The following is a 135,487-nucleotide window of genomic DNA, read 5'->3' as shown; positions in this document are numbered from 1 at the left end:
GTGTGTGTGTTCTATATTGTGGGTGTTGTTGTCTGTGTGTGTGTTCTATATTGTGGGTGTTGTTGTCTGTGTGTGTGTTCTATATTGTGGGTGTTGTTGTCTGTGTGTGTGTTCTATATTGTGGGTGTTGTTGTCTGTGTGTGTGTTCTATATTGTGGGTGTTGTTGTCTGTGTGTGTGTTCTATATTGTGGGTGTTGTTGTCTGTGTGTGTGTTCTATATTGTGGGTGTTGTTGTCTGTGTGTGTGTTCTATATTGTGGGTGTTGTTGTCTGTGTGTGTGTTCTATATTGTGGGTGTTGTTGTCTGTGTGTGTGTTCTATATTGTGGGTGTTGTTGTCTGTGTGTGTGTTCTATATTGTGGGTGTTGTTGTCTGTGTGTGTGTGTTCTACATTGTAATGTTGTAGTCTGTATGTTCTATATTGTGGGTGTTGTTGTCTGTGTGTGTGTTCTATATTGTGGGTGTTGTTGTCTGTGTGTGTGTTCTATATTGTGGGTGTTGTTGTCTGTGTGTGTGTTCTATATTGTGGATGTTGTTGTCTGTGTGTGTGTTCTATATTGTGGGTGTTGTTGTCTGTGTGTGTGTGTTCTACATTGTAATGTTGTAGTCTGTATGTTCTATATTGTGGGTGTTGTTGTCTGTGTGTGTGTTCTATATTGTGGGTGTTGTTGTCTGTGTGTGTGTTCTATATTGTGGGTGTTGTTGTCTGTGTGTGTGTTCTATATTGTGGGTGTTGTTGTCTGTGTGTGTGTTCTATATTGTGGGTGTTGTTGTCTGTGTGTGTGTTCTATATTATGGGTGTTGTTGTCTGTGTGTGTGTTCTATATTGTGGGTGTTGTTGTCTGTGTGTGTGTTCTATATTGTGGGTGTTGTTGTCTGTGTGTGTGTTCTATATTGTGGGTGTTGTTGTCTGTGTGTGTGTTCTATATTGTGGGTGTTGTTGTCTGTGTGTGTGTTCTATATTGTGGGTGTTGTTGTCTGTGTGTGTGTGTTCTACATTGTAATGTTGTAGTCTGTATGTTCTATATTGTGGGTGTTGTTGTCTGTGTGTGTGTTCTATATTGTGGGTGTTGTTGTCTGTGTGTGTGTTCTATATTGTGGGTGTTGTTGTCTGTGTGTGTGTTCTATATTGTGGATGTTGTTGTCTGTGTGTGTGTTCTATATTGTGGGTGTTGTTGTCTGTGTGTGTGTGTTCTACATTGTAATGTTGTAGTCTGTATGTTCTATATTGTGGGTGTTGTTGTCTGTGTGTGTGTTCTATATTGTGGGTGTTGTTGTCTGTGTGTGTGTTCTATATTGTGGGTGTTGTTGTCTGTGTGTGTGTTCTATATTGTGGGTGTTGTTGTCTGTGTGTGTGTTCTATATTGTGGGTGTTGTTGTCTGTGTGTGTGTTCTATATTGTGGGTGTTGTTGTCTGTGTGTGTGTTCTATATTATGGGTGTTGTTGTCTGTGTGTGTGTTCTATATTGTGGGTGTTGTTGTCTGTGTGTGTGTTCTATATTGTGGGTGTTGTTGTCTGTGTGTGTGTTTATATTGTGGGTGTTGTTGTCTGTGTGTGTGTTCTATATTGTGGGTGTTGTTGTCTGTGTGTGTGTTCTATATTGTGGGTGTTGTTGTCTGTGTGTGTGTTCTATATTGTGGGTGTTGTTGTCTGTGTGTGTGTGTTCTACATTGTAATGTTGTAGTCTGTATGTTCTATATTGTGGGTGTTGTTGTCTGTGTGTGTGTTCTATATTGTGGGTGTTGTTGTCTGTGTGTGTGTTCTATATTGTGGGTGTTGTTGTCTGTGTGTGTGTTCTATATTGTGGATGTTGTTGTCTGTGTGTGTGTTCTATATTGTGGGTGTTGTTGTCTGTGTGTGTGTGTTCTACATTGTAATGTTGTAGTCTGTATGTTCTATATTGTGGGTGTTGTTGTCTGTGTGTGTGTTCTATATTGTGGGTGTTGTTGTCTGTGTGTGTGTTCTATATTGTGGGTGTTGTTGTCTGTGTGTGTGTTCTATATTGTGGGTGTTGTTGTCTGTGTGTGTGTTCTATATTGTGGGTGTTGTTGTCTGTGTGTGTGTTCTATATTATGGGTGTTGTTGTCTGTGTGTGTGTTCTATATTGTGGGTGTTGTTGTCTGTGTGTGTGTTCTATATTGTGGGTGTTGTTGTCTGTGTGTGTGTTTATATTGTGGGTGTTGTTGTCTGTGTGTGTGTTCTATATTGTGGGTGTTGTTGTCTGTGTGTGTGTTCTATATTGTGGGTGTTGTTGTCTGTGTGTGTGTTCTATATTGTGGGTGTTGTTGTCTGTGTGTGTGTGTTCTACATTGTAATGTTGTAGTCTGTATGTTCTATATTGTGGGTGTTGTTGTCTGTGTGTGTGTTCTATATTGTGGGTGTTGTTGTCTGTGTGTGTGTTCTATATTGTGGGTGTTGTTGTCTGTGTGTGTGTTCTATATTGTGGATGTTGTTGTCTGTGTGTGTGTTCTATATTGTGGGTGTTGTTGTCTGTGTGTGTGTGTTCTACATTGTAATGTTGTAGTCTGTATGTTCTATATTGTGGGTGTTGTTGTCTGTGTGTTTGTTCTATATTGTGGGTGTTGTTGTCTGTGTGTGTGTTCTATATTGTGGGTGTTGTTGTCTGTGTGTGTGTTCTATATTGTGGGTGTTGTTGTCTGTGTGTGTGTTCTATATTGTGGGTGTTGTTGTCTGTGTGTGTGTTCTATATTGTGGGTGTTGTTGTCTGTGTGTGTGTTCTATATTGTGGGTGTTGTTGTCTGTGTGTGTGTTCTATATTGTGGGTGTTGTTGTCTGTGTGTGTGTTCTATATTGTGGGTGTTGTTGTCTGTGTGTGTGTTCTATATTGTGGGTATTGTTGTCTGTGTGTGTGTTCTATATTGTGGGTGATGTTGTCTGTGTGTGTGTTCTATATTGTGGGTGTTGTTGTCTGTGTGTGTGTTCTATATTGTGGGTGTTGTTGTCTGTGTGTGTGTTCTATATTGTGGGTGTTGTTGTCTGTGTGTGTGTTCTATATTGTGGGTGTTGTTGTCTGTGTGTGTGTTCTATATTGTGGGTGTTGTTGTCTGTGTGTGTGTTCTATATTGTGGGTGTTGTTGTCTGTGTGTGTGTTCTATATTGTGGGTGTTGTTGTCTGTGTGTGTGTTCTATATTGTGGGTGTTGTTGTCTGTGTGTGTGTGTTCTACATTGTAATGTTGTAGTCTGTATGTTCTATATTGTGGGTGTTGTTGTCTGTGTGTGTGTTCTATATTGTGGGTGTTGTTGTCTGTGTGTGTGTTCTATATTGTGGGTGTTGTTGTCTGTGTGTGTGTTCTATATTGTGGGTGTTGTTGTCTGTGTGTGTGTGTTCTACATTGTAATGTTGTAGTCTGTATGTTCTATATTGTGGGTGTTGTTGTCTGTGTGTGTGTTCTATATTGTGGGTGTTGTTGTCTGTGTGTGTGTGTTCTATATTGTGGGTGTTGTTGTCTGTGTGTGTGTTCTATATTGTGGGTGTTGTTGTCTGTGTGTGTGTTCTATATTGTGGGTGTTGTTGTCTGTGTGTGTGTGTTCTATATTGTAATGTTGTAGTCTGTATGTTCTATATTGTGGGTGTTGTTGTCTGTGTGTGTGTTCTATATTGTGGGTGTTGTTGTCTGTGTGTGTGTTCTATATTGTGGGTGTTGTTGTCTGTGTGTGTGTTCTATATTGTGGGTGTTGTTGTCTGTGTGTGTGTTCTATATTGTGGGTGTTGTTGTCTGTGTGTGTGTTCTATATTGTGGGTGTTGTTGTCTGTGTGTGTGTGTTCTACATTGTAATGTTGTAGTCTGTATGTTCTATATTGTGGGTGTTGTTGTCTGTGTGTGTGTTCTATATTGTGGGTGTTGTTGTCTGTGTGTGTGTTCTATATTGTGGGTGTTGTTGTCTGTGTGTGTGTTCTATATTGTGGGTGTTGTTGTCTGTGTGTGTGTTCTATATTGTGGGTGTTGTTGTCTGTGTGTGTGTTCTATATTGTGGGTGTTGTTGTCTGTGTGTGTGTGTTCTACATTGTAATGTTGTAGTCTGTATGTTCTATATTGTGGGTGGTGTCTGTGTGTGTTTTACTTTGTGGGTGTTGTTGTCTGTGTGTATGTGTTCTACATTGTAATGTTGTAGTCTGTATGTTCTATATTGTGGGTGGTGTCTGTGTGTGTGTTCTACATTGTGGGTGTTGATTTCTCTGTGTGTGTGTGTTTGTGGATATTGTGGGTGTTGTGGTGTGGGTGTGTTCAGTGTGGGTGTTGTTGTCTCTGTGGGTGTTCTACATTGTGTGTGTGTATGTGTGTTCTGTATTGTGGGTGTTGTTGTCTGTGTGTGTCAAAAACAATCAATGATTAAGGGTTAAAACATTGTTTACCACCTCGCAATACATTTCCACTAAACTGTTGTCTGCTCACGCAACAGAGACTAAATGATTACCATCTTTACCCTCTGTACCTGCTTAGGATGTTTCTTAAACTATTTCACACTTACTGTGGATATACATGCATCACAGGAGATTTATTTTTTTCACACATGTCATATTTAATCTCTTGTACACTTATTTTGTGGTGTTGGCGCAAATGCAAGTGGGCTAAAAGATCAATTAGCATACATTAAAATGTATTAGCACACATAAAAGTATGGTCAAAATTATTTGTATTATTTACTGTAGTATGGTATGCAACAAACAAAGTGGCAGCTCATTCAAATAATCACATAATCTGCCTCAAACAGTCCTCTAATTTCTTTCAAAGATTAAATGGCATAAACTTCTAACCAAAAAAGCTTTTTGTAGCAGCCTGGTAACGTCTAAACAAAACTTTGTTACCTTTTGAGCTAATAAAAACCTATGTACCCTCAAGCAGCTCACCAATAGTAGATTTTCTGACAGCTCTTGACATTTTTGCTGCAATGTCATGCTTGCTGAGAACATCTGTGGGTATGGTCCATGGGCATGCCACCTGAAACACCTGAGACCTTTGAGCAAATTTAAATCTCCTTTAATCTTCATCTTAATGATTTAGTGTTTTACAAGTATGGCAATTAAAACATGAGGGAGAGCAAAAAAATAACCAATCAGCTTTTTATTAAACCCATATCATATACCTTTATCTGTCGACCACTTATATGAATTGCCTATTAGAGCATCACATTGCATGTTGTTTCTCTAAGAAACATGCTGAAGTCAGTGTTTTTGAGTCAACACCTCACCATCTAACCAAGTCAAGCATAGATGCAGATTTAGTATCTGCTGCTCTTGTTTTCAGTGCAGAGGGAATAGTACCTTCTGAAAACATGGCCATGCGCTAAAGTTTGAGCGCTGGACATCAGACTCATTTTAACAAAAATTTATGTCAGATTTTCAGTGAAAATCCTCACATCCGTTGCACGTACAAGAGAGTAACTTGTTCACAGTGGCTCATGTGTTCGCGTAAGAACTTTTTTAGTTTTTATTGATTCATATTTACACAAGAAAAACCCAACACATATATTATTACAAACTTATATTATATTCCCTTAAATAATTTCTCTGCCAATCATGAGACTGGTCAGAACCCAATTTATTATGTGTTTATCCCCCAAATTTATGACCGCCCCATCACCCAAAATACAGAGTCTGGGGCAAAGTAAAATTTGAGTGCCCAAAACATCACACAAACAACTCTGAACCTTCAACCAAAATTCTTGGATCTTAGCACATCACAAAAAACATGGGTTGTGTCTCCACCTTAATGGCATCCCCAGCAGGTGGGTGTGTCTTTAAGACCAAGCCTATACAAACTAGAGGGGGTCCAATAGAATCTATGTAAAATCTTGAATTCAGAGAAAATATCTTTGAACCAGTCTTCTGCTGTCCAATCCTTGTACTTCCTGCAGAATTTCAGTCTGTACTTGATGTTTTTCTTGGAGAGAAGTGGCTTCTTTGCTGCCCTTCTAGACACCAAGCCATTGTCCAAAAGTCTTTGTCTCACTGTGCACGCAGATTCACTCACACCAACCTGCTGCCAATATTGAGCAAACTCTGTATGCACTGGTGGTGACACGATTCCGTAGCTGACTCCTCAGGAGGAGACTGTCCTGGCGCTTGCTGGACACTCTGGGACGTCCTGAAGCCTTCTTCACTGCAGTTGAACCTCTCTCCTTGAAGTTCTTGATGATCCGGCAAATGGTTCTTTCAGGCGCAATATTCTTTGCAGCAATTTCCTTGCATGTGAGGCCATTTTGATGCAAAGTTATAATGGCTGTGTGTCTTTCTTTAGAGGTAACCATTGCTAACAAGAACACAATGATTGGAAGCACTTCTTCTCTACTTTTATAGCAATCAGTCTGCTCTTATAATCCAATCAGAATGATAGAGTGATTTCACCTGACTAGTACTCCCAGGTACCAGTAATCTCAGGTGCTGATGATATGATTAGTGAAATGATGTTGGCTGGTCATTTTGTGACAGGACCACAAAAACAGTGAAATTTGGGTTTTTGTGATAAAGTAAAAAAAATCTTTGGCCAATGAAGCTTTTTGCAATTATTTAAAATGCATCTGATCACTCTGCACAATAATCTAGAAACAGTTACATTCATACGAGCAGACAGAGTAGTAAGTTTGAAGTAAGTTTGCAGCAGAAGAAATAGAAATAAACCTTGTGTAAATTGTCAGCTTTACGCTAAGCTAAAATGTTATCTCTAACCATTTTACATGCACGTTACCAGACACAATCATATTTTTTATTGTATTGTTTTCCTGTAAAAATGTATATAATCCTTGATTGATCTTGGTTTAGAAAGAACACTGCATAAGATATTTTGTTTTTTCAGTTAATGTATTTTTTAACATGTGTATTTTTTTTTTTAAGTCAAAGCAAGTGAAAAAAAATCTACCAGTGCTGTAGAAGTAATCCAAAGTATTTAGAATGTTACTGACCTTGAGTAATCTAACGGAATACATTACAAATGACATTTTACTGCATGTATTCTATAATCTGTACTGGAATACATTGAAATAGTAACCCACCCAGCTCTGCTCTTTTCAGGAATTAGTCAATACATTTGATATACCCAGAAAACTTAGGTATTTACAAATAAGACGTTTTGTATTCTCATTCTCATCACACTATAAATATGCCATCTTTGTCAATTTTGGGAGAAGAAATCTCCATAAATTGTTGTGGTAGAAGTCTGATATCACTACTATTCAACTTGTTGGTTGCAGGTTCCCAGGAGTCAGCTGATTCTCGGTTAGAGGCATGGAGGAATATATTAATGAGGAGATATATCTATGAAAGATTTGAGTGAAGCTCAGACGCAAACACAATTGGTTGATGCAAGCTTATGTAACTGCAACACGATTACATTTACAATTTAACGTCAATATTACAGATACTTGTTCTGCATGTAGTACATGTAAGGGTACTTTTTAGCAATGTATTTGGGAGTGTTAAGTGATTTTAAAATTCTGGAAATAAGTATACTATATGATAGATCAAGGTTACTATTCGTCTTGATTAATATTTAATCTATACCCACATAATCTGAGTCTGAGAAGAAAGAAATATACATGTATATATATTTTGCATATTACATGCAAAGCATCTTATCGCTCTTTATTGGGGAAAAAAACTGATAGACCTACCATAGGGAGACGGTTAAAAGGAATAGCAATTAACATGTCACTGGAGAAAGACACTTGGAGTCCCTTTATATCATTCTTGAAAAATAAAGATATTTGGGATATGTTAGATGGATAATAGATTAATAGTAGTGTAAATGCTGACAGAAATGTCTTGTGCTAAGAAGCGCTTATATTTTTATTTATGTTTTGTGTTAAGATTGTGTGTTTGGAAATAGTTTTTTCTGTAAATTGAAAACCAATAAAAACAATCAAACATTCATGACATTTGAAATGCTCATGAATGGAACTGTTTACTTTTTAGTGTTTTTAACTGCCCCATCCTTCAATGACAATTCCTTTGCCAAGCTTGAATCGTTTTATGACTGGTTCACAAGCAATCCATGCTGAAATAAGCTGAAAACACATTCAAATAATGCATAGTCCAAAGCACAATGTAGATGCACACATCCAGTTTCCAGTATCATCATGTACTGAGGTGCACATCGCCAGAAACCCATCAAAACGGTTAAAGACATCCATTTAGTGTGTTTAAAACACCAACTATAAAAAATAGCACAGATGGGCGAAACAGTATGTTGAGCAGTTTGTGGACACAACAACAAGTTGTGTGGCAGCAGCTGAATGTAACCGAAGTTAGACCATATTAGGCCTGTTTGTTCTGCTCTCTCTGTGTTTACAAATTGACCCCCATGAGTAGGGCTAAGGGTGCAACGATGTAAATTATGCATTGATATTGTTGCTATAGAGGCGGCCATAAATTAATGAGTACCTTTTGTGACATCCCAAATATTACGGAAGTAGAGAACAAGGCATTTTGGCAGCTGGGTTTTAATAAATGCTTTTATTGCATTGGGGATAAAGTTTTGAGTTCTGAAATTGACAGTAGGTAGTAGAAAGACCTCTTATATGTGATTATCATGTGTGTCTTATATTAAAATATCAAGGGCAATTTGATTCCTAATGACATGACCCCTTTAATAGTTTTGCAGTGTATAATAAAGATTTGTAATGAATGGAGACTTAAATTTAATCTGTTCCTCAAGGGGCGTTTCTAGGACTTGAGGAGGTTCGGGGTTTAGCCCAGCCCCATTTAAGTGGGTGTGGCTTTAGGTTTTAAAGTTAAATACTTCCATCTGGTGCACTTTGAGAGCAAAATTAAGTGTCCAGTGTTTAATTGACAGAGCCAAGGCCTGCCTCGCCAAAAGTGATTGGCTACAATTAGCTGGATTGACACTACCTGACCCACAATTTTCACTCAGAGCTAGAGTCTGTAGCGCTAACTAATCTCTCACAGGGCCTCATTTAACTTAGACACCATGTCTCTTCCTCATCTGGGGTTTGACATCTCTTCACATCATATATTTTTGTATCCTCATTCTGAAAAGTAGGGCAAAAACTGTCAGTTTCACCTCAGACTGCTAACGATAGCTAGCTAGTGAAGCTATAATTAGTGTAACATTATGCCAATTAACCTAGTAATGCTAACGTTAATTTGCATTATGTTAAATATATGTAGGCAGAAATATTATCTGTTTGCTCTTGTACACTGATGATAAATTGTGTGTGGAGTAGTGTATAAATGTAGTGGATACATTTAATGTTAGTTAACGTTGCTTACCTCAAAGATTACCTCCTCACCCAAATAACTTTAGAAGGATTCAGTAATACTCCAGTGCAGATATCTGCGAGTGTTTGTGTGAGCGCGTGAGTTTACAGCAGCGGGTGAGGAGCTGACCGGTGCGCGAGAGAGAGCACAAAACCCAACCTTTTATTTCATGTTATTATGAGACTGAGAAGTGCAAAAATAGTTTTGATGAGAAGTGTAAAAAAATTGTGGTTCATTATGAGACCATGGCGGTGCAATTGATACTGTTGCGGGCCGCCAGAATCTTGTCAATTAATGGGAAATACTGAAGCACATGTGCTGTTCATTGGAAATTTCAATGTGTACCTCAAAAATGGCTAATTTCCTGATTTAATGATTTATCATTAAACAGTAAAACAATTTATTTTGGTGTAACATTTGTTTACTCTAAAATGAAAACTAAGTCAGTCAGTTGCTGGTTACTAGCATAAGTGGACTAGCACACCCCATGCAGACCATTTATAATAGGGTTCAAAACAGTGCTACTATGAATACAAACTTTAATACAGTGAAAAAGACACTGATAACAACGTGATAACAATTTTACCTGGTCAAAAAATGTAGTCCGTTAATTTACCTGATGAACTTTCACCTTTTTTGACCCTTTATGCTTTGCAGAGCTAATGTGTGCTTCTAAATCACTTGCACCTTTATTAGCAACTCACACATAAGTGCAGGTTTACATGTCATACATTCTGCTTCCCACAGATCTCGACCTGGACGAAAGCATGGGAATTATTTGTAAATCTTCTGTAAATTTGCACTTTCGTTAGGGCATTGTTTCCACTTAGCTGTCATTTGCTGCTACTGTCAAGCAACTGTTTGATGCCGAACACAACAGCGCTTCGCAGAGAGATTGAAAGACAGCAATTTGGCCATTAGTTGCTGAAAGCCTCTTATAATTGACCAATTGGTGTGCGAGAAGGCGGGACTTACAAAGAGGGGTTAAAGCAATGCAAATATGCGCGCGCGCACAATTAAGTATTAGACCAGATGCACATCCTAATGCAACTAAAGCCGAATCCAAATTTAGAAATCCCGGCCGGATGCTTTTTTAAGGTCTGAAAAAGAGGACATGTCTGTGAAAAAGAAGACGTATGGTCACCCTACATTTGGACATCCTTGACCATCCCACAAGTTTAAAAACATTAAGCTAAACATGTAGGTAACATCAGTAAATCCTCACCATTACTCTTCATTTCAATAAAGTCCAAAAGGCTGCATTGCTTTTTTTCTTGACATTTCATTTTTCCTCCAGAGTGACACAAGCTGCCTCTCTCTAGTAGCGGGAGGCGGAGGGGGAGGGTGTCACGCCATGTGAACTTCAAACTAAATATTATTGCGAGTAGCCTACGTTCTTCGAAAACCTGCGTGACAGGCTGCGTCATGAAGATTATTGCATATTCATAAGGAAATATTTTGTTGTTGTTGAGCTGCACCTAAACTTGTGTTGCCTACATTTAAAATTACATTCGGGGCTACATTCAAAACATTCGCGGCTGAAGCCCCAGAAAAATGACCTGGTGACGCAGATGTGTTTCTCCCACAAAGTTACCAAATGACTGCAGAAGACTTGGAATATAGCAGTATGTACTACTTTTCTGATACTTTTAGGATGCTTTTGCGTCCTTTGAAAGCTCCAGTACCCATTGTGACGAAGAGGAGGGCATGGCCGGGCCGTAATGATGGACGCCTGGTGCTGAATCAGCCTGGAGAGGGATAAAGAGGAGCCGGGGACGCCAGTTCAAGAGAGAGAAAGATGCACACAGCAATCTTGTGTGTTTGTGTGTTTTGTGTTATGCTGGAAAGTAGTTTTATGTTGTGATTTGTTCATTTGCGTCATTAAAAGTTTAAGTTGACTGTTCAGCCGGTTCCCGCCTCCTCCTTGCCCATTCTGTGAACCCATTACATTGATGCTGAAACCCAGGATGGAGGAGGGATGAGATGTGAGAAATCCCTAATCGCTGATGGAGGGTCACGGCGCCGAGGAGGTATGGTCCGGTGGTACTGGAGCGGATCACCAGAAAGCGGAGGAGCCTGCTGCCTTCCACCAGGAGATGTTACCATCTGCCAGGAAGTGGAGGAGCCTCTGCCGCCTGCCAGGGGGCGATGGAGATGCTGGGGGGATGTATGCCGGGAGGTGGAGGAGCCCGCTACTGTCTGCCAGGAGGCGAGGTCCAGTGCCATCGTCCGGCATCACGGAGGACCACTTCACAGCTGGCTGAGGACCAGTCGACAGCGTGTTCGGGTACGGCGAGCCAATTTTCTCTCTCTCTCTCTCTTTCTCTCTCTCTCCCTGTCCCTCCCGCTAGCTCTTTCTCAGGAAGCGGGAAAGGACAGCCGAAAGGGCAACACCTCCTCTCTAGGAAGGGAGGGGTGGGGAGTAAATCAGGCTTGCCTGAATCGGCCCAATCATCCGGGAGGGGGATAAAGAGGAGCCAGGGACACCAGTTTGAGAGAGAGAGAGAGCGAGAGAGAGAGAAGGATGCAGCAGTCTTGTGTGTGCGTGTTTTGTGCTGGAAAGCAGTTTTATGTTGTTTTGTTCATTTGTGTCATTAAAAGTTTACGTTGACTGCTCAGCCGGTTCCCACCTCCTCCTTACCTATCCTGTGAACCCGTTACACCCATTTAGTGGAAAGGTGAAAATGACAATGACAATTGTAATTTTTGGGTGAAATATCCCTTTTAAAATGTAGCAAGGATTCATTTATGTAGACTATAACAGAGAATACGCCATTGGTGGTTTTTTGTTGTTTTTGAGATTAAAACATAAAAACAATACTTATAACCCATGGTTATGATGAATTAATTTACTGTAAAGACCCTTTCTGTAGTTATACATTAAGGTACTTCGTAAGGACAGGATAGGTGGTGCCTATGTGCTTCTGGTTGTAGTGATGACAGACTATCTCCACCTCATAGACATTAAAGGAGACTTTCACGCACTCGTTTGGGGATGTGAGGAAACACAGAGTGTACAGGGCAAACTCAAACTCAGGGCTCACACCAATGAAGATGCTTCCTTTAGGTTTAATACCATTCTTCCAGCTGAACTGGAGGGCTAACATGTGCTTATTCTCATCCGGCTGGGAATCATATTGAAAAGAGAAAAAATATTAAGCTATATGCTTTTTTGAAGGATGGATGGATGGATGTGCGTCCCTCTAAAAATCAGTAGACTCAGTAGCCATCCAGCAACAGATTTCAGTATATCTACTAATAGATCAGTAATCCCAACAGCAAGTTATTACTAATTAAACTATAAAAAATAAATAAGCAATAAACAATCCAACTCTAACTGGTAAATGTAGTTTTCCATGATATCAGAAACATACCTGAGGTGAGTTGGCATTCACACTATATCCTTTGTAGTGAATGTGTCCAAGTTTCTCTTGTAAGTACAACTGAATCCAGTTATGAAAACCAATGACAGTATGACCTCCTCTGGTCTCGCCTACAAACACATGCTCAAAACCAGATGAGTCCGGTCTTGTGCGGAGAGAGAGATACAAACGAAACTTATCTTTCAAAAATGACTTTGCATTACCTAAAATAAAGCCTTCTTAACCCTCTGGGGTCAGAGGGTGTTTTGGGCCCTGGAGAAGTTTATATCATACAGCATACAATTTAAATACCTGCTTTAGCCGAAACAGCATTTAAATGTAACTAAAACTTGCTTATTAGGAGTCATGTTTCAAATGTCAATACTCTGAATCCTGGCTGGCAAGTCTGGAAACAGTCCCACTAGTAAAATATGTACATGTTTATATAAAATAGCATGTCAACTAATGAAAACTAAATGACTTACTCATCCGAAATTGTCTCTCTTCAAAATACAAATGTTCATCGGAGTCCCACTCTTCATCTGAGGAAAATGTTAACTCATTTTTACTATCCAGGAGTTTCCTCGCCTTTGTATAGTTACAAATGCGCAGAAAAGTGAATTGTGTTTAAATCAAACACATTATACACACAATCGACCGTCTCAGCACATTAGCGTATGAATGGTGGGCTCTGCTGGTGGGTGTGATCACATTAGCTATTATGAGCTGAGCTAGTAAAAACTGTACATCGCTTTTATTACATACAGATTACATTGCAGGAGAATATTTGTTTTAATTTTGAATAGTTTTATTTAAAAGTTTTAAAAGATTTCTTTAGACATAAGTTTCATGTTTGTGTGTTAAGTATTCGCGGAGTTTCAGTTCATTTTTGTGACGTGTTTCAGAAATATGCTCGTGGAGACAGAGACGTCTGATAGCTCACACTTTTTATTTTCTTTATTTTACAAAAGCACAAGGTTTTGTTGTTATTGTGAGTACACAAATAAAAGTACACCCTTTATAGTCTCTATTGATGTCTTACACTTATCTGTATGCCACAAAATGATGGAGAATTTTATGTTGTTTCCGCTGTAATGACGAAAATATCCAGCAGGACGTGCGGCGCATCCGTCGACCCCAGAGGGTTAACTTAAATTAATAAATTGACATGTATTGAAGTAAAATCCTACCATTTTATAGTAAAAAGGACATAAATATTCATCGGTTTCTAACCACACCTATCATATCTCATCAGGAGACATGGATTTAACCACTGTAATCTTATGGATTACTTTTATGATGCCTTTATCCACGGAGAAATCTGGTCCCATGTTGGCCCTCTCGGGGTTATGGGGAAGAACAGGACGTCTTCTGGTCACCATTGACTTGCATTGTATGGACCTACAGAGATTAAATATTCTTCTAAATATCTTAAATTATGTTCAGCAAAAGAAAGAAAGTCATCTACATTTGTGATGGCAGGAAGGTGATAAATAATGAGTGCGTTTTTCAATGTTCACAAAGAATTAAAAATTGCAAAAATAATGTTGCTAAATATGGCAGAAATGTATGATGCCCAAAGGCACAGTGTGTCTTAATCATTGTGAAACTGTGTTTTCTTAATGGCATGAATCACACTGAAGGCCCAGACTTTAAATGCACGTCGTTCCACTGGTATATGACTTCAGGGGTGATACGACTGCTTGCAGAGTGTCCATTTATTTCTGTTTCGTTATTTTTATATATTCATTTTATTCATTGCATCACAAATAAAATGTCATGGACTCAGTTGGACTCAGGAAAAAATCCTGAGTCCCAAAAGCTTGAGTCAGAGTAAAAATGCATCTGAGTCCGTGACAAGTCGAAGTCCATTAAAATCGAGTACCCCAACTCTAATATTGAGTTTTGAACAGTTGATTGAAACATTCATAAGGTCAGTATGACTGATGAGATCAGAATCAGTGTAAACTGATGAATATGATCAAAGCTCATCTCTCCATTAGTCAAACTCAACTGTCTGATTTCACAGAATAAAGAGACAAACAGTGAAACTGAGTTCAAATATTTGCATCATCAGGTTGGAGTGATTGTGTTAGAATAGAGCAGCTCCATCAGCAGATGTTCACCATCGTAATACCATCAACATTTAAAAAAACCTAATTTGTGCAAAACATCAGTTCCCCTTCTGCCACTCACTCGACGTTGTGTCGATGAAGTGACACTAGGGATCGATCTGGAGTACCCGACACACCTTCAGATCTTTGAGAAAAGGCCAATGAGAATTGCCGAGTTGAATTTCAATGCCACTTCCCCGACATACGGGTATAAAGGGAAGGATGGCAGCTAATTCATTCAGATTCTTTCTTCGGAGCCGAGCGGTCACACTACAGGTTGCTGAGTCGTCTGCTCATCACCACCTTCTCTCGTTCAAGAGCATTTGCTGTTGGGTTTACGATGCTTTCCAGCGGTCTCTTTCCTTCTGCACTCCACTGCAGATTACACACCTGGGCACTTCGACAGTGCTTTTGAACGTCGCTTAAAGGTACGTCTTTTTAAAGATGCTGTTCTGTCTCTGTGCAGTTCCTGGATGTGGTCATTACCTCTCTGCCTCTGACATCCATGAGCACTGCCGCATGTGTCTTAGGCAATGTCATGTTGAGGAAGCGTTTGTGGATGGTTCATGCCCTTACTGTGAGAGCATGACTATGGCCTCTCTCCGAGCGCGGCTCTCCTTCTTCCGAGGGAGCGCCTCCTCAGCTGTCCCCCTTCCCGGCCTCGCTACCTACAGGTGCTGATGTGGTTGATGCTCAGGACGTTGCATGGGCATCACTGAGTAAGGTCCCGCCGGGTAATTCCCTACGTGCCGCCCACGATGTAGTGCGCTCGCTGGCTTCTGTCCACCTCTGGGATGAGACAGGCAACTCGCCTCAGTGCCAGCCTAATGTCTCTCCCGGAGCTCGAGACCCGGACGAGATGTTGATCACTGCATCGGAGGATGTCCTGGCGGTGTCAGATGCGGAAGACTCGACCGGACTGCCGCCTTTGGGTGTGAAAGCCCGGACACTGAACTCACTGCCATGATTTCCTGGACCGCTGCGAGTGTCAGGATTGAGTGGAACCCTCCGCCCACCCCTGACCACTCGCGGCTGGATGACTGGTTTCTCGGATCTCTCTCCTCAGGTTAGATCGCCGACGTTGCCGGTCACCGCTCCCGCAGCCACTGAACACCGGTCGATTACAGCTCCGGCATTACAAACGCAGCCCCCCGCCTTCTCATACCCGGCTGCACCACACTCATGTCTCCGGCCAGCCGCCGGTGACGAGTCTCAAGGACACCCCGAGAGGCCTTCCTCCTCGGTCACCGACCCACCTAACGCTGGACACACGGAACAAGGTAAGTGCTTGGAGGTCTCCCTCAGCGCTCCCGCCTCGGGTCGCAGCCCTGCTCCTCGATGCGGCTTCCCTTGCTTCCGGATGCAATCCTCCCCTTAGTGCCCCTCGCCCGGAGCTTGGGCGTGTTGTTATTGCCTCCCAACATGTCGTGCTGGTTGACCAGGACCATCCGACTCGGCTATGTGATTCAATTCGTCAGGCGTCCACCCCGGTTCCACAGCGTTCTCTTCACGTCGGTGAAGAACGAGAATGCCGCTGTTCTGCATGTGGAGTGTCCCTCCAGCCATGGAGTTATAAAACATATGTGTATTTTATGTTATTCTTCTTTTAAGAGGGAAATTTGAATATATTCACAGTAAGACAACATTGATATCAAAGCTCAGTTATAAAGTCAGTAGAATTAGACAAAGTAGGATAATGAACAAATGTTGCTTTGTATCCTATTATTGGGGATGAGGAAATAACTTTAACCCTTACCTCTTCAAGTCACATAATGTCAAATACAATATGCTGCTTTAAAAATGTATAAAACACAAGAAATATTGTGCTTGAGTAACGTTGTTAAATGCAGACAAACAATAAAAGACTGTCAAACGATTAAATACACATAAAACCGAGAGACCCATACACAAGAACACACAGTTGAATCAATACAGTGTTCCAGTATTATCTGAAAATGAAGACAAATGTCTCAAAGGTTTGTGTGAACTGTGAATATAATGACAAGTGTCAGTCTCTCTCTCTCTCTCTCTCTCTGTGTCGGTGCAGATTTGAATCTCTTTAGTTAGATTACTTCAGCATTCAAACTGTGTATGTTGATAAATAACTAGTCAGTCACTGTGATTTTGACAATCTTTGAAGCTTGTCTGGTATAAATTGGCCAATTTATTATTATTTTTTGTTTTGTTTTATATTGACTGCAGAATGTTGTTGTGATGACATCACAATCAGCCCAGTTTGATGTCACCCCCACTTCTAAACTCGTTCTGGTGCCGGTGGTTCCCGGGCTGTTTTCAAAAACGATTAACGACTCAATAGAGCAGAAGTGAAACTGGTGTGTTCCGGTTCAGATCATTTAACCAATCAAACAGTGAATCTGAGAGTGTGAAAATCACATTTGCATTGTCAGTGTGGAATGATTGTGTTTCTCTCAGAATAGATCAGATCTGTCTCCAGTGACCATGTTCAAACCACAAGAGGATTCATTTAGTTTTACCAGTAAATGCATCTGTTCAACTATTAACGTCTCAAAACTTTTTTAGATTTCTTGATCAAATACTACATCTAATTTTCTCTGTTAGTCCCTGCTTCTGACCTTTGACCTCATTCATCATGTTGACCCGTAACAATTTTACCGTTTCATATATTGATGCCGCTCACTCTCATATCTAATTGTGCCATTTGAATTTCCAGAGACCTGTAACATCAGACAAAAACAAAATGTTGAATTGTTCAGATGCAAACTCACAACATAAATAACATAGAACTTTTTTTATTTTGACATTTAAACAAATTTACATTATGACACTTTGCATTGGCGGCACATGCTTCAGTTGTCTGAGAGTTTTTATTAGTTCAGTGAATTTGAAGACTGAAGACGGAAAACTTCTTCATCCAGAATCTAAATCCACAGCAGTCATGACTGTCATCACCATCTTCATCTGGATGTTAACTAGCTACTGTTTTAGAGGTAAGAACAAATGAAAATTAAACTCATTCTACACTATATAACTGATCATGTGTGCTAGAAATGATTTCCCACTGAAAAGGAAACCAGTTTGTCTGAACTTTTACTAATATTAATGTTTTGTCCTTCTGTAGAATCAAGAGGTTCAGGGACAGTCACTCAAACACCTGCAGTGAAATCTGTTCATCTCGGTGACACGTTTACTTAGGGTGACCAAAGTCTGGTTTTCCAAAAAGAAGACACCATGAAAATTAGAAGGATGGATGACAAACACGCAATGCGGCCGCGTGCTTCTCTCTCAATCTGGCGTCTCCGGCTGCCCCTGATCTCGCTCTCCCGCGGATCACCTGATTCAGCGCCAGCTATGCTCCATCACGTCACTACTTACAATTCAATATGACATAAAATAGTGTCCGGTTTGGGACGCACCTTTATAGTCCCTCCCTCACTGTCACAGTATTAATGATTTATTCATTACATTATGCATAAAGTTAAATGCATTTGAATTATTATTCATTATGAACATATTTCTATAGCATATTTAAAAAGAAAACAGAATTTGACCAAAGTATTTTACAGGTAAAATAGGGGAGACCGGGTTTGGGTGGCATATGCTACTTTTTATTCTTTGTCAAATGTCTCTGGAGGAACAAACACTAACAATAACATTCAATGCAACAAAATATTTACTGACTTTGGTCAGTAAATTATTAAAGTTATGTTATGCATTAGTGGAGTTGCACAGGTTGTGGTGTTGATTGGGACAGAGTAAAAATAGATTCAAGAGTAAAGAAACGTAGAAAAGGACAATCAACACGTTTGTGTTATGATTATGTAATTAATACGTTTATACTAGTACAATTATGATTAATAGACGATTCATTTATGATTTGGGACTGAAATGAATAATTTTCTTGTTTAAACTTATACAAACTGAATAAATAATAAATGATAGTAACTTCTTGTATTATTGGCTTAGCTTAACTAGCTTAGCATCAGCTAGCATTATTTTAAATGACACTACTCTGTGCTGGCTCAAACTTGTTGGGTGATATACCAGGTGCCAGATCTTGCAAGAAAAGCAAGCTCAAAATAAGGGACTTGCCTCACCCAAAATAAACAATAATGTTTTGTCCCATGTGGGGAATTAGCAGCATAGAATCATAACAAGCAATGTATACAGTAGCCTCTATAAAAAATAGTCATTTTAATAAATGTATTCTTTATATTATATATATCCCAACAAATATTTAAAATTATTTTATTTTAAATACTTTATTTTATTTGTATTATTTGTTTTATGGCAGATCTGCTTCTCAGTCAAAACTGACAGCATTAAATCTTGTAACGGTTTGACCTAATCAGTTGGTGTCACGGTTTTTAAATCCTATGTCTCTTCCTTGTCTCGTGCTTTGTTTATTACTTGTGTGTGTGCGTGGATGTGTGGGCGTGACGACTCGTTACCGTGATCAGCGCTCAGCCACAATCACTCCTCTTCACCAGCTGTTACTCATTTCAATTCCCTTTAAATACTCACCACTTTCTCATCTCCTTGTCAGATCGTTGTTTGTGATGTCCGGTTGTGTTCATCCCTCTGAGTTCCAGTCCAGTTCCCCTCGTTGTCCCTGTTTCGTGTTCAGTTGGCTGTTACCCGGATTCGTCGTGTTTGTTCAGCACTCTTCATCACTCTTCTCACCCCATTCATCTGACCATTGGAGCTCCTGCGTTACTAAACCTTCACCCCGGACTTTTCCCCAATCTTCACATTTTGACTGTCAATAAACTTATTGTCACTTGCAACTTGCTTCCTAGCTTCATTCGTGACAATTGAGGTGCCAAGCAGGTGATTAAACCTACTACATTTTTTCAAACTTTGAGTCAGACAACCATACAAAGGATTCACACATTTAAAGAAGTAGTAAACCTTAATATGTGGATGAAGTATTAATACACCAACAGCAAGACATGTAAAATTAAATATCAATCAACCGATTATAGCAAAATGATGACATTGTTTGATTTTGTTTGTTGAATACAGTTAGGAAGGTAGGGAGAATACCCTCTGAGGTGGGGCAGGCCATGGGATTTGTGCTTCTAATGCTTAATGGATTCTAATAAAGGCCACGACACACTCACGGGTGAAGTTCTTCATTGTTCTTTGCTCAAAGCCAAAAAAGAAGTTTGAAAAAGTTGAGCAACAACATACTGTTTGCAAACATTCAGAGCATTTAAATATGAGGACGCTCAAGACTACATGTGACAATAAAATGTGTTATCATCGAATGAATGCCTCATTCTGTGAGTCGAATTTACACTAGATCAGTAATAGAAGCTGTTTAAACCACTCGATGATGATTTAAAGTCATATACAGCATATGCATTAGATTCAGGGTGCTAATTCACTAACTCACGGCCATAATATGCACAGATTGCACTCTGTCAATATAATTTATGATGACACTGATACTGCTGCAAAGCTGGGTGTATAAAAGAGTGTTGATGGGTAGAATACAGACAAAAGAATGAGAGGCATATCTCACTTTGGGCAGATGTGTGAATGGCTTTCCATTTTTGGAAGTTCACCAGTATCAATTTCATAGTAGTCCAGCAATGAGATAAAGGCTTCAATTAGGCTACACAATAACATTAGCCTACCTATTGATCAAAAAAACTTCTTGTTTACTACACATACTTGTTTAGAATCCATACTATTTCCTTTCTTGTCATGGCATACTAGATCTAAATATGATAGTGTATTATGTATAAATTTACACACGAAAATGTTGATATCGGAATTTGTTCACATTCTGTGTCATGGAAACACATGAACCCAACTGTCATGACCCAATTTGTAACGAACTCTGATTCTCAAGTTCACCCCGCCCCCTCTAGCTCTCACGCTCCCTCCCAATCACCAGAGTATTAGTTTCACCCGCACTCGTTCCAATCACTAGATTATTAGTTTCACCTGCACTGCTCGTTTTCCCCTATATATACACGCTGCCCGTTCTCTTCAAGCTTGTTGGTTATTGTTTAGTTTACCCCTTCGCTTTGCCAGCTCTAGTGTTCCCCTAGCTTCCCCTGTCTTTTCAACTCGCTTGTTTCGTCTGTATATATATTCTGATTCCCCGGCTTCGACCTTTCGCTCCCCTTGACTACTCTTCTCTGGATTTGCCCTTTTGTACTTTTGCCTTGCCTGCAAATAAAGCAGTTTTACTTTACATTGTGACTGTCTCTTCTTGTGCGGGTTACACAATTAAAGGAATATTCCTGATTCAGTACAAGTTAAGATCAATTGACAGCATTTGAGGCATAATGTTTATTACCACTAACATTTATTTTGACTTGCACATTCTTTAAAAAAAATTAAATAATAAAAAATAATAATAAAAAGAATCTGGGTGAAAGTGAGGCACAATGGAATGCAATGTGTTGAATGTTCAAATACTAAAACATATTTTAAAAGAAGAATTAATGCAAGTGCTTTTATAAAATTATAAGCTTCACACTTCCACCTTTAAACCCTCCAAAAATTGCCTCACTGTAACTCATATGTTTGCCGCCTTTAAAAAAACAATTTTTTTTTTTTTGTCTTGAAATAATTTTTTGTGGTAATCAATATTATCATGCCACCCCCCCAAAAAACACTAAAATTTAAACAAGAGGGAAAAGGCCAACGCAGAGCGGCAGTGAGAGGAGAGAGATGAAAAAAAAAAAACCTATTCGCCGGTTCTCCAATACACCACCGCATGGTCCTCGATCACTTCTCCACCCTCTCAGGCGGACGACATGCCGCTTCTCCCCGGGCGGACCGGAGTCAGACTCACGACCCCCGGCAGTCAGAACGCCCCTCGGCGTTCTCGGCGACTTGTGGGGACACTCCTCCGCCACTGGCAGCGGCCCTACCGCTCCAGGCGGTCGGGGAACACTTCCCTCCTCCCCTCGAGGACGGCGGTCTTCCTCCAACCCCTCCGCGTTTCTGGGGGATGGCAGGGCTCTCCTCCGCCCCTGGCAGCGGCTCCATCGCTCCAAGCGGTCGGGGAGTCCAATCCCCACTCGCCTCGCGGACGGTGGCCGTTCACCGCGTCCGGGCGGTCGGTCTACTCCCTCCCCCGGTGGATGGCAGCGGCGCTCCCCTGGGTGGACGGCAGTGTCGAGGACTCCGGCACCAGTGTAAAGCAGTCAGTGGGAAGGAGGCGGCGAAAACCGGCTTGACAATATAAATAATATTTTAATGAATAATTTAAACCAAAAGACAAACACACACACACATGACGGACATATCTGTAAACGATCTCTCTCTCGACGCACCACCGTCTGTCATCGGCCTTTATGTCATCGGCTAATATTTAATTAAAAGATATTATGAGACATTCAATGTCTCTTCACAAACACTATGGTGTAAAGTGACATCACTTCATAGATTCAATGTATTGAGCAGCACTGATGTGTGTCATGTGAAAGACCCTTAACATGTATAAGTATCACTCATTTTAACACATTAATCACTGCTCTTCACAATAACAAAAGTGACCGATTATGTTTCAAAACGACGAATTTCTCTGTAAGGTGAGGAGTTTGGATCCCTGAAAAAAAAAAACAAATTCATGCATTTATTTATTTTGTGGAATCTGATAATTTTCCTCAGCACACCTGACATTCTTTAACATACAGCGGTTGGGAAAAACTGCAGTAGATCTGCTTCTTATACTGAATTCAGTGGATTATGCAAGTTTGAATAAAGAAGGTAAGGATGTTGTTGAAACTCACTATTATTATTAGACTATTATTGTTGTCTTTTTGGTAACACTGGAAACACTGTTCAGACTGAAGGAAGACTACAGATCTACTTTGTTCTTTTAATGCTTAAACACTTTAAAGTCTCTTGGTAGATTTCGGTCATGAACGACTCAAAATGATTCACTGACTCACTCATAGCACATAAGACGCTCATTTGTTGCCACCTAGTGACATTTCCAGAAGGGGTCACTTAAGTTTTTGGCATTTCAAGAACAAATCTACAAGTTAGAAAAGAAGAAAATGTGTTGTTTTTTTCATTACCATTTAGCACTATTACCACCTGTGACACAGATTAGCCTACTTTTTTTTTTTTTCCCCATAGCCGAATTTCAAACATTACAGGTAAACAAGCTACTAAGATGGGCAGAAAACATGGACAAGTTCTTGAAAATGAAAAGTTAGCCTATGTGGGATAGTGGTGTGTAAAAAGTGTGCCGTGGCAGAATTTTTTTTTGGGAAACACTGGTGTAGAGAAACTGAATTAATCTCATCACTCACCCAAAACATAGAACTGAACATATTGTATACACCAAAACATACTAAAACCGGGGTTCCCACCCTTTTTGAAAAGTAAAAACCATGACTTTTAAGATTGTATAAATTTCCATGTTTTTTCCATGCCTGGAACACCATTTAAGAATACCCTAAAATTTCCAGGATTTACATGAGGGAACCATGTAAAACAAAGATAGTAGCATTACTGTAAAGTTCTTGATCTTTACATAAATGCATATTCCTGTTTAATAATAATTCATTAGAATCAGTAGATGTTTTCTTGCCATAGTGCATGAAAATAGTGAAAGAAAAAAAAAATACTTATTTGAATGGTGTATACATTCAAATAAGCATTTATTATTCACATTTCTACATAACTAGCACAGAGTTTTTCAGGTCTTATCTGTTTTTTTTATGGAACACATGCAAAAGTGATATTTTAAGCTTTCAACTGGTGCCACATATGACTATTTTTGTATCCAGGGACTTTTAGATTTTAAGTGTAAACTCATTACATACACCTGGCCACAACCAGTGTGACCCGAGAGTTTAATGGGTTAAATTATTCAATACAATACAATGCATGTTATTTGAGCTGTAACATTGTCTAAATTGTTCTTTTAGTGGTGGGACTTCTTTCTAGGTGGATGAACTTCTAGTTGTATTACAGACGTAACTGCTGTGTGAGAATGTTTCTCCATGAAAATAGAACTTTTCTGGTATCCCTGTACTTATCATGCAAATGTTACCGGGTTTACACGGTCATGACAGGAGTTGAAAGCTTGAATACAACCTTACTCAATGTTTATAGGCAATTCTTCAGATCTTTGCAAAACATGTCTTAATCATTTAAGAACACTAGTTTGGGTCATTTTACATTCATAATTTAAATTTGTATCGTTTCAATCAGTTTTTTCATTCTGGGCAGCAGTTAAATGTTTTAGCTTTACCAAACACAGCTCTTCAGATGTGATGGTCAAAACACTTCAGAATTATTTAATATAATTAAATCATTACACTGACAGTTAACCAGTATGTATCTCCTTTTGTCCTTTGACCCCATAAAAAACTTGTACCTCTAACACAGGATCCAAGGAGCAGAGTTATAAACATTTTAATAAATTCTTCATTTTGTATACCAAAATGAACGGTTTATTATATAATTACCATCATCATGTGTGACTGGAATGTACAGAAAATCAGAGTTTCCATCATTCACACTGGTTGCGGAGTAGAAAAAGAAACAAAAACGCCAGGACTACACACAAGAGACCACACACAGGCCATATAGCCAAAAAAACAATACACCTTTTCCATTGAAATACAGCATAACATTAACTCAACTACTACTGCCTCTAGAACTCTTCTGTCTGCTATCATTCAGTTCCTCTTCCTGTTTTAGCGCTTCTTTGCAAAAATCTGGTGTTTGGGAAACAATTATGGATTTTCAGATCAAAATAAAAACATGTTAAGTTAATCTAGAATGAAATCTTCAAAACCATTAAATGCAAAAAGTAGAACATAAGACACATAATATATATTAGTGGTTTCAAAATAAGTAGTTTTCCAAGTCCATCCTGTAGAATTTTGAAAAGCAATAAAGACCAGGTTTTCATCCTGTAACGTTTTTTTTTTTTTTTTTTTTTACTTGACATTTACTTGAACCAAACATGCATCAATCATGTTGAGATGCTTATTGTTTGAATACTTCTGTTTTTTGTTTTTTTTTATCTTAAATGCCAGAAGCATTTAAGAGGCATGAGAGAGGCTGGGGTGGAGCGGGCCAAGCTAACTTAGTCAATGTCCATTTAAGGAAGCTTGGCATCTGTGATTTCTGGGCTGCCCGTATGGGCCTCTGGGCCCTCCTGTCCATTTACAGGTCCATTCTGTTCAGCAGCCTTCTTCTCCTTGGGAGGCTCCACTTTGGGCTTAGGTTTGGTGGCAATATGATTGCAAGCAGAATACAGCTCCTGTATGGGATAAAGATTTAGACAAGCTGAATATAAAGTTAGCAGAAAACAAAATGGGCCAAATTACCAAGAGGACCCATCGTTAGTCCACAGGCCAAAAATAGAAACTTCAACGATTTCTTAAATGCCATGCATTTCTTATATGCTGTTGAAAAAAAAAAAAAAACATGAATGCTTAAAGTAATGTTGCAAGTTCCCAAAACAAATCAAGTCACAGTTGCTGTAGATTACCACAAAATATTTTTGTCATGTTTAAAAAAAAGAGCAAATATTTATTTTTACAATCTTATGACAAATACGGCTTAATGATATGTAAAAAAAAATTATCGATAATCGCTTTAAAAAAATAGCGCAATAATGTCATCCCCCCCGCCGAGGGTCGGTGAATAGTTTTGCTTTATTGATTTTGCTTTCAAATTTAAATTAATTTATTGTAAGATAAAAAACATAAACAAAAAGACATTTCTAAATTCAAATTGCACTTTAAACTAAACAAAAAGCAATAAAATAAATCGTATTTAACCACCTCCCCAAATCCAAAAATGTACAGTCTCCAACGGCCTCCATTTGACATCACGCAAGTTGTCTGTCAAAGACAACAGATGGAAAATTACTAATAGCCTACAGATTAAGAACAAAAGACAGTGAATCAGACACAAGCATTGATGGCTTTTCTTTTGCCTGTTCTTAAAAATATAATAAAGGGTGTTTCTTCAAGCGTGTGTCTTTGTGACTAACAGCATTTCTTGTCATGTGTCACTTCGAGACATCTTACGCCTGCCTGTTGTGGGTAGGTGAGCAAAATTACCCACGCATGAATTAGTGGGAGCTAGTTTCACACCCTGGGCTACTGTTTAATATATTTGCTGAATTCCCAGATCCATGGTTTTGCCATTTCCCGATATTGTCGATCATCGTCTGTAAATTGAGTGTCGCAATCAGCATCAGGACATTTATAAGATATCATCGATATCCGATAACATCGTCCTGTCACTCAGCCCTAATGACAAACATTAATTTAATTGTGTTCTTTCTTTTTGCCATCTTTGAAAGCCTGTGATTCAGGCTGTGTTTGCTCTGTGTCCCTGCTAAAAATGTTAGTTCATTCCACTAGATGGCAGCAAGTACTAGAAAAAAAATGTGAAATGTGCTCTAATGAGTCTAGGTGTCTTTGGAAAGAGGAGATACTCAGATTTGTGTTGACGTAAATAAAATATTTAACTGTCAGTGGTTGAAAACATGCTGCTGATGATTGCTTGCTGTGCTGCATATTAAATAACCCATTAAGACAATAGCATTGGATTGTTCACTCAAGCAAGCTAGTCTAGCAAGTTAGCAAGTCTAAACTAAACTAAATTTGCTTATTTGGAAGAAAACAGCCTATGGTAAGAGCTGATATAGAGTTTGTGGCTACTTGAGGCTTACAGAAGCAGCGATCAGAACAGACATGAGACTTTTCCCTTTTGTTGTCTTACAGAGATCATATTTCACTCAGTGATTATTTTGATAATTTTTTAACTGTGATGTTACTGCAATACATTCCTGAGCATGAGAGCTTTTATTTGATATGACTTGTCTATTTTAGTGCTATATGAAAAACATTTATATTCATATTTCTACGTCATTAGCACAGGGTGGCTCATTTGCGACACAGAGGTTTTCAGGTCTTATCTTGTTATTTTATGTAACAAATGCAAGACTGAAGAGTTTCTGAGAAAAGTTCAGATTCTAAGCTTTTAACTGGTACCATATATGACTATTTATAGGTGTTTTCCCCTGTAGGAACTTTTCCTAGTTCCTGGAACCATTTCAAGTTATTGTTTTTCCACCACGTAACTAGTTCAAATTGGAAATAAAAACTGAAACACACTAAGAACTTTTTTAGTATCTGCTCCTGATGTCACGACTGGTGTGTAAGCAGGACAAGACAGATGAGGAGTGCGGATCCAAACGCGGTTTTATTTACAAGTAAAAATAAACAAACACAGGAACGAAAGAAAAGGTCCACGATGGGAAAATTAAACTAAAGCACGAAACAACATTCAGAAGCATGCCAGTGAGAAAAACAACCACGAATGAGAAGGAAACCTTGAGTGAACACAAATTAACATCCAGGAGCAGAGAACATGAAACGATAACATTACCATTCAACGAACGACCAGGAGTTGAAAGCAAACAGGGTTTATATACACAAGGACAGGATGATTGCAAACGATAAACAGGTGCGAACAATGACACAATGATGGCAGTGATGAGGGCAGGGAACTATGGGAAATGTAGTGCATGACAGTGACATGTGAAACGTGGGGCAGACAACAGGGAATCGTAACACCTGAAGTGGTACTTTCCTTGCAAAGTGGAGCTATTTGGGTGGAGTCAGAACATCAAATGCTTCTCGTTGGTCAAGAAAAATCCATCATCAGCCATCAGACATCCGATACCGGCAATTTTTAAAAGTCAGGTTTGTAAACTACAATAAAACTTTTGTTGAGCTTTTGCTACTGAAGGCTTTTCAAATTGAAATGGATAGATGGACAGACACATCTGTGCAGGATCTGCTGATTATTTATGGAGAAGAAATGCAGCGTGAGTTTAAAACATCATCCAGATACAAGGTGGGATTGCCTCGTGAATAGGCTACTGGAGTATGAAGTATCATAAAATAATTTATGTTCCATGATTATCATTTATATTGTTTGTGCATTGTATTATGTATATAGTTTGCTCGTTCTACAGTTCAGTACTTTAAATGTTTGAATATAAATATTGAATATAACTATACACCGACAATGTTTAAAGGCAATTCTAGTCTCACATTAACCTACATAAAGTTTATTTCTTGAGGCTACTATGAAACAGTATGTATTCCAGTGCATTGCATTGGCCCATAGACCTCCACTGTAACTACAAAACTCTAAATGCAATTTTTGTTTGTTTTTACAAAATGAGGCAGGAGTCAAAACTATTTTCCGTGGTGATCAACAGCATAGTGCTTAGCTTGTATTGAACCCAGAACATTTATTTAATTAGTCATAATGTCTAATTTTCCAAGTTTGTACCTTTGTTTTGGCCTGAATCTCTTGTGTTCTGACCACAGGGTCCTGGCTGAGACTCTGTTTGCTCTGCAGATTCATTTTGTTGTTCAACCAGGTCATAGCTTCATTCACCTGCTTCTCAACTTTCATGACCTCCAGCTCTTCCAAATGATCATACAGCTCATCCTGAGATTAGAGTTAACAGAAAGTTAATGCAAAGTTTTTAAATATAGATTTTAGCGGCTTTCTAATTTTCACATTAAATTACAGAACATCACCTTGGCCTTATAAGCCTCTACGACTTTCATGTACAGCTGAATTTGCCTTCCAAGCTCCTCAAAAGCTTTTGGTCGCACATCAGCCTCAATATATCGGCTCAGAATAGGCTCGCCCAGTTTCTGTGAGCAAAGGGTTTTAGTTTGTTTAATCATATATTCATTTATTATTTTCCTAGATAGCGGTCTAAAATTTAAACAAATCATTGCTGCATCCATATTTACCTTCAACTCTGCCAGTTTATCAACATACACTTGCTTCTGCTGGTCCTCTCCTTCTTCATATAACCAGTTTTCTGTGTCCTCCAGTTTTAAGGAGAAAGAATCTCTGTCCTGAAAAACATTATTTATTAAATGAAACAATTCAATCCAGATCTCAACTTGCAGAGATAACTGTATGGATAAGAGCAAATTACTTTTAGACACTTACAGCCTCATTGACAAAGTTCTCCAGCACTCCATGCAGTTTGTCTCTCATTTCATAAACATACTCTTCTACACAGTTCTTAGCATCATTCCTTTCTTTCTCCAGCTTGTCCTGCATAATCATCTTCCCCTGTACATGAGAACACAAACACTGAATGTAAGAATGCAGAATAGGCATCTGGGATGCTTTGTGGGCAACAGAAATGGCATACATGTCTGACGTCCATTATTATACAGGGATGAAAACTTGAGAGGTAAAAAATGTGAAGAAATTTCTTTGTATTGAAACACTTTTTTTGTTGTATTTAATGCTTTTTTTAAGTGTTTAAGCTTAAATGTAACCCTTTCAAGTGTTTAAAAAATGTTACCAAACAATTCGTGCAGATTAGCTTAATAAAAGGTGACTAGCCAAAAGGCGAGTAGTTTGCATCCCTGATTAAAGTTTAAAAAGCAGGTAAATACGCTTCAATTCACATTCATGTTGAAAAAGACAGTATGTATTCAAATGCAACTTTGAAAGGACAGACCATTTTTAGCAATCACCAGCTATTAGAAACAAATGATACAACATACATTCGAGTGAGTGCTGCTTACGGCATGATGTTTGGGTGGTTGCTAGACAGCTGACAAGGTGTTTTGAGGGGTTGCTAATGTGTTCTAGGTGGTTGCTTATTGGCTCAACTCAAAAAATGTCACCTCCATGTCTCTATGATATTCTGCTCTCTAAATATGGTTTAGATTCTACTTCAATGTATATCTATGAGATTTTTCACACATGTTACCATCCTTAGCATGCATCACCAATTATTTAAAGAAACGTTTTTGGTTAAATATGAATTAAGCTCAATCAACAGCATTTCTGGCATAGTGTTGAGAACCACAAACAATAATTTTGTCTCATCCCTCATGATTTATGAAAAAGAAAAAATCTTGGTTACAGTGAGACACTTACAATGGAAGTGAATAGGGCCAGTACATAAACATTCAAATGGACACTGTTTCAAAAGTATAGCCACGGGATGTTAACATTGTGTTAACAAGTTTTGACTGTGATAAAATTAGCTTACTAACCTTCTGTGTTAAGTTATATCCATTATTGCAAATACGTTATAATGATGACATAATGCTGATGAACACTGTAATCTTGTAAATGCCTAAAATCCCTGATTCTATTACACTAAAATCATGTGAAAACGTATAATGTTTACGTCTTGTGGCTATACTTTTGAAACAGTTTTTTAACGTTTAACTAGTTCTATTCACTTCCGTTGTAAGTGCCTCACTGTAATCCAGGATTTTACTGATTTAAAAAAAAGGAGGGACAAGTCAGTTAATGTTTGTGGTAATCAACATATGCCACAAATGCTGTTGATTGAGTTTAACTTGTATTGAACCTGGAATATTCCTATAATGGTGCAGACATAAAAAGTATAAGTAACTTAAAACCACATTGACAAATGTGAAGCTGGAAACAGGGACAAATAATTCTTAATTTATTCTACTGAGCAATAATCAGAGTCAATGACTGTGGTGCTATTTGAATCCGGTCATCTTTCTTGAGGGATGTGCAGTACCTCATTCTCCACAAACAGATTAAGCATGTCATTGGCCAGTTGCCAGTGCAGACTGTTCTCGATTGGCAGTTCCACTGTCTTTGTCTTCACTTTGGCTTTCTTGGCTTGTGGTGGCTGGTCATTCTTCTTCTCCTCCTGTTTGTCTTCTGTTGAAATCTGAAATTGATTGAGGTCACAGTGAATTATCCATTTTACTTTACTACACCCCTTGCTTTCTGCCATATAGAGGGTGCAGGGGTTTATAATCTGTGTAAATCATCTGGCATACAAAGCTGGAATGTGGTCATTTTGGATGGTACTGCACAACAAGCAGTGAAAATTGACAACACTTATTTAAAAGGTGCACTCAGTAATGTTATTTATTTATTTTAAAATAAGTAAAATTTACAGTAAAGATAGCTTTTCCTCATGGAATATTTAATCATGGGCTACTGCGAAAAGCGCATTTCCAAAATGGCATCGGTAGCTGAAAACGTGTGTGACTAGGTGTCAGTATAAGTCTAAGAAGACTGCCATATTGGCCAGCAAACAACAAACAAATTTACTAAGTGCACCCTTAAATACAATGTATCTTGTATCAGTGTGTAAGTGTATACACACACCTCCATGTCTTCACTGTCTGATTTCTTGTCAACGTTTTCTTTCTGATCATCAGCTTGAGCCTTCTGTACTTCTTGATCCACTTGCATCTTGTTCTTTTGGGGGCAAATATGATAAAGTAAGGCAGTATTATGATCTGGGGTTGCTTCAATTGGTCAGGTCTAGGCTCAGCAACATTATGCGACAATAAAATTAAGTCAGCTGACTACCTGAATGTACTGAATGACTAGGTTATCCCATCAATAAATGTTTTCTTCCCTGATGCACAGGCATATTCCAGGACAACAATGCCAAGATTCATCAAGCTCAAATTGTGAATGAGTGGTTCAGGGAACATGAGGAATAATTTTCACACATGTATTGGCCACCACAGAGTCCTGACCTTAACTACATTGAAAGACTTTGGGATGTGCTGGAGAAGATTTGACAGAGTGGTCCGACTCTCCTGTCATCAGCACAAGATCTCTGCCAAATGTTAATGCAACTCTGGATGGAAATTAATGTTGTGACATTGCATAAGTTTGTCGAAACAATGCCACAACAAATGCGCACCATAATCAAACCTAAAGGTTGTCCAACTAAATATTAGAGTATTACTTTTTGTTTGGCCAGGCAGTGTATGTTATTTTGAACTTATCAGTAACTGCCAATAACTGTGGCTGATGTGATTATACCGAAGTGATTAAAAGATTAACGGGTGGCCATTTACATATTTCAGGTGAACACATGGTACTTTTAACATTATTTATGGTAGTTCCATTCTGCTTTAAAGTGTTGGGTATACAGGCCCATCTGCCCAGCCAAGCCTCCCTCAAATTCGTCCAATGGGATTGAAAAGTGCACAGTGAGAGTTTACAGCCTCATGAAATGCGCCATGATGATGTCACTTTCATCTCACTTGTATGGCCATGTGGAGAATAAACCAGGTTTAAATGAGGGGTAAAAACAACAATTGTCATTGTGCCCACAAAGATGTCTTTACCTCATCCTCCTTGGTAGGAGTCTCTGTCTCCATGGGCTCTTCTCCTTCAGCAGATTTTAGGACCTCCACCAGGGAGGCACTGGACACGCTGAAGACCCCGTGCACATTCACACGTACCTTCACCTTCACCTTGGAGCTCTCACCTGATGGCTGAGGTACCACCTTCTGGATGTTGAACTGGCCTGAGGGCAGGCAAGAATTACAGTGAAGCGCATGTTCTCGCAATTTGCAGTTGAAATCAACTTGAAACTTTAACTTTTAACAATTTAACTTCCATAATGTTGTATACTTCAGAGTATATTCAGACAGTGAAGACAAGGAGGTGTGTGTATACACTTACACACCGTTACAAGATACATTATATAACAGGATATTCAAGAAAAAAAAAAAAAAAAAAAGTTGGGCAGGACTTGATTTTATCCATCGGGAACTAATTGAATTGTGAAAAGTGGTCATTCCGAACCAGAAAGTAGCAGTGGATTACTCAGGATTACCCTCCTCCTGAAACACCACCAGGACAGACTTTTGAGGAGGCTTTTTGACAGAGCCTTGAGGCTGAAGGTCAAGATCACCCTGGAAAGTATTTCGACAATGGATGCACGGTTTATCGAATTCCACGATACAGTATATCGCAAATAAATTTTGCATAAATAAATTCAGGGTTACAATGTGTGATTTTAATGCATTCATTCAATCAAAATAGTCATTAGTTCCAACCCTAAAGCCTTCCCTTTGTCCAGATGGCATACTTTTTCAGTTTAAAGGAATATTCCGGGTTTAACTCAATTGACAGCATCTGTAGCATAATGTTGATTACCACAAAAACTAATTTAGACTCAAAAAAGCTAAATCGATGTTACAGTGAGGTACTTACAATTGAAGTGAATGGGGCTAATATGTTGAGGGTTTAAAAGGAGAAATGTGAAGCTTATAATTTTATAAAAGCAGTTACATTAACTCTTCTGTTTAAACTCATGTATTATTTTAGCCGTTAAATTGTTTAAATCATAGTTTTACGGTCATTTTAGGGTTCGTTGACTACATCGTCATTAAAAAGACGAGTCCCAAGTCACTTCTATTTTAAGTGCCTCAATGTAACACAGATTTTTGCTTTTTGTAAAGAAAAGGAGAGACAAGTCAATATTATTTTTTGTGGCTATCAACATTGTCACAAATGCTGTCGATTGAGCTTAACTTGAACCCAGAATATTCCTTTAATACTTTAGATTCTGTTCAGAACAAGCTTTCCTTTTTGTATCTTCATTTTTAAGGCCCTATGTGGTTCAATCCTGGAAATATGGTGCTCTCAGTAGCTCCATGTAAATGGTTAAAACCAAATGTGGGTCACATGTTATAAGGTAGTTTTCTTGTCCAACAAAACAAAGCTCTAATGTACAAAGTGTTGAAACTAGAAATGTATCTTTCACATAAAATGTCCACTTTCAAGAGTCCAATAATCCACTATTATTAAGTGACACGTGACTCTTCGGTTAGTGAAATGTTAATTTCAGAAACATTCATCTGCAAAGCTCTAGAAGGTGGGTCCAAGCGCAATATATTTGTTAAGTTTAATCTTGAACCGGTTCAAAAGAAGAAAATGTATTAACTAGGGCTATCAATCGATTAAAAATTTCAATTATATTAATTGCATGATATGGTGATTAATTCATCAAATTAATCACATATTCAAATATTTGCTGAGAAAGCCCCTCAAATAACAATAATTCAATATAATGACATATTATAAATAGTTCTATTTAAGTCAATTTAAAAATGATATAGATTATAAAAATAATCATTCAGATATTTACAATGCATTACATTATTGTCGCAGACGAGTAAAGCAATGAGATGAGACAAAAAAAAATGGATTTAGAAGGCAACAATTTTATTTCCATATTGTTGAACATACTGTAAGACTATCACTGATTTACAGTCCACAACAATTCATTTTGCAATTGAATTCAATTAGGGCTGTCACGGTTATGACATTTGGCTGATGAATTGTCAAACAAATAATTGTGATTATGATGATTAATTATCTGTTTTAGGGCTGTGACTATTCATTGTCATATAATTGTGTGGTGTGCTTTTTCTGCATGTGTGCTTCATACACCTTAAGAGGTCATTTTTATATATTTATCTTCAAGTATATAAATCAAATAATAAAATATGGATATGTGATTTCCTTTTAAGGCTTAAAAAAAAATTATGACATGAAAAATAATCAAAATATTTCTATATACTTCAAATAAGTCTCTCTTTTTTGTCATCTTTAGTTTGTCCATTTTACATTTACCATATATTTTTAAAATAAAATATAGTTTATATATGTATTATATATTATACAAATGCATAAATATATAATATTTACATTATATTTGTATTATATTATGCAATAGTAAAACATTTCTTTCCTAATTTCTTCACTTTCACACATTATTTTAATGCTCAGATTAACCACGATCCCTTGTTTCTCATGAAGCAAAACCTTTGAGATTTAGTTTCATCATTTTATCACACCACAGAAACAGAGAAAGTGTATGAACCAGTAACATTTGCCATTTCACGATCGTTTAAAAGATTTGGAGATAATGGCTTTCAATGTGATTCTTCGGAGTCTCAGAAACTCTGAAATAGCTTTGTAACCCTTCCCAGACTGATGTATTTCAGTCACATTTTTCCTCATTTCTGGAATTTCTTTTGACCTTGGCATAGTGTGCTACTGGGTGAGACCTTTTAGCCAACTGAAAAAGTTTAGGTGTTGATTTGACTAAACAGGGCTGGTAGTAATCAGGCCTGTGCATGTCTAGTCCAGCTGAACCCCATTACGAATGCAGTTTCATAGATGTGGGGATTTAGTAACTAATTGGACAATTTATTTTGCTTCAATAAATAACATTATCATTTAAAAACTGTATTTTGTGTTTATGTTAGATTTTGTTTGAATTTGTGAAACAATTTGGTGTGAGACAAAAACAGAAGAAATCAGCACTGTATATTATAATGTTTTTTCTAAGTACAGACATTTTAAGAGCCCTTTGGTTGCTTCGTGCCAAAAACAGCGTTTTTAGCTCACCGTGTCCAGTTAATCGTAGTTTGAAAAATAGAGAAGCACATCTCGAGATCACTGCATTTGGAATTTCACTCTGTCCAGCTCTGTTTGAATGCAAGAATACATTCTCATCTTGTGCTGTCGCTGGTGTCAAGCAAGTGTGTTTTTTTTTATCCGTACAGCTGTGTGTTGCCTGAACAGCTGGAGTTTCACTTTTTGCCCCCCTACTGAAAACAAATGATATTTTAAGCTAGAATTCCCTGATAGTAGGAATGTTCCTTATTACGGCCTGGGGAAATAACTAAGTAAAAACAATTTTACACATTATTTTTATATGAACAATTGCAACAAATTAACGTGTTAAATCGACAGTCCTAGTATTACAAAAATGCTAAATTTCAGCCAGGGAAGTTAGAACAATGTTGTAGATTTGATATGGAATAAATCCAATTAATAATTCCAGATAAGCACAGCAAATGACATTCCCAACATACCTATGGTAGGATTGGGATATGGCAGCTCTTTTGGATTGTTGTAGTAGGCCTCCAAATTGAAAGGCTCCCTCCGGTAGAAAGTCAACACTTTAGAGAAGGGTGCTGCATGGTTCTTTTGGAATACTTCACAATCGCTGCAGTGGAAGACAGCATGTGACCATTAAAATTGTGAACTTCAAGCATTCAGAGTTTCACATAATGTACATAGAGAGGCCAACAACACACCTTAAGCCTTCATCAGCCGCTGATGTCCATTTTAGAGAGATGGGGTATGGAACCACGTCTGTGATGAAAAACTCACGCACTTTAAAGGCGGGTGACAGAATAGCACACTGAGGAAGAATAAACACACAAGTGTGAGATTAGTGCCATTACTAGGAGACACCAGATGTTATTATGAGCAGTGACAGAAGAATAAACTCCATATACATCACCTGATCGAAGAGAATGTGACTTGAGTATAAATCAAATAGAAGAAAGAAAATGAAAATAAATGCAAAAATTGATTTTAAGGAACTCAGCCTCAGCTCCTTGGGGCATGGAGCATTAAGCAGTGTGAACACACGGCCTGTAAATGGACAAAATGAGTGACATGGCCAATGAAATGACTGAAGTGCTGACCTGCAGTGCACATCCTCTTGCCACAGCCTCGTCCGCATTTAGTGTAGTGCTCAGCTCCTTCCCGAAGAATTTGCTGATTCGCTCTTTAATGGCTGGAATCCTGGAGGCGCCGCCTATGATCTCCACCGAGTAGATGTCCTCTTTCTTCAGCTCTGGGTGTTCGAGAAAATAAAAAAAGCATTTGAGTTCCAGAAGAATGCCTTAATTGGACAGGCACGTTACAAGAGGGAAAGTATGTGCCAGTTTTTCCTGCACCACTGCTGAATCTACAGCACCACACCAAATTCAATTATATTTTAAATTGTGAGTTTGCAGTCTGAATTGAATATGACGAGTAAAAACACTGTAGCGCAAAATAGTACAAAGAAAATAAATTGACAAAAAGTCTTTCTATTGTGTTGTCGTAGCTGGCTGCATGCAGAGACCAGTATAGCCTGATTCACAAACAAATGACTTAAGAGCCAGTTCCCATTAAATGTCATATTTTTCCATGTAAAATTAGTTTTTTTTTCCTCCCCAATTTTGGCATGCCCAATTCCCAGTCCACGTGGTGGCGTAGTGACTTGCCTCAATCCAGGTGTTGGAGGACGAATCTCAGTTGCCTCCGCATCTGAGACCGTCAATGGCATCTTATCACATGGCTTGAGTGTGTTCACGCTGACCTAGTGCGTGTGGAGGCTTCACGCTATTCTCTGCAGCATCCAAGCACAACTAACCACGCGCCCCACCAGGTGAAAATATAGCGACCACAAGGAGGATAACCCAACATCTGTTTAAACCCAAAAGCCTGTTTAATCCCAGTTTAATATACAGACTTTTCAACAACAAGTAAACCATTAATTGGTTGATATCTCTGAAATGTCAGGTTTGGAACCGAGAACCAGTTTTATTCAGAAACTATTTCATTTTATTTAAAAACAGCAGAACTGCAAGAATTTTTATGACTTTTGGTTCCATTTATGGTTCCTGAATGTGCATTTTTCTACCAATGCTGTCATATTCCCTGTTGTTTTTGGTCTTTTATGTTGTAATTCTTGTTCCCCTTCTGTCGCTCTCTCCACGTTGTGTCAGAGAAGCGACACTAGGGGTCTCTCTTGAGCGCCGATATTCACCTCTGAACTATGAAAAAAAGCCAATGAGAGTTGGCAACCAGTATTTGCATGTCCCGCCCCCGGACATACGGGTATTTAAGCGGCGCAAATACGGGAGTTCATTCAGAAAATTTCTTCGGAGCCGATGGTCGTGTCTGCAACTGCTGCGTGTACACACCGAGTTCCTGCTATCCCTCTGCTGCATGCTGTTGGATTCTACGGCGCACAACAGCGGCTTTCTCCTGTTGCACGGCTGTGCACTTCCTGCCCCTGGGCGCTTCGACAGCGCAGATTAAAGAACTCTCACAAGTTTTTTTCATAAAAGAGTGATTTTATTTAAAAGTGTAATTTCCTCTAAAAGAGCAAAACACAGCGGCATTGAACGTCCTTTTAAGGACGCGTCTTTATAAAGATGCCTTTCCGCCCCTGTGTTGTTTCTTACAACCGTGAGCAAGCCACTCCAGCCGCCCCCCCCCCCCCGTGTTGCTCCTTCTTCCCACGGGATTGAGGACGATGCGGCTGGCGATGGAGGCGATTTGGGGAAGGCAGCGGGTGCAGCTCCGCCGGGTACGCCCCCTCGGACCACCCACACCCTAGCACGCTCGTTGATTCCCGTCCGTGCTCGAGGCGGCGGCGACTCGCCTCACAGCCAGTCTGCCGACCCTCTTGCGATGGAAGCAGATGAGCTCGCCGCGGCATCGGAGGGCGTGGTATCTGATGCTGAGGACTCCCCTGGGCTGCCGCTTTCGGCCTGCACGCCCAGGCTGAGGCCGACGCACATATGACCGACATGCTTTCCCAGGCAGCCAACAGCGTGGGCTTGGATTGGAACCCTCCATCCTCCCCACAACCATCACGGCTGGACGACTGGTTACTGGGGTCTGGGCGCCGCTCACAGCCTCGCCCCCCGGTTCCATTTTTCCCTGAAGTGCATGAGGTGCTGACGTCTTTGTGGAGAGCACCCCTCTCCACTCGTCACACCGCCACAGGCTCATCTGCCCTCGCCACCCTCGACGGCGGAGCGTGCCATGGGTACGAGGCGATTCCCCAGGTGGATAGGGCGGTTGCGATCCATCTATGCCCCGGAACCCCTACCACCTGGCAAGGTCGCCCCGTACTCCCTTCCCGGACCTGTAGAGCAACCTCCTCGCTGACAGCGAAGGTCTACAGCGCCACCGGACGCGCCGCACCGGACTCCTGCAGGTCCACCAAGCCAAGGCAATACGCAACATGCACGGGGGTGGCCCTGATCCCGACACGCTGCAGGAAATGCGCTCAGCGACCAACCTCGCCCTGAGAGCGACGAAGGTCACAGCGCAAGCGCTCGGGCAGGCGATGGCCACGCTAGTGGTCCAGGAATGTCAACTGTGGCTGAACATGGTTGAGATGCGTGAAGCCGACAAGACTCGCTTCCTCAACGCCCCTGTATCCCAGTTCGGCCTCTTCGGCAACACCGTCGAGGACTTTGCCCAGCAGTTCTCCACAGTAAAGAAGCAGACGGAGGCCATCTCTCACATCACCCCTCGCCGCAAGCAAACCGCGGGAAGCGCACGCCCCCTGTCTCACGGACCCCCTCGAGGACCCGGAAGGCTCCCAGGCGCTCCTGAGACAACGCACCCACAGCCCAAGACGTTAGCTCCGGAGGTGGTAAGACCGCTCCGTCCCCCGGAGTCTCAATAAAAGAGCTATTTCCTTCTCAATAAAAGAGCTATTTCCTTGTCTCTGGGGCACATGGCCCGCAAATGCCGTTCTCACGGCACTCTGCTTTCAGGCCTCAACAGTCCCGGCTCCATGGACGCGGTGTCCCCGCCTTCAGCCCCACGACTGTTCCCCGGCCGGCCGGTTCAGACGAGTCCAGAGGACGCCAGCATCAGACCTCCTCCTCAGTCATGAACCCGCCCCCTGCCGGATGCGCGGCGCAAGGTAAGTGCTTTGAGTTTATTCTCAGCACCAGAGCCTCGGGACACCACGTTGCCTCCCGACGCCGCGTTACCTGTTCCGCACCGCTGCGAAGCCGATCGCCCTTACGACCGATCTTGGACCTGCGAGTTTTCAATCGGACCTTGTCCAAACTCCCGTTCAAAATGCTCACCCAGAAACAAATTCTATCTGGCGTCCGGCATCTAGATTGGTTCGCAGCGGTAGACCTGAAGGACGCGTACTTCCACGTCTCAATTCGCCCTCGACATCGACCCTTCCTACGGTTCGCGTTCGACGGCCAGGTGTATCAGTACAAAGTCCTCCCCTTCGGCCTGTCTCTGTCCCCTTGCGTCTTCACGAAAGTCGCAGAGGCAGCTCTTGCCCCGCTCCGAGAAGCAGGCATACGCATACTCAATTACCTCGACGACTGGCTCATACTGGCCCACTCCGGAGAGTTACTATGCGCACACAGAGACCAGGTGCTCAGACACAATAGCCGTTTGGGGCTTCAGGTCAACTAGGAAAAGAGCAAGGTCTCCCCGGTCCAGAGCATCTCTTTTCTCAGTCTGGAGTTAGACTCAGTCTCAATGACAGCACGTCTCTCCAACGAGCGTGCTCAGTCAGTGCTGAAATGCCTTGCTTCCTTCAAGCCAGGCGCCGTGGTCCCGCTAAAACGTTTCCAACAGCTCCTGGGGCATATGGCATCCTCCGCGGTGGCCGCACCGCTGGGGATGATGCATATGAGACCACTTCAGCACTGGCTCCGGACTCGAGTCCCGAGACGAGCAAGGCGCCGCGGCACGCACAACGTAAAATTGTTGTCCCCTTCTGCCTGCCGCCAAACCTTCAAACCCTGGACAGACCTCTGCTTTCTAAGGGCAGGAGTACCCTTGCAGCAGGTGTCCCGACACGTTCTGGTCACAACCGACGCCTCCAAATTGGGTTGGGGCGCCGTGTGCAACGGGCGCGCAGCCGCAGGCCGGTGGAACCGAGGCCCGCTGCGCTGGCACATCAACTGCCTAGAGCTGCTGACTGTTTTTCTGGCCCTGCAGAAGTTTCTCCCGTTAATTCGGAACAAACACGTCCTAGTCAGGACAGACAGCACGAGTCGTAGCCTACATAAACCGCCAAGGCGGAGTACGCTACCTCCACATGTCACAGCTCGCCCGTCGTCTCCTCCTTTGGAGTCAGCAGCGACTCAAGTCACTGCGCGCCACTCACATCCCCGGCAACCTCAATGTGATAGCGGACGCGCTGTCAAGACAAAGCTTGCCCAGCGGAGAGTGGATGTTCCACCCCCAGTCGGTACAGCTGATTTTGGACCGGTTCGGCAAGGCTCAGGTAGACCTGTTTGCCTCCCAAGAAACCTCCCACTGCCCACTCTGGTATGCCCGGACAGAGGCTCCCCTCGGGGCAGACGCGTTAGCACACAGCTGGCCTGCGGGGCTGCGCAAGTACGCATTTCCCCCAGTAAGCCTTCTTGCACAGGTGCTATGCAAGGTCAGGGAGGACGAGGAGCAAGTCATTCTGGTAGCCCCTTACTGGCCCACCCGGACTTGGTTTTCAGACCTCACGCTCCTCACGACAGCCCCTCCCTGGCGAATTCCCCTGAGGAAGGGCCTTCTTTGTCAGGGACGGGGCATGCTCTGGCACCCGCACCCAGACCTCTGGAACCTCCACGTCTGGCCCTTGGATGGGATGCGGAAGATCTAGCCGGCCTACCATCGACCGTCATAGATACAATCAATCAAGCCAGAGCCCCCTCTACCAGGCATCTTTACGCTCTAAAGTGGCGTCTGTTCGCAGACTGGTGTTCTTCCCGAGCCGAAGACCCGCAGAAGTGCGCAGTTAGGTCAGTGCTCGTGTTTCTTCAGGAGAGGCTGGAGAGGAGGCTGTCCCCCTCCACCCTCAAGGTGTATGTCGCCGCTATCGCGGCCCACCACGACACGGTAGACGGCAAGTCTCTTGGTAAGCACGACTTAATCGTCAGGTTTCTAAAAGGTGCCTGGAGGATAACTCCCTCCCGGCCTAACCTGTTCCCCTCCTGGGATCTCTCGGTCGTCCTTACGGGACTCCAGAGACCCCCCTTCAAGCCGCTTGACTCAGTTGGACTCAGGGCCCTCTCTCTCAAGACCGCCCTGCTGATCGCGCTCTCTTCCATCAAGTGGGTCGGGGACCTGCATGCGTTCTCTGTTAGCGACGCTTGCCTGGAGTTCGGCCCGGCAGACACTTTCGTGATCCTAAGACCGCGACCGGGCTACGTGCCCAAGGTTCCTACCACACCCTTCAGGGATCAGGTGGTGAACCTGCAAGCGCTGCCCCGGGAGGAGGCAGACCCAGCCCTTTTACTTCTGTGTCCAGTACGCGCTTTGCGTATTTATCTGGACCGCACACAGAGCACCAGACGCTCTGAGTAGCTCTTCGTCTGCTTTGGGGGACAGCAGAAAGGGAACGCTGTCTCCAAGCAGAGACTCGCCCACTGGGTTGTCGACGCCATTTCCCTGGCTTATCACACCCAGGGTGTAAATGCAAATAGTGGTTGCCAACTCTCATTGGCCTTTTTTCAGTAGTTCAGAGGTGAATATCGGCGCTCAAGAGAGACCCCTAGTGTCGCTTCTCTGACACAACGTCTCGTTCCCTCCATTGGGAATGGAGGTTACATACGTAACCTAGACGTTTAGTTCCTGGTTTCCTGTTAATTTTTGTAGTCCTTTTGTAGTTTCATTTTATGATTGGTTTTCCCTTGATTGTGTTCCTAATTCCCTGATTGTTTCCACAGGTGTTTCTTGTTTTCCCTTGTGTATTTAAGCCCTGGTTAGTTTGTCAGTCTTTGCATGTATTGTTGGATGCTCTGTGCTTGGTTCCATGCGTTAGTTTGTTTATTCTTTTGTAAATAAAACTGCATTTAGATCTTCATTCTTCACCTGCCTTGTGACAAATGCAGACAAAACAACATACTGAAACACTTTCCTGCAGTGTGATTCAGCAGCACCACTGCCCTTCTATTGAAAATACAGCACAATACGTACAGCGTGACCGGTGTAGTCCGATTCTGAAATAATGATTCTCATGAACCGGTTCGTTTGAAAAAACATACAGTGCGACTAGTGGTCCGATTCTGAACTAATGATTCTTATGAGCCAGTTCTTTAAAATCTACAGCAAAAAACATACACCACAACCAAAGTTGATTCTTGAACAAATTACACTTATTAGCCAAATTAAGTGAATTAAAAATCAGTCAGTATGGTATAGAAGGAAGGAGTGATTAGGAAACCTGTTTGCAGGGTTTCTGCAGGTATCATCAAATCTAATTGAATGCTTTTTAATGCCTTTTTTAATGCCATACATTACCCATGACTAACCACGTGTGTGTATATTATATATATATATATATATACACACACACACACACACACACACACATACATACACACACACACACACATATATATACACACACACACGTATATATATATATATATGTGTGTGTGTGTGTGTGTATATATATATATTCGTGATAATCTTGGATATTTGAGACAATCTACATAATTTAAATAAACTGCATCACTCTGAACTGAATTAGAAATAAGACAGCTAAAAATATAAAAATTTATTTGCAGATATGTCAAATTTAATTTAACATAGTACCAATCAACTAGGTATTGAATGCTATAGGCATCCTGAAAAATCAGACCATGACTGGAAAAAAGCCATTATGTTTCTGTTTGTGTAAATTGTACCGCCATTGAATACACGTGACCTCATTCAACTATAACCCCAAATTCTATCAGTCTGGACAGTGAAGGAAAACTCTGGCTGGAACTTAATGTATGCAAAATTCAAGTGCAATAGAAATTACACCGTTTTAACTTTGTGTAAATAAGAGAATTAATCCATGTGCCTTAGTTCGCTCACTTTTAGTTCCAACTCTGACTCAAAAATTTTCAATTAATTGTATTTGTCCTTGTATCTCCTCATAGTATTAGATTTTGTAATAATTTGAGCCATGAGTGTGTTAGATTTGTTTTTGGCCAGCTCAGCTAGTTGATTGACATCATTCTGAAGGCTGGCGCACATCTCCATCAACACCTCCCTTTTCTTTTTCAGTTCTTCCAGCTCATCTTTCAAAGCTTTCCTCTTAAGTCCACGCATGGCACCCTCTCTCTTCCTCCCCTCTTCATCAATGTAGATCCTGTATCTGGTCCTTGCTGAAGCTACAGAAGTCAGTAGTTCACAATTGTCCTGCATTGTTAATCGCAGAAATCAGTTTATTTTTGAAGTATGGGGCAAGTCCACATACACGTATGAGTGTTACTGCACGCTCTGGTGTCTGAAACGTCTGCCTGCACCTCTGCCTGCAGCGTCCCATTCGAACCAAACGCTGGTCAAAGTTTGATTGATTTTCCTTCGGTAGTGGCTCAGCAGGAAGCGGTGGTCACTACAGCAGCAGTTGTGGTGGTAGTAGTAGTTGCTGAAGACATTACTTTGTCGGTCACGGCAATGAGATTTAACGGCTCTATGTTGACAACCATGTCCTAAATTCTTTGTCTTCTAGCCACTTTTGCTGGAATTTGCACTTACCCATTTCTTTGCAACTTTACTAAATTTACATTCTCTGTTCTAACTCTTCCAGGTCCCAGCCCGCCACTGTCCAAACATCCGGCGTTACGTACATTTTGCACCGGCCGGAGGCAATTACCAAACTGGATCCGCGTGTTTATCACACCAATGTACATATTTTGCGACAGCAAATCAAAGTTATTAATTGTGAAGGCTATATTCAAAATGAATTGGTAATATTATGTTTTCAAAATGATCTAACATTTTTAATGCCTGTAGGAATAACAGGCCTTAATTTTCGCAAAATCCATTTAATGACTTTTAATGCTTTTTAATGCCCTGCGGAAACCCTGGTTTGAAAACAGTCATTATTTTCACAATTCTGTTTGGCGACACTTGTGGAACAGCAATTACACACTTCACCTTTAATTTATTGGTCAAAAAGATTTAACTAATGGCTTATCAGTTTCAATCTGTCTATTACTCACTAAATCTGTCAGAGAGGTTACTGAAATAACATCTGACTCACAGACAAGATGTTCATTAATATGGGTAGTTAAAGATACACACTCTCAAAAGAGTTTTGTTGTAATAAAAAATATTGTTTATATAAAAACAGTAATTTTTAGTTTAGGACTGATTATGGGGGCATGGGCCCCCCAACTGCAAAAACTAAATTCTCCAGGAAACACTGGTGAACACATTGAGTGTGTACTCACTGGTCTGTTCCATGACGCTGCGCAGGGGACCCTCCACCTTGCCCAGCAGCCCCGCACTGAACTCCTCAAACTTGGATCTGGAACAAGAGAGTCCTTGCGATATTATTAGATTTTTACGAATGATCCGCTTACATCATGATGCAAAACATCTCCCCTTCACTGCTGAGTGTCTAATTTACCCCGTTGATGCCTAGTGCCGGAATTAGCTGTTGGCACACTGTTAGTACAGTTGCCTGTTGTTACTAACCTGTTGAGTGTCCCGGTGACATCGATGTCATTCATGAAGCATTCAATGTTGAGTGGCAGGTCAGAGGAGTTGGCACTCATGAGTTTTTTCAGCTTTTCGCACTCCTGGTAGAGACGCACCAGAGCACGGGGCTTCGAGCGCACGTCCAGCTTGTACTTCTGGCCGAATTCCTCACAGAAGTAATTGACCAGCACCTCGTCAAAGTCTTTACCGCCCAGCTCATGGTCAAATGCAGAACCCAGAACCTGCATAAGTCAATAATGGATTTAGGATTTATGGTCCAAATTATGGGTACACAATAAATAATTAAGAACTAAATATAAAAGCTAAATATTTTTTAGAAAATCCTGTGTAAATATGCTAGTTTAGGGTCCACCAGACACCATTCAACAATAATAAATCTGTAAAATAATAATAATAATAATTATAAAGCCATTATAATAAAATGGGTTTTATAATACAATAATAATTAATAGGATTAGAAGAATTAACACATAATATGTTTTATAAATTACATAGACAAAAAGCCATACCTTTAACTTCCCCTTGTTAAAGGCACATGCAGAGACCTGGTAACTTGCATGGCCAACATCAACAAAAACCACAATCCTGGGCTTTTCTTCAGTGGCAGGCAGATCCTGCTTGTAGATCCCATATGCAAGCGCAACTACAATAAAAATGGAACACATTAAACCACAATGCTTTGGAATTACCAGTCTTAAAGAGACATTTGCAGTAAATCCATAGAAATAATAAACAAAAATCAAAACTGTGTAAACAAAAATCATAATCATGATTTTTGGGAACCCCAAATTATTACAAGGAAATGCTAAATGCATTGTGAGGTAACACAATGAAAAAATATTTGAAAAATAAATTCCCTTCTGGTCCTCTATGGGGCAGCTAGAAAACAGCAGGATATTCCAAGTTTATCTGATAAAAAGACACAACCACTACACTACACACCCACTCCAAATAATGCCCCCATTGGACCATAAAGCAATTCTATAAGTTTAAAGGGATGGTTCACACTTCACTCACCCTTTTGAAGAATATCTCAGCTCTGTTGGTCCTCACAATGCAAGTGAATGGTGACAAGAACTCAGAAGCCCCAAAAAGCTTATAAAGGAAACATAAAAGTAATCCATATGACTCCAGTGGTTTAATCAATATATTCTGAAGTGATTTGATAGGTTTGGGTGAGAAACATCACTATTTAAGTCCGTTTTTTACAATAAATCTCCACCTTTGACCAGCCCCAACTTGTAGGTGGCAGAATGTGTCAGTGAAAGTGGAGATTAATCATAAAAAGGACTAACATACTTATGTATTTCTACCACACCCATCAGATCACTTCAGAAGACATGGATTTAACCACTGGAGCTTGATGGGTTAATGGGTTTGCAGCCTTTTTGGACCCTCTAAGTTCTGGTCACCATTCACTTGCAATGTGAGGACAAAATAAAAATTTGTATTATATGCAAAAAAACAATTTTTATATACATACGCATCTGAGATGGCATGAGAGTTATTAAATGATGAGAACATTTTTAATTTGGGGTTAAATTTCCAATTAAAGAACCATTAAAATCGCTATATGTTAAAGAAAAATGTAAGGTTGAACCAACGTGACTCAACCCTTCCTAGCAACCAGGCAAATCAGGTTGCTTAGGAGACCTGGCTGGAGTCAAAGAATAATTGTTTAATTATATATCACGTCACATTATTTAACCAAAAATATAATTGTTGAAATAAAAAAAATTTCTGTTCTGTTTTCTCCAGTTAGGTCAGAAGCTAACTGGTTAGCCTATTTGATTAGCATACCACTAGCTTCTTCTCCACTTAATTTTTATCATATTTCTCCTCCCTGTCGCCACATAGTGAGTGATATGGCAGTATGACTCTATCCAGTAGAACTTATTAGTTACGGTATTTAATAATTTTACAAACTTTAAATTTTTTTATCTTTATGGTTAGGTTTAGGGATGGGTGTAGGGTTGCTGCAGGACTCCAAATAAACACAATAAACAGTGTATGAATGTGACATCCAACTGATGCAAGACTTCAGCATTTCACTGGTTATTTGAAGAGGGGCATATATTGTAGTGGGCATGCATGTAGTTGTCTTGCAGGACGCAGAGAGATCCTTCTTAGATATTCTGCTTAATTTATTTTGTGTTAAACGGAAAAAAGAAAATACTTAAGGTATAGAATAATCATTTAGCATGTATAATAAGGGACTTACCTGCTGTAGTGTCATTCATGAGTCTTAGACAGTTTAGGCCTGCGATCTGAGCAGCATCCATGACTGATCTTCGCTCTGCATCAGTATAGAAGCTGGGCACCTACACAGTTACATGAGACAATCAAAACTGCTTGAACCAGTCAGACTGTTCACATTTGTTACATAATGATTACAATAGCTAAACAAATTGGTTAAGCAATATTATGGAAATAATGTGAGCGATGTTAGAATAAATTGAACAAGTATGTTGTCACTGGTGCAGAGATGAGCAGGTGTTTTAAATTCATTCTTTATGAGAGTGTCAAAGTAAAACAAAAAATATTTTTGCAGAAGCAAAAAATGCCATCTGGCAGACAATCACCGAAATGAACACAATGGCGTTATTCTGAAGCCTTTCGATATCTGCAAATGGCGATGGATTTTCTGATGGATGCAGTACTTGATGAATGAATCACATCATTACAAATTTCAGTTTTCAATTCAGATTCTGGCATTTGGGCGATATAGAGCGCAACAGTGCCACTCCACTATTTCAGCAGTCTTGGTTCTGGAAATATTTTTCCCACAGATATTTCATGAAGTATTTCATAAAAGTGTTCTAAGCCATGAACCAAACAAACCAGTAATGAGGTTAAGAATTACAATGCCATGAAGCATTGCTAAAGTTGTTATAGGAAAATAAAGAATATATTTAAATGATATTGCATTATATTCTAATAGAGTGTAGGGAGACCAACTTTATTGTGTCATTCACAGTGCAGTGAAAGTGTGTGGTCTCTTCTAGGTTTGTTTGGTGCACTGTTGATCGCAATTCTCTGTTCTGGTGGATCTCTGTTCAGGATTTTGGGTTGAGTAGTTCTTCACTAGGAATTCCGTTATTACACAAGATTTTGAAGTTGAAATAATGCAGATCAATAGCTTCGAAAGAAGCATATACGTTCTATTATTACACGGCTCTCTGACATACTCGATTCTGATTGGTCAATATCGCAATCTAACGGTCTGATATTTCTCAGTAACAACCGCTCATCCACGTATCAGACCGTCATCTGGGTATTGTGAGCCATCGTTCCTGCATCTCGGATCACTGTGCGATCTCAACAAGTAAGCTAATAAAATAATTTAATCTCAAATCAATGTTTCATGTGCACTTATTTATTTATTTGGCAAGTATTCTTATGATAAGAGACTCATCAGAGACTCCAGCCACCCGGGCTGCTCTCACTGCTACCATCAGGCAGGCGGTATCGCAGCATCAGGCCAGCACCAGTCGACAACATGACAGCTTCTTCCCCCAAGCAATCAGACTTTTGAACACTTGATCTCTCACGATCAATATACATCAGCACTGCACTTTATTAATCTTATTATCTCACACTGGTCTGTCATAATTATATTCTCTTCACAATACAATGTATATACATTTTTTATAAATGTTTTATTATTTTTCTTATTGTATTTGTATTCTATATTGTGTGTATTGTTTACAGTACATTGTATATAATTATTGTGTTGTGTAAGTATGTGTACATTTGATATGTAAATTGTTGTTGTGTAAATATGTTGTTTATTGTAAATTGGTATATGTCTCGTCACTGTTATGACTGCTATGTTGCTCGGAACTGCACACAAGACTTTCACCTAATGTTCCACTTGTGTATATGGTCGTGTGACAATAAAGTGATTTGATTTTGATAAGACGCATAATGAGCAGTCAGACAGTCATTAATTACAATATACTGTAAACACCAACAGAAATCCAACGTAAACCAGAGGTAGATTTTAGCTGTTCTGCGGTTTTTTCTTCTTCTCACATAGTTTCAACGCAAATCAATATTTTATGTTCATTTATTTATTTGGTTCGTAGCCATGCAATAAGTGGGATAACATCCAGTCAGCTGGTTGATGTCGGGATTTATTTTGCGATAACAACCGTCTGAATGTACATTATCCCTTACTTAATCTCGAAGCTCACGGTAGGCCTGTCTATAAAGCTTTATAAGATATAGTTTATAATCAATTTATAGTGGAGCAAATTAATTAGATTTTTACTTCAAGAAACAGACCGTTGCCCTCTATTGAGCTGATTTCTACTGCGCCATTACAGTGTGAACGCTTGAGCCAGTGAGTATGTTATTAAATGAGTGAGTATGTTATTAAAAAATTATAGTATGTGAACTACAAATTATTGCAATTTAGTAGAAAAAGGCATACAGATATGACACAGTCTGCCACAGGTTTCTTGAGTGCTGCTTCAGCGGTCTCTTTCAGCTTGGTCAGCAGCATGGCAGTGACCTGTTCGATGCTGAACACCTTCTCTTCCTCCATATACATGACCTGTGGGAAAGGACGGCACATGGCACTGTGACATACAATCTGAAGAGTCAAATGGAAACAGCAGTATATCTTACAACTTTTAGATAATTATTTTTAGAAGTGCCATTCATTTCGTTATGAACAAAACTTTTTAACACTGACTCATGACAAAACTGTTTTTTAAAGTCTCATCAATCACAGTTGTATAATACTGTATGTTTACCTTAATGCCAGTGGTCCCCGTTGGCATGGGGGCGAGATCATAGACATGGCTGGACTTTGCCGACTGGACATACGGGTCACTGAAGGCCCTGCCATGTAATCGCTTAAAACCTTGCACAGTGTTCTTGCAGTTTGTGACCACCTTGTTTGGAACAGCAGAAATGTTAAAAATTACAACTTCTGTCAAACACTATTCAATGTAAAATGTGTTTCGGAATCAGCACTAGTTTAATAAATAAAATTTACCTGGTTTTTGGCAGCAGCTCCTACAGAACGATTACGTGGCCCAAACGATACAAATGACCTGAAAAAGTGCACATCATTACACACTGCCATAAACTTGTTACAACTTTCTTGTTTTGCAAAGTTTGAGTTATTGTGCTATCCTTATGTTACATTTATTAATTCATTCTTTTCAATTTAAAACAACTAATTCTGCACTGTTCTTGAAACTGTATTTTGAATTCTCATTGTCACAACATGCATCCTTACCTAAAGTCTTCAGTTACACTGGGAAAACATGCTATTACTTAACTGAAATATAAATATTTAAGCATGATGTGTGAACATAAATGTATAACCTAAAGCAACCCTTAGCCTAGTATGCAACAGAGACACAAGAATTCAAAAGCAGCCACATTTTTTAAAGGTATGGTTAGGTTTATGGACTTTGGAACATTTGGGATCTTTTGTTGGTAACTATGTTATATTTTTTCCCCTATTGACTTTTTGGGACATTTTGGAGTTTTTTCAGTTTGGATTAACTTTTTGTATTTTTGTGGAATTACCTTCTGGTCTAATTAAAAGACATTGAGTATATTCCCTGACTGAGCTCTCATTTCTGCAACTGGGTCCACATTCCCCAAGCTCAGTTCCCTTGACCCTGCGTCACCCACGAGAGTCTGACAGGGATGCACTGATGTATCGGCCACCAATATTTATCTGTCAGTAATCCATCAAATTAAAACCATCAGCATATTGGTCATAAGCATGAAAACGGAGAAATAAATAAACTGCTGGTTTTTCATAATTGTGTAAATTTATTGTATTTTATAATCATTCTTCTCTGTGTATTCTAAAGAAATACCTACCAAAATAAATGAAACAAAAAGTAACCACATATAAAATTAGAATTCTGTTGTTGAGAACAACAAAAACAGAAGTGTAAAATAACCTTTTTTCCCCCCCACGTCAATTATGTCATTTTATATAATTTTTTATTTGTATCTTGCATTTTCCTTTCATTGTGGCTCTCTTAACATTTTGGCCTGTTATAAGTTCAACAGATCCAATCCATGTTCAATGGGAATTATTTGTTTTTAGAACAATAAAGTTTTGATACCCCTTTGTACATTTTTGTATACATAAATCCTAAGCAAAACAGTGATCTAATGACAAAATAAGGTGAGAAGTATATGGCAAAAAATCAGTATTGGCTTATAGTTTTTGTTCAGATCACTATCGGTCCAAAAATGTCATACTGTGCATCACTTATAATTTTATACCTGCAGTATAGTGATAGACCATATTATTACACGGCTCTCTGACATACTCGATTCTGATTGGTCAGTAGGGATGCAACGGTATGAGATTTTCATTTTTTATTTTTTTCTCAATACCGAAGATAAGCAAATGTACATGGTATGATAACCATCAATTTTCAAACCGTGGTATACCGTGAAACCGGTACCGTGAAACAACCCTACTCACTAGTCACAGATACACTTCAGAAAATTGAGTACACAACTATTTCTTGGCTTAAAAGATAAAAAAAAACAAATCAATGCAACCACATTGTATCTCAAAAGTAATACAATGTGCCCCCCCCCCATGCACTACTTAAAGCTACATGTGGGCCCCTTTACCAAAATAGTTAAACATATTAATAATTACACACATCACCTTTACAAATTTGTATCAGGATTTTACATGAGTAAAAGTAACTGTTATATTTTGACAAAATCTTATAGTTTCATATGAAATAATCTAAAGGTAGAATCTATTAGACCTCATTTTATATCAACAGTGGCAGTTTTAGTTAAAGTTTCAAGATGTGTTTCAGCTAGTATTTATTTTTCATAAATACATTAATTTATTATTATTATTACTATTATTTAAGACTAGCACACTAACCATGGTAATGAGGAGCCTTTCCTTCTGTGTAATATGTGTATACATATGTAATATTAGGTAACAAATGGAATAATGGGCTCATATAAGTAAATATGCTCTTCAATTTTTAAAAGGGGAGAGACAACTTCCTGTAGATTTTGTTGTTGACATCAACAACAAAAATAATGTCACTTGATGCATGTCCTCGTACTGGAAAACCATGAACAAAACTATACAACATAAAAGGAAATGCAACCCAGGATACATTAAATACAGGTTATGTTTAATCTATGGCAGGTCGCCACTTGACGTCCAATGTAAAATCTGTCCTGAAGCAAAACCAGTTGAGAAGCACTGAGTTAAAGGTACAGACAGGAGCAGTCTGTGTTAACTGTTAATAATCATAGGACATTACTTCAAAAGCTCACACAGCTGATGTTATTTTTCATTTAGTAGTTCATTTAACATGCTATGCTAACATGCTTTAATTACATAACAAGTTATAGTTACATGCTATTTTTTTATCATGTTTATAATTCTGTTTATTATAATTCTGTTAGCTTTCTTATTTTTTCTATTTATTTTATTTTCAAAAGGGAGACTTTTTTGACACATATTTCAATAAAATAAATGGTTTCAAGTTTCAATTATAATAAAGTGTTTGCTCAAAAATAAATAGATAAATAAAATAACCCTTCTGTTTTCACTGATAATACTAATTGTGTTATACCGTGAAACTCCATTGCAACCCTACTAGTGAGACTATTCTGCAATTGCCTAAAGTATTGTACTGCTCTACAAAGATAGATATTTTCTATCAAGCATTAAAAAAAAATTAATAAAGGCGGAGATTATACATTTTTTTGCCATCTCTACTTCCCTGTTAATTTATTATTCAGTTTTAATCATAATAATAAAATAAAAAATGTATAGAACTTCTATGTTTGTCGCAAAGCAGGCGATATTACTTTGCACAAATAAAAAATACATTTACATATTCATCTCTGGCTTGCTTTTGCTCGCATGTCAATGATTACCCCTCCATGTGTCAATGATGCCGAGATCTACTTATATATTTAATTTAATCACTGGAAGGTTTACCTGCAAAATTAGTAGCACCAAACATCACAAGCAGCCTCAAGAATGGACACAGAGTAGCCGTATAACACTTTTCCTTGAGCAGAATATAGCACTACAGATTGCTAAGTTTGTTCAAAGGGGAAAGTGAGACGGCATGGTTGCCAGATTGCACAAAATAAGTATTACATTAGGCAGAATATTTCCAATTTGCGCAAGTATAAATCTTAAACCAGGGGTGTTTAATGCTTGTGGAGGCACGTTAGGTCCCAATGCAAGTTAACTGAAATATCCAATGAAAAATAAAAAGATTTAACGATAAATGAGCCACGGGCCATATGTTGCCCATGTCTGCTTTAGCTGTTTGCGAGATTATCATTAAATCTGCGTCGGCATTCCTAAATAGACTATCACTTGGGCGGCCGTCGAACCATGGCATTGTTCTTTCCCTGCTATCCGTTACCCAGATATACATACATATATATATTGCTTGTACTCCAGTATTTACGCTGTCAGTCATATTGGTTCCGATTTGTTGTTCCTGTAGTAACCGAAGCACAAGCTGTAAAGGCACAGCCCTCTTCCGGAAAAGGGGCAGGGAGCAGCAGCTCATTTGCATACACACACACACGAAATCAGCATGTTTTTTAGAGATGCATCGAACTGAAAATTCAGGATGCACTTGGCCGAAAACCAAAAATTACTTCTTTTTTTATTACCTATTTTAAAATAGTTTTTTTATATAATTGTATTAATATTATACTTTTTAATAAATTTCATGAATTTAATTAATCTGAATTGAAAAACTACAAACCAATACAATTATCACACTTTTATTGAAAGTAATACACTAAAATCGGACAGAAAATATTTTAAAACCATATTAAATATATTATTCTTTATTCAGTTCTTTAACAATCAAATTTAAAAATTTATTTTTACCAATTATCCAAATAATGTAACGTTCTAGAAAACTATAATGATTTGCAAAACAGCAGTCAAGTAATTGCAAATACAAAAAGTTTAAGTATGTTACACAGTAATTAATAGTAGTTAAACAGGCAAAACACAGAAAGCAGAGGGCATCTATTCTGTTTATCAAGGCTCTACAGTGCGAGTATTTCACATGCATTTGCCCCTAAAAATAGATATGTGTGAACCGGAAAAATTATTTACGAGCACAGTGTGCGATTAAAGATTACAAACATACCCCCGCCCTCCCCTTTTAAATATAATTGTTTAAAAATCCTCTCCAGGAACCAGCACCTTATCGTGGTGGAGAGGTTTGTGTGCCCTTATAATCCTGAGGGCTGTGTTGTCTGGAGCCAGGTGCTCCTGGTAGGGTCTCCCAAGGCAAAGTAGTCTCAAGTGAGGAGCCAGACTAAGAATGGTTCACAAAAGACTCAATGGAGGGCTCGTTGGCGAGCGCCTGATCGCCGGGCTTGTCACAGAGCCCGGCCGGGCACAGCCCGAAGAAGCGATGTGAAACCCCCCTCTACATCCCTTGAGCCCACCACCCATTGGAGAAACCGAAGGAGTCGGGAACGCTGCCATATGGGTGGCAGTGAAGGCCGTGTGCCTCGACAGACAAGACCCGGGCAGCAAAGGCTAGCTCTAGGGATGTGGAATGTCACCTCACTGGGGGGGAAGGAGCTAGAACTGATGAGGGAGGTGGAGCGTTACCAGTTGGATCTGGTGGGGCTTACTTTGATGCACAGTTTTGCCTCTGGATCTGTACTCCTGGATAGGGGATGGACTCTATACTTCTCTGGAGTTTCCCAGGGTGTGAGGCGACGGGCGGGTGTGGGGACACTAACGAGCCACCGGCTGAGCGCCGCTACGTTGGAGTTTACCCCGGTAGACGAGAGGGTCGCCTCCCTACACCTACGGGTTGTGGGGGGGAAAACTCTTACTGTTGTCTGTGCATATGCACCGAACAGCAGTTCAGAGTATTCAGCCTTCTTGGAGACCCTGAATGGAGTCCTGAATAGGGCCCCAGTAGGGGACTCCATAGTGATGCTGGGTGACTTCAACGAGCACGTGGGAAATGACAGGGACACCTGGAAAGGCGTGATTGGGAGGAACGGCCTCCCCGATTTGAAGTCAAGTGGATGTTTGTTATTAGACTTCTGTGCTAGTCATGGATTATAACAAACACCATGTTCGAACATAAGGATTCTCATAAGTGTACGTGGTACCAGTGCACCCTAGGCCGAAGGTCGATGATCGATTTTGTAATCGTTTGGAGGAGGTCCCTGTCTGCGAGATCTTCAACTCACACCTCCGGCGGAGCTTTTCAGGCATCCCTGCGGAGGTTGGGCCCTGAAGAGCTGTGGCCTCGGCCGTGAGGGAGGCAAAGCAGTGGGTGTGGGAAACGTTCGGAGAAGCCATGGTGAAGGACTTTCGGTCCGCACCAAAGTGCTTCTGGAAAACCGTCCGCCACCTTAGGAGGGGGAAAACGGGGAACCATCCAAGCTGTATACAGCAAATATGGGACGCTGTTGACCTCAACCGAGGAGGTTATTGGGCGGTATAAGGAACACTTTGAAGAACTCCTATATCCCAACACGCCCTCTATGCTAGAAGCAGAGCCGGAGGCTGATGGGGGATCAGATTCTATTTCCCTGGGGGAGGTCACTGAGGTAGTCAAACAACTCCGCAGTGGCAAAGCCCCGGGGATTGTTGAGATCCGACCAGAAATGCTGAAAGCTTTGGATGTGGAGGGGGTGTCATGGATGACACACCTCTTCAACATTGTGTGGAAATCTGGGACAATGCCTAAGGAGTGGCAGAACGGGGTGGTGGTTCCCCTCTTCAAAAAGGGGATCAGAGAGTGTGTGCCAACTACAGGGGTATCACACTTCTCAGCCTCCCAGTTAAAGTTTACTCCAAGGTGCTGGAGAGGAGGGTAGGGAAGGAGGTATTGCCCCAAGTGAAGGAGTTCAAGTACCTCTGGGTCTTGTTCACGAGTGAGGGGACAATGGAGCGGGAGGTTGGCCGGAGGGCAGCAGGGGCAGTATTGCACTCGCTCTAGCGCATCGTTGTCACGAAAAGAGAGCTGAGCCGGAAGGCAAAGCTCTCGATCTACCGGTCAATTTTTGTTCCTACCTATGGTCATGAAGGCTGGGTCATGACCGAAAGAACTAGGTTGTGAGTACAAGCGGCCGAAATGGGCTTCCTCAGAAGGGTGGCGGGCTTCTCCCTTAGAGATAGGGTGCGGAGCTCAGTCATCCGTGAGGAGCTCGGAGTAGAGCCGCTGCTCCTTTGCGTCGAACGGAGTCAGTTGAGGTGGTTTGGGCATCTGGTAAGGATGCCCCCTGGCCGCCTCCCTAGGGAGGTGTTTCAGGCACGTCCAGCTGGGAGGAGGCCTCGGGGAAGACCCAGGATTAGGTGGAGAGATTACATCTCCACACTGGCCTGGGAACGCCTCGGGGTCCCCCAGTCAGAGCTGGTTAATGTGGCTCGGGATAGGGAAGTTTGGGGCGCCCTGCTGGAGCAGCTGCCCCCGTGACCCGACTTTGGATAAGTGGTTGAAGATGGATGGATGTTTAAATATTACAAGACCCACATTCCACAAACGGCTTGTGCCAACCACAGTAGAGTTTTCTGTGATGACGCAGTCCAGTCATAGAGAGAAATGTGAACAATTGAAAAAAGTATCGGTATAGGCGACATCGCATTTTATTTTAAGCGAAAAAGAGACGAGGAGAAAGAGGGATTTGGTGAGGGGGATTCGCAAGGTTCAACTAATGAAGTCTCTTCACAAGGTTTACCTGAGACGGCTAACGTTAGGGATGCTGAGAACAACGTTAGCGAAGCTACCGTGACCCCAGCTGTCACTTCAACGTCCACTGTAGCCGGTGGAGGGAGAACATATAGATTCAATGCAAATTGACTCAAAATGTTCCCATGGCTAGAGTTCGAAAACAATGTCATGTTCTGCAAATATTGTAGAGGGCAGAAACAGGTGGGCAACTCGCCATTCGTGTCACCACCCGGTGGACTTTCTGGTGCCCTCCTAGGGAGTTGGTGCCCTATGCAGACTGCGCAGTATGCGTATAGGTTGCGGCGGTACTGCTTTGCAATATTTCCACACCGCTGACATCTGCCTTTCCTTGGTAACACCGTGATTACGGCTAGATCGATCAAGAGTGAAACCTGAGCACTGAGGGGCGGGGAGGCATATATTTTCGGCCTTTTTTCTCTTTCGGTCAAACAATTTCGGTGGCTGAAATTTCGGTGCATCCCTTTTTGATTCCACCCAAAAAGAGGCATTCATAACATGGTATAATAAATGATCTGTGGGGTATTTTGAGCTGAAACTTCACAGACACATTCTGGGACACCTGAGACTTATATTACATCTTGTAAAAAGGGGCATAATAGGTCTCCTTTAAGATTCGACATGGGAATGCCGTAACAACTGGTTTCTGTAAGCGAGAGATGCGATAAATCTATCGCTCCTGTTTATAATCAAGAAAGCAAAACTGCCAATGTTGCAAGCGCAGGAAGTCGCAGCAATCTAGTTTTAAGGCCTTTACATCATAGCGCTCCCTCACAAAGTCACAAAACGGTACATTTGACAAGAAAGGTTAAACTGCTTTGTGTAAAATTCTACCAGAACTACTCTGGGTGAAGAAAAATTATGAAACACCTGTAAATCTCTCTAGAGCTCCATCTGACCTGTACAGCTATTTTCTCTGCCATGTGAGTCAGTTCATTTTAATAAGTATGTAAAATATTTGTCAACATTAAATGGCCATTTTTAATGTAACTGGTGAATATTGACTGTATTATTTGTGATAGTAGTAGGAGAATGTTAGTTTCTGTCACCATTCACTTTAATTGTATGGAGAAAACTATGTAGTGACAGTGCATAGTGACTGAAACTAATGTTCTGCGAAACTCCTTCTGTGTTCCACAACGGAGAAATTAATTTCACGAATTTCATTTATGAACTGCCCTTTAACTACCTGTTAAAATCTTTGTTAAAGGTACAGTATCTGCCAACAACAACAACATAAATGTAATTCAGCACATGATTACATCCCCATCTTCTTGGGAAGCAAGTGACTGAAGCACAGGACCATAATTTGGCTACACACTTTAAAAATCATAACATCTGCGAGAAAAAAAAGAGGTAAGAATTGAGAAAGGTAGCCCCTGTGAGATTTAGGTAAGATTGTTGTTTTGAATTTTATCCTCAGAGCCCTCGAAGTGTACAAGTCCCCAGTAAATACACGCATGACAAGGCGAACATGAATAACACATCTGTAATGATTCTAAGGTTGTTTAAAGCTCCACTGATATGCGCAAATACGGATCCAGCATTACAGGCTCATGGACGATAGCACAACAGCACCGCTGCTAAAAAAATTATACAGGAAAAAACTGCATTTATTTATTTATTTGGCTAGTAGTCTTGTGATAAGATGCATAATGAGCACTCAGACAGTCATTAATTATAAAATTCGAACAGAACTCGAACCTCAGAGGTGGATTTCAGCTATTTATTTTTTTCTTACATAATTTCAATGCAAATCAATGTTTCATTTCCATTTATTTGTTTATTTGGCAAGTAGTATTGTAATAAGTGGGATAATGTACAGTGAACCAGATCTCTCAGCTTCACGTCAGGATCCTGATCACCCTGTCTGGGTTTATTTTGTGATAACAACTGGCTGACTGTACATTAACCCTTACATATTGACCAGGCCGATTAATTAGCTGATATTTAGCTATTCTGTGATTATCGTCACAAGCTGATAACCTGGTCTACTTACTAGTTCCAAATTCTACTGACAGCAGTGTCATTGGATCATAATGTCAGTTTTATTTTTTTGTGAATTTTTAGTTAATAAGTGTAATTTTCATTTCAGCAAGTGCACAACTCAGTTTCTGTCATAAAAAAGGTCATGATGAGGGATTACATATTCCTAGATCTTGTGTCATATAAGAGTGTATTAGGCTATAAAAACATACTGTAAGTTTCAGAACTCCAAACTTCCTCCCCACTGCAAAAAGAGCATTTGTTGAAACTGAGCTGCCAAAATGACTCATTCTCTTCTTTCTCCACATTTTGTGATGTCACACTTTAAATATGTGCATCTAACCGCCTCTACAACAACACATCAATGCCTACTAGGGCTGTCGATTGGGCAGAGAAGCTAAGTTCAATTTTTTACCTTAAAAATTAAAGATTACCTTATAAATTTGTATAAAATTTCTAAAATTGACTTAATTTCCTTAGTCCACAAGGGGGCGCATTGAATACAGCACTGTGTTATATTATTGCTAAGAACATTCCTAAACTTTTAAACTAAAGTGCATAAAATAAAGTTTTAGTCGATTCATATTCTCAAATAATAATTAAAAAAAAGGTGTGGAAACACTTCAATAGGCAGTTCTGTGTTAACATGGTGTTACACTTGCACTGGTGCCACAGTATGTAAACTACCACAGACTCAAACTTCATAATAACAGCAATATACCACAGTGTTTTTCATTCATTACAGCTGTATGTAGGGTAGAATTATTTCCAGATAGCAGTGGTATTCGGCTGAACTCTGTGGTAATGCAGCTCATGATCCTTGGTCAGGGTCTGTTCAAAGAGACGAACACAACAGAAAGGAACAGAACACGAGGATCTCGAGACATTTCCAACTTGAACTCTCATTGCTTAATCTGAGAAATGCTGATAAGAGAGCAAGAAGCAATGGCCAAAGACACTTTTGCAACCATCCAGTTTTGTCATTTGTTTTTCTACGTTAACACGCTAGACAAACGCCATTGTTTCGCTTTGTTTTTGTTTATTCAGCGTCTCATGTAGGAGCACTGCTTTTTAGATGCCGTGTCAAGTTGAAAAGAACTTTAAAATGTGTCTCGAGACACCTGGTTTCTGTTAAACTGTAACAGAAGAATTTTGTTGCACTTCATCTAACCTTTTATAGCACAAGAATGCGATCTGTCTTAAGTCATCGCCAGTGCTGGGCACAGATCCAAAATTTGAATGCGCAGTTTTAGCATTCAAATGTGTGTATCTTTCTTAAACTCAACGAATATTCTAATTTTAATTTGACAGCCCTAGCACCTACTTTATTTTATCACCTCAGTAGCTCCACCCAGGATTAGTGAGAAGAAAGATGGCAATGAGAGAGAGCCTGTAAGTCAAGAGCAGAGAGCCAATCAACAGTGGGTGTTAACTGTCAAGTCTTATAGGAGAAGCAGCACCAAAACTGAGTGTTTCTGACAGAGGGCCAGAATCAGGGTAGGAAATTATTGTTTTATAAGTATATGACTGTTCTTTGTGGAGAAAAAAACAACAACTGTACTAATATTAAAAGTGAACCTCAAGAAACATATTAAAATAATTAAAAAGTAATGTCAAGACCCCTTTAAATTGTTTTATGATACATCTGTCATCGAAAACCCCATTTAAGTCAACAACTAATTATCACACAAATAAACTGAAAAGTGCTTGGAAACACAAGGAAACAAATAAAACTCTTTGAATCTTCACAGTAACTTATCTGAACATTTAAGCCTATTCTATAAAATAAGCATTACAATGTGTCAGCTTCCTATTACATTAGAATATTTAGTTGTGTCTAACTTCAGTCAGCCCATTGCCTCAATTAACTTCCTTAGTTAAACCACTATTAACACCAGTCAACATTTTTCATTCCACGTTTAACGCATTTTAAACGTCTAACGGACATGTTTAGTACATTATAATAACACCTGATCATGCTGTTTCGCGCGGCCCTCAAAGCGCTAGAATGTTCTCGCGGGCTGCCGGGAGACGTCACAGCAGAACGAACCACGCAATAGCATTCAGCTAACTGTCCATAGCACGCTCTCATTCATTATTAGAATACAACCAACATAAACAAGATTCGCAGGAGGTCCTCAAAATAATATATTGTACAAACACTAATTATTAAAATACAAAAGGAAATAATTTAGATCCAAAGGAAGTGTCTTACAAAGGGATACAATCTAAAGTTTTGCCTCACCTTACTTGATATAACCTTAATAAACATTAAACATAATGAAAAAATAAAAAATATGTTTCCTGAGAATGCATTGTGACAGGGCAGTTTTGATACAGTCCAGAAACACATGCAGTGTCAAAATACAGTGTAAAATGACTATTAATCAGCTTAACCCAAATGAGACAATGTGACTTACGGTGTGCTCCGGTCGCTATATTCGTTTGCAACGGTCTCTATTCCACCGGCTCGAGCGACAGCAACATAACAGCTCTGGAAGCCCACATCAAATCCCACCACTGACATCTTCGCTGCAGAGCACGAGTACAACACTGAGAAATAACACGGAGTGTCTTTTTATAATACAGTAGCTACGGAGAGGTGTAGTCAGGCTCTTTTATTCATATAACTATTACAAAGGTTTAACGCGATTTCATGGTTCTCTCTTGTCTGAAGTGTTAGACACCGGCTCACTGATACATGAATGGGGTAAGCTGAAGTTGACGTGAAGACGCACGGATTTATCGCGAGACTTCGACAGTTCGAGACGGCTCTGGATCTTTCCTTTTTTTTTTTTTTTTTGGCTCTGGATCTTTCCTTGTATGAAGTTTCACCGAGGAGATATTCAGCCAATTATTATTATTATTATTTATTTTTTATTATTCATGCCAAACGTCTTACATGAAATTGTATCAACAAGTACAGAACAACAAGAACAGTAAACATATCATAAATATAATAATATAATAACATTGATGGCATTTTTTGACTTTTCAAAAATTTCTCTTTTTTATGCCAATCAAAGATCCAGCCTATAAATGAAGAAAGCATTAGATGAACGCATGAGTAAACGTAGTCATAAGTTTACTTTAAAAAAAAAATAATATCATAAAGCAGTTTCAAATATAACCTTTGATGATTTCAATGATATGTGTACTTTTTATATATTTATTTATTGAATGTTATTAATTTAATATGAAATGTATTTGTGCATACGTATTCAGTCCTATTGGATAATTCTCTATATATTTTTATTTAGTGTATTATATTTTATTTGTAATATCTATGTCTCGTTGTTGTATCCTCTTTGTACTGGAAGCTTCTGTCACCAAGACAATTTCTTTGCAATAAGGCCTTATTCTGATTCTGAAGTGGTTTTGATTTTTGATTTACATAATTACAACAATTACATTACATTAAAGTAACTAATTACATTCAGTTATGATTGCAGAATTGTAAATAAAAGGATTGCAATGAGAACAGTTTAAATGTTTTTATTTATTTAATGTGCCAAACCCTTATAATTATTATCCTTTTTTTTTTTTTTTTTTTACATTTTGTACATGTTTAACGTGCGTGTTGTCTCAATATAATGACTTTAAAGGGATAGTTCACCAAAAAAAGAAAATTCTCTCATCATTTACACACTCTCATGCCAGATGTGTATGACTTTCTTTCTTCTATTGTACACAAAGTGCATAAAGCTTTCAGTTCTGTTGGTCCTCACAGTGCAAGTGAATCGTGGATGGAACTTCGAAGCTCAAAAAGCATATAAAGACAGCATAAAGTTATCCATAATACTCCAGTGGTTATACGCCTTCAGGATTTAATATGAGGGTGCGCACAGAAATCTGCCTAATAAACCTTATATCTAAGGGGGTCCAGGGGCATGTTCCTTTTTTGTGTGTAAAAAAACACACCAAAGCATTCAATTCTGGTGACTTTGAGATAAGCATTTGTTTTATTTTCTTGATAATGAGTAGCATTCGTGTAACTATTGGCTAAAGCATTTCTTCCAGTAGCCATTCAGACAGATGTGTCTTCGTGATAAAAAAGCAAAAAAAGTTTCTCAAAGTTTTCTCTCAAAAAGACTATTATTATTGGTACATTTCCACTGTATTGTTGTTGGTTCTCTGCATTTGTAAAAATCCTGATACTATTTTACTGTGTGAGAAGCCACTCAAAATGATTCTTTGAAAGAGCAGACCAAACAAATTGTACTGAATCACGAATCAATTCAGACCGTTTTGCAAGCCCGTTTGGCCAATTCACTGAAAAGAACCAATTCGAAATATTCAATTGGGCTTTGCTAGTTCTTTTAATCAGCCAATTGAAATACGAGACACATTTCATGATTGATTAAATATTCTGTGAGTAAATATTTCTCAGGTCATTCGGAGCGCTCATGGTATACAGTCAGGGCTGGACTGGTAATCTGGCATACCGGGCAATTTCCCGGTGGGCTGACGCACTTTGGGGCCAATCAGGGGAGGGCCATCAGCAGAACCAGGGGGTCCGGTGGGTCGGCCGCAAAACTGGATGAATGGGCTGCGATAAACTACATGAACCGCCGCGTTATGAAGAACGGACCACAAAACGGCACCGCGATATGCAGAAAAGGACCCCCCTCTAAAATTTTTGGGCCAGTTGCTATGTAAAATCCTGGGCCGATTTCTCTTCCCAGTCCAGCCCTGTGCACAGTGCATACGGCCGTACAGCCGCAGGCACCACTGATTATATCCATATCGAAAACTATATAACAGGTGTGGGTGAGAAACAGATCAATAATTAAGTCCTTTTTTTTTTTACTGTAAATGTACGCTTACACTTCCATATTCTTGTGTGGACATGACTTTGACTTTCACATTCAGCCACCTACTGGTTTGGGCTGGTCAAATGTGAAGATTTATAGTAAAAAGGGACTTAATATTGACCTGTTTCTGACCCAAACCTATCATTTCACTTCAGAAGACATGGATTAAACTCCACTCTTATGGAGTTCTTTTATCCTGACTTTATTTGCTTTTTGGAGCTTCAAAGTTCTGGTCACCATTCACTTTGAATGGACCAATAGAGCTGAAATATTCTTCTAAAAATCATAATTTGTTTTCTGCAGAAGAAAGAAAGTCAAACACATCTTGGATGGCATGAGGGTGAGTAAATAATGAGATAATTTTAAATTGTTGGTTGAACTATCCCTTTAAAAAAGAAATCCACATGTGTCGTGACACAAACCCACTCTCCCAAATTTTAGGTGGCGCACTTTATTTTTTCAGACTCTAAGTTGAAACCGGAAGACAGCCGCAAGACCGCAGCCAAAATGGCGACTCCCATGCATAGATTGATTGCTCGTAGACAAGCGTAAGTTAATTCACTCATTAATCAATATTGGAGTCGAGTTATAGATCGTATTTGTAATGTATTTAGTACATATTTGACCTAGTAATCGTATACTTTGAGGTTGTGCTGTCTCTGCTACAACGCAATTGGCGTTATTAATCAAACTCACGTATCTGGACTATGTCTTTAATTTTACCGGTAAATCACTGTGTTATTTCTTGTGATGCTTACAGGGAGGCTAACAAACAACATGTTCGCTGTCAGAAATGTCTGGAATATGGCCATTGGTCTTATGAGTGCACAGGGAAAAGAAAGTACCTTTATAGACCTTCCAGGACAGCGGAGTTGAAAAAGAAACTCAAAGACAAAGAGAACAACACCTCAAACGAGACGGGGTTAGATATAAAAAATGATTGTCTGTATGTTCCGACTATAATTACTTTGTGCCAGTGCTGTTTATCGAGAAAGTCCTTTCTCTAATAAGTGACTTCAAAATCTTACAGTTTTAAGACTTCGCTTTGTTGTTCGATCATTTAATTTATTATTATTATTATGTTTATCACTGCAAAGCCTCAGTCACTTTTAAAACATGCATGCCAACTGTTCACTCTTGGGTATTTGTTTCAGACCTGGAATAGTATCTCTAACTGAGAAAAAGACTAAGAAAAAAAGGTGAGTCGTTTTGTGTTTATTATAAACATTTAGACTTCTATTTATTATATATTCTATATTCTATATTGTGGAAACTATTGAACTTCAAGCTTGGTTGCATGGTTGGTATTGTAAAGCATGCTGAAGTTTTGATAGAATTACTGCTGTTCTGTCTCATTACCTTTGGAAAATAAGTATTTTAATTTATAGTAATTATGAATAATAAATGTATAATTATGAGTAGTTGAATTATTTATAATTATGTGTAATTATTTATATTTTTGTATTATCTCTGTCTTGTTGTATTGTTTGTGCACTGGAAGCTTCTGTCACCAAGTTAAATTCCTTGTATGTGTGTAAGCATACATGGCAATAAAGCTCATTCTGATTATATGGACAGCTAATATCACATTAGTGTGCACTTTTCTTATCTTGAAATCATCTTAAACAAATCTACCATTTTAGCCCTATGTGTAGAAGGATAAGTACAAATGTACTACATTTTAATTAAATAAATCATTATTTATTTACTATCCGTACTGCCAGTCCGGTTTCATATGTGATTATTCCAGGCAGAAGAGGTGAGAATCAAATTCAAACACCTCAGTCACGGTATTAAACAAATAGTAGAGATCTGTATTTCAGTTCATGTTAAGAATGCACAATAAAAATGCACATTGGAATGCTAAAATGAGCATTTGAAATGATGCCAGCCCTGGTACCTCAGTATCGATACTTCGGCAACAAATAAATAGCCTCAGATTACTGATGAAATCACACAGAAAAGGATTTAAAGTCTCGCTGTTGCAAATTCTGCTTTTTCCATTTTAATTACATTTTTTTTTATTAAATGCTATCATCAAGACAGTGTTTAATCAAATTAATAAAGCTTTAAATAAAATCTAATCATTAATTTTCAACATAGCTATTTGTTTTGGTCAATTAAAATGCTGCACTACAGTGCTTAACAGCATAAATGAAAATATTCATGAAAAAAATCATATTACCTGTGACACAAAGCTGCCGCTATAAGACTGAATCACAGTGTGCTGATATTCAATACACTTGTTTATGAAAGCAGCCCAGATGGGAATTCAAAATGTACGATTCAGTGTGAATCGGTTCACACTACCATTCAAAAGCAGATCTATCAATGGGAAGCATATCAGTTTTGGGCTGTGGTGTGAACATAACATTTCTTTGCTGTTTTCATTCAGGACCTCCTCCAGTTCCAGCAGTAGCGGCAGTGATTCCTCCCACTCTTCAAGCGACTCTTCCTCTGACAGCAGTGATTCGTCCAGCTCCTCGTCCTCATCTGAAGACAGCAGCAGTGACAGCGAGGACAGTTCCAGCTCATCTTCCATGTCCTCTTCCTCCACTTCTGACTCTGATTCAGATTCAACCAGCAGTTCTGACCACAGCCCACCAAAAAAGAGAAAAAAGAAGAAATGAGGCCCTGTTTCATCTAATTCAAACACAGAAGTCATATCACACACTGACAGTACTGACAACAGCTTGGTGAAGTTAAAATACCCCAACAAAATGTCTTCTCTGCCTCCTTTCCTCCTCTAGGACATGTATTGACACACAGGATATGAGGGCAGGGTGGACACAGTAGCTTGTCACTTTCCTTTGTCCTTTTGAGTGATATGTCAAGACTATAAATTATTATGCAGTCACACATCATTTATTTATAGTGACACTTGTTGCTTTATTATACGTCCTATTGACCATAAACAATCCATTTTTGATTCTCTGCTGTTAGGATGTGCATTATTGTACTTAAATGACTGCTTACAGATATTAAAGGGATGCATATTGAAAGGGACTGGGACAATATTTTAAGAACTATAGTCTTAAGAAATGTTTTCTTTATTCAGATTTTTTAAGAATAACATGCCCTTTGTGAGATGTCAATATATCAAAGAATTAGATTAAATGCTGTGAAATTTACCATTTCAACAATAATGTGTATGTACTGATATAAAAGCAGAATCCTGTTTTCAAATATCAATATATTTTTACAGGTCAACATGTGTACATAAACTAAGGAATGGAATAATAATATTAATGGTTGAAGGATGTAGGAACTATTAAATGCATTTGACTTGTATGTTTTCATGCAGTGTAAGGAGAGTAAAACACACACCCTCCTTTGTCTCGCAACAAGGTGACATCAGACATCATTTTTGAGTGTGAAATCAGTTTGGCTATTTATATAATATTTTCACTTTCTAATTAATCGGTTATTTTATATATTTGGTTTATTGATAAGTGGCACCATTTCTTTAGTTTCTGAAGAATAGCCTGTGTTGGGTATTATGTTCTTAAAAGTTATCACAAATTGAAAATTACTGTAGTCAGATTACTTAATCAAAAAGTAATCATTTCTAATTGTGTTACTTTGCTAAACGGTTTTCACAGTTTTTTTTTTTTCACTCAACGAATGGAAACCATGTCTATATTTACTCTTTATTCATTGTCACAGACCCTTCAGCTCTCACAGAAACGCAAACAGATGCTCATATGCACATTTGATTTCATTGTGCGCTGTACTTTTCACGAAACGGCGCCGTTTCGCGGCCGGCCGATCAACCATCCCGCCCCTGATCTCCCGATGGCCTGTCCTCCCAAAAGTGCGTCGGCCCACCGGGAAAATACCCAGTATGTGACAGTTATTCATTCTCAAGTGAGAACTGCGTAGCATTTTACAATTAGTAAGAGAGATCAAAATAAATATGTGATCATTTAGATAGCAAAGCAACCAGGCCCGGATTACCCAATGGGCATTATGGGCACGGGCAGGGGCTCATGCGCACTTGGGGCCTAAGCGAGGGGAAGATTTTTATTTTTATTTTATTTATTTTTTTCAGTTACGAAAACGGAGCGTATATTTGCACTACGTGCCAGCCCGGTGCCTGTCTTTTTAGCAAAAAGACGCTCAACACAAAATAACTACTGTAGCGTAAGGCGTGAGGTGCATGATGGCTTTTGACGCGTTCGACCAGAGTTCGAATCCGCCTTTTGCCGAACTCGCTCTTCTCCCTTTACCCAACACATGCAGGTACTGCTGGTGGTGACACGTACGCGTGCATTTGAGCAACACTGGCAACAAAACTAGCACTAGTGTAATTGCTAAATAAGTTAATTGCCATTGTGCAACGTTTTAGAAAAGTATGAATTAGCAGAATATCCAGTGTTATGAAAACAGTAGGTCAACATAACTACAATGCATTCTTTAATTCCCTGTCTTATTCTGCCCTCTGGCATATCGAAATTAATACAAACCTTAACATAAAGAGACGGACAGTGTTATTAACAGACAGTAAAAATCATACTAATAATACTATGTAAAAAAATCTGATGAGCCCAGAATATAAACTCAACGTGTTTAATTACACGTTATAAGCATTGCCGAATACACTCAAATGAGATCGACTCAGAAAAGACGTCAATAAATGCACGCGTCACCTGCTACATCCTCTTTGTTGCATGCGCAAATTATGATCACTAATACAAAATACAACATTTTATTCACAAAAATGTCTCTATTTGTAGAAATTGCTGCACATTTGTTGAATTCTGAATTTTGCACACATAAGTTGAAAGCAATTTGTTTGTGGATAGTAGGCACATATAGAAGAACATATCTGCAACATTTATCAAGTTCACGGATAATTGTGCGTGCATCTGATCTATTAAATTAGTATTATTAATCATTATGATACTAAAATCATAATAAAGTATGTACAAAAAATCAGATGAGTCCAGAATATGAACGTAACGCGTTTAATTTCACGTTAAGTATTTTCCTCCCATATAAAACATTATAAGAAAGCTAAATGTGGCTTTATGCATATTAGAATGTCCCCTTATTATGTCGAAATAACGACTTATTATTATTATATTGAAATAACGAGATAAGTTATTTTTCTTCCTCTTTTTTTCACCTTAAAAAATGAACTTAGAACAACACAAACACAAAAGCGCCTCAGTGCACTGTCACTGATGGCCATTGAATCTCAGCTGGTCATGGACTTGGATTTTGATGACATTGTAACTGAGTTTGCTAACAGGAAAGCCAGGAAGAAGTCTTTTTAAGGGCAGCCGGAGAGAGGAGAGGAGGAGAGACAGACAGACAGAGAAAAAAGTGAGGAGAGGAGGAGAAAGACAGACAGACAGAGAAAAAAGTGAGGAGAGGAGGAGAAAGAAAGACAGACAGACAGACCCTGAGGAGAGGAGGAGACAGACAGACAGCCCCTGAGGAGAGGAGGAGAGCATGAGACAGACAGACAGCCCCTGAGAAGAAGAGGAGAGCATGAGACAGACAGACAGCCCCTGAGGAGAGGAGGAGAGGATGAGACAGACAGCCCCTGAGGAGAGGAGGAGAGCATGAGACAGACAGACAGCCCCTGAGAAGAAGAGGAGAGCATGAGACAGACAGACAGCCCCTGAGAAGAAGAGGAGAGCATGAGACAGACAGACAGCCCCTGAGGAGAGGAGGAGAGGATGAGACAGACAGCCCCTGAGGAGAGGAGGAGAGCATGAGACAGACAGACAGCCCCTGAGAAGAAGAGGAGAGCATGAGACAGACAGACAGCCCCTGAGGAGAAGAGGAGAGCATGAGACAGACAGACAGCCCCTGAGGAGAGGAGGAGAGGATGAGACAGACAGACAGCCCCTGAGGAGAGGAGGAGAGGATGAGACAGACAGACAGCCCCTGAGGAGAGGAGGAGAGCATGAGACAGACAGACAGCCCCTGAGAAGAAGAGGAGAGCATGAGACAGACAGACAGCCCCTGAGGAGAGGAGGAGAGGATGAGACAGACAGCCCCTGAGGAGAGGAGGAGAGCATGAGACAGACAGACAGCCCCTGAGAAGAAGAGGAGAGCATGAGACAGACAGACAGCCCCTGAGGAGAGGAGGAGAGGATGAGACAGACAGCCCCTGAGGAGAGGAGGAGAGCATGAGACAGACAGACAGATATTGTGTGTGTGTGTGTGTGTGAGAGAGAGAGAGAGAGAGAGAGAGAGAGAGAGAGAGAGAGAGAGAGAGAGAGAGAGAGAGAGAGAGAGAACAACTTACATGAAATATAGTATTATCAAAAAAACAAAAAAACAAGCTGCTTTATTTTACATTTGATTTACATTTACATTTAGGGCATTTGGCAGATGCTTTTATCCAAAGCGACTTACATGTAGTACAGTTGTCAATAGTTGGACTGGTCATACACCAGCAATTGTAATTTGTATTGTAAGCAACCAATATTACACCATAATACTTACAGCATCTTGTAATGTGTCTACTACCATTTCACTATCATTCAATCATCAAACAAAGTGCCATTAGGGGCCATGAATAATAAAGTGCTAAATACATAAGTGCAGAATTTTTTTAGTATAAAGAAGAGTAAAAAAGTTGAGTTAAGATGACCTATACTGTTTGCATCCTTTTCATCACAGGAAGAGGAGAGGGGGAGAGAGACAAAGAGCGGCAGCCCCTGTAGAGCCGAGGAGTAGAGGACAGGAGAGGAAGAGAGAGACAGACAGGAAAGCTACATTAATGGGTGTGTGTACGTGTTTGTGTGTTAATTATGGAAGAATTTGATTCATATAACTGGATTGGTAAAGGTGAGGCACTATGTGCTTGCATATGCCAGCTAGTTGCTCGCTATAGGTGTTACCAGCAAATATTATCCAAAAATTCAAAAGCTTGATTGTGTGGGTGGGGTGGGGGGCCCTACAAGACATTGTGCCCAGGGGCCTCTGAATTCTTAATCCGGGCCTGAAAGCAACATCAGCATACATAATGACATTAATGATAGTTATATTTGCAAATTCATAATGAAGAACATATGTTTATTTTGTTGTAGTCTTTGAGTTTCAAACTGGGTGTCAAAAAAAGTTCTTAAATGTTTATGCCACTTCTACCTGAATACATTTTTGCTGATGATCTGTTAAGCATTATGCACTATAGTAATATTAATGTTCTTAAAGGTATAGTTCAATTAAAAAATGAAAATTCTATTATCGTTTATCACATATATATTGAAGCGATATGGTAGGTGTGAATAAGAAACATCAATATTTAAGTCCTTTTTTTACAACAACATTCTCCCTGCCCAGTAGGAATGAAGATTACAGTAAAAAATGACTTAAAAATGTATCTGATTCTCACCCGCACCCATCATATCACTTCTGAAGATTTGGATTTAACCACTGGAGTCTTATGGATTAGGCCTACATTTATGCTGCCTTTATGTGCTTTTTGGAGCTTACATTTTTTGTCACAATTCACTTATATGGACCGACAGAGCTGAGATAATTCTTCTAAAAATATTCATTTGTGTTCTGCAGAAGAAAGAAAGTCGAACACGTCTGGGATGGCATGAGGGTGAGTAAATAATGAGAATTTATTTTTTTCATTTTTGGGTGAAGTATTCCTTTAATAAAAGTAAATATAAAGTTTATTCTGCTCAATATAAAGTTTTTGTACTGGAGGTCTATGGAATGAGAGTTTGTGTTCAGGGTCTGAGATTATTTAGCCATTAACAGCATTGGGTTTAATTGAATTACAAAGTAATATGTTACTGTAATCTAATTAATTTTTAGTCCAAAAAGAATTGAAATATTAACATTTTAATTATTGCAATCAGATTACAATAATTGACTTTCAATTAAGGTATTTACTTTTAACATTAGGTCACACATATCTTTTTAAGAATGCATTTAAAACACAAATTATGTTCATACCTACGTCTGTGTACTGTGACGTGAAGGGACAACAACAATGAACCAGGAGGAAATATAGACATTATTTGAATTCATAGAGAGTGTTTGAGTTACGCTGAAGTAATTAGCAACGTGATTACATTGTCCTTGAATAAATCAGTGTCATTAATGAGTCAATAAACAATTAATTAAAAAAAATGGAATAGCAAATCGGTGTTCGTAGGCAAAAAAACAGTCGTAAGAAATGATACCTGTTTCTATTTTTGAGTTGCCCTACAATGCGGTCTAGGTAGACAGCTCACTGGGGTTTGAGGCTAGGCCCCTCTCTGAGAAGACGCTCTCGTCACGTGACCAGTTTAGTTTACGAAGCCCAATTCAGCCACCCAGATACAAGATGATCTCCTAAAAATGATCCCGATCTCCTTGAAAAATCTGTCAGACAGAATCATGCCGTGCAAACGACCCTCCGTGGTATGGCTCACTTAAACGAGCCGAGTTTTTTCAAGCTTTGAGACGTCTCGTGCTGGTTGATGACATTTATTGGGACGCGACAGCAGATCAGTGTGCAAGCGGACAGAGACAAAGGGAAAGGCTTACGATAGCTAGAATGCTTTGGGCCTAAAAGGAGTCAAGAGGTAAGTGGGGTAAACCCTACGGTTAAAGCATTACAATGGTGCACAGTACACCCACTGAGTAACATTTGTAAGTGTTTTTCTGTTTGTGTCATGAATTAACGATCCAAATGTTAAAGACGAGCGCTGCGTGTGTGAGAGTGCGCGTGTGCGTGTATATGGTTCAACGAGCTGTCCGATGCTGAACACACTCACAGGCCATCGACCAGACTAAGCTAAAATGTGCAGTATTAATAACACTCATTTTTATTATGTTACTAATATGATCAATTTGTCATGTTCGTGCATGCACGGAATTTATCCTAGCCAGTTCCTTTTTTTGTAAGGGAATCAGGCTTGTCAGAATCCGCAATCTAAAAATCTAGGTCGTTAGTGTCAATAAAATGCATTTTGGAGCATTTGTAAATAGAAATGTGCTTTTCCGCCAAACCGACTCAAATAATTCGAATATGTTTAATTTGCTTGTTGAACTTTACGTTTAAGCACGCATTTAGATGCTAGTAGTCAAGTTAAAGACTTGTGCCTTTATTGGCCTGCTCAGTTGTTGTACTTTGTGTACAGTTGTTGTTTAGTTGTATTCTGTGAACATTTGACTCCCGTATCAATTCACATTTCTTGATTGTGACGTTAGTGCATTCTAATCGTCACCGACTGACGTCACAATGCTGAAATGTTTCACTCAGCTGAAGTTCTTGGCGTAGACCATCTTGACCAAATGTAAACACGGTTAAGATGGCAGTAGCTTGGTGTATCATTTCTTAAAAAGTTAACTTTATTCTAATTCAGTTACCATTTAGCTTATACTAGAGATATTTAAATTAGAACAGCATGTTTGATTAATTAAATGTAGTGAGAGACAACAGAATAACGCTTGTTTTGTGGTGGAAGTCCATTTTGACTGCTGCCAGAATTCTTTATATTTCTGAAAATATTTGGTTTATGTACCATATTTTGTGTGTACACTTGATTTCCCTGTACTTTTGGGGAAAACCTAATGTTTGTCAAAGCTTTTCTCAGTCATAATTTACTCTAATGCTGATTTCTTCATTGAACCCTCAAATGTTTTGAAAGTCTTCCTGATTTAGCTTAAATTTTAAATTAAGGAAAGGTTTAAACCTAAAGACTTAATTTGCTTATCCTTTGAGCAGCTTTTGTCCTCTTGGAAATTTCATACTTGCTAGGTCGGAAGTCGTAAATACGTTGTTATTTGCTTTCAAGTGATTATAATAGAAAATAATGTTCCCATTTTGCAATTTCATATGACTTTCTCTCTTTTTCACTAACTGACAAAGATGGGAATTGTTTTTTTTTTTTTTTTTTTTAAGCATTAGTGGAACAAAATTAAGATCAAATCCAACACATAAGGTGTGTATCCTAAATTATGTGCTGTTTATTTGACCATTCTCTACATAAAACAAGGACAATGTAGTTTTGTTGTACATGCTTGTTGACTCTTAAACCAGCTTAATGAGGCATTTCTGGAAAGCTTTATCGCTATTTTCGTTAAATCACATTCAATTTACTGTATGACTAACCAGAAGTAGCCTAATTTTGTGGTTTTCAATGGCTGATGCCAGTGTAGAGTGCAACAGTTGAGTTTTGGAAGTAAAAATCCCATTTATTTTTCAATAAACACATTTTAAAGTACACATGCTGTGAGCTCTGAGCTTGTTAATTGATGGTACCGTATGAACTACTTTTGAAGCCATCAATCTGTTTTATTTCAACTAGTGCACGAGTTGTCGAATATTCGTTCTGTAATAATTATTAGAATAGTAAAACTATTCGAATTTAGCAAAGTTTTGCTTTGCTGGCCATATATACAGTGAGATGCATGTTAAATCCTGAACACACAAACTAAAACTGGCAGTTATAAGAGAATGCACTGGGTGATGCTGTTGAGTGTGGACACAAGTTGATCACATTTGTTGAGCAAAAGGTTCTGTCAGTACGTTCAGATGGACACCAAAAAAGCAGGTTATTGTGAGAATGTGGCTCACTGTGAGAAAGCTGGGTTCCTGTTTAAATGTACTGGATAAGTGGTGAACACTTTACTTTCATATATGTGCAGCTCATCAGAAAGCAGCGTCCCCGTAGCAGTGTAATCCCTATGATGCTTCTGTAAACTACAAACATGGCATCCGAGAAAGTCTATGCTAGCTGAGGTAAGGGACATTCCATAATTTAAACTGGTGTGTTGAAATGAGTATAGTTTACTGAGCATGTGGATATGCTTGTTTTTCTCAACAAAAACATGAGATACAACATGATAACTATTATATGGCAAGTGTTTATACTCGTCCTGTACGTTAACTGAGTCAGTCCACTTTTCTTTCTCACAGGTTTCTTTTTCTTTGCATGAGCTTAAAGGTTTTCAGTCTATTTTTTTATTTTTGTTTTCACACATTGCTTGTTTAAATATATATTATATATATATATATATACACACACACACACACACACACACACACACACACACACACACACACACACACACACAGTGGATATAAAAAGTCTACACACCCCTGTTAAAATGCCAGGTTCTTGTGATGTAAAAGAATGAGACCAAGATAAATCATGTCAGAACTTTTTCAACCTTTAATGTGACCTATAATGTGAACAATTCAATTGAAAAACAAACTGTAATCTTTGAGGGGAAAAACAAAAAAAAACTCACAATAACCTGGTTGCATAAGTGTGCACACCCTTAAACTAATACTTTGTTGAAGCACCTTTTGATTTTATTGCAGCACTGGGTAGGAGTCTATTAGCATGGCACATCTTGATGTGGCAATATTTGCCCACTCTTCTTTGCAAAAGCGCTCCAAATCTGTCAGATTGCGAGGACATCTCCTGTGCACAGCCCTCTTCAGATCACCCCACAGATGTTCAATTGGATTCAGGTCTGGGCTCTGGCTGGGAAATTCCAAAACGTTAATCTTGTTCTGGTGAAGCCATGCTTTTGTGGATTTGGATGTGTGCTTTGGGTAGTTGTCGTGCTGAAAGGTGAACTTCCTCTTCATCTTTCTAACGGACGCCTGAAGGTATTGTGCCAAAATTGCCTGGTATTTGGAACTGTTCATAATTCTCTCCACCCTGACAAAGGTCCTGGTTCCAGCTGAAGAAAAACAGCCCCAAAGAATGATGCTGCCACCACCATGCTTCACTGTGGGTATGGTGTTCTTTGGGTGATGTGCAGTGTTGTTTTTGCGCCAAACATGCCTTTTGGAATTACGGCCAACAAGTTCAACCTTGGTTTCATCAGACCATAACACGTTTTCCGTCGTGCTTTTGGGAGATTGATGTTTGTTTTTTGCAAACTTCAGCCAGGCTTGGATGTTTTTCTTTGTAAGAAGTGGCTTCCGTCTTGCCACCGTACCCCATAGACCATTCATATGAAGAATACAGGAGATTGTTGTCACGGGTAGCACACAGTACTTGCCAGAAATTCCTGCAGTTCATTTAATGTTGCTGCAGGCCTCTTGGAAGCCTCCCTGACCAGTTTTCTTCTAGTTTTTTTTTTTCATCAATTTTGGAGGGATGTCCAGTTCTTGGTAATGTCTCTGTTGTGCCATATTTTCTGCACTTGATGATGTTCCATGGTATATCTAATGCTTTGGAAATTATTTTGTACCCTTCTCCTGACTAATATCTTTCAACAATGAGATCCCTCTGATGCTTTGGATGCTCACTGCGGACCATGGCTTTTGCAACTAAGAAAATGTCAGGAAAATCCTACTAGAACAGCTGAACTTTATTTGTGATTAATCAGAGTCACTTTAAATGATGGCAGGTGTGTAATGACTTCTATTTAACAAGAGTTTGAATGTGATTGGTTAATTCTGAACATAGCCACAGTTATAAGAGGGTGTGCACACTTATGCAACCAGGTTATTGTAAGGTTTTTCATTTTCATTTTTCCCCACAAAGATTACAGTTTGTCTCTTTCTCATTAATTACCTTCATTTAAATAATAGAATATTCGAATATTCGTTTTTTAGGAGCTTAAATATTCGAATGCCAAATTATTGATGAATGCCCATCCCTAATTTCAACTTTTCAACAAATAAAATAATTTTAATAGTGGATTTCCTAAAGAACTACACTACTCATAATCCTGAATAGAGATCCACCAATCAGAGAATCACAGCAAACAAGTCGTGCCAAAAGAGCTCTGCCCTCACCGACTACCCACTTCCATGATGCACTGTGAATGAGACAATCGAGTTGGCCTCTACACTTTCAAATTACTTATTTTGCTAATAAATGAATATTTCACAATTTAATTAATATCTATGTTCTTATAATCAACAACTTCAAATCAATAGATACATTTGATTCAAGTATGATTGAGTTAATTCCCAATGCTTCATGGGATTGACAATTGTGCCCTCATAAAAGACATTATGGACACAGTCTTGTACCTTTTGTCTTTTTGTCCGATTGTCAAATACTTTTTTGCTGGTTGTGATTCACCTCAGATCAAGCTGGCTTTGTTCAATGCTTAGAACTCTTTTATAAAGGATTTTAAGGAATCCCTATAGAAGCAGTGCTTGGGGGAAAATACTTCTGGAACAAAGATGGCTGAAAAAGTAAAAAGAATTGTTAAAATGAAATTAAATTGTTTACACAATATATTCAATTCACAAAAATGGCTTATATAAGGCAGTCAGTACACTTCGGTATGTTTCTGATATGGTTATTGGTTGATTTTGATAATCCCAAAACGTCCAAACTTTTTCCAAACTTGGATTTAAAATGCAAAACAACCTGATTTATTTCTCAGATGATAACTGGATGCCACTTGTTGAAAACATTAGAATCATTTAAGTTTTATACGTTTCACGTACTGTTTTAAAAAAATATTATACAGTGTGTATACTGTACTTCACAGTATGCAGTAGTATAGTATTCCATTTAAAACACAGCCCATGTAGAAGTAAATTTCGCTGCATAATTAGCCAGCTAACCCATGGATGCCTCCAGGCTGCTGGCACAGATCATCTGGCATAGGTTTTAATTTTGAGCTAGGACAGACCTTGTGCTGCTTATGTAACAAAGCTAAAAACACACACACATTAACACACACTCTTGACTCCTGCCCTGTACGCTTGTGTTCAGAAGACGTGCACACAAAGGCAGAGTTCCAAAGCAGAGTTCATGTTGTTCCAGCAATATCCACTGATAAGCCAGTGACATAACGTTCATTGTTGAAGACATCTTTGTTGAACACGAGATGGCCTGGCCTGTGTATAAATACTGTTTAATGGTCTTGACTCTCTCCACACTACTTCCTGTTTTAGTTGTGGTCAGTGGATTCAGTTAACCTTTTCCTTTGTTTGTGTTTATGATTAGAAAGAATGTATTTGACACTTATATTTTGTATTTGACAATTATATTTTGTCTTTCTCTACGTTCTTATAGAAAAGCTATGCAAGTGAAGTGCAACTAGTCAGATTAATATTATTAGCTGGTTGGGCTTGTTTTAATGCAACCTTACAGGACAAAAACAATATCAAGTTTTTCTTATGGTACTGTATTTATATCACTGGTTCTCAACTGATGGGTTGCGGGCGGGTCTGTTAGGGTCGTGGACGGCAGGGAAAAACAATGCTAAACGCAATAATAGTGCAACAGTGCTTGAATTTTTCCCATTCTTTTCTTCTATAAGGATTTTAAAAATATTAAAGCATTGTAAGCCAATACGTTTGTTTATTGTTCGGCCTGTGTAGTTAGTTCACTGTGATATTAAAGAAGTATTCTGGGTTCAATACAAGTTAAGCTCATTTGACAGCACTGGTAGCATAGGCCTAATGTTGGAATATTGGCTATAATTTCACACTAAAGGCCCATGTAGACTTAGTTTTCTGTGTTCTGGATCAGATCAAAGTATACTCTTTTATACGCGAGCGAATGCAGATGTGTTTTTTAAACCACACATCATGACCCTTAAAGTTCAGTTTGAATGATGTTAAATATTTGGAAGACAACTGGATATGTTTACTTTTAGATATTCATATATTCTCTACAGAGATGACTTTAAACATGAAGCTTGATATTTTTTACAGTTCTTACAGTATGTGTTATTTCCTTTGTTGCATTGCTTTGAGAAGATCAGTTTCTTGAGGAAAGTTTAAAAATACTAATAATACTACATCACACTGAAATGTGGCATAATGTGAAATTTTGCATTATGGTAAGGTTGATTTAAAGGAATGTTCCCCGTTTAATACAAGTTAAGCTCAATCAACAATATTTGTGGCATAATATTGATTACCACAAAAATGTATTTCAACTCATCTCTCCTTTTCTTTAAAGAAAGCAAAAATCTGTGTTTCAGTGAGGTACTTACGATGAAAGTGAATGGGGGACAATTTTGGAACGTTAAAATACTCACTGTTCCAGAAGTATAGCCAGAAGACATAAACAATATATTTTAGTGATAAAATCACTTACTCACCTTTTCTGTCTAAAGTTATAGCCAATTTTAAGACCTTGTTGCCATGACAATGTAGTCAACAAACCATAACATTGTTTCCCTGGATTTGTTTTTTCATCAGTGGTGCTGTTGTGCTATCGTCCATGAGCCTGTAATGCTGGATCCGTATTTGCGCATATCAGTGGAGCTTAATGTAGCAGATGTGTTATTCATGTTCGCCTTGTCATGCGTGTATTTACTGGGGACTTCGAGGGCTCTGGGGATCAAATTTACCAAAACATCTGAAAATTGACATCAATCTAACCTAAATCTCACAGGGGCTACTTTTCTCAATTCTTACCTTTTTTTTTTTTCTCGCAGATGTTATGATTTTTAAAGTGTGTAGCCAAATTATGGTCCTGTGCTTCAGTCACTTGCTTCCCAAGAAGATGGGGATGTAATCATGTGCTGAATTACATTTATGTTGTTGTTGTTGGCAGATACTGTACCTTTAACAAAGATTTTAACAGGTAGTTAAAGGGCAGTTCATAAATGAAATTCGTGAAATTAATTTCTCCGTTGTGGAACACAGAAGGAGTTTCGCAGAACATTAGTTTCAGTCACTATGCACTGTCACTACATAGTTTTCTCCATACAATTAAAGTGAATGGTGACAGAAACTAACATTCTCCTACTACTATCACAAATAATACAGTCAATATTCACCAGTTACATTAAAAATGGCCATTTAATGTTGACAAATATTTTACATACTTATTAAAATGAACTGACTCACATGGCAGAGAAAATAGCTGTACAGGTCAGATGGAGCTCTAGAGAGATTTACAGGTGTTTCAGAATTTGTCTTCACCCAGAGTAGTTCTTTACACAAAGCAGTTTAGCCTTTCTTGTCAAATGTACCGTTTTGTGACTTTGTGAGGGAGCGCTATGATGTACAGGCCTTAAAACTAGATTGCTGCGACTTCCTGCGCTTGCAACATTGGCAGTTTTGCTTTCTTGATTATAAACAGGAGCGATAGATTTATCGCATCTCTCGCTTACAGAAACCAGTTGTTACGGCATTCCCATGTCGAATCTTACGTTCAGTAATCTGCAACTTCCTCATGCTTACTTGCGTGTTCTTACACTAACATCAACAATCGCTCAATGAGCTGCTGCATGAGAGAAGGAGAAAAAGAGGGACGCGGAAGAGCTGATTTATTCCCACAGATTCTGGAATTACGTTTTGATACAAACACAACATTATTGATTTGATTTGTTCATCTGTATGGTTGGGTTTACCGATGCTCAGCTACATGTTAAAGTGAATAAAGGTGTGCGGGAACTCCTCGCAGTATGAACGTGGAACATAAGGGAATGTATAAAGTATTTAAATCACTAACTGGATTATTCAAAAATAGGCATTACGATTTGGTTTATATGTTAAATAACCATTTTTTTATTTAATAGATTTAAATGATTATTTATTAAATTATTGTGATGTGCAGCTCTGGGAAAAAATTAAGAGACCTCCAAATGTTCAGTTTCTCTGAATTTAGTATTTTTAGGTATGTGTTTGAGAGAAATTATACTTTTTGTTTTATTCTATAAAGTACTGACAACATTTCTCCTAAATTCCAAGTAAAAATATTGTCATTTATTTGAAGAAAATGACAACTGGTCAAAATAACAAAAAAGATGCCGTGTTTTCAGATCTTGAATAATGAAAAAGGTTTCATATTCATTTTTAAACAACACAATACTAATGTTTTAACTTGGGAAAGAGTTCAGAAATCAATATTTGTTGGAATAACCCTGATTTTCAATCACTGCTTTCATGCGTCTAGGCATGTATCAATCTTTCACATTGCTGTTGGGTGACTTTATGCCAATCCTGGTGCAAAAATTCAAGCAGGAAGTCAACAGACACTGGAATGGAAGGGATGCATATATGTAGAAATGCTGATTTAAGAAACATTTGGAGTGAGCTCTTTTTTTCCAGAGCTGTATATTGTTGTCTTCATATAAAATGAATCATATTGTGATACAAGATTTTGGTCATATCGCCCACCCTTACTTTGGCCTTTAGGTAAGTAAGAGAATTTATCATACTAAATTATGTTAATGTTAAATATTTAACGTGTTCTGTCTTGTGGCTGTACTATATGTACTATACTATAACTATACTATGTAAATGTTTACAGATTAGCCCCATTCACTTCCATTCTAAATGTCTCACTGAAACCACCATTATTGCTTTTATATATATATATATATATATATATATATATATATATATATACTAGAGATGCACCGATTGCAATTTTCTTGGCCGATTTTGATTTCCGATTTTTTGCAAGTGTGACCTGCCGGTTCCGATTTTCTTTTTAAGAACTATTATTGACCACATATACAAACAAAATCTACCTTTCTTCAATGCTAAATTTTATTTTCATAATAAAATAAAATATTAAACATTACAATTTCCCCCAAACTGCACTACAGGATCTTCTCTCACTTAAACAACTCTCAAAATAAAGTGCTCTGTAACTGGAAAGAGGTAGAAATAACAATTAACTGCAAATGAGTTGCTTTATATAACAGATGTCATTTTCCACTATTTTTATAAATGGACCTTTTTCTCTTTATTACTCGTCTAACAAAACAATTCCAAAGATCTGAAAAACTGAAGTGTCTAATACGCTCAACTTACGTTAGATGTCCAAATATCAGTTGTAAAACTGAGCACTGCTTCGGGAACTGCTTGTAACTTCGTACCTGTCAACACTCCCGTTTTTCCCGGGAGTCTCCCGTTTTGTTATTTCTCCCAAAAAAAACTCCCGTAATTTGTATGGCCCAAACCACGTTATATGAATAATCACATCAATATATTTTTCCAAGGTGGTCCAGTTGCCAGATCTTGAATGAAACGCATCCTATTCACACAATCGACACAGCATACACATTACAAATCATTTGTGACCACAATCTGGCAACCTAAAACCCAGATGCGCTGTTGATACTGCCTGCTCAGATAGACGCGGGATGTTAAATCAAGCATCACTGGTACAATGGGAGAGGAAGACTCAGCTGGTGCTCCGTTGAAAAAAAACAAAATATACATGTACATTTAACAACAGCTGGATGGAAGAATTGAATTTCATATCCCGAAGCCATACCGACAATGCCCACGCCTTTTGCAATGTGTGTCGCACTGATTTTAATATCGGACACGGTGGGTTAAAATTACGTTACTCAGAACTTTAAATCAAAACGGCACAATTTGTATAGTATTTAGCCTGCCTCTGCCATCCAGCACCCCACTTCCCCTCTCCCGGATTTGTGTACCCAAATGTTGACAGATAACAGGCTGCGTGTGTTACATGACACGAGATTAAACAACTCGGGCAACGCGACGTCGGAAAATAACCTCCTACTCTGTATCGAGGAAATTTATCAGATTTCTGATCCCTCTGTCCTCAAATATGGAGAACAGCGGGTCATCCAGGGCCATTAATTCCATCATTTTCCTCGTAATTGCTTTGGCATTTTCGCTGCTCATACCAAGGAATGATAGGAGAGGCTGCTGACTTGTGACTGGCTCTGAGCTCTGGCTGGCTTTAGCCGCTTTCACTTTTTAGCTTCTTTTTTAAAATGGGCATTTTTAGCCGGGTGATGGTGTTTTAAATGTCTAATTAGGTTTGTTGTTCCGAAAGTTCTTTTTGTGGTTCCCCCGCGGTTTACTTTGGCCTTAAAATTATTACAGATTTCGAACTTTATGTATTCTTCACTCACAGTGAAGATCTTCCACGCCAATGACATGTTTACATGCGGCTGTGACGTTATCAGCTATTTCCGGTCCCTGGCCGGTCGATCGGTGCATCTCTAATATATACCCTTTTCTCCCAATTTGGAATGCCCAATTCCCAGTACTTAGTAGGACCTCGTGGTGGCAAGGTTACTCGCCTCAATCCGGGGGGCGGAGGACAAGTCTCAGTTGCCTCTGCTTCTGAGACCGTAAATCCGTGCATCTTATCACGTGGCTCGTTGTGCATGACACCGCAGAGACTCGCAGCACGCGGAGACTCATGCTACTCTCCGTGAGCCACGCACAAATTGCCACGTGTCCCATTGAGAGCGAGAACCACTTATCGAGACCACTAGGAGGTTATCCTATGTGACTTTCTTGCAACCGGGCCAATTTGGTTGCTTGGGAGACCTGACTGGAGTCACTCAGCACTCCCTGGATTCAAATTCGTGACTCCATGGTTGGTAGTCAGCGTCAATACTCGCTGAGTTACCCAGGCCCCCTCCATTTTTGCTTTTATTACGATAAAGGAGGAATGAGTTGAAAACCTTTTGCAGTTATCAATATTATGCCACAAATGCTATCGAATGAGCTTAACTTTTACTGAACCCAGAACATTCCTTTAAAAATGTCCATGGTTGATGTTAAGAACATATTTGCTTTTATATGATAAACAGTTTTGGTGTTATGTTGGGTGTCCACATCATATCCAATGTAAAATCTAGGGCCTGAAACAAAACATGTTGAGAACCCCTGATTCTTACAAACCTAGTTTGAAATGTCAGTTTGTTAGCACAGGATCTGGTGTCTTTTGTTTGGTGTTGTTTGCATCCTCTGCTGTCAGTTGATGGGGTTAGATAAGGTCAGAATAGCATTTATGAACAGCGGTGCATTCCAAGTCAGTAAAAAGATCAAAGCCTTTTTTTTTTTTTTGTTCTGCCTAAGGGCTGCTGTGTTCTTATTCAGGACATGAAAGTTTTGGATAACAGCCAAGCAATTAATTCAAACTTTAAATGCATCTCATTAATTTGAAAGATCACACATTACTGTTAAAGTTGTTTATTTTGTTGAGGTTTTACTTTAAGTCACAGCTTTATGATGATGTAAAATTAGACTACTTTTAAGTGGGTAGCTTGTGTACGTGAGTCCAGCACACACACTGAGCACACAATCCTGAGAGATATCACACACTGTACTGTCTGTGCACTGTTCTGATTTTGAATATATGTTAAATAGTGTAGTTATGCTATGTATTATGCATGGGGTGAGCAGTACAGTGAGGGGGAAAAAAGTATTTCATCCCTTGCTGATTTTGTACGTTTGACCACTGACAAAGAAATGATCTATAATTTTAATGGTATGTTAATTTGAACGCTGAGAGACAGAATAACAACAAAACTATCCAGAAAAATGCATGTCAAAAATTTTATAAATTGAATTGCATTTTAATGAGTAAGTATTTGACCCCTCTGCAAAACATGACTTAGTACTTGGTGGCAAAACCTTTGTTGGCAATCACAGAGGTCAGACGTTTCTTGTAGTTGGCCACCAGGTTTGCACACATCTCAGGAGGGATTTTTGTCCCACCCTTCTTTGCAGATCTTCTCCAAGTCATTAAGGTTTCGAGGCTGATGTGTGGCAACTCTGACCTTCAGCTCCCTCCACAGATTTTCTATGGGATTAAGGTCTGGAGGCTGGCTAGGCCACTCCAGGACCTTAATATGCTTCTTCTTGAGCCACTATTTTGTTGCCTTGGCAGTGTGTTTTTGGTCATTGTCATGCTGGAATACCCATCCACGATCCATTATCAATGCCCTAGCTGAGGGAAAGATGTTCTCACCCACGATTTGACAGTACATGGCCCCGTCCATCGTCCCTTTGATGCGGTGAAGTTGTCCTGTCCCCTTAGCAGAAAAACACCCCCAAAGCATAATGTTTCCACCCCCCATGTTTGATGGTGGGGATGGTGTTCTTGGGGTCATTGGCAGCATTCGTCCTCCTCCAAACACAGCGAGTTGAGTTGATGCCAAAGAGCTCGATTTTGGTCTCATCTGACCACAACACTTTCACCCAGTTCTCCTCTGAATCATTCAGATGTTCATTGGCAAACGTCAGACGGGCCTGTACATGTGATTTCTTGAGCAGGGGGACCTTGCGGGCACAGCAGGATTTCAGTCCTTCACGGCGTATTGTGTTACCAATTGTTTTCTTGGTGACTATGGTCCCAGCTGCCTTGAGATCATTGACAAGATCCTCCTGTGTAGTTCTGGGCTGATTCCTCACTGTTCTCATGATCATTGCAACTCCACGTGGTGAGATCTTGCATGGAGCCCCAGAACGAGGGAGATTGACAGTTCTTTTGTGTTTCTTCCATTTGCGAATAATTGCACCAACTGTTGTCACCTTCTCACCAAGCTGCTTGGCGATGGTCTTGTATCCGATTCCATCCTTGTGTAGATCTACAATCTTGTCCCTGACATCCTTGGACAGCTCTTTGGTCTTGGCCATGGTGGAGAGTTTGGAATCTGATTGATTGATTGCGTCTGTGAACAGGTGTCTTTTATAAAGGTAACAAGCTGAGATTAGAGCACTCCCTTTAAGAGTGTGCTCCTAATCTCAGCTCTGTACCTGTACAAATGACACCTGGGAGCCAGAAATCTCTGATTAAGAGAGGGTCGAATACTTATTTCCCTCATTAAAATGCAATTCAATTTATAACATTTTTGACATGCATTTTCCTGGATTTTTTTGTTGTTGTTCTGTCTCTCACTGTTCAAATTAACCTGCTATTAAAATTATAGACTGATCATTTCTTTGTCAGTGTACAAACGTACAAAATCAGCAGGGGATCAAATAGTTTTTTCCTTCACTGTATGACCAAAATCTTACATCACATTAATGACTAATATCACATTTAGTGGGTAAAATTTTTTTTAATATTTGGGTAATGTTTAATAAATATATGGTAATTGCGACATTGCTGTTCGACAACTATAAAGAACTTATTAATAACACGTTCTTCCTTGTCTTGACTTGTTTAAGTGATGTCCCGCATTGTATTTTCGCAATACGAAACATGTTACTTCCTCGCTCTCACATGTAAAAATACACTGATATTCAGTGTTGGATTAGTTATTCAAAGTAATCCAGTGCAAATGAATGACTTTTCTTTAATTGTAATCAAATTACTCTACTGATTACATTATCAAAAAGTAATCACTTTACTAATTAGTTGTGAGTTACTTTAAAACATTTTTAGAGGCACACGCCCTTAAGCTTTTTAAGAATTTTCTTTTTTTAATAATAATGTTTTAATGTACTGTACATAAATATTTTTTTAAATATGTGTAACCTGAGAAATGTACTTAAAAGTAATTTAACCTAATTGACCTAATTGAAAATGAGTAACTGTAATCTGATTATAAGAATTTAAAAGTGTAATGTTACACTACTTTTTGACGTTCTTGGGAGAAAAATAGTCCACATAAAGCACCATTTTTGCCCGTCTTCTCCTTAGTGTCATCATTCCATATAGGTGATTTATATTTGAGTGTTAAGTGCCTTTTTACAGAATATGCACAGAGTATTTGTTTATCAAATACATACTGTACAGATTAAAAAAAAAAATCCAAACTTGCACAACAGAGCTTTAAAGTATTAATTAAAACATTAAATTAAAACTCTGGTCCAATGGTTCTCCTAAAAATCTGATTACCTGATGGAAAAGGCTGCCATGACTGAATCACAACATGCTGATATTCAGTACACTTGCTTATGTGATATTGCTTACAGATAATAATACTAATAATATATCTATTTAATATTATATTATTGTTACTATGAGTATTATTGCGACTGCTTTGAATATTACACTTTTATACAGTAATATTTTTCTGTCTTCCATTTCACGCAATAGAGCTCTCATTTCAAGTTCTTCCTGTATAGGGGTCATTATATCAAGCTTTCCGCAACTTGCAAGATGAAATCTGCTTTTTATATACTTAAGACGCTGATCTGTGGCTACTATTGAACACATTGTATGAAAATCAAGCATCAGTTGTTTGTGTGTGGGCGGGTTTGGGTGGTTTACGAGGACATTTTATTTTGGCTACAAACTGGTAATTACGAGGGTATTATGCTATAAATGTGGTTTATGAGGAAATTTTTAGTGTCTCCATGATTCAAATCGCTTAAATCTACTAAACAGTGTTTTATTTATTTTTTATGTAAAAAATGCTGAATGTTTTTTTTGTGAGGTTGGGTTTAGGGGAAGAGTTATTGGATAGAAACTACAGTTCATACAGTATAAAAATCATTATGTCTATGGAGATTAGGGCTGCAGCTAACAAATATTTTGATAAACGATTAATCTAATGATTTTCAGAATGATTATTATACTATTCAAGCAATTATTGTAACGATTAATCATTTGCTCTTAACCGATTATTCAGCTTGTGCACCGGCTTAAAAGTTTGTATTAAACGTGGCTTATAACAATAAAGAGGTATTCACAGTGCTTCACTTTTTCCACATTTTGTTACAGCTTTATACCAAAATGGATTAAATTCATTATTTTCCTCAAAGTTCTACAAACAATACCCAACAATGACAACATGAAAGAAGTTTGTTTGAAATCTTTGCAAATGTATAAAAAAAAAAAAAAATAAACAAATCACATGTACAAAAGTATTCACAGCCTTTGCTCAATACTTTGTTGAAGCACCTTTGACACCAATTACAGCCTCAAGTCTTTTTGTGTATGATGCTACAAGATTGGCACACCTATTTTTGGGCGGTTTCTCTCATTCTTCTTTACAGAACCTCTCAAGCTCCATCAGGTTGGATGGGGAGCGTCGGTGCACAGCCATTTTCAGATCTCTCCAGAGATTTTCAATCGGGTTCAAGTCTGGGCTTTAGCTGGGCCACTCAAGGACATTCACAGAGTTGTCCCGTAGCCACTCCTTTGTTATCTTGGCTGTGTTCTTAGGGTTGTTGTCCTGTTGGAAGATGAACCTTCACCCCAGTCTGAGGTCCAGAGCGCTCTGGAGCAGGTTTTTATCAAGGATGTCTCTGTACATTGCTGCATTCATCTTTCCCTCGATCCTGACTAGTCTCCCAGTTCCTGCTGCTGAAAAACATCCCCACAGCATGATGCTGCCACCACCATGCATCACTGTAGGGATAGTATTGGCCAGGTGATGAGCGGTGCCTGGTTTCCTCCAGACATGATGCTTGCCCTTCTGGCCAAAGAGTTCAATCATTGTTTCATCAGAACATAGAATTTAGTTTCTCATTGTCTGAAAGTCCTTCAGGTGCCTTTTGGCAAACTCCAGGTGGGCTGTCATGTGCCTTTTACTGAGGAGTGGCTTCAATCTGGCCACTCTACCATACAGGCCGTATTGGTGGAGTGCTGCAGAGATGGTTGTTCTTCTGGAAGGTTCTCCTCTCTCCACAGAGAAATGCTGGAGCTCTGTCAGAATGACCATCGGGTTCATGGTCACCTCGCTGACTAAGGCCCTTCTCCCCGATTGCTCAGTTTGGCCGGGCGACCAGCTCTAGGAAGAATCCTGGTGGTTCCAAACTTCCATTTATGAGTGATGGAGGTCATTGTGCTCATTTGGACCTTCAATGCTGCAGAAATGTTTCTTTACCCTTCCCCAGATCTGTGCCTCGATACAATCCTGTCTCGGAGGTCTACAGACAATTCCTTGGACTTCATGGCTTGGTTGTGCTCTGACATACACTGTTAACTGTGGGACCTTATATAGACAGGTGTGTGCCTTTCCAAATCATGTCCAATCAACTGAATTTACCACAGGTGGACTCAATCAGTGGAAACAGGATGCAACTGAGCTCAATTTTGAGTGTCGTGACAAAGGCTGTGAATACTTATGTACATGTGATTTATTTTTAATAAATTTGCAAAGATTTCAAACAAACTTCTTTCACGTTGTCATTATGGGGTATTGTTTGTAGAATTTTGAGGAAAATCATGAATTTAATCCATTTTGGAATAAGGCTGTAACATAACAAAATGTGGAAAATGTGAAGCGCTGTGAATACTTTCCGGATGCACTGTAAGTGTATTTTTCAAAAATACACTTACTGCCAGTGCAGTAAAGACAAAATATATGTGTATTCATGATCTATTCTCTAAAAGCATGTCTAAATATCTTATATGCTGCTTCTCAGGTGAATCTTTTACATCTTTTTTTTTATATTATGTTCAGCATTCTCAGATATAAATGTTTTTCTGCAGCATAGTTGCATAATGTATGTTGTTTTAGATATTTATATTGGAAAACAAGCCAAAACAAAAACTAATAAAAAATGTATGTTGTTGCAGTGTAAAATGGGGTTAAGAATTTTCTGTTCACTACAATACATCAGTTGTTTTTTTTTTTCTTCCCTTTTTCTCCCCAATTTGGAATGCCAAATTCTCAGTGCACTCCAAGTCCTGTGGTGGCTTAGTGACTCAATCTGGGTGGCGGAGGACAAAACTCAGTTGCCTCCGCGTCTTGAGTCCGTCAATTCGTGCATCTCATCACGTGGCTTGTTGAGCGTGTTACTGCGGAGACCTAGTGCGTGTGAAGGCTTCACGGCATCCTCCGCAGCATCCACGCACAACTCGCCATGAGCGAACCACATTATAGCGACCACAAGTAGGACCCCTTGTGACTCTACCCTCCCTAGCAACCAGGCCAATTTGGTTGCTTAGGAGACCTGGCTTGAGTCACTCAGCACGCCCTGGGATTCGAACTCGCCGCTCCAGGGGTGGTAGTCAGCGTCTTTACTCGCTGAATTACCCAGGCCCCCTCACTTCATTCCATCTTTAACTTACAAAAAAAAAAACTGGCTCTTTTTAATAAAGCTGCCTATTGCTGATTATTTTTATGATAAGAAACACACAGTGACATACTGTATATTATGATTCAACAAGTCTTGGGCCGTCACGTTCTAATCTAGCTGCTATAAGCATGCACACTCAAGAGACGAGCGTCCCTGTGACAGAGTGTGCATCAGCCGGGTGCAGTTTCTATCTCTTCCCCCTTAGATCGGGACATTCGCTGTCTCTTAGAGGCGCTGACCGCATAGGGAAATGCCAGTTTTGGAGTTTGTAGTTATTTACATGATCTGCTTCTGTGTTATTTGAACTTTAATAAAGCTATAATTCATTAAATATAACTGCATTAAAGATGTAATGCCGGGGTTTTCCTTTTAAAAATGCTCTTGCTCCGCTTAATCCACAACGAGAGTGCTTCTATATTTATTTATTTTTTATTTTTGTATAATTACATTTCGATCTACATCACATGAAGCTGTGAAAGTTTAGAGTGCATCTGGACTGTGAGTTGTGTAATTGTTCCTCTCCTCAGTGCGCGAGCTGCAGTTCTGCTCTCACGTGTCATCATTAGAGTTTAATATGATCTCATGTTATGTTAAATGAGATCAAACGTCTATTCGACAATGAAAATTTTTGTCGGCAATTTTTTATTGTCCATAACGTCGACTAATCGTTTCGGACCTAATGTAGAGTCCTCATAAATATAGCCACACCAACATGTGTGCGCGTGCGTGTGTTTGTGAAGGAGATGACAGGACATAGAGTCGTCTCTTATACTCTGGCGTGCGTGTGACTGTATATTATTTAATTAAATGACATCCTTCTGTTGTTTATTGATCACACTTGGCCATATAGAAGCTTTTTTATTATTATTTTCAAATTGTCTTTGATTTAATCTCAACTCAAATTACATCACATTTTGCTAATGGCAGCATACTTTAATATGCTACCAAAATTAACAACATGATAATATCGTTCCGTAAATTATTATTTTTTTTTGGTATTGCTATATTTTGTTAGTACCGGTATACCGTGCAACCCTAATAGGGTCTATATGATTTACATATTGTAAAGCACACCTTCCACTGTATTGTTTGCTACATTTAAAACATGATTCATTGCATAACATTTGAAAAAATGATCTATGTGCCTTCAACATTTTATGAATTAAGCCATGCACTTCTTAAGCATAATAATAGTTTACATAAAAAGTGGGGCACAACATATTCCAGTACTGGGAGTGTTTTTGCTTTACAATCGTAAATGATTCAGACATTTTTGCATTTTAACAAATAAACTTGTTTTACAAATTGGTTGTAGTCAAATATTATTTGCATGTTGCATAACTGCGCAATCCAAATTTCTGTAAACTTTAATAGAGCAGAAGTTGGAAGTTTCAGGCATTACCACAAAAAAATAAAATAAATAATACCATATTAAAAATAAAATTGCAAAAATTGCATAAAATTAAATTGACAATGTTTAGTATCGGGAAACCACTATATAGCTGATAGAGCTGGGATGGAAGATTATTGATTAGTTTAGTGGATCTTAAACAGTTCACTTTCTTTTGCATTTGGTAAACATTTCATATTATGAAGTGAAATTCAAAAGCAGAATGAGCAGAGAGTTGTTTGACACATACATTTGTAAATAATCAAATCCAGATTAAGCTGTAACAAATGGTTTATAGCACAGTTTTAATGTCTTTTGATTATACGTTTATTATACTTTATTATATGCCAGTGTTCTCAACTGGTGGCTCGTGACAAAAGAGTCACAGTCTTTTTTTATTGGGGTTGGAACTAATCATATAGGTTAAAGGGTAACTAAACCCTAAACCAACTTTTTTTAGTTAATGATCTGTAAGCATGGGGCTTTATTGGTACTGGTCATTGATTCAAGTAATTTTTTTGACATTTGTATATAAAGTGTTTTAATTCTACAATATATGGTGTAAAAACATCTGAGTGCTGCCCTCTTCAGGTTGAACGGTGGCTACTGCAGTTGAATTTTCCTATTGGCTGTTGCGGTACTTCGTGACGTAAGCGGTGACAGCTGACATAAGCAGGTTCCAGCTCACCACGCCAGATTCATGTACATGTCGTCTTGCGACCGTGTGATGAATAATAATAACATAGAGTCTGACAACAGCTGTCAATTAATCCGTCACTACGAGTCTCAGGTGCCCCCCCCCCCCTCAGCCCCGCACTCGGTTCGTTCCCTCTATCCCCGCCGGGGTCTGCCCACTTTTCCTGCATTTTCAAATATTTCTAGTGGGTGGAGTCAGACTCTGAGCAGGTGTCTAGTTACCCTTTAAATGTGCAGTGTTTTCTTTGGGGGGGGTTTTTCTCCCCAATTTGGAATGCCCAATTCTCAATGCGCTCTAAGTGCTTGTGGTGGCGTAGTGACTCACTTCAATCCGGGTGGCGGAGGACGAATCTCAGTTGCCTCCGTATCTGAGACCATCAATCTGCGCATCTTATCATGTGGCTTGTTGAGCGCGTTACCGTGGAGACCTAGCGCATGTTGAGGCTTCATGCTATTCTCCACGTCATCCACACACAACTCGACACGTGCCCCACTGAGAGTGAACCACATTATAGCGACCACGAGGAGGTTACCCCATGTGACTCTATCCACCATAGCAACCGGGCCAATTGGTTGTTTAGGAAGCCTGACTGGAGTCACTCAGCAAGCCCTGGATTCGATCTTGTGACTCCAGGTGTGGTAGTGATCGTCTTTTACTTGCTGAGATACCCAGGCCCCTAAATGTGCATTGTTAAGATAAAGCAAAATAAATCAGCTTAATTTATTTTTTTGACCTCATGGGCTGTATGTCCATTCAGACTCTACAGTCAGTAGCAGAGATAACCACCACGCAAACCACACAATTGGGGGCCCCAAAGGGAAAGCTGCACAATATGCTCAAGAGGTGACCGGTGTGATGTGTTCTGTATACACGGGCAGATATAATATTCTCTGCCGTCTCATAGCGGTTCACTTACATTGTCTAGGCAAAGTGCTGCAGATGCACCCATTCGTGGAATTTCAAACATTTAAACCACAAAGTTATTATACAAATCTAAAAACACAGTGTCACAGAAATAAAGGCAGTGACAGCGTTCTACCAGATTTTGTAATGAGAAACATAATGAACAATATACACTGACACAGCAGTGCAGCCATTAAAATTATAATAAACTGGACAACAATAAATAATTGTTGGGTTACAGAATAACAATAATAATGGGTATTATTATTATTAAGTTGTAGTTTTGCACACCTTACTCATTTTCACTCACAATTTGTTTTTTTATATCTGTAGGTACATGTTTCGTTTTTATTACTGTATTGGTGCATATAAATGACATTTACTATATAGTATTCTGTAAATTAAATACCATTCCTTGCTTTCAATTAGAAAAACTGTGGAAAACATGCATTCTTTATCCTTAATTAGAGTTTTTTTATTTCATTAATCATTTTGAATATACTTGACTACAATGGCTTTTAGGATGAATTTAAAATAATGATTTAAAAATAGGGCTGTTAATAATTTAGCGAAAATCGATTAATTGTCATTTAATAATTTGATGGATTAGCGATTTAATTCATTTTTGGCCAAATGCGTTCAGTAATCATGCAGTCAGACGTCAATAAGGCTGTCTACACAGTCACCTGCTGCTTGAGGGTGCTTGGCTCTGCGTGACACTTCTCATCCAAATCACAGAAGAGCTGACGCACATATCAGAGATGAAGCGGGTTCAATGTAAACAATGCTGGAGCGTTTCTCGATAAATTAAAATGAATGTTTTCTGCACACACGGTGAAAGAGTATTAAAGTACAACAGGACAACAAGCACTGTTGATCACCTTGTTATACCCCAACCTACAATTATGTCAACAATCATCGGGAAAGCACAAAGGCACATCCAGCTGAAATCACACCATTACCTTAGAAACGGTATGTTAAGTACTGTTTTAATTTCAAATAAAAAAATTTAGTCCAAAGTTCCGAAATATCCCACGCTTCACAACGTGAAGTTTTAATGAACTCAATACAAATGATATATCTTAAGTATCTTAATATAGAAGTTACTACTACCAGTAATTTATTAACAGTAATTGAACAATTCCCAAATTCGAAATAAACATAGACTAAATGTATTTAAATGCACTGAACTAAGAATATTTGAAGAGGAAAATGCCAATACTTGCATTTCTTAAGTGTATTCATTTAAATTATTCTCTTTATTTATTAATTGAATTTATTAATTAAATCTTATTACCTGCACACAGGTAATAAGATTTTAATGTTTTAATTTTATTTAAAGTTCTTAATAATAAAGCATTTCTGCTTTTGAGTTTTAGATGGATTTTGGTTTAGTTTTGTATAATAATCAATTTTGGTACTGTTGAATCACCACTTCATGTTCAGCAATTCTCATGAATCCTGAAAATGTCCTGGTCTGAACAAGTAGGGAACCACTGTTATACAGCGCTATATTCACCCAATAAGTGTATGAGAATAGCTTTGTATTAAAGCAAACAATAGGCATGTTTTGGATGAGATATACTATATATATAAATTTGTTTCAAACTATAGTGGCGAGTTACTCTCCACTGTTTGTGATTTTGCCTGTATTGCAAGTGAAAGTTGCAGGTTTTCAGACTGCAACTAATTGCCTCGTCAGTGTCTGTGGATGGTTATGTGCACTAATGCTTTTGACATGCTTTAACTTTGCAACTGTTAAAAAAACTGCAGCTGGCCCTTTAAGGACATTTATGCTGATTCTGTTGGCTCAAGCCCAAGTGGGGGGAGGGCATGTATCTACTGAGAGGGAGCATCTGATTGGTTGCACTCTGCTCTGAGTCACAGCATCACTGGCTGACTGGCATAAAATAACATCTCCTTATGAGGGCTGTGGTGGACTGCACCATTTTCCACATGACACAGAGGGGTTTCTTGCTCAGTTGAGCAGGCTCTTTCAGAACTTTCACTTCATGCTGAGGTGTATAAATAAAGGATTTGTTTTTGTGGTTATTGTTGAACCACCACTTCATGTTCGGCAATTCTCATGAATCCTGAAAATGTCCTGGTCTAACCACAAGTAGGGAACCACTGTTACACAGTACTATATTCACCCAATAAGTGTATGAGAATAGCTTTTTTGTAAACTTAGGCATTTGGTCTAGTTAGATATTTGATCAGTTTTGTGTTATTTCTTTGCATAATGGTCAAGTGGTTACAAATGCTACATATTTAATACAAAGGTTCTAAAACGGCATACTTTCTCCTAAAGTATAGCAGGGTTTTTTTTCCATTCTCAGCTGTGTATTTTGACTTTGATCCTCCTCTCTTTAGCTGAGTGGTATGGTCCGCAGACAGACGGTATCCTCCCCTCCCTAAGTCAGTTTTGCTCAACTCCCAGGAAATACAGCAGAGAAGATTGAAGTGTGAAAACTGCAGATCAAGAAACTTTACATCAAAGTGGATGGCACTAAACGGGAGGGAGACGTAGCTGGAAAACACCATCGAGTTGTGTGGAATTTTCTCTCAATTCTCTTCCAATGGTTCATTGGTTGAGGCCATGGCCTCTCAGTCAGGGTAAGAAATAACACCAGCCATGTTTTCAGTGAGTAACTGCTGTAGGACTGACAGATGGTGAAGTTTTAGGCCTTCTCTTAATAATCCACACCCTGTATTTGTTGTATTTCTATAACATAAAGATTATTTATTGGATTTAGGAGGATATAAAGCGTATCTTGTCTTAAAGTTGGTCTTAAATGAGCAAAAGCTCTCTCGTCGTGGTGTAGGATCTATGCCAAAAAAATTTGAATAGTCTAGACAGGCCTGACAAATAATAATTTTGATGATATTATTGTATGAAGCACCTCCAAATGTACTCTACAAAGGTTTCGATGAAGGGTTTTTTCCAAGTAATTTGTCTTAAAATAGCATCACAACCAAAAGTCATTCAAATTGAATTAATGTTAGTATTTAAGGGGGTACTATGCTCTGAAAAATATAATAATTTTAATATTACTATTTATTAGTCCCATAATCAATCAAAACACTTAATGTGGTGAAAATGTATATATACATTTTGCAGCTTTAGTGTTCACACTTGCTTGCTATTTTCTTAAAGGTGCACTCAGTAATTGTTTCCCTTATAAAAAAAAAGTTTGCTCCTAGAGAAATTAATTGGAATTTTAAAGAATGTGTTTAAAATCATGAGCACTCACATGAGATGAGGACTCATAAATGTACTCATCATAGTCATATCAGTAACCTCATAAAAGCGGTTTTATTCTACATGGGGGAGGGGCTCCCTCATGGGGGCAGACATGTTAGCATCACATGACCAGCTGAATATTACTCAATTAATCTTAGTAACCATTTTTTATTGGACACTTTCACTCTTGGATTCAATTAATCATGTCTCACTGTGTATAGCAAATTTCTTCAGTGGCATCTGTAACTGAAAACTATTGGTTTTGAATGATGCTGCATCCACACCACTAGGTGTCACTGTCGAAGATGACACCAACAATAAATACTTCACATTTCTATAACGTCGCATTTTTCTTGTCATGACCTCACTTCAATTTAGAACATTTGATTATGTTATCAGAATAATGTGCATTGAAGTGAGGATAAAAATATAGATTGTTTTTATTTCACCAGTTATACTGTTGAACCAAGACGTTCTAACTGTAGAATCCTTCAGTGTCGGCCACGGAGCAACTCAGAGGAATAAAAAAAATAATCGATGACAACTATCTGCATAAACATTTGCGGAAAAATTATAGTTCCAAAAAGCAACTACTGGCACAGATGAATTGGAAAAAATTATATATCGGCCAGTGACCACAAGCTTAAGCTTAAAAAAAAAAAAAAAGCATCATAAAAGTATAATGAAAGCAGTCCATATGACTTGTTCACTGTAACCTAAGTCTTCTGATAGCATGCAACAGATTTGAGTGATGAGTATAGCGATAATTTAAATTGCTGATTAGCACGAATCATATTCTCATATATACTGCAAAGAAATGTGGTGCATCAGGTTTGATGTTAAGCGTCATTGGTTAATGTGTGTGACATGACCAACCGCAACGTCGCAAGCTTCAATATGCGAAAGGAATTGTCGAATGGGTTTGGATAAGGGTGAGTAATTAATGACAATTAAAACATTTTGATGAAACAGTGTTCATGTTTATATTGGCTATTTTGTATATTGATATATTGATTTTGAATATAACATACCTTCGGTGTTTACAAAGGTAGAAAGTTGGAGTGTATTCTGCCTCTTAAAATGGAGGCTCAATGCCCTCAAGGTAGAATTGTTGAAACGGAAGGGCCTTTTGAAAGACTGGGGCCTCTTAATTTTCTATCATGGGGCCGTTCACACTGTGAGCAGTTTAGAAAAATTTAGTTTTGGGTGTTCATGCCAGTTCATCAGCAAATATCATGAATTAATAGCCATAGGTGTCACTAATTGGATTTAGCTTAAGTGCAATGCTCGTATATCAAGTGACATCATGTTGCATTGGATATTTGAGTGGTTTTGTCTTGCAAACGTTCTCCCATTGGCACATTCATTAAGGATGCTTTCTCAACACGACTATCCACTTAACAAAACAATCCCTGTTACCTTGACAGGATCGAATGTGTCAAAATCTGCTCCCTTGAAATGGAGGTTAAACACACACTGTGAAATCACACCCCTCCCCCAAATGTTGTTGTTCAATTCCAAACCTCAGTTTTCATAGTTTGCTGATCTAATCAATGATACAACTTCCTGTAAGGTTGCTTTACAGTTTAGTCTTTCAGAAGTTTGCTTATGCTGAGATTTAATTAATTGTCCAATAATGTTTTTTGTTGTTGGAATTAAGCTGTTTGCTCAGTGATATGGTTAATAACTTTTTGTGGACTACATTATTGTAAAGGCTTATTGCACCAGTCTGTTATTGCTGTTTCTTTCGCTCTCAATTGTTCCACTTCGCTTTTATCGTCTTTTTGTCTGCTCTTTTGTTTCGCTCACACTTTACTTTTCATTCTCGTTCGGTTTACTTTTTTCAATCTTTCGCTGTTTTCTTTCTTTCTGTTTTGCTCATTTGCTGTTTTTGTTCTTTTCGCTCAGTTTTCACAAGTACACTTTGTTTTTACTGTTCTTTCTTTCGCTCACTCCTTTCACTCAAGGGCTGCACAAATAATATAAAAAATAGTCAAGTTTACAATAACAGCTTTCGCAGTTACAGTGCTGTTGAAAAGTATTTGCCCCTTCCTGATTTCTTCTGTTTTTATGTATTTTTCATACTAAATTGTTTTAGATCTTCAAATGAGATATAACATAAAACAAAGGCAACCTGAGTAAACACAAAATACAGTTTTCAAAAATATATATATATATTTGTTTTATTGAAGCAAAAAGTTATCCAACACTTATATCACCCATGTGAAAAGCTATCTGCCCCCTTAAAATTAATAGCTGGTTGTGCCACCTTTAACAGCAACAACTGCAACCAAACACTTCTGATAACTGGATATCAGTCTTTCACAACACTGCGGTAGAATTTTGGCCCACTCTCTTTTTTTCAGAACTGCTTTAGTTCAGCCACATTCGAAGGTTTTCGAGCATGAACTGCCCGTTTAAGGTCCTGCCACATCATCCCAATCGGGACTTTGACTAGGCCACTCCAAAACTTTAATTTAGCTTCTTTTGGATCATCGTGTTGCTGCATAATCCAGTTGTGCTTGAGCTTCAACTCACAGACTGATGACCGGACATTCTCCTTTAGGATTTTCTGGTAGAGCGCAGAATTCATAATTCACTCAATTATTGCAATTCACCCTGGCCCTGAAGAAGCAAAGTATCCACACACTACCACCATGCTTGACCGTAGGTATGATGTAATTTTGGTGGGATTCTGTGTTTGATTTAAACCAGATGTAACGGGACCCCTGTCTTCCAAACAGTTCTACTTTCAACTCATCAGTCCACAGAACATTCTTCCAAAAGTTTTGAGGATCATCAAGGTGTGTTTTGGTCAAATTCAGACGAGCTTTAATGTTCTTCTGGGTTAGCAGTGGTTTTCGCCTCACTGCTCTTTTGTAGTTTTTTGGCCGGTGTCTTTCTGATAGTGGAGTCATGAACAGAGACCTTTATTGATGCGAGAGAGGCCTGCAGTTCCTTGGATGTTGTCCTTGGCTTTTTTGTGATTTCCTGGTTGAGTCATCGCTGTGCTCTTGAAGGAATTTTGGAAGGTCGGCCACTTCTGGGAAGGTTCACTACTGTGCCAAGTTATCTCAATTTGGAGATCATGGCTCTCGCTGTGATTCTTTGGAGTCCCAGAAACTTTGAAATAGCTTTGTAACCCTTCCCAGACTGATGTACAGTACTGTGCAAAAGTTTTAGTCACTTGTGAAAAATTTTGCATAGTGAGGATGTTTTCAAAAAATAAGGACTTAAATAATATTCATTTATCACTGAATGTCATACAAAGTCCAGTAAACATAAAAAAGCTAAATCAATATTTGTTGTAAAAACTTTGCCTTTAAAACAGCACCAATTCTCCTAGGTTCACCTGGACACAGTTTTTCTTGGTTGTTGGCAGAGAGGATGTTCCAAACTTCTTGGAGAATTCACCACAGTTCTTCTTTCTATTTCGGCTGTCTCAATTGCTTCTGTCTCTTTATGTGATCTCAGACTGACACAATGTTCAGTGGGGGGCTTTGTGGGGGCCATGACATCTGTTGCAGGGCTCCCTGTTCTTCTATTCTAATCTTTTCTATGTGCAAAAGTAATGTTTGGGAGTCTAACGTTTATATTTACTATTGACACACTAAAGATGAAGATATAAATAACCATCGTAAGAAACATTTTGTGAAAGACTTTTGCACAGTACTGTATTTCAGTCACCAGCTGAACTCCATTATGAATGCAGTTTCATAGATTTGGGGATTTAGTAACTAAAGGGGCAAATAAATTCATACAGTTACATTTATGCATTTGGCAGACGCTTTTATCCAAAGCGACTTACAGTGCAATTATTACCAGGACAATCCCCACGGAACAACCTGGAGTTAAGTGCCTTGCTCAAGGACACAATGGTGGTGGCCGTGGGGTTCGAACCATCGACCATCTGATTAACAGCCCTGTGCTTTAGCCACTACGCCACCACCACTCCAGTTGGTACTGGATACGTTTTTTTGCTTCAATAAATATAATTATTATTTAAAAATGATACTTTTTAATGGTACTTTGTTTTATGTTAGATTTTATTTGAATTTTTGAAACAATTTAGGATGAGATGCACACAAACAGAAGAAATCAGGATGTGGGCAAATGGTTTTCCACAGCACTGTATATAATAATAATAATAATAATAATAATAATAATAATAGTAATAATAATTAAAAAAAGTGTCAATTACAGCATTCCAATTAGTTGTACTCCCATTCACTGTGCCAAAATGTTATATTTACTATATATGTTTTCTGTCGTTGTATGAATGCAAAGGAAAATCAGAGGCGTTTAAATTAGTCTAAAGGCATATCAGTAATGTTCATCTAAATTACACTACAATTTATTCAAAGTGCGAATTACATTTTGTTTTTCATGCAATTGAAATATTAAAGCAATTCAGAAACCGTTCTCAAGTTGTTTTGATGCGTAGACTACATAAACAAATATGGCATGCAACTGCCTCACCCAAAATAAGTATTTTAATGTAAATTCTATTAATCGAAATGAACAATCACAATTACAAGATCGAAGGAAATGATCGGCAATTATGATTTTTGTCTTAATCGTGTAAACCTATTTCACTGTTTGAACTTCTTTGGCTATTTTCGCTTTCTCTCGCTCTTCACCATTTTCTGTTGCTCTGTTTTCACTCCTTTTTTTTCCTCTTTTCACTCTTCTTCCTTTTTTTGCTCTTGCTGTTTTTTGCTCATTTTTTCACTCTCCTTTTTTGGCTCCTTTCATTTGAACTCTTCATTTGCTCTTTATGACGCTGTTTTCAATCACGCTATCACTCTTTTTCTTTCTGTAGCCTTCTTGCTATGTCTTTCACTCTGTTTTTGCTCTTTTTCTTCTCTCTTTCACACTTCTGTACTTTCTTTCAACCTCTTTACTGTTTCTTTTGCTTGCTCGCTATTTCTTTAACGTTCTATTTTTCAGCTATTTTTTTTCAGTTGTGTTTGTTGCGTGCATTGAGCTCATGTCAATGGAAAGGGTGAAACATCATTTTAGCTAAGGCATACTGTTGTGTGCTACAAAGAGGTAATTCAGTAATGCACAAGATGAAATCTGACAAAACCACATATGAACACAAACAAAGTGTTCCCGACTGTCAATTATTGACAGTTATTTATTTTTTGTCACATGCAGTGTGGAGGCCTGTCATTAGCCACCAGTTCATTAGCCTCTTTTCAACAAGTTTATAGTTTCATAGGGATTTCATCAGCTTGTGGTTTTGAAAGACATTTGGACGTCCTCAAAGATCATTTCTGAATGAGGTTCGTCAGAATAGAACAAAGGAAGTTTAATTTGCCACAATCAATTACCCAACACCTGTTTAACAGAATGTACCCCACAAATCTCACTTAACTTCAGATTTTTGGCAGATTAACATTTCTTCACTTTTGAAATGACCTTTTTGAAAGATTCTAAGTCAGTGTAGCTACTACATAAGGAAAGTATCATCTTTGATCAGCATTTCCTTTATGGTAAACATTGACCAAATGGATAACGAGTTATTTTGAAATGAGTAATTTTATACCACGTTTAAGGTGATTGTGAAACTTTGTGATGTGCAGAGCAGATAATGATGGTGTGTATTAGAGGTAGACCGATATAGCAGTTTTACCAATTAATCGGTGCCGATAGTAGCTTTTTGGAACTGTCGTTATCTGCGAAAATCTAGGACTGTAGTTGACGATTGTTTTCATAATTTTGTAATTTTAATTAAAATAAGTCCTCGGTGTATTTCTGAACCAAATCTTCACTTTTTTCTTGTTATTAGTGGGATTTCGGTTGAACAATAAACTGCGTCTGGGACTATGACTTCTTGACTCTTTGTCTGTGCCCATCATAGTAAGAATAAGAATTTTGACATTTTATGAATCGATTTTTTTTTTAATTATCGGGCCATTAATTGGTTAACGGCCTTTCCCATCACCTTATTAAGATATTGTATCAGAAAAGTCCACTTACGGTCGACGTCTAGTGTATTTAGCTTGATATAATATTGGCATTGTAGGGCTAATGTTTGGAATAGCCGGCCAGTATAGAACAAAGGTGAGTTAGTGGAACAAACGAATTCCTTTGACTTGTCATATATTTTGTAAAATAGCCCAGCAAAGAGAACAATGCACATCTGAGCTGGTGTCATCACCTTGTTTCCAGTGATCCTGTTTTTGTCTTGCTCATTTGTTGTTTAAATGTGTAACTTGATCTTTGTTTAAAGGAATAGTCCAAAAATGAAACTTCTGACAATCACTAACTCATCCTCATGTCATTCCAAACCCGTCTGACTTTCTTCTGTAGAACACGAAAGGAGACATTTTGAAGAATGTGCTGAATGGGGACTGGGGCTGTCAAGCTTCAAAAAGGGCAAAACAAAGGTATTATAAAAGTATCATAAAAGTGGTCCATATCCCCCATATGATAGCTTTGTGTGAGGAACAGACTGAAATTGAAGTCACTATTAACTGAAAATAAACATACATTTTATGGACTACTTTTATGGAACATTTATGATACTTTTATGGAACGTATTCAGCCTTTTTTGAATCTTGAAATCTCCAGTTATTATTCGTTGTAATTCATTTTTGGCTATACTATTTCTTTAAATGAAAATCAAGGTGTTAGAAAGCTCTTTTTCTCTACCTCAATGCTTAGTGACTTTGTCTCTGTTGTTAGCAACATGAACCGTGAAGACCGGAATGTGCTCCGTATGAAAGAAAGGGAAAGGAGAAATCAAGAAATCCAGCAGGGAGGAGAGGCCTATCCAGCTAACTCCCCACTCTTTCCTGAACCTTATAAAGTTGTAAGTTAATTTTGTTTCTTCATTTCTTTGCCCTTTAGATCTCATTTTATCTTGGGTGGTTTATTTATTTTTTGGTTATTTGTTAGATTCTGACATTTATGGGTTACTAATCTCGCTCCCTAACAAAGAACCCCTAACAAAAAACTGGTACTAGTACAGTGATGGCTTCAGATGGTAATACCACGGAATTTGGATATTTATATACCATGGTAATAAATGGGTGCACTATTCATGTACCGGGCTACTTGCATGGTTCTCTGAGGTGGGCGTTATAGCTAAATGTATATCTTATTTTTCAGCCTCTGGAAAATGTATGCATTAATTTTATGTATTCATTCTGAAATGAATTTGACTATTATGATGGTCTTAACCAAACAGCAGCAATTGTTGCCAAGTAGATTCAAAATACTTAATGTAAGAAGTAAAATATAGTAAAATTATGGTTAAAAATAATCAAGGCATGCTTTTTTTTTTATTTATTACTGAACACCAGAATATTTAATTGTTTTCATTTATAACAGGAAATAATAATAAACCGCAAAATTTTCATTAAAATGTTTTGATAGATTTATGTGTGTCATCACATATATCAAATACATTTTTGTAATGCACCATCTTAGAAGGTTTCCTGTGTAATTGACAGCACTAGCTGAGAACTGATTTAGTATGCAAGCAAAATGGGTGATGTCAGTGTAAAATACCCAAATTAATCAGAATCAAATCTTAGTGAAATCGGAATCAAATTGAGAGCTTGTAAATCGATATCTAATCTGAAAATCTGTATTGATACTCAACCATTTAATTAAAACATCTCTTTGTAATTTGCAAGACGAAGTTTTTAAGAAAACACAATAGGCTAGTAAAAAGGTGCATTAAAATCTTTGCACTACTCACAAAGCTGCTTAATTTTATATATGCAATATAATCATATGAAAAATCGTGACAATTCTCAAAATATCGCCCAGTCCTGTTCTCCAAGGTGTTTAAAGAATACTATATGGTACATGGTACCATGGTAATACATACATGTTTTTTTTGTTTTTTGTTGACATGTTACGTTTGATATTAAGTAATTGCGTGTCGTTTGGGGTAATTACTTGTTGAAGCTGTTGAGATGAAGGGCTTTGATATTTGTTCCTGATTGACCTAAAACGTCTGCTGGGAAAGCCTTCCTAACCTCTGCTAAGCGCTCGGTCCTGTCATATCTCCATCTTGGTTCCTGAAAGGCTCTTTCTAGTTACCAGGAAATATCTTGTGTTTTATTTTACCAGGTGCAAACAAGTAAAGAACTTTCCCAGTTGGAGTTCTTGTTAAGAACTAGTGCCATTTTTAGAAAAATACTTTGCCACGGCAAAAACAACTGTTGTTTTGCTGAGTTGTGAGCTTAAAGTCTGATTTGAATGTGGTGAGAGAGAAATGCTGGGCACCACCCTCGAAGGCAATAAATAGACAACATGTCCTTTTTTTATTGTGGTGTTCTTGCTGCACACAATTACAAACATATAAGGTACTTTTGTTTCCTCCAAATTACTAAAAGAATCACAGAATCATTAAGATATAGATCATTAATTATAGAGTACAACAGTGAGCATGCACTTGTCCAGGTGCCTTGGTGCTGGATTTTTCTTTTCTTTTTTTACATAGGGAGTTCTAATGGAGCCATGAACTAAACCAACAAGCTCCGAGAGGAATCGCAACATTAAAAACTGTTATTCATGAAACAATATATATCCAAATCGTGGACAAGAATGTGTACTTTTTGCTTTTACAAGGGAATGAACTACAATCCCATGAAGCATTGCAAATGACATAACGGAAGTAAAAACCATGGGAAAATATTGATTTAAAGTTGTAGATCATAAGCAGAAATCAGTATATTTGAAGTACATTACAAAACAATGTTCTGATCATTTGTCAGTGATAAGCGGGTGGTCGCTGCAGAGCTTTTTCTGTTGTGGTTTATTTGCTACAATTCTCTGATTGGTGGATCTCTGTTCAGGATTGTGAGTAGTGTTGATCTTCACCAGGTAATCTGCTATTAAACTTTTTTTTTTTTTTATGAAGTTGAATTAACGCAGACTGATGGCCTTAACGGAAGCATTTGCCATTGATTAACAACCTCAGAGCTCATGGTAGGTCTTTTTAATGGTTTATTAGTTAACGTTTAAAATAAATTCGCCACAGAAGAAAATTAATTCTATTTTTACTCTCGGAACTTTACTGTTGGGCTCTCTAATTCACCAAATCGAATTTTGAGAGCATTTGACTGAACAAAAATCTGTGTAGTGCAAGATGAGTCATCAACATTTTTACCTGCAAGATGATTATTTTGTCAACATTTAGAAGAACGCAGCATATAGATGACCTCAAAGCTAACAGACATGCACAGCCACAAAACTCCCATTTTTATGTAGCGGTTACATCTTGAAGTGACTTTAGTAGATAGACTCCACTTAATGAAACCTATTAGGTTGATATAAAATCTGAAATGAGTGAGAGGTTTTGTATGCACATATGTTACAATAAAGAAGATTACAGTCTGTCTCTGTCTAATCTTTGCTGCTAACCAGCTTTGCGCAGAGGTAATTGCTTTACATGGGTGGTGAACCTGCCATAGGAGGAAAGAAATGCATCCTGACTAGTAGAGATTATGGACAGCTGCAGTTCCTGGTCACTAGCAGATCTTTTCCTCCTATTCCCAGTGGCATTTTATGAAGTGGTTTGTATAAACTGTGGAAAACTCCTGCAATGTTATCTCAGGTCAGACTAGGACACAGTACATTACTTGTTTATTTTGTATGAGCTCTTTGGGGGTGGTTGTGCAAACACTATTTTACATAACAAACTAGTAATGAATGCTTCATTTGAACATTCTGGACAGATCAAGGTATGAACTATCAAAGGCAATAATGCAGATGACATAATGTTTGGTCTGCTTGTTTTGTTGCTGTTTGCCTTCAAAACAATACTTTTATGATGGGATGTTACGGCAAACAATGGTTTGAAATGGAGAATGTGAATATGTTTTCACACCAGACCAGTTTAGTCTGCATCGTTTTAAAATACACTTTTTTGTTGTTTTGGAATTACGCTTTTTTTATTTAGGTAAATAAAGTTGATTTATTTTAAAGCTTAAGTGTGTAATTTTCAACTGATTCCAGAAAACTCCCCCTATCTTCCACTGGTTTTGCATAGAGATAGTCCTAGCCCATATTCACTCAATTGGTCAAGTCAATGTTGTGTTTTCGAGCTGGCCAGGCCACTCAAACAAACAGAGACTGATTTTTGTCTTGTTTTCTGTCTCTTTACAGCAGTGCAAGGAAGATACACTCTCCAGTCGCATCCAGAGCATGCTGGGCAATTACGACGAGATGAAAGAGACCATCGGTGAACCTCCAATGTCCAAACTTATTCCTAAAGCCTCCAGCACCTCCTCCGAGGAGAAATCTGGTCAGTACAGTGACCAGCGCGGAGGAGGCACCCAGAGCCAGAACAACAAATGGACTCCTGTCGGCCCGGCTCCCAGTGCCTCCTCTTCCTCCTCCACCACCTCCTCTTCACAGAAACGTTCATCCATGCAGAGCAGCCATAGCGGCAGCCAGCGTAGTGGCAGCCAGCGGCACGAGCGAGAATACAGCAGTAGCAAAAAGTCGAGCAAGCACAGCTCCGAGCACAAGTCTCATGCCACCTCCAGTCCGGCTAAGGGCTCTGTGAGCTCTGGAAGCCACTCGCGGTCACAAACAGCCGACCACGGCAAGGAACGCTACCGCTCCAAGTCACCCCGGGACCGAGAGGCAAACTGGGACTCTCCCTCAAGGGTTCATTCTTTCTCCAGCGGGCAACATCCCAGCCAGGCCTTCCCACCCTCGCTCATTAAGCCCAGCTCCATGCTTCAGAAGCCCACAGCGTATGTGCGGCCCATGGACGGCCAGGAGACAGTCGAGCCCAAGACTGCCTCAGAGTCATATGGTGGCCAGTCGCACAGCAGCGCCATGGGAGAAATGAAACCCAACGGCAAGGCTTCACTCACTAAGCTCAAGATTCCAACGCAGTCCGTTGATGTAAGATTCTGCTACTTTTCCTATGTGCCGTGCGTTCTTCCTAATATGTATTAAAGGTGCACTCAGTAAATGTTGTGCTGGGAAAAATAATAGTCATATTTTTGGGATTTTGCATTAAAAAGTATAACGCATAATCTCATTTGTGGTGGATAAATGTTTTATTTGATGAAGAGATATGCTCATAAATAATGCATTTTAATGTGATGGAAACACCAAGATGCAAATGAAATCTCCAAAATAGTAGCTATTATTAGAAAAAATACATGCGCATTCACTACGATGGAAACACATTCACAGAATATATTCCTATAGAATTGAAATGTAGATGTGCATCTAAAAAGTCATGTGACTTTGCCTCAACAAGCCATTTAAATATGTAATTCGCTCCGAGAATATCATCAGTATCATCGCATAGGAACCTTATGTTGCTCTGGTCATTCTGAAATGCCAGAGCCAAAGCCTGTCAATGCTAGAATGCTGAATGCTCGAACATTTATGATTTGGTTCTCTTAAACACATGGGATGGAAACGCTGCTTTTAAAGCACCTGCACACTTCCTAAAAAATGGGTGAATCACTTGAAAAAAGGGCTCTATTTTTATTATATTTATTATATTTCATTTCAGGTTTAATTTTAATTTAGAAATAGTTTTGGTTTAATTTTTTCATGTTTCAATAAATTTAATTTTTCAAAAGCAAAATCGACCGGGAGGGAAGAAGTGAAGTGCGTGCCGTTACAATCACTTTTAATTCCTAGACATTATTTGTGTGTCAGAAGATGAATATTATTAATAATACTTACATTCTCTATAATTTAATGGAGCGTACATCCAAATCTTGATGTGAGTCACAATTTTATGCATATAAAAGGAGCAAGTCACTGCCAATGAGAAGAACCTCTAAATTAAATCGCTCTTGACCCAGCCCATTAGCACATTGTGCACCAAATTTCACCAAACCCATTTACATCTAGACTTGGCGTTTACTTGCAAGAAAATACCAAAACTTCATGACCATGTCCATTGACTTTATGCTCATGACTTAAAGCATACTGCTGCGCTTGGCGCTAGTGATCTTAAAATAGGGCCCAAACTCTGGCCAAAAAAAGAGGTGTTTTGAAGTTTGTTTTTGGTGGTTCCTAACAGATCACCTGGGCGAACTTTAAGGAAAACCTCTTTCTGGCTGCTAAACACCTTTTTATTGCCATTGGTCCACATCATCGGTAGGTGTGACCTGGAACACCACCTACTTTGGGGCCGACAGCTAATTTGCGTTCAGTCAGTTAAGATCAGTCAACATGAACCCAACGTTGTGTAGAGTTATTAGCGAGGTTCTGCAAATTTACCTACATCTGAACGATCGTTCCTGCAGAGACATTTTTGAAATTTATATTAGTCTACAAAAGGAATCAAATCTACTCTTGGGTGCACATTTACTCTATTGAAATGCTGCCTCACTCATGTGCCATCTGCAGCTGAAAGCTATTCACACCAAAATTGAGAGATGACTAGCATTATTCTTTTGTCTGTATTCTACCCATTAACACTTTTGTACATCCATATTTGCAGTAATATCAGTTATTATTAAGATGTTCGAAGTTTCACATCTTCTGCATATATATTACTTTAAATCATATAAATTTGCATCTACGTTGTAGTCTTGAGCATTCTCATATTTAAATGCTCCTCTGAATGTTCGTCAACAGTATGTCGCTGCACAGCTGTTTCAATCATCTTTTTGGCTCTGAGGGAAGAACAAAGAAGCACTTCGCCATGAGTGTGCTGGGCCCTTTTTTAAAATTTTTTGGCGTGTTTCCATCCAAGTTGAGAATTTATTTTATTTGAAAAAAAAGGTGCAACTTTTTGACTTTGAAAATACAGTGTTTGGGTGGTCATGCGATGTCGGACCCAAAATGGTGACCCACTCCATGTAATATAAAATGTTTTTGGTATGCTACTGATATGTTAGCAGTCTCTCTCGTAAGTGTAGATGATTTTGAGCATATTTTTTTAAAGCAGTGTTCGTTTTTTTATCAATTAACTTTATTTTTGGGAGGAAAAAATTACTGAGTGCATCGTTTAAATCAATTACCTTGGAATGTTACTCAAGCAACTTCGGTGCTCAGAGTGATTCTTTTATGATTTGCGGCTCAATCTGCGTAGATATTAATCATTTAATTCTGTCCTGCAGGGTTCAATGGGAGGAGATGCAAGCTGTGTTGATGAGATTTTGAAGGTAAGAGTTTTGTCATCATACCATTATTTTATTGATGATTTGCTGAGTTATTGTAATCTGTTACATATTAGCAGAGGTATGCAAATCCAAATGAAAGCACTTAGGTGGTGTCCTAAGACAGCATAACTTTGATAAACAAAAAAAGAAAGAAGATTATTGAGAAGCACTTTTATCTCAGGTTCTATGTAACTTAAGTTCTTTAATTTGCATCTTTCTCCCTCAGGAAATGACTCAGGTCTGGCCTCCTCCACTTACAGCCATTCACACCCCCTGCAAGACAGAACCTTCAAAGTTTCCATTTCCCACAAAGGTCAGTCATCTAACAGTCTCGGTGTTCACATAGCAACAACAAACCTTTATCTCAATCCATTTTTAAATTGTTGAAGGATAAAATAAAAACAATTAGCCATTCTTAAACCACCTCCTTTCCTGTGTATGTGTAATACGAATGGTTGTTTGTTCAACTTTGGCACTTTTAGCGCTGTTTCTCACACTCACCTATTTATTTAGTTTGTCTACTAACAATGTGCAACAGTGTGTGCTTTACCACCACATAGGGGGGCCTGGGTAGCTCAGCGAGTTTTGACACTGACTCTACCACCCCTGGAGTTGCGAGTTCGAATCCAGGGTGTGCTGAGTGACTCCAACCAGGTCTCCTAAGAAACCAAATTGGCCCGGTTGCTAGGGAGGGTAAAGTCAAATGGGGTAACCTCCTCGTGGTCGCTATAATGTGGTCGCTCTCGATGGGGCGCATGGTGAGTTGTGCGTGTATGCCGTGGAGAATAGGGTGGACCTCCACATGCGCTACATCTCCGCGGTAACACGCTCAACAAGCCACGTGATAAGATGCGTGGATTGATGGACTCCGATGCGGAGGCAACTAAGATTCGTCCTCTATGTAAGAAGCTTTTTATAGCCTATATATTCACCAGATGAACCGTTTTGTATAGTTTTTTTGTAGTTTTGTATACACTGATCTGCCACAACATTAAAACCACCTGCCTAATATCATGTAGGTCCCCCTCGTGCCGCCAAAACAGCTCTGATCCTTAGAGGCATGATTCCACAAGACCTCTGAAGGTGTCCTGTGGTATCTGGCACCGAGACGTTATCAGCAGATCCTTTAAGTCCTGTACGTTGCGAGGTGGGGCCTCCATGGATCATACTTGTTGGTCCAGCACATCCCATAGATGCTCAATCGGATTGAGATTTGGGGAATTTGGAGGCCAAGTCAACACCTTGAACTCTTTGTCATGTTCTTCAAACCATTCCTTAACAATTTTTGAAGTGTGGCATTATCCTGCTGAAAGACATCTCTGTTATCAGGGAATACTGTTGCCATGAAGGAGTGGTCTGCAACAATCTTTAGGTAGGTGGTATGTGTCAAAGTAACATCCACATGAATGCCAGGACCCAATGTTTCCCAGTAGAACATTGCCCAAAGCACATTGCCCAGAGCAACACACTGCCTCTGCCGGCCTACCTTCTTCCCATATTGCATCCTGCTGCCATCACTTCCCCAGGTAAATTACTAACATGCACCTGGCTGTCCAAGTGATCTGAAAAGAAAACGTGACTCTTTTGGTGGTGGATAGGTGGTAGATAGGGGCCAGCATGGGCACTGACTGGTCTGCGACTACGCAACCCAATACGCAGCAAGCTGTAATGCACTGCGTGTACTGACACCTTTCTATCATGGCCAGCATTACGTTTTTCAGCAGTTTGTGCTACAGGATCTCTTCTGTGGGATCGTGCCAGACTAGCCATCACAATTTGGCTCTTGTCTAAGTCACTTGGATCCTTACCCTGGCTCATTTTTCCAGCTTCCAACACATTAAATTCAAGAACTGATTGTTCACTTGCTGCCTAATATATCCCACCCCTTGATAGGTGCCATTGTAACGATATAATCAATGTTATTCACTTCACCTGTCAGTGGTTAAAATGTTGTGGCTGATCAGTATATATAGGTGTATACACAACTATCGGTATAGATTTTTGCAGATAACCATTCGTTTTAAAAAGCGACTATCAACACTTTAACAAGTACACAAAATAAAAACAAATAAAAACGACTTCAGAGGATAAATAATTTGGTGTGGTGGAAATTACAGGAATTTTTTTTACCGAAATCATTTTCTTACAATAAATATCGAAATTGTATGTTTATTTCACTCTGTTTAGATTATTAGAGTTTTAAATTATACAATATTTTATATTTTTAGAATACATTTTTACTGTTTAATTTTGAAAGTCTGGGTCTGTTGTCTTAACTATTTCTTATGCTTTAGCCATAACCAATCTTTTTATTTATTTATTTTTTAACTGTTATTTGCATTTTAATGAGCTTTTTATTCATATAGTCAATATTTAAGGGTGTATATATTTGCAATTACTTTGATTCGATTACTATTCTTTACCTAACAATTATAACACATCATGAAACCTTGAATTATAGATCCGAGATATATATATATATATATATATATATATATATATATATATATATATATATATATATATATATATATATATTAGATATAGATATAGAGGATAACAATGTCGATTGTAGAATAATGACTTCTGTATGGTATGTAAACCGTGGAATAAGCATAATAGATTTCATGTAGAGTTAACATTTATTGCGCAAATAATTACAAATGAAATACACACATGTAGATGTCTATTAATTTGAAATGGTTTTATTGTACCTTCTCTTTATTGTAGGATGGCCATCACCTGTCTTTTGGGGCACACAGTAAGTTTTCGAAATAGTTTTTGTATATTCTCCAGTGTCCCCTTACATAGTAACTCTTCATTGTTTTATGTACTGATAACAGATGTCGTTTTTTTTTTTCATCTCTCAGAAAAAATCTCAGGGAAGACCCCGTCCAGTCACACATCAAAGCCAGCTGACCGCGACCAAGCCAAGTGAGTCACCGTTAAACCTGCTGTTCACCTCAGAAAAGCTTGTATTGTAACCCAAAATGACATCGCATAAGGTCAGAAACATACTCTACGCAAGTACACTAGTGGCTTCCGGGAGTATAAAACTATCGAAAATTTGTTCGATAAATAGTTTTGGTACCCTGGGTCACAACAAAAGAGTTTATTTTCCTGTTTCTTTATTTTCCTGTTTCCTGATCCTGTTTCTTGCTCTCCTTTTAGCATGTTGCATGATGATCTGAAGCTCAGCAGCAGTGAAGACAGTGATGGAGAGCATGATCCTGCCAAAAACACACCCAGAAACACTTCAGCGAGGTGACTTACCCTCCCAACATCAAGCCTCACGTTTTGGCTTCAAATTTGCTATTTGGAGCCTATTTACTGATTCTTGATTGATCAGTTTGCTCTCTGATTGGGCATGCATATTCAGTTTACACTTGGTCACATAAATGCATCTTTGAAAAATGTTACATCCAATTAACCTGAAGTGACCAAGTGCAAATACCCCCTTTAGAGATATGGTGTACTTTTATTTTTATTAAACATGTAGACGCACAATGTTGAGTGCCTGAGTGTGTTGGGAAATACACCTCTGTTGTTTCCATGGTGACATGGGTCGATGGGGACATCAATGGTTGTAAGCAAATCTCAGGGAAATCGGATGCGCTGCCACACACTTCACATTTTCTATGTGAATCCTGTAAGAAATGCATAAATGCTTTTGGCTAATAAAAAGTTTTGACTTCTTAAAGGAGTAGTTCAGCCAAAAATGAAAATTCTGTCATTATTTACTCACCTGTTCCAAAACTGTGTACATTATGTCAGTGAAACACAAAAGGAGAATTTTTTGAAGAATATCCTGGCTTGCCTTTTCCTTTCAGAAACAGTAAATGGCAACTGGAGCTTTTAAGATTAAAAAATAACAAAAATAAAGTTGCAGCAGTTCTCGAGTTAATGGCTCACTGGAGGGGAAGATTATAAAATGACTTCAGAAGGCACGGACTATAGTGCATAAACCGTATGGACCAGTTTTATGATACTTAAATGCTGAGCTACCCAGGCCCCTGTCTTTTTGAATCTTAAAAGCTTCAGTCCCGATTAATTGCAATTGCATGGAAAAGAGCAACCAGAACGCTCTTCAGAATATCTCCTTTTGTGTTCCATGGAAGACATAGATGTTTTGGAACAACATGAAAGTGAGTAAATGATGACAAAGACTTAACAAGTGTCAGGGTTATTAGTGTTTGTTGCAACAAGAAACATGAGGTAGAGGTAACCAACAAGTGTGTCTTTGTCAGTAATAACAGTAATAATAGTGAGGGTGCCGAGCGCGAGGACACCAGCAGCCATAGCGGCTCGGAGAGCAGTTCTGGTTCTGACAGTGAAAGTGAGAGCAGCTCGACTGACAGCGAGACCAACGAACCTCCACGTCCTGCGTCACCTGAGGTGAATCAACCACAAAAACACACCCTGCACGCACATACAATCACAGTAGGAGCAATTGGCCAAGAAAGCAAAATACAAACAAAAATCTCTTCATCATGTACACTAGTGCATACTACTACACAACTCCTGCGCACACTTAAAGAGTTTTGTTTTTCCATTGTGTTGGTGTGCACACTGAACAACTGAATCAACTGCGTCCCTGACTGAAGCTACAATCCTGAAATACTTTCACAAGCTCACACACATAGCAGGGTGTTTCTTCAGTTTCCTATACTTTCATGTCCCATGGGTTGATTTTTTTTTTTTAATTAAAATTTAAAGGTGCACTCAGTAATTGTTTTTCCTTATTTATAAAGTTTTACTTCTAAAAAAATGTATAGTAATATTGAAACATATGTACAAAATCGCATTTAAAAACTGTTTAATTTTACACAGGGCAGGAGCACCCTCATGGGGGCAGCCATGTTAGCATCAAATGACCAGCTGAATACTACTCACTTAATCTCAGTAACTGCCCTGTTATTGGACACTTTCACCCATGGATTAAATTAACCCTGTTTTACTGTGCATAGTGAATTTCTACAATGGCATTGGTAACTGAAAACTACTATGTTTGAATGATGCAGCATCCAGGCCACTAGGTGTCACTGTAAGCCAATGTATGCCACACCAACATACTTCAAAAAATTGCTGAGGGCATCTTTAACAGATTGTAACTTTTATTTTCCTTTTTGTTATATGAAGGTCTCATAAAATTGAAAAGTCATTTCCATCAGCATAACTTCCTGCACAGAATTTTAAATGTGCTGGAAATGACATTGTGGTGCCAATTTTCATGACTTTCAGAAAAATGACATTAATTCAATGTGATGCAAGTACATACACCGTTGGACATTGTTAGTAGACAAATAATAAAAAATAAATAAGTGAAAATATTTTAGGGAAGATTAACTTTCCAGAAGTCCACTGTGTGAAAAGTGCATGAAGTTGATAAAACACCCAACAACAGGAGAGTTTTTCATAATCAAATGGCTGGCAGCTGTATTTTCACAGATTCTCACATGGCAAAACATGAAATAAGAAAACAGTAGAAAATATTGTGGCAGCGGTTAGGGAGACGTAGACAGGAGTTTGATGTTTTATTTATTTAGCATTTCATCTCTTGTGTTCTCTCTATGTTTCATTGGCTGTTGCTCATTGCTGCTCTCTTGCTTGTCGGACAGTGCGCATACCTGACGACTTACTGAAATCCATTGTAGCATGTACATTACACTGCTGTCAGGTGATGGGCATATGCTGCGATCTGACATTTCTAGTCGCAGACCAGTCGGCAATCCGAAACGAGGTTGAATCGCTTGAGTCTTGTAGTGTGCAAGACGATATACAAGATAAATTGAATAATACACAATACACTAACTGCACAGTGTACAGTGTATGGTTGATTACTTCTGAAATCTGGTACAACTGATTACAACAACTGATTACAAATTACACAACTAAAGTTGTAATCAGTGATGTAATCTTTTATATTATGACAAAATTCTAATCTGTAGCATAATCTTTTAGATTACACTTTATAGGTAATCTAATCAGAGTACTTTTTGATAAAATAATTCCAATATTAGATGACTTTCTAATTTTATGTTTAGTGCAAATTTACACTCCTTTTCATTAAATTGTGAAATCAACAATTTGCTATTGTGTGTTACTGGAGTGGATTGCATACTGGAGAATAGAGGAGGACAGTGTAGTTAAATATAAAGATGAGTACAAATCTGAGTTTGATGTTGCACTAAATGCATATTTCTCATTGGATATCACAGCGTGAACAGCCCACAGCTAACAAATGGCAGTTGGATAACTGGTTTAAGAAGGTGAACAAGTTATCCCCAGCTTCTCCATTGGAGAACAGCACCACAGTGCCAAGAAAGAAAGAGGGGCGAGAAACCTCGAACAGAAGCTACAGCGGCCAGAGCTCCAAAGATCCGACTCCCGCCACCGGACGAGACCTTCGGCCCTCCCAGAAAGGCTCTGAAAGCTGGCGAGGACGTCAGAAGTCTCCCGGCCAGAGCGAGGGCGGAAGTCAGAGCGGGCGACGGGTGGTGGGCAAGAAGCAGCCCAGGAAGCCGGAGAAGCCTCCTGTCATAGAGGAACCAAAGGGTGGACTGAAAGTGGAGACCGAACCCTCACCCGAGATCCCGTCGCACAGGGCCCGTGCAGCCAACAAGGGCCCCCGCAAGCCCAACATCAAGAAGGACCCCAAAACCTCGTCCCCTCGGCCCGCGCTGGACAAACGCAAGAAACCACCCAGCAAATCCCGTGAGTTTGTGGAATCTGATTCGTCGTCCTCAGACTCAGAAGGCAACGAGAGTGTCCCGTCTTCTTCGCAAACGCCAAGGGAGCATTATGCAGAGAATCCATCTGTTCTCTTCTCGCCCATGCTCTCACCGCTGAGTGACCCAGAAGAGAGGCTTCCGCCCAGACTGCTGGTGCAGATCGACCTCAGTCTGCTGTCCCGAGTGCCCGGGCGACTGTACAAGGATACAGAGGTGAAGATGGAGAGGGATTCTCCAGCAGAGGGCAAAGAATTCCAGAAGCAGCCTGGTGAAAAGGGAGCTAACAGGGGCAAGAGGAAACGACAGGTTGGTGTTAGCCATTGTTCTTGTAACATTTCAGGACAATTCTTCTGTATATATAGACATCGGCCTTCTAGTGCAACATCCTAACCACTATGGAACCTCATAAGAGACAGATTTTTAATGCCCTACATTGGGACTTTGCATGTAACACAAATGGTACGTGTCAATATTTAAATAGTTTAAGAATGTAAACTTGATTGCCTCGTTCACAATGCGTCACTGCAGAGCTCTTTTGGCATGCTTTGCTGCAATTCTCTGATTGGTGGATTTCTTTTCAGAATTATGGGTAGTGTAGTTCGTCAACACAAAAAACTTTATTAAACACTATTTAAAAAAAAGAATAGAAATATTGCAGAATGATGGCTTCAGCAGAAGCATATACCATAGATTAGCAACTTTGGAGCTCATAGTAGGTCTGTCTTTAATGGTTTATAAGTTATTATAAAAAATTTGTCCATAAAGAAAATTAAAGGGGTTTTTACTCCGGGAACTATACTATTGCATTCTATCCATCTTTTTCCTGAACGCGGAAGTGTTCCACAACTCATAACGGATGCCTGTTTTTTTTTTTTTTTTACATTAGATGTTCTTAGTGGAGAATGTGATGTTTAGCATATTCAATTTGTAAAAAAGCACGTGGCTCCATAGTACTGATACGGTAGAGAGTCGCGATGACCATTTTAGCTTAGCTCAGCATCATGCTAACACCAAACTCTATTGACATCAATTGTGAGTCGTGCACTTCATGTAAGGATGTCACGCATGGTTACTGCCTATGCAGAGTGTTTCCACAACGATCACTTATCAATTTTAGTTGGCGTGTTTAGTTGGCCTATTATTTGGTGTTTTCCCTACGAAATGAAGCAATTGTAATTGTTTAATTGTAAAAATGCCTTTTCTTTTATGCTATATTGCTCCTGCAGAATGATGATGGTGGTGTCAAGCCAGAGAGTAAGAAATCCAAACAAGATGAGAAGTCATCACACAAATCAAGCAGTAAATAGTGAGTTCATTGTGCTTTGATTTACATTAACATTGTAAATGCTTTGATGCCTCAAATTTGTTGAACTAGGTGCTTGAAGCAAGGTTATAATAGTTTTACATTTTTATTTAGTTTATTTATATTTCATAGTAAAAATGTTACTAAAATTTAGTTTTATTTTGTTTGTCAGTTAGCTTTAGTAAATTTTTTCAGTTCATTTGGTTTTTATATAAGGGATAAATGGGGAAAACAGGCGTTTGTATAATAAGTGTACTATTGTGTGTGAATAAATGACTGGACATTGTAATAATGTTTCTTTTCCCAAAGATTCTCTATAATTTACTCACCCTCATTCCATCCCAGATGTGTATGACTTTCTATCTTCTACAGAACTCAAATTAAGATTTTTAGAAGAATATTTCTGCTCTGTAGGTCCATACAATGCAAGTGAATGGGTGCCAACATTTTTATGCTCCAAAAACCACATACTGTAATGGCAGGTTAAAAGTTATCCATACGACTCCAGTAGTTAAATCTTTATCTTCAGAAGTGATATTACAGGTGTGGGTGAGAAACAGATCAATATTTAAGTAATTCTTTGCTAGAAATTCATCTCTCTGCCCAGTAAGGGGCAATATGTATGACGAAAGTGAATCACCAAAAACACAAGAAGAATGTGAAAGTTAAAGTGGAGGTTGACTGAACAGGGAGGAGAATTCATATTAAAAAAAAAAAAAAGGACAAAATATTGATCTATTTCTCACCCACACCTATCATATTGCTTCTGAAAGCATTGATTTAACCACTGGAGTCTTATGGATTTACTTTTATGCTGACTTATGTGATTTTAAGAGCTTCAAAATGTTGGCACCCATTCACTTGCATTGTGTGGACAAAAACAACTGAGAAATTCTTTAAAATTATTTGTTTATGTTTAGCAGAAGAAAGTCATACACATCTGGGATAACATGAGGGTGAGTGAATAATGAGAGAATTTTCATTCTTCTTTTAAGTAAGGGATAGGATAATCCATGGTTAGGTGTGTGTTAAACGAATTGAATGCGCATGATGTGGTGGTGAAGAACCACCTGCCCTGAAGGGAACAGAACAGATAATAATAGCCACATAATGTAGAAGGGTTGGCACTCCTCATAACATGTAAATTAATTCCAGATAAATTGGTAAAAACCATATTGCTGACGTGACCGTTGTAAAAGTAGCTCTTACTTTACATGATGAGGGGAAAATCATCCAAAGTGCTCTAAACTTGCAGACTTTGAAATATCCATATAGTATCCATAAAGGCCACGATTGCACGATTGATTGAATTAAGAATGAAATCACAATGTTGCACGATTTCAAAACAGCAGAAGTTGAGTGCTATAAAACAGTCTCCTTCAAAGTTTCAATATGTGATGTGTGATTGCGGGGCGTCTTCTAGTGCAGTGTTTCCCATACTTTTTTCTGCTACGGTACACTTTTTACGACTAAAAAATTCTACGACACACCACTATCCCACATAGGCTAACCATCATCAATATTTTTCCTTTTCAAGAACTTGTCCATGTTTTCTGTCCATCTTGGCGTGTTTACTTGTAATGTTTGAAATTAGGCTATGCGAGAGAAAAAAGTCACATACAGTGCTTGCGTTAGACTTTGTCATCATCGTCATTTCGACGGACAGGGTCGTAAAAAATCCGCTATAATCTATTATTACCCATCATTCGTTTTAATTTTTAATCATGCACTTACAGGACGATCATATAGCAGATTATGCATTTATTTATTTATTAAGAGAACAGATGAATAACAGAGACACCACATGAAGCAGATGATTGTTTTTTCCACCGCAGTGACAGCGGAAGCCACTAAAACACGACAGATGAACAACACAATATTACAAAAAACAAATAATTAAAAACAGTTTTAATTTGGTTCTGGAGGCTGAACCCAGCGTCAAGCGCCGCATCGCCCTCCACATGACAAGAGTTGCAGAAAGCGTCGCAGGGGTGATTTTACGAGTTTGCCACGTGAAAAGCGTGAGGTGTGCACAATAAACATTGAAAATGTGTTTTTGGAAGAGAGAAAAAAAAGCTTGCAGTTGCTTTGATAGTAGAAAGTAATAAAATGACTCGTTTATGTTTAGGTCTAAGCATTTTCTTGGTGAATTTAAATTAGTTAAATAACTGGGGTCTCTTCATAAATAAAGTAATATTTAATTAAAAGAAATGATTAATTAAATTAGATTAATTAAATACTGAATTAAAAGAAATTATGAGACATTCAATGTCTCTTCACAAATCTGGACAGTTTTTAAATATTTCTTGTTGCTTAAGTACTCTCAAAGACATTATTGGTGAAGCAAAAACATGTGTGTGAAAAACACTTTGGTGTGTTGTTACTTCATAGGTTCAATGTATTCTGCAGCGCTGACACGAGTCATGTGAGAGACCCTTAACGCGTATAAACATCACTCACTTTTGCACATTAATCATTGTTCTTCACAATCACAAAAGTGATTGATTATGGCTTCAAAACGGCGAATTTTTCTCCGTAAAGTGAGGAGTTTGTATCCATGAAATGATTACTATTATTTTTTTCATGCATTTATTTATTTTGTGGAATTTGATAATTTTCCACGGCACACTAGTGTGCCATGGCACAGTGGTTGGGAAACACTGCTCTAGCTGTTACAGATGCACATGTTTAGCAGGGCAGCAATATTAGATGTTTGTCATATTACAATATATATATATTGTCTTGCCTCATCTTGACGGATAGCAAAAGACTAATTTAATGAGTCCCGGTTACCTCCTCTCCCCCTCCTTGAAAAAAAAAAAGTGCTTTTGGTGAGTAATACGCTGATGAACACTGTTGTCTTTTCCGTGTTTCCTGTAGCACTTCACAGTTGAATTTAAGACAGCACTGCATGACTTGATGTTGTTTTGTGATGTGATGATTAATCCCAGATCTGAGACTATATTCTCGTCCTGAGGCAGTTTGAACATATCTCATAATGTCTCATTTCGGAGGACAACAGAGTAGGTGCATTAATATAAAACAGTGATTAATACTGATTGGAACTTCCTGTGGATGAAATGTTTTAACACACATATTTCAACCAATCATAAGAAGGAATTTATTTTATTTTTAACATTTAAAAATGTTAATTAAATACCCCATTACTTTTTATGTAATTAAATGCATATTATTAACAGTGTTTTGTGTTTCTTGTTAACATGTTAGTTACAATGAAAGTGTTCGGGAAGATAAATACGGAAAAAAGTTTGTCCCCCCTTTGAGTTTTCATCTGTATAATCTGGCCCTGCAAACATTTGTTGAAGAGCCCTGCCATATAATATAAATCCCAAATGAATAGATTTATTTTTAAATAAACATATGTTATGAACAAAAGCCATCTCAGAGTATCATTTATTTACCAAAAAGTTTTTATTTTAAAACTAACAAGGAGAGAGTACCTGTATGTTGTTTTTTTTTTTTTTTTTTTTTTCTTCTTCAAGCACTGGTTGAACTGAACGCAAAGAAAGTTTAAACAAATGAATGGTTTACTCGAAGTTGACTGCATAATATGCTGGGATTGGAGAAAGCTTTTTAACATCCAAAAAATGACATCAGCTTTAATCTTAAATGTTAAAGTGCAAACTTTTTCTCTAGCTCGTCTAAGCGTGCTCAGGATAAGGAGAAGGAGTCGGCGCCCTCTCCGTCCAAGTTAGAGCACCAGGGTCGCAAGCGGACACTCAGCCAGTCCTCCACCTCTGTGCCCAGTAGCGGCAGCAGCAAGAGCAGCTCCAACTCCAAACACCGCAAAGGCGACGACAAACCTGCACGCAGGGATGCTAAGGTGTGTGTGTGTTGGAGTTTGTGTTTGCCGTCCTCTCCCTTTGTACGCACACACGCACTCCTGTGTGAACTTTCTTATGGTGTGAAAACCTCAAGTTATCGGTTCCCCATCCACTCAGACATTTCCCACACACTTCCACTGTATGCTGCCAGTATTTACTGTCTCCACTTTTTACATTTATAAATGCTGTATTGTGGATTTACTGTATTTCTGGAGGTGGGGTCTTTCTGCACTCATGTCTCGTATGTCGTTATTTACATTTAGGAATAGGAATATTGCTTAACAAAAATCTGTTATATTCGCAGAAAATATAAAATAATAAAATAAATAAAAATACAAAATATATATATCCATCCATCCATCCATCGTCAACCGCTTATCCTGTGTACAGGGTCGCGGGGGGCTGGAGCCTATCCCAGCTAACATTGGGCGAAAGGCGGGGGACACCCTGGACAGGTCGCCAGTCCATCGCAGGGCCACACATAGACAGACATACACTCACCTCCACATCCACACCTAGGGCAATTTTTTTGAAAATATATATATATATAATAATAATTATTATTATTATTATTATTATTTATTTTATTTTTTTATTTTTTTGAGAGGTTACTCAATTTTACCTAAACAAAATGTGACTTTTCATTAAAATGTCAAAATCTCTGATATATTTTTTAAATCATTACATACAGAGGTTCATGAGGATCTAAAGGGCTTTTTTGTGTTTGATTTTTATTTTTTTTTCCTGTTTACTTTATTTCTTGTCACATGACAACAAAATGGCTACCTGCATGTTACACCACCTGATTTAATTTGGTGGACAAAATATTTTCATATATTTATAATATTTTGAATCAAAATTTGTTCACTGCTTATCTTTCATATAGATAGATAGATATTTTTTTTTAACTAATTACAAATTTTAAAAATGTATATATACATGCATACATACATGGGTAAATATATTTATATATAATATATACATTTTTGTTAAAAATACCTTTAAAATATTTTACCTTGAAAACATTTCAAACCTTTTTTTGAATTAATGATTAAGTTAAGTACATTCAGAAGGTGTATTCAAGGTGCAAGAAAAATATATTTTACTTTGTTACACCACTTGATTTTTTGTATATTCGTTAAATCATTTTTGTTTGTAGACAATACTATACATGTTTTTCAAAAATGTATGAAATCAGCATGAACACAAATATGACTTTTATATGTGTTTTAAACTAGATTTTATCTTGGACAAGCTTATTTGTCAATAACGTGTATATTTTAGGTGCTGCGACTAGACATTATTTCTCTTCAGTTTTTCAGTCATTTCAATTACATTTTGCCCTCACTAGGTCATCTTAAATGCCCCTGCAGTGTGACAAATTAATATTTAATAGGACAAATATTCAATGTAATCTCTCAATCAATATGGTTATACATAATCATGCTTTAAAAAAAAAAAGCTTTATGTCAGAGAAGTTATTAAAATATAATTTTAATGCGCTCGTACTTGCAAATGGAAAAACAATGAAGACTTGAACTATGGTCTTAATAAAGTGCCCAAAATGGTCTGCTACTCTTGTAGCCTATCCGTCCCAAGTTTCCGCGTGTTGTGTATTATGAGATGCTATTCTGATACTGTAGCCTTTCTGTCAGCTTGAACCAGTCTGGCCATTCTCTATTGACCTCTCATCAACCAGGCGTTTTCGTCCATGGAACTGCCGCTCACTGGAAGTTTTTTGTTTTTGGCACCATTCTGAGTAAATTCTAGAGACTGTTGTGCTTGAAAATGTTACTCCTGAAGCTCCCATCTGCATGATTTTATGCATTGCAATACCGCCACATGATTGGCTGATTAGATAATCACACAAATAATATATTGTGAATGTTCAATACTGTATATCAGACAGTTGTATTTCACCTTGAGTGGATAGAGGTTTTTGCAACATTTCGCAATCACGTCTCTTTCGGTCATTCTCACGTAATTTCTTTTGCAGGAGAAAAGTTCTAAAACTGAGAATCCTCTGGCAGTGGCGTCCCTCTCTGAAGGCTTGAAGTCCAGATCCAAACTCCTGTTTGAGGACAGGTACAGAGACTTTTGTCTTTTAGTATGGACATTAGTTCTCGTAAATTCCTTACATTGCTTTTACGCCATGTCCTAACCCAGTGGTTCGCAATCAAAGCTTCCATACTAATCTGGGCTTTTGTCCTTATTAGTGATGAAAGTGACAAGTGATGAGATGTTTTCACAGTCACTTGCTTTCTATCAGGTCTTGGTAACAATACTGAGTTACCAATTTGATTCGATTCAGAAGCTCTTGATTCGATTTAGAATTCTTAATTACTAATGGGAGTTCTCCGATGAAAATCGCCATTAATCTAAAATTTGATATGTTTACCCAGCCCTAGTTTCTATTTCTGTTACCTTTCTGGGTAGCCCAGCCTATCACTGGTCAAAAATCCGTGTTCTAGATTGACAAAAATATGTTCTGGTTTACTGTGATTTTGTTGTTCTGCGCTGGCATGGCATTAGGATGTTGTAGTGTTTATTTAGAACTGTTTTAAATGTGAGTTTTCATACCAGAATAAGATATTGCAAATTAAAAAGCATTCAAATCTATTTCAGGGTTCATTCTGCTGACCATTACCTTCAAGAGGCGAAGAAACTGAAACACAATGCAGATGCTCTGGTGAGGATTTGTTTATTACCTTTTTTATCTGAAAGTCTTGCCTTGCATTCTTGCACTACTGTGGTGGGAACAAACCTCAGTACTCAAGGGGGCAATGGTATTACACTGAAATGTCTTTAAAATTAAACCTTTTTTTGTTGTTTTTTTTTTTTTCAGGTAGCTAGCTATAAACATTCTTATAAGATCTAACTTGCTCAGCAATATTCTCTTCAAACCCATGTAACAGACGTAAATATGAACACAATTCATGTTTTACATGTATCAATTTAGAAATATGTGTAATTGTAAGTAATTTTAGGTAATTGACTTTTTAAGTAATTGACTTAATTGAAAGTCAGTACCTGTTTTCTGATTACACAGATTTAAAATGTGATGCACTACGCTACTTTGACTAAAAAGTAAAAAGATTACAGTAACTAAATAGATTGAAAAATGTGTACACAAACTTTGAGGTTTGCTTGAAAAGCCTGGCCTGTAAGTTGAAACAGTTAAAAACTTAGGTTTTACAAGCCCTTCAGTCAGACAGACAGACAGACATGTAGCATGTAGCTAGTCATTGCTAGCATGGTTTATCATGTAGCTAGTCATTGCTAGCATGTAGCTAGGTTTTGCTAGCAGGTTTCTAGCCTATTTGAACATGTAGCTAGGGGTTGCCAGCATGAAGCTAGGCATTGATAACATGTTGCTGGCATGTTTTAGCACTTAGCTAGGCTTTGTTAGCATGTTGTTCTTGGTTGCTAACATGTTTTATGAAGTAGCTAGGTGTTGCTAGTATGTTTTTGAATGTGGCTAGTAAGGGTGTGCGATATTGACAAAAAATTATATCTCGATATTTTCTGGGATTTTGCCCATAACAATAAACAGTTATGAACAATATTTTGCATCCTTAAATACAAAAAAAATAACAAAAATGTTTTGAAGGCTTATATAGTACTAGTTCCCTCTTCAACATATTAATAGCATAACATGATCATATTGATTGTTCATATTATTAATCAAAACAATATATTGAAGGAAAAGAGATCTTTATTATTTTAAACTGAATCAATTGCGATATTATCGTAGACGATATATATCGCACACCCCTAGTGGCTAGGCATTGCTATCATGTTGCTAACATCATTTAGTGCTTAGCTAGGATTTGCTAGCTTGTTTTAGCATGATGTTAGAATGTTGCTCATGGTTGCTAGCATCTTTTAGCACTTAGCTAGGTGTTGCTAGTATGTTTTTGTATGTGGCTAGGCATTGCTAACATGTTTTAGCGCTTAGCTAGGCTTTGCTATCATGTTTTATCATGTTAGTGAGTTGCTTGTGGTTGCCAACATGTTTTATCAAGTAGCTAGGTGTTGCTAGAATGTTTTTGAATGTGGCTAGGCATTGCTAGCATGTTTTAGCATGTTGTTAGCATGTTGCTCATGGTTGCTAGTATCTTTTTGCACTTAGCTAGGTGTTGCTTACATGAAATATGTGCAACCCAAGTAATGAACTTCAAAGTAATTTACTTAATTGAAAGTCAGTAACTGTAATCTGATTACACAAATGTAAAATGTGATATGCTGCACTACTTTGAAGTAAAAATATGTCTCAATGCTACTGTGTAAACATAAGCGCTGTGTTCCTCTCCACAGATGGACAGGTTTGAGAAGGCTGTGTATTACCTGGATGCTGTGGTGTCTTTCATTGAATGTGGAAACGCTCTGGAGAAAAGCGCTCAGGAGGCCAAATCCCCCTTCCCTATGTATGCAGAAACCGTGGAGCTCATCAAGTAAGATCTTGGACCATTATAAACATGTTGCTTGTGTCTTTCATAGTATTCTAAATGTGGTACTGGGTGCAACAAAGTGTATATGTGTTGTGTAGGTACACTATGAAGTTAAAAAGCTACATGGCCCCAGACGCTACTTCAGCTGACAAAAGACTAGCAGTGCTGTGGTACGTTTCTGCAATGCATTGATTCTGCACATTTCAAGGCTATATTTTTTTATTGACTGTAGTTACTTCATGCACTCGAACACTATTAATAGACAAACAGAGTTTCAGGCTTGTTGAATGAGCAAATGCAAACAACATTATTATTAATCAAGAACATAATTGATGTATTTTTTGTGTCGCCCTGCAGCCTGAGGTGCCAGGCTCTCCTCTATCTGAGGCTGTTCAAGCTACGGAAAGAAAGTGCACTGAAATACTCAAAGACACTCACCGAACACTTGAAGGTAACAGGGTTTTGTGTCTTTTTTATTTCCAGCAAATAGGTGAAGCATAAAGTAGAGTGAAGCGTCTGTTCTAGCATAAAATATGTTTACATATGTATTTGTCATGTTTGTCAGCAGATTACTGTGTGAATTAAGATTTTTGTTAAGGACTAAGTTTATTAATTATTTTAATACATTTTATTTATTTTCAGAATTCATTGAGTAATACCCAAGCTGCATCTCCTGGAGTAGCAAAGTAAGTACCTTGTGTTTGTTAGCAAGTGGTCTTTAAAGTTAGCATCACTCTTTCTGTTGCTTATATTTAGGGGTAGGGGTCTGAACAGCGCATAGCATAAATAACACCTCAAATCCTTTTGCTTTCTTGAGGTGAACTCTTGCTCGTGTGCTATTGCTTATATACAACAGTTCAATGAACAAGTGCATTTTTTAAAATTAGGAAAAACAGAGTACGGTCATAAAAACACATTTGTGCATGGAACTACTTTATCAGAATCTGTCATTGCTGGTTCATACTAAATGATGCGTCCAATCAGTGCTTGCGTTAGACATTCTCATCGTCCGTCAATTTGATGGACAGGGTCGTAAAAATTCCATCATAATTTATTATTACCCATCATTTTAATTTTCATATTTTAATGATAATAAGACAATTAATAGCTTTTATTTTCATTCACGTTTTCATTTTTAATCATGAACTTACAGGACGATCATATAGCAGATTATGCATTTATTTATTTATGAAGAGAACAGCTGAATAACAGAGACACACTACATGAAGCGGATTAATGTATTTTTTTATTTTCGTAGTGACAGCCGAGGTCACTAAAACACGACATATGAACAACGCAATATTAAAAAAACAAGTATGATTCAACTATGAACAAAACACATAAAAACTGAACAGAACTCAATCGACAACTCAAACCTTCCACCTGTTCCGCATCGATTTAAACTGGGTGCTCGCCTGTGCATAATCAAACGCATCAACGGAGACTGATGCTGAGGCAATTGTCATTAGATTTTGTGTCTTTGCCTCGGACAGACGACTTCTTGTGGTAGTTTTAATTTTGTTCTGGAGGCTGAACCCGCACTCTGCTGTTACACTGGAGACTGGAATTACCAGCGCTACTTCAGCCAAAGTTTTGAAGTCGGGAAACATTTCTCCCAGGGAAGCAATCAAAAGTTTGCAGGACTCTCTGAATGTGGGATTTCCCGATCCTGCAAGCACTCGCTTCACCGGGAGGAAATCACGCAGCATGCGCTCCTTCTGCACAAGTGGTGCAGCTGCACCCCAGATGCACTCCAAAACATTCAGCCTACAGCTCTTCAATGCGTCAACTCCCAGATAACGAGATGCTTTGAGTACGCTCTGGTTTACCACCCGTGAAGCTTTGATGTGGCTATGGCTACGGCTACTTTTGTGATAATTCAAAGCTGACCCTCGGACAAATCCGTTACTCATGTTAGCTTTTATGCTGATGTCGCAGAACATTTTGCCACCTTCCCTCCTGAACCACATGAACTCCTGCTCCCACTGAACCCGGTACTCCCTCCTGACCTCCTTGCTGCCACTTTCTTGCCCCGTAAAATTAACTGCCGGTGATTGATAAACGTTGTCTGTTCTTTGTCCTTCATCATCCACTGCATCTCTCTTTTTTCACCTCTTATCAACAACATCACAACTATTTGGCCGTTTGAAGAAACTTTTCACACTCCACTGCCGTGACATTTTTACAATCGTATGTAGCGGTGACTAAAGCTATACGGGACAAAGAAACCATGCACTGAGATCAGAGACGAGACAATACTAGATAGATAGCTAATTAATATATATGCACTCGCCACCAACTGGACAGGGGCAGGAATTACAGTTACAAGTTAAAATAGCTCACCCTCCGTGTAAACCGTAATCTGTCAAATGACAGACGGCCTTCAGATTTTTCCATCACTGCAAAAAAAAAATCGGTCAATGATGGAAAATATTCGGTTAACGCGACCTCCGCGTCCAAGCATTCGTTAGTAATTCAGAAATGGATGGATGTGTGTGTGTGTGTGCGTGCATTCGATCGATCGCCTGTTACCACACCCAAGCAGAGATTCTTTCAGCTTTCTGAAGATCAGCTTTCTCAGTGGAAAAGTAGCCTTCCAAGTGGGGTTATTTTTCCCTATTTCACGGTAGCAAGTGTGCAAGAATCTTTCACTATAGAAATCGTAATGTACTCCGCCATTTTAAACAGTGTGCCCACTCCAATGTGGAAAGTACGATAAGAGGTAAGCGCTTTCAGTTTGTATAATTAATCCGTCTGTTGTGTCTCTCAGCTGTGATTAGCCTCTAATGCTGAAGTTGTTCGTTTAAAGCTATTTCCTAGCTTTAGTAGTAATATGAGCAACCACAGAGTGTTGTATGTAAACACTGACTGTAATGAAATTCACTTCAGCTAGTGATACACGCAGTGAAGCATCGGAGTGCTGATGGTGTCAGATCATTAGTGCTCATGGATTGTCTCTCGTCCAATCATATTTGAGGACCACAACTAACTGTTGTGTCTGTCTGTCTGTCTGTCTATATCTATCTATCTATCTATCTGTCTATCTATCTATCTATCTTCACCTAAAGGATTATTAGGAACACCTGTTCAATTTCTCATTAATGCAATTATCTAATCAACCAATCACATGGCAGTTGCTTCAATGCATTTAGGGGTGTGGTCCTGGTCAAGACAATCTCCTGAACTCCAAACTGAATGTCATAATGGGAAAGAAAGGTGATTTAAGCAATTTTGAGCGTGGCATGGTTGTTGGTGCCAGACGGGCCGGTCTGAGTATTTCACAATCTGCTCAGTTACTGGGATTTTCACGCACAACCATTTCTAGGGTTTACAAAGAATGGTGTGAAAAGGGAAAAACATCCAGTATGCGGCAGTCCTGTGGGCGAAAATGCCTTGTTGATGCTAGAGGTCAGAGGAGAATGGGCCGACTGATTCAAGCTGATAGAAGAGAAACTTTGCCTGAAATAACCACTCGTTACAACCGAGGTATGCAGCAAAGCATTTGTGAAGCCACAACATGCACAACCTTGAGGCGGATGGGCTATAACAGCAGAAGACCCCACCGGGTACCACTCATCTCCACTACAAATAGGAAAAAGAGGCAACAATTTGCAAGAGCTCACCAAAATTGGACAGTTGATGACTGGAAAAATGTTGCCTGGTCTGATGAGTCTCGATTTCTGTTGAGACATTCAGATGGTAGAGTCAGAATTTGGCGTAAACAGAATGAGAACATGGATCCATCATGCCTTGTTACCACTGTGCAGGCTGGTGGTGGTGGTGTAATGGTGTGGGGGATGTTTTCTTGGCACACTTTAGGCCCCTTAGTGCCAATAGGGCATCGTTTAAATGCCACGGCCTACCTGAGCATTGTTTCTGACCATGTCCATCCCTTTATGGCCACCATGTACCCATCCTCTGATGGCTACTTCCAGCAGGATAATGAACCATGTCACAAAGCTCGAATCATTTCAAATTGGTTTCTTGAACATGACAATGAGTTCACTGTAATAAAATGGCCCCCACAGTGACCAGATTTAAACCCAATAGAGCATCTTTGGGATGTGGTGGAACGGGAGCTTCGTGCCCTGGATGTGCATCCCACAAATCTCCATCAACTGCAAGATGCTATCCTATCAATATGGGCCAACATTTCTAAAGAATGCTTTCAGCACCTTGTTGAATCAATGCCACGTAGAATTAAGGCAGTTCTGAAGGCGAAAGGGGGTCAAACACAGTATTAGTATGGTGTTCCTAATAATCCTTTAGGTGAGTGTGTATAATATATATATATATATATATATAATGCACATACATACATACATACATACATACATACACACACACACTCAAAATAAGCATTACGATGAATTATTATGGAGCACAGAAAAATCTAATACATAGTATGGATGAGGTGTTGCATGTGGAAAGACTTTTATGTCCTCATTCCAACACCTCTGTGTGTCTGCAGTAAAACGGCTGGGATGCCGTCTCCGGTCTCTCCTAAGCTCTCTCCGGGCAGCGCGGGCAGCTACTCCTCCAGCAGCTCCAGTCAGAGCGCCAGCTCCTCCGTCACCATCCCTCAGCGCATCCACCAGATGGCAGCCAGCTACGTGCAGGTCACCTCCAACTTCCTCTACGCCACTGAAGTGTGGGATCAGGCTGAGCAGCTCTCCAAAGAGCAGAGAGGTAGAGTTCATACAGCGCTGTTGTGAAACATCAACAACAACTTTTTACTCTCCAAAATCTGTAGTTAAAATACGCTAGGCACCTTCCTAAAATAGTACTTTAATTATACTATGTTGGTTTAAGGAATATTCCGGGTTCAGTACAAGTAAAACTCAGTCGGCAGAATTTGTGGAATAATGCTGATTACCACAAAAATTATTTTGACTTGTCCGTTGTGTATTTAAAAAAAGAAAAGAAAAGGCAATTACAGTGAGGCACTTACAATGGAAGTGAATGGGGCCAGTCTTTAAACATTAAAATACTCACTGTTTTAAAAGTATAGCCACAATATGTAAACATATGTGGGTTAACATTATTTTAGTGGGATTAACCGGGGTTACAGCGTGTACCAGATTACAGGGTTTACAGGAGTTACATCACCATTGCATTGTATGCGTTTATTTGTGTAGGTACAAAAGACATAATTTCAGTTAAAAGACAAAAATGATACATTGCACAAAGAGAATATAGCACTTGCTAGTTTGCATCCCTTGTCCCTAGAAGATCCTTTAAAAAGAAATAAGAACATATAAAGTTAGAAACAACATGTGCAAAAAAAATGTACAAATAAAAGATTTACTAAACTAAGAGTGCGTGCAAATCTGACTTGATTTGAGCCAATGCTTAACCACCATTACAAAACACTTTAAATCCTCTATCAACTTTATTTCATTTGCTAATGTATTCTAAAGCTGAGAGCCTTTTACAGAAAAGGCTTTGTCCAAAAGAAGTTCTTCTAAAATCAATTCTGCAACTACCATTTGCTATGCCCCTAGTGGTTCTATTACCATCATGCCTTTTTACTAATCTACAAAAAAGTCAGTTGTTGATGTAGGATAATGCCCAGAAATTTCAATTCTGTAACCTCCTAAATGTTTTCATTTTGTATCTTAATTTTGAGTTTTTCTTTGTGCTTTTATATTAAAAAGCTCATTGAAACCATTTTCTTTATCTTTTAATGTTTTTGTTTTTTGTTTTTTTTAAGCCACACAGATATATCCTCCATTTGAGCACCTAAAATCGCAGCTGCCTTGGAAGACGACCTAGCCGATGTATAAATAACTGTATCATCAGCATAGAGCTGACATTTGGGAATCTAATGGCAAAATATCACAAAGTTACAATATTGGATATAACTTTATACAGATAAGATTAGTAAGCAATTATATTACTCTAAAATCATGTAAACACGTGTAATGGTGGCTATTCTTTTGAAACACTGTGTATAGCAATGTTTATGGACTGGCCCTATTCACTTCCATTGTAAGTGCCTTACTGCAGGGGTTTTGCCAAGTGCACCTCAATATGATAATCCCCTTGCAGGGACACCCGTCCTAAAATATAATGGCACCTACGGTATATATTTTCATTTGTAAAATCTGGTGATTGACGTTCTCAGACACGGAGGCAACTGAGATTTGTCCTCCGCCACCCGGATTGAGGCGAGTCACTACGCCACCACGAGCACTTAGAGCGCATTGAGAATTGGGCATGCCAAATTGAAGAGAAAGTCTAAAAAATATTATTTGCAGAAGTCAATGTGTTAAATTTCCCAGCCCTATTTCTTTTCTAATTTGACTGTCTTTTTGTGGTCTTTCTCTCCCGTCTCTCACAGAGTTCTTTGCTGAAATGGATAAAGTGATGAGCCCGCTCATCTTCAACACCAGCACTATGACAGAACTGGTGCGGTACACACGGCAGGGCCTGCACTGGCTACGACTCGACGCCAAGCTCATACCGTAGAGCTGTCTCAAGAGCACCACCTGTGGCCATGCGCTTTATTCGTAGTCCTCTCTATGCCTACGCAAAACACTTACACACTTTATCTGCCTCAGACATTCTCTGTGACACTGTGTCTCATTTGTACACCAGCTTGCCAAAAACTGAAAACACTTTGTATCCTACTCCGCCACGACAAACCCTGTGAATATTCATGAGAGGGGAGGCGGCCAAACCACATACACTGCGTTGTCCTGTTCATATCACAGGCTTGTTTCAGACTAAAAGCCATCTTCCTCGTTTCTTCATTTGTATTTTAATTGTTTTTTTCCCCCCTGTTTTCTATTTCTTGTTTGTTTTCAAGCTGAAAGCAAACACAAATAATAATTTGGCATTTATAGCTTTTCATTTCAAACCAAAGTACCTCCCTTTAACCAAAGGTGCTTTAAAATTGAGGTTTTCTCCTTTTATCATTTTATTGTGCCTTGTATTTGATATACAGGAAACTAGGAGAAACAGTATCTTGAAATACACAAAGAAAGGTTTGATATGGGACTGGAGTTCAGATGTTGGACAGGAACAAGTGACCCATGGCAAGTTGGTGGATTACTGAAGGGTTTTAAATGAGTATTGGAGAGAAAGCATGTATTTATCATTAAATTAATGTAGACGGGTGTCAAGGCATGTGCAGAATTTCATCTAGCCACACGTAGTATGGCAAGAACTTTTGACATTTAATCATGTGCAGGATATGAATTATAGAAATCTACAATTAAATGTTTTTCTAGGTAAAATGCTAATTCTTTATCAGCAGTGGAGTTACTACTAGCAAAAATGCTTATAATTGGGTTTTCATTAGAAAAATGAATTCATTACTTCATTACATTAGAACTAGTTGTAGTAAAAAAAATCCTTTTGACATTTGTAACTGGATTTTTACTAGTAGAATTTCACATGTATCTGTCATTCAATCAAATTCACGTATCAGCAATGTACTACTTATTAGTAAAAACTATATATTTTTTCAAATCAATAATTACGTTTTTATTAGTGCAAATGTCCATTCCTGAAAATAAAAATTGAATTACAACTAGTAAAATGCTAATTTTAATATCTGTCATTTGTTTTTTTTACCTGTGGCAATGATCATTTTTTACCATAATGTTATCGTAACTATTAAGAAAGCCTTTTTTAAGATATCTTTAATTAATCTTTAATTTATTGATATTTAAAATCCATTTCCAGGTATCTCAAATACCAAATCTAAAATGTTGCAATACATTTACACACATCAAAAATTAGCATTGATATCAGGATTGGATATATGTATTAGTAACAATGTAATTGATTTCAACAATTGTATTTCATTGAATGTAGTTGAGATAAACAACTACAATTTTACTAGTAAGTAGTACTTAGCTGAAATGTGTAATTGGAATTTCAACTAGTATTAAATCATTTATAGATATCTGTAATTGTGTTTTGAAATCCGTAGATGATGATTAAATGTCAAAAGGGCTTGCCATACACGTAGACCACGCAGTGTTCAAATTTAGCTTTTTCTTGATGGTCCTATCAAGAGCAACAATAGATAAGTCAATGGTGAATTGCTTTACCAGATGTTATTCCATCTTGTTGCAAGACCAAAAGTCTATAAAGCACCATATCGAAGTCGTATTTTGACAGACACTTCTTGGTAAAATTGTAAACACCCAATACGTCATTGTTACACCCTGTCGGATCTGTTAACGTCAGTACCAAGAACGGCAGGGCCAATGTTTTTATACGAAATGTAGCACTCTCATAGGTGTCGCTCTTTCACCGTTGGTTTTCTGGTATTAAACATAGGAGTATTTTAGTACTGTGGCGACTTACCTAATATAGATTTTATTTAGATAATGGCAAATCGCTATGTTCCAAGTTGCATTTTCACTCACAAGTTTTTCGCTGTGGATACAGGGTTGCAATACAAGATGAGAGATGTATTTCTATTGTATATGAAATTATCATATTTAAATATTTAATGTGAGTCTTGAGGTTGCCTCTATAGTGTCATAGTCACCTGTGTTTTGCAGTTCTGTTTAAAGAAATCAGTCATGTAAGGAATATATTTATGATGCGTTCTATTGACGATTGCAGTTTATATTTGTACATATTACATTACATATTACATTGTGTCATTTTAGTGCAGACTGGCCCACCACCCATGCATTGCTCTTTTCCAGTAACACAATAAGACAAAACATTTCGCCATAGAACGACAATAGAGGAGGATGGAGTGAAAAGTGATTATGATCAATCCACAATATACGAAATGCTGGAAATATATATAATCTCTTGACTTGCACTAAAATATTTCCTCTCATTGGCTCCCTGTTTTATCTGTAGGGACAAACTGTTTCCACTGTCTATGCAGATGTTTCGAGGACAGTCTTCTTGAGCTTGTTTGTGCAGGACTCCTTTGATCGGTTGAAAAGTAAACTTGTATATCAATCTTAAACATCTAATGGCTAGCAACTAGGTTTATCTCTGGTGTGCTTGTAATTTTCTTCCATCTTGCAGAATATGTCATTTGAGATTTGATTTGGGAGTCAAATGTTTGTTAATCATGCTTTTATCTAAATTAATAATTCATGCACTAATCTGTTTTTATTATCAGATTTGTGATAAGAAAGTGACTGCATAAGAATAGGATTTGCTAAAATGATATTCCCATGGCCTTTATGCTTTTTGACACATTAGTTTGTTGTGATGTGTCCCGTGTGTGAGTGTGTGAGTATGTGAGTGTGAGTGTGAGTGTGTGTGTGTGTGTGTTTATGTATTTCTGTTTTTAATGTTATCTTTTATACTAGACTTCATGACAGTGCTTTTAGAGGATTAGAAGAATTAAAATCCATCTTTAATTTTCTTAATGATATAACTTTATCCAGGGTATGATGCTTTTTTCTTTTGTCTGATTGAAAATAACTCTTGCATGTTTCTATTTAAATACTAAGTTGTACAAATGTACATAAAAGTCTCTTTGGGTAAATTTTTACAGCGGTTTAACATTTGTATTAATTGTATATAGAATGTGAAAATATTATATGCACATTTACATAACACATTTTTTTCCCCTTTTTTTGAAGTCATGACACTTTCGATTGAACACTGTATGTTAGTAACGTCAGGATGGTTGTTTTCCTCCCAAGTAACTCATTACTGTACTGATTTTCTTTGCTGTATGAACAAGGCTTGTCTTTTGTCTGTTAGTTTTATCATGCTGTTTAAATAGGATTTATGCTGTTGACCATAAGGATGATCGTCCCCGAACATGACCATTAATGATGTTGGACTGCTAAACTTTATCTAAGAAAGCCTCCACAGATAGCAAGGGAGGTCATTATGTTGAGCGAGTCTAGATGTATGTAGTACTCATTTTATAATTAAATAATTAAAAAGCAATCATTGGCAAAGACAGTATAGTTCAGATCAATTTAGTTTTAAAGTATTGGGATGAGACTGACAAAAGAAAGAAATCTACACACACACATATATTCGTATTATGGATGCAATATGATCTATGATTTAAAGGTACTCTTATGAGCCTTGATTATCCAAACTTGTAATAACTTGTCATTTAAACACTTTTTTTGTGAAGTGAGTATTACTAATGGATTTTCTGAGTCTGTTGCGAATCATCTTTGTATTTTGCTGTATGGAAAATAAAATATATATGATTACGGAATGTTATCTTGGTGTTTGCATTATTTAGAAATGAGGGTAAAGGTATATGAGATTTGGTATTAATAAAATTAGATTTGTATTAAAATGTTAATTTTTTTTTATATTTTGTATTAAATTAACAATTGTATTATTTTTGTTGCATTTAAATAAAAATGTACTTTTGATATGTAAAATTTTTCATTTTGTTCTAATATTTTGTGCAATTTTTCAGTTAATATGAGGTCATAAAAATTGCTTGCATAATAATTATTAAATAAGTTATTTAAGATTAAGATATTAGTTTAATATTTATTATAAATATTAAATATAAAAATATTAATTTAACATTTTATAAAATTTACATTTTTAATCATTTAAAAAAAATGTTTAAAATGTTACTGCATTTGTATTAAATGTAAAATATTTTATTTTACATTTTATGTAATTATTATTATTTAGAATTTTTAAATGTACAAATACTCTGTTTTAATTTATATGAGGTCATAAAATCTGCATCCCAAACTGAATAAAAATAAAGTATGGTTTGCATGTTTTTTTTAAATGGTAAGCTGTTGTGACACCTTTTTACCTTGTAAACTGAGGTAAATCAAGGTAAAACTAATACTAATATATTTCAGAATGTCTTATAAAATTAGAAATAAACACTGACAATAGAAATGTCGTCTTAAAAAAAAAGAAATGTAGTCCAGTGAGACAACTTGCCCCACAAAGGAGTAAACTAAATCATTGGGTAGTCTGTAAATTATTTAAATTTAAAATAAAAACAATAATAAATGTCATTTAAATTAAATTATTAAATATAAATTAAAATACAAAAAAACATTTATTTATTTTTTGCTGCACATTAATTGCATTTTCATAATCTAGCCATTAACTTGGATTTTATGCTGTGACAATTCGAATTTTATGCCTGCATGAATGC

The 135,487-nt window shown here is 38.5% G+C and overlaps 4 protein-coding genes across 7 annotated transcripts; 2 read left to right on the top strand and 2 right to left on the bottom strand.

Annotated features, from left to right (window-relative positions):
* Positions 1–12,110: 12,110 nt before the first annotated feature.
* On the bottom strand, positions 12,111–16,279 carry LOC127624930 (uridylate-specific endoribonuclease B-like). Its single transcript, XM_052099856.1, has 3 exons — positions 16,128–16,279; positions 12,612–12,765; positions 12,111–12,362 (listed from the first exon to the last, which is right to left on the bottom strand). Exons 1-3 carry the CDS (start codon positions 16,277–16,279, stop codon positions 12,111–12,113), a joined length of 558 nt encoding a protein of 185 aa, XP_051955816.1.
* An 8,320-nt stretch (positions 16,280–24,599) lies between these two features.
* On the bottom strand, positions 24,600–60,997 carry LOC127624771 (heat shock 70 kDa protein 4-like). Its single transcript, XM_052099643.1, has 19 exons — positions 60,708–60,997; positions 49,575–49,632; positions 49,330–49,470; positions 49,005–49,127; positions 46,791–46,890; positions 45,079–45,212; positions 44,546–44,790; positions 44,299–44,375; positions 36,007–36,158; positions 35,611–35,717; positions 35,386–35,519; positions 31,837–32,018; positions 30,857–30,949; positions 30,255–30,410; positions 28,685–28,810; positions 28,480–28,587; positions 28,258–28,377; positions 28,004–28,165; positions 24,600–24,944 (listed from the first exon to the last, which is right to left on the bottom strand). Exons 1-19 carry the CDS (start codon positions 60,812–60,814, stop codon positions 24,783–24,785), a joined length of 2,487 nt encoding a protein of 828 aa, XP_051955603.1. The 5' UTR covers positions 60,815–60,997; the 3' UTR covers positions 24,600–24,782.
* A 2,607-nt stretch (positions 60,998–63,604) lies between these two features.
* On the top strand, positions 63,605–66,361 carry LOC127624788 (zinc finger CCHC domain-containing protein 10-like). The gene is made up of 4 exons (XM_052099670.1): positions 63,605–63,649; positions 63,862–64,023; positions 64,256–64,300; positions 65,497–66,361. Exons 1-4 carry the CDS (start codon positions 63,609–63,611, stop codon positions 65,729–65,731), a joined length of 483 nt encoding a protein of 160 aa, XP_051955630.1. The 5' UTR covers positions 63,605–63,608; the 3' UTR covers positions 65,732–66,361.
* A 5,001-nt stretch (positions 66,362–71,362) lies between these two features.
* LOC127624767 (AF4/FMR2 family member 4-like) lies at positions 71,363–134,610 on the top strand. 4 transcript variants are annotated; one of them, XM_052099635.1, is made up of 21 exons: positions 71,363–71,644; positions 94,080–94,322; positions 101,644–101,770; positions 105,082–105,831; positions 108,021–108,065; positions 108,289–108,375; positions 110,793–110,823; positions 110,933–110,996; positions 111,234–111,326; positions 112,310–112,457; positions 114,281–115,099; positions 116,020–116,099; positions 119,754–119,940; positions 121,938–122,026; positions 122,567–122,630; positions 124,259–124,395; positions 124,491–124,562; positions 124,750–124,843; positions 125,035–125,078; positions 128,864–129,081; positions 130,736–134,610. In XM_052099635.1, exons 2-21 carry the CDS (start codon positions 94,306–94,308, stop codon positions 130,861–130,863), a joined length of 3,294 nt encoding a protein of 1,097 aa, XP_051955595.1. In that variant the 5' UTR covers positions 71,363–71,644; positions 94,080–94,305; the 3' UTR covers positions 130,864–134,610. The 4 variants fall into 4 exon arrangements, with proteins under 4 accessions (XP_051955595.1, XP_051955597.1, XP_051955596.1 ...); XM_052099637.1 differs by lacking the exon at positions 94,080–94,322 and adding an exon at positions 73,713–73,806; XM_052099636.1 differs by lacking the exon at positions 94,080–94,322.
* Positions 134,611–135,487: the final 877 nt, after the last annotated feature.

Source organism: Xyrauchen texanus, chromosome 31 (genome assembly GCF_025860055.1).
Source record: "Xyrauchen texanus isolate HMW12.3.18 chromosome 31, RBS_HiC_50CHRs, whole genome shotgun sequence".
NCBI classification, from domain to species: Eukaryota; Metazoa; Chordata; class Actinopteri; order Cypriniformes; family Catostomidae; genus Xyrauchen; species Xyrauchen texanus.
Note: the sequence above shows the minus strand (reverse complement) of the source record. Positions and strands in the feature narration are given on the sequence as shown.

Coding starts and splice junctions, on each gene's coding strand:
- LOC127624767 (XM_052099635.1), top strand. Junction 124,396..124,490: donor GAAACCGTGGAGCTCATCAA/GTAAGATCTTGG, acceptor TGTGTTGTGTAG/GTACACTATGAAGTTAAAAA. Junction 129,082..130,735: donor GCTCTCCAAAGAGCAGAGAG/GTAGAGTTCATA, acceptor CGTCTCTCACAG/AGTTCTTTGCTGAAATGGAT.
- LOC127624930 (XM_052099856.1), bottom strand. CDS start 16,279: ATGGCTGGAGGGACACTCCACATGCAGAACAGCGGCATTCTCGTTCTT. Junction 12,766..16,127: donor CCAGCACGACATGTTGGGAG/GCAATAACAACA, acceptor TCTCCGCACAAG/ACCGGACTCATCTGGTTTTG. Junction 12,363..12,611: donor TGAATGCCAACTCACCTCAG/GTATGTTTCTGA, acceptor TATGATTCCCAG/CCGGATGAGAATAAGCACAT.
- LOC127624771 (XM_052099643.1), bottom strand. CDS start 60,814: ATGTCAGTGGTGGGATTTGATGTGGGCTTCCAGAGCTGTTATGTTGCT. Junction 49,128..49,329: donor CGGGGACCACTGGCATTAAG/GTAAACATACAG, acceptor CCTTTCCCACAG/GTCATGTATATGGAGGAAGA. Junction 45,213..46,790: donor CATGAATGACACTACAGCAG/GTAAGTCCCTTA, acceptor TTTTTATTGTAG/TTGCGCTTGCATATGGGATC.
- LOC127624788 (XM_052099670.1), top strand. CDS start 63,609: ATGGCGACTCCCATGCATAGATTGATTGCTCGTAGACAAGC. Junction 64,024..64,255: donor AACACCTCAAACGAGACGGG/GTTAGATATAAA, acceptor TATTTGTTTCAG/ACCTGGAATAGTATCTCTAA. Junction 64,301..65,496: donor AAAAAGACTAAGAAAAAAAG/GTGAGTCGTTTT, acceptor GTTTTCATTCAG/GACCTCCTCCAGTTCCAGCA.